Below are 144,179 nucleotides of genomic sequence, written 5' to 3' on the forward strand. Positions count from 1 at the left end.
AAAAGCAAAATTCAGGAGAGTAGTACAGATTATCTCCTGTAACAGTCACCAACATACCTGGGACAAGTCCAGTATAGACAAAGCCCTTCTCATGTGACCGCAATGCACAATAGAATTGCTCATACACTGAATGATTTCTTTCATAATAGGAGTCGCAAGACTGGTTCATAAATACTTAGGTAATGGTATCATAAATTACTCTACATTTATTTATTTTTTAAATAGCCCAGCCTTTCTAAAAAAAAAAATGGATATATTCCTTTGTTTGCTTGTGTCACTAAAGACTATTTCATTAGATTAATACCCAAACAAATGGGGAGAAAGAAGAGATCCATATGGCCTTTAAAACTTCCACGGCAGCTAAAGCCATTAAGAATGTTAAAATGGCAGCAATACAAATCCTATTTTAAAATATAGAAACCCAGAAGTCGCAACAGAAATTCTGAACAGACTGTTCACTACAGCAGCCCGAGCTGGCACTGCCATAAGTTGACAATATTCCAAAAAGAATACCACAGCACGTATGTCAGTAACGAGACACAAAATACAGCTTGGTTATCACAAGGTAATCTGACCCCTGAGAAGTCAGTAGGTATAAAACAACACAATCTTACATCCCTAACAATATAGTGTGTCCAGCAGTCAGAGTTTCATTGTATAGAGGAATTATATAATTTTTTAAAATCTATCATGGATTTGGCTTTGTTGTCTTAAAACTGCTAATTTCAAGCAAATAGATTCATGTGTACAAAATTAATCTCCAAGTCCCAAACCAGTTGAGTACTGCTTGGCTTAATTCAGTTCATGACAGCTGTTGTCTTTCAGCCTTATTATTGCATAGTTTAATGTGTTGCAAAATAAACATTTCCTGAATATTGTGTTTATAGATCCTGAGAGAAATGAGGTAGCTTGTCTCTTTATCTGTAATGAGATGATAGACAGAGAAACCTAAAGTTTTTTAGAGTTTGTTTAGCTCATGTAAATAATTGATTGGAATATATATATTGTACGACACATTTGAAATGTTGTTATCTGTGCCATATACAAGACTAAATTTTGTCTTTAAGGCGACAGAGCTCACAAAAGTTCTCTGTGGCAATAGATCCAGAGGTACCAACTACTTTAAATGCCAGTTGACTTCAGTGGGCATTGAGGGTTCTAAGCTCCAGACAGAAATGCATGATGGTAATGAAGGATTACGCTCATTGTGGCTTGGGCAGATGCAAGTTTGGAAAGAGCGTGGGACTGCTTCTTTACCCTTAGAGTGGGTTCAGTATCCTCTCCCCAAATTTGCAGCAGATGGGTAAAGAATAGGGGCATGACTTCACTTCTTGTACCATTCTTCCCCAGTGTGGTGCAGATACTGGCACTATAGATATTTTTTTTTCACTTGGGAAATGATCTTGCATCACTGAAATAAATGGAAGTTTATCTAATCACTTTAACTAGATCAGACTCAAGCCCATAATACTCGTGTTCCCTGAGATAAAAAGAATTAATTCATGTCTGGTCTCTCTAGCTGGGTGGTTGGCTCATGCTGTTCACCCTCCTCCCTCTTTGCTGCACATAGCAAGCAGTTGTTTGAAATAGCCAACATCAATATTTTGTCAAAAATGCTTACAGTGACAACAGCTTAGTCCTGATTTATAGTAGTTTAGAAGGCATCCTGAGTTTGTAAATGATACATAGTAACAGGATGGCTTTGTAAAGTTGCAATTGTATTGTGTTCCAGGTGTAACTTTTCTCTAACCTGCCTTGTTTAGAACTCCCTAATAACCTGACTAAAGAAAATTAAAAAACTGTTACACAGGTCCAATCCATTTTTATATAATATAAAAGCATGTTAAGGAATTACGCAGAAACTTTTGAAACTAAATAGGCATCTTCTTGAAGAGATGTGGAGAAAACCCCCAGAGGCAGCTGTGTTTCCAGTAGCTGTGACTGCTTATGACTTTCCCTGTTGGATACTAAAACAGATTCTGACCAGCAAAACAAGAAGTTCACTTTTATTTTAGTCTGTTTGAAACATAATCTACTTTTCTTTTAATATGCTCATATACCATATTCACAGGCAAAGCATGACTTTGCATTGTATATAGTAGATTTCTAATCAAAATCGTACAGGCAAGAAATATTTTTAAGCGTATAGAAGTAATGGCAAAGTAGTACATATGCATAGCCTAACTCTTAAAGTTTTACTTACTTGTTATTCAGGCCCAACCTTCCATTAAACTGAAGTTTTCCTTCTGAATAAGGGATGAGTAAATACTTAGGGCCCTGAAACACATTAGACATGATTAACTGGTTAGTCATGTCTTAAGTAGTGACCTGGCTAAACTTTAACTCAATTAACAGTGTGATAAAACCAGGAATACATAACAAAGTTACTACATAAACTATATGTAATAACTTTGTTGCTGGTTCCTATCACATCTTTAATTAAACATGTGGTCAGTGCTCCCAGCCTCCAGAGCACACTCCCACACACTCCTGCACTCCCATGTGCTCCATGGCCTGGGAACACTTGTCAACTAACTAGGACTCCCAGCTGGGTGAGCACAGTGACAGCTGACGGAGCTCCCAGCAGTGGGAGCACAGAGTGTCCCCCTGCCCTTGTGAGCCCCAATCAGCTGTCAGAGCTCCCAGGGGTTCGACAAGAACAAGCGTGGAGTAGAGGTTAGGGTACTAGATTGGGTGTTGGAGATCAGGGTTCATTCTTACCTCAGCAAGAGGAGGCTGAGGGGGGACCTGGTGGCTGCCTACAAGCTCATCAGGGGAGATCAACAGCAAATAGGCAGAGCCCTTTTCTCCCCAGCACCACCTGGGGTGACAAGGAGCAATGGTCATAAGCTGATGGAGAATAGGTTTAGGTTAGAGATCAGAAGGCAATATTTTACAGTTAGGGTGGCCAAAATCTGGAACCAACTTCCCAGGGAATTGGTCCTCGCCCCTACCTTGGGCAAATTCAAGAGGAGGTTGGATGATCACCTGTCTGGGGTCTTGTGAACCCAGCATTCATTCCTGCCTGTGGCAGGGGGTCAGGCTAGATGATCTGTTCAGGTCCCTCCTGACCCTAGCTACTATGAAACTGTGAAACTATGGGTAGGAGTGCAGGCAGCCTCTATCAGTTGATGGAGCTCCAGTAGTGGGACTGCAGGCTGCCCACCTGCAGCTGGGAGCCCTATTAGTATCACAATGCCCCCATCAGGCTGGGAGCAGATCTTTGCTTCCCAGCCGCAGAAGCAAAGATTCCCTGTACAAGGGGAACCCAGGATCATGAATCTGGCTCCCCCAGCAGCAGAATATGGTATGATGGGATCTGATGCTTGATCCCACAGTCATACCTTCTGCCATGCACATGTGGCCTTATTAAACTACATCAGAATTTTACCCTATTTATTGTTGAAATGCACATTTTTTAGTAGCTATACAATCAGATTGCAGAGTACCTACCACCTTGGGGTCCTAAACACTTGTCCCAACCATGAAAAGTTGACTATCTAAATGGGCAAAACAAATATAAGTAGCATAATTATCCTAATTTTATACATAGGGGACTGTATCATAAAGTTTTTCAGTGACTTTACTCCCTACTTCTGGGTAAAAGGCCCTCTCTGCCTTTATTTTGGAGGTTGCTGACACATTTTTTTCACTGTAATATTGTTTCTTTAAAAGTTAGCTTTTAGTCATTGTTTACCTTGAAATTTCTTTTCTTTTCACTTCTTTTTATATTAAGCCCATTTATAATCATCTATAGATTATTTTAAACCTACATATTTTAAAATCTTTATTTGTGCCTTGATCATTTTAACTGTTGTAATTCCTTCATTAAATAATGTATCTATGACTTCAAGAAATTAGAAATATTTTAATAATAGTTTTTACCATATGTATTTCTGATAAAGCTTGATAGAAATATATAGTCAGATCCTAAACTAGTAAGAAAGGTCTACAGACATTAATTTACACCAGCAAAGGACCGGGAACAGACATGAACATACCTATGATTATGGAACAAGTGACAACTTGCCCAGATGCTGAGGCATAGTTGGCTAATGGGATATAATGATGGATAAGTATAGAACCGGGCAAACACTGACATTTAGGAGAGGATATCAAGTTCTGAATAAAATCTGGATCTTCAGGTGTTCTGTCTGAATTTAAATATGCTTAGAATTGATAGGTTGCTACGCCATGTTACTTCCTAGAGCTTCCAATCTCTCAATCAAGGTTTCATTTCCTTTAGCTAATGCCAGCAATAAAGATTTATAGCCTTAAATATGATTTTAGATAGTCTCTTATTTGATACCTTTCATTTGTGCGAATCCAGAGGAAATTCTAATAAACTGATTGAAGCTGACCCTGATCTTGCTGAAGTCAAAAGGTAATGACTTGATTTGGAACACAATCACTCCAACACGTTCTCTGCAATTTAGAGGTAAAAATGTCTCTCAACCATTGGGTGCAAATTCTTTGCATTTTTATATTCCATGCTATCTCACTAAAGTCAATGCACAAGGCAAATAAGGACAGAATTTGGCCCTAAGGGCTCTAAATGTAGGGATCTAATCTAGCATTATGCAGAACTTTAAATTTAAATGTCTCTTCTTGCTGTGCTAGAACATGGCATATAGCTAGGAGGCTATGTGGGTTTAGTCTGTTGGAAATTGTTACCAAAACTGAAGAAAAAGATTCAAATCTGTTGTGAAAGCCAGAAATGATTAAGAAGCTATGTGTTTACCAATTAGTTTTGCTAACCTCCTTTATATAGAGTGAATCCTCATTGTTTTTAGTTGTTATGCTGTGTTCTTTCATACGTCATCTTGGATATCAAATCAAAATGACTGATTTTGATACGTATCATTTTTAAAGCTCTGAAGGTTTTATTATTTTGAGCTTTAAATAGAACCATAATTCCATATTAGACTAAGAAGTATTTCAAATGGATTTATTTAAATAAATATAGTATAAGAATTCAATCCTGAAAGCACCAGCCATGTAACTATACTCATGTGAGTACTCATTAGTGTTTAATGAATCAGAAGGTAGCAGCATAGAGTATTCTGTAAACAGCTGAGAATTTTGAACCTTTCTGTGAACAAATGTAATGCTAATTGGGCAAAGATTTTAAAATTAATTTAAATGTGGTGCAAAAGCTTCAGTCTTGTTTTCTTCACTGTTATTGTTGTTTGCATTTCATTATTTTGCTTTCTTTTGGTTTTAAGACAAACAGTATTAAAGAAAATAGAAATGTGGCTATTAAAAATGTGAATCAATTCAAACATGTTCTCTTGCAAAGCCCCCAAGTCAGTATAATCAACTGGCCTACTCTTTGGAACTATTGTATGGTGTTTGGCAACTTGTTCTTTAGCCTACTTTGTTTTTTTAATATATTAGCTTTTGCTGTCACCTCTATCTTTTTTGTATAGTTCCTTGGGAACTGTTTGCTGTTACTCTGGAGGAATTGAAATGGAAAAGCATTCTGTCTAGGACTAGAAAGCACAAAATAAAACTCAATAACACTCACTCTTACAGTCCATATAGTGCTTTGAGTGTTGCCACAAGATTTCTGTTGGGGCTGGAACCAGTCCCATGGTAACACAAGCTTCAATCTCCTCATGAATTTCAGACCTATCTATGAGAGCACCACCTCTGATTTTCCCATGTTTCTGCCTCCCAGAGAGAAATAGCAAATATGCATTGCCTGGAAGAAGACAGAGCTTTATCTCAATCCACTAGACATGCATGCTTTTCTTACAAGAGTGCTTTGACTCTGTCGCAGAGCACTGAGGTGCCCTGCTCCTAGAGAAACAGCCCTAGCAGGGAATAAAGGGCCCACCTGTGGGTTGCCAGGGCAACCAGGAAGTCAGCTGGCTGTAAGGGGCAGGGCCTGGCCCTTATAAAGCCCAGGAGCTGAGGCTAGAAGCAGTTACCTGCCAGCAGCCAGATAGAGAGGAGCTCCTGGAGCTAAGATGTGAGAACCGCAGGTACTACTCAAGCCAAGTAAAGGATGGTAGTTCTGGGATGTTGGAGCAATGTTGTTATAGCCAGGTGGCTTATGGTTAAGTTATAGCCAAGAGGCTTGTGTTTTGCTTTGCTGTTTGTTACACTGGTGGTTTGGGTGAGGCCTCATAGGGGACCCACAGCAGCATGGAAACCCCAGCACCAGTAAGGGCGTGGCGTACGGGGTGCATAGACCCCAGCCCCAGAGAGGGGGCACTACTGGGAAGCCCTAATGTGGGCACAGTGAGCCCCAGAGAAGGGGACAGCTGACTGGCGAGCCCCGAGAGGGGGCAGCATTAGGAGAGCTCCAGGAGAGAGGCAGCATTCCTGAGAAAGGGCTCTCCGTGGCTGCACTGGGCCAGGAGAGGGGGTGGCATTCCTGAGAATGCCCAGTGCGGCCATGGAGAGCCCCAGAGAGGGGGCAGCAGTACAGAGAAGGCCCCAGAGAGGGGGTGGCGCAGCAGAGAGGGCCCTGAGAGAGGGCAAGTGTAAACCTGACAGAACAATGTGTATCCCAACTGTGAGGCTTGGGGTGTGGTATAAGGGGTGGTTGGAGCCACGCATAGCCCATAAGGCTAGGGTGCCCTTGAAGCACCCATTGTAGAGCGGAACCCACGAAGAGTCCAGGACTTCACGGGGCCAGAAGTAACCATGTCCCAGGAGACATAAGGCAGCCTCCCTAATATACATTGGAACATCAAAGACGTGGCGGGCGAGAATCAGAGGGTGCCCTTGGGCTGACTTGGCATGGAGGAAGGGGGCCTTAAGGAGATCACGGCCCTCCAGTAGGACCCCGCCCGTGACAGACTCTATCAGCTGTGGTCATGGATGGAGAAGAATTGGTCATATCAGGCTCCCCTTGGTGTGGATGGTCTGTGCATGTGCTGTCAAGATGCAGTCAGTGATGCATTATTACTACTCCTAATGACCTCATTAATTGCAATAAAGAGACCACAGGCTTTGGTTTTTAATACCGAGCACTGTTTAGGGTTTATTGTTCACAAATAACATTAGACACTAACATCACTCTCCATTCAGGCATGGGGCTAGCTATTTTTATTTGTTGAAGACTGCGCCAGCATGAAGTGGGGCCCTTAGCTCAATGCAAAACAGTCAGGGTTCCCAGGCCTCCTTTTATACATCAAATTAAAAAATGTTTTGATTATTTGTATGCTATAAAAAAAAAAATAAAATAAAATAAACCTCCTAGTTCCATCAGTCACTAAATGTATTTTATTTATGACTGATTTTCACCAGACATTGTGACCTGTCTACCAGATAGGGGGACCTGTTTACCATGACACTCTTGGCTCAGTTTTGTCTTGTACCCATCTTATCCATTATTTTCCATCTCTTGGCCTTCTGAGGTGTCTATAAGTTAATACTTCTACATTTCTCAATGTCAACACTTCTGCTTGGGCTGTATGTTGTCTGCTTTCTGGACACAGTTATTCAAGCTCTTGCTAAGGCCTACTTTGGTTCATGATGCTAACAGGCCTCTATCATTTCTATATGCACTGGCCAAAGTCTGCTCCAATCCATGCTCCAGCAAGGCCTACAACAAGGAGGAGAAAAAGCCCAGAAGCTTAGTGTGGCTTAGGTTCCTGCTTCTTCCTCTACCCTTGTTAGCAACAGAACAGAATCTCTGTGTAATAATCCTTCCCTCTTCTTCTTGGTAAAGGCACCCCATTGAAAACTCTTCCAGGCCTAGAAGCTGGGTGGAGCTTCCCTGAATCTACAAAAGAAGCAGAGATGAAGCTGAAAGGGAGAATGATATTGTAAGAGAGATTGATTTGAAGAGACAGCAATAATTGGGGGCATGGGGAGGAGAGGCATAGAACAGAACTACTTGCTAGGCAAATGGATAGAAAGATGAGAGCGGAAAAAGCTACTGTAATGGGACCAAAAATCCAAAATCACTTCTATCAGTTTGAAAAAGTTATTAATATTTTCTCTCTCTCTCTCTCACTCCCCCCCCCTCCCCTCCCCCCCGGAAGGAAATAAATAAGGAGAATATAAGCATCAAAACTCGGACCCAAAACTACAATATGAACTTAAAAAAAAAGACTTAGGATAGTTTAATAGAAAAGAACAAAACAGACCTGCTCTCTAGAAAGAGAAAAATGACCTATTTGGGTTCCCTAGACTCCATCAGATATTCTCCTCTCCAAGTTCAGGAAATGATCACAGTAGTACACCACCTGACTGAATCAGCAGCAAACCTGTTATTTTCACAGATAAGGCTTCATGTTGTTTGTTTTACTTTTCTTCCTTTATTCCAAGGGCCAAAACTTTATTTTGTGTTTTATTTCAGAGTTAGTAGCATGTCTATTATCATTAATAGATTCTTACTGTCATGAAAAATGAAGTAACATTTAAACAAGAAAGACTTCCTTTTTTTGTTGATGATGTCATTCCAAATTACACAAATGGTTCTGCATAAGGAGCCTTAGAAATGGGAGATAGGAGGTGGCTACTGACATTTTTTTTGGAGGTGTGGCAGGGCACTGTAGGTGCCTGCCACTTTAAGGACATGAGCCAAGCCATCAGTAGGTGCCTGATTGCAGCAGCCATTTTTGATCCCTGGCTGCCTTTATAACCAGATCAGTTCCTTGCTGGCAGAGGAGGCAGTAACATTGCCTGGCTGCAAGGTGGCTGAAATCATCCTGGAGGTAAGGGCAGGAGCTGTAGGGGAAAGTTTGGAGGTCCTGGGCATGACCTAAAGCTGCACCCTGCTGGGAGTGAGTGGCTCGGTGGGGCTCTCAGTGGTGCGGGAGCCCCCAGGAAATGGCAGGCCAGTGATCACCCCGGTGAAAGGTGAGTAAGGGCGCCTTAACCCCAGCCCTCACCTTCTGGCGGGTAGAGAGTAACATCTGTGGCCAAGCCCAATGATCTGCTGTTTCAGGGGGGGAGTGAGAGTCCCTGTGAGACCCTGGAGCACCAGTGGTGGTATGTGCAAAGGGGTAACATCCAGGGAGGAGTAGAGGCCAGGTAAGCTTCTGGAAGCACCTGAGCCAGTTGGGGAGAGACCCTGCAGGGCCAGGCATGCTCCCCAGAGCACCTGAGCTGGCAATGGGGAACCCCACTCCAGAAAATGCAGGCAGGAGGCGAAGACCCCACTGAGGGACTCAACTGGTCAATGCTAGGGCCAGGACCTGGGGCTCAAAAGGGCCAGGGGCCCACTGTGAGGGGCACCCATGATGAGTGCAGAAGCCCAGGGTCCCGACTGGGCCTTAGACGGGGTCAGGGCTTACGAAAGCCAAAGGTCTCCACATTTGGGGGCCACAGCTAATGGGCAAAGGTGAGGGTTCAGCTAGATGTCTGATGCCATCTGCGAGGCTTGTGCCATGGTGTAGGGGTGGTATGGAGCCATGGATACCCCCTAATATTGGGATGCAACAATGGGCAGCCTCCGGCCTTGGTTAACAACTTCTTTAATTACCAACAAGGCGTGGGGGTGAGACAGGCGGGCAGCATGCCCAGAGGCAGGTGGGGAACTAGCTGCAGCTAGCAAGGGATCCCCACGTCACCACAGGGGGAGCCTCTGAATGTCTTTCCCCAGGACAATGTCCCTGAGGTAAGGCAACTTCCTGCAAGAGAAAGTGAAACCATGAAGATTCAGCCTTATTTCTACAAAAACATATCTGTGTCTCTACCAGCATGCATTTGCTGGATGAATTTTAAAAGCTTTATATCTTTGTGTGTCTTTAAAGATTGCCTTATAGGACTTAAACTAAACTTTTCAGAAATGTTACTTTATAATGACACTGTTTGTGTTTCATATTTCTTGTCTCAATAGCATCCATGCATTCCATAGAATTACATTTGAGTACGCAATATAAGCCTAATTCACTGTTGTTCTAGTCCAGTGCATGAGCAACTGGAGCCTCTCAAGTCTGGGGGGGCACCAGATTGCCAAAGAGGGGAGGTCCCCCAGCAGCTGATGGCCAAGCCAGCAGCAAAACCAGAAGTATACTTCCTCTGGCACTTCTGGTTTCATGGCTGGGTTTCCAGGGGGTGCACATGCACCCGTGTGCACCCCGTATGTGTCGCCAATGGTCCAGTGTTATGATAATGAAGTAACTATCTTCTTATGAACTGTTTCTTTAAGACCAGGTCACAAAATCGCATTCTGGTCTCGTAAATAAACTGACAGGCTGTGATATAGATGATTACGTGGTCAGGTGGGTGGCAAATTGTACTCAGAGTGGTGGTGGATGGGTCGATATCGACCTGGAAAGATGTAGGCAGTGGAGTCCCGCAAGGCTTTGTCCTTGGATCGGTGCTATTCAATGTCTTCATCAGTGACTTGGACTAGGGCATGGAGTGCACCCTGTCCAAGTTTGCAGATGATGCCAAATTATGGGGCAGAGTTAACATACCATGGGGTAGGGAACAGATCTAGGTAGATCTGGACAGGTTGGAAAAATGGTCAGAATGAAATAGGATACAGTTCAACAAAGACAAGTTCAAAGTGTTGTGCCTGGGCAAAAAGAACTACCAACACATTTACAGGCTGGGGAATGACCTTCTCAGCAGCACAGGAGTGGAAAGGGATCTTGGAGTCATAGTTGATTCCAAGATGAACATGAGTCATCAGTGTGACAAAGTGATCAACAAGGCTAACTGCACTTTATCATGCATTAACAGATGCATGATGAACAGGTCCAGGGAGGCGATGCTTCCCATCTATGCAGCACTGGTCAGGCCACAGTTGGAGAGTATTACATCCAATTTTGAGCACCGCACTTCAAGAAGGATGCGGAGAATCTTGAGAGGGTTCAGAGGAGGGCCACTCGTACGGTCAGAGGCCTGCAGGCAAGGCCCTACAAGGAGAGACTGAGAGACCTAGATCTCTTCAGTCTTCACAAGAGAATCTGGAATGGGCTTCCAAGGGAGTCAATGCTCTCCCCTACTCTGGGGGTCTTCAAGAGGAGACTGGACAAACACCTGGCTGGCTGACCCCAGCACTCTTTCCTTCTCAGAGCAGGGGGTTGGACTCAACGACCTACTGAGGTCCCTTCTGACCCTAAAATCTATGAATCTATTAATCTGTAATGGATTCCTCCATTATCAGTGGAATATACCCAACATAAAACTAGAATAATGCATTGGAAAATCAAGCACATTACATCTTGTCCTAATCATAAGTACTGCTATTTCTCCCTTTTTCCTATAGACCATAGGCAACACATCGAGGGAGCATTGCGGGTGGTGGGCAAGTGACCCTCTAGACTTCTGCATTGATAGCAGGGCATGAGGTACAGGGCTGCAGCCTGGCCATAGCCAGGGCCCAGCAGCAATGGTGGCTGTAGCAGTGGCACAATTTCTGCACCAAAGGCAGGGTGTGGGGCTGCAGCCCAGCTGGACCCAGTGCCTGGCAGCAATGGGGGTGGTGGCAGCAGTGGCGGAGTGGAGTTGTACCCTTCCACTGTCAGCACTTACACGTATGCTATAGACTTTGATATTCTCATAAAATTTAGTAGCAGAATCTTTTACCTTTTCACTGCTTCTCATTGTTCCTCACCATTTTCATATTCGCCTTATCCTAGGCTGTTATCTGATTCTCTGCACTTCCCTACTACTGTCAGGGAAATTGAATTAGCTGTATTTTGATAGATGCAGGTTCTACCATATTCATAACCAGAGGTGTAACGATGCAGCTGGATGTCCAGAGCAGTAGCAACTTCTACTTGCCCCCACAAAACTGATGCTATCATGTGATTGTGCTGGCAGCTGTTTTTTGTCTTCTGCCCTGCAAACAGTTGGTGCCTGGGACGACTGCCTCACTTACCCTGCCGTATTTATACCACTGTTCACAAAAATACTTTAGAAATCATTTTCAATTTTAGAGACCTTAGCTCTAAATACACTTTGCCCAGCTCAACCACAAAAGCACAAGGCTAAGAGACCATTATCTCAAACTGAGAAACCAAAGTTTCAGAAAAGAGCTCAAGGGAAAACTTGAGGGTGCTAAAATTGCTGAAGAGAAGAAAGAAAACAGTTTAGAGGAACACTGAAAGTCAATTGAAGAACGTGAGGTGATGCAACAGTAAAAAGAAACTTTGACACTTGTGATTCAATGAGGAAAGCTAAATGTTGTCCTAAGATGCTTAGGGAAGTACAAGTTTCCCTCCCAAATGAGTTATTTCTCCTTAGAAGGAGGAACCCTGCACTCTGGTCAGACACAGTAAAAAAACAAAAAAAACCCAAACAAACCACCCCCCCCACAAAAAAAACCAAACCAAAACCAAAACAAACCTAGATGGAGAAGTGAGTGAATAGGAGCTGTGGCATCACTGGGGGAGCCAGTTAGAATTGGTCCACATGTGATGCTGACCATGTGATGCTGTGGTGATGCTTCAGTGTTCTAATTAGAACACAGAGCAGACTCAATGTGTTCTAATTAGAACATCAATGAGCATGTGTATAGGCAGCCTTTATGTCTAAGTCTAGATTGCAAGGTGGTGCCTATCTTGGCTAAGGATTCACAGGCCTGAATCCTCTCCTCAGATTAGTCACCTAAGTGATTTCTTTAAAAAAATTGAAGAGGAAACAGTCCTCAGATCTTCCTTAAAGATATAACCAGGGGAGAAAAAAGTGGTAGTGTGTGTGCGTCCATGTGCACATGAGGACAACAGTTAGACATGAGTTTAACATGTCTAACTGTTTGAGCCCTCACCCTGCATGTAGGAGACCCACTTCCAACTCTTTCCTTTTTCTGAGGAGATTCAAGCTCACATCTCCAGCCTCCCTAGAAACTGCCCCAGTCACTAGGCTTTAGACTGTTCTGGAATGGGGTGTCATAGCTCTTATGCTGTGAAGTTTCACTGAGCCAGAAAGAAGGAGAAGCTTAGAAATTCTGCTGGGAAAGGAGAACCATTGATTTCAGTCTCTATTTGAGTGAATATTTCACTAGGTGGGAGAAGAACAGCATTTGGCATACAGTAACCCTAAAGTTAGGAGTTCAGGCAAGCGTGTGTACACACATGCGCACACACACACACAGATTTGCAGCTGGCAGAAACAATAGTATCTACTGAGCTGTCTACTAAAATGTTGAATTAGGGACAGAAAAGGCTGACCTGCCTCCCTTTAGTGATTCCCAGCTGAAGGGAGTTGTTGGCCAACAACGGCACTGTCAGCAAGGTGCAGCCAACAGCCACTGTCTGTCTTCAAACATCTAGACAGGAGACCGCATAGATGGAGGTTGAATAAGTCACTGGAAGAAGGTAAGAGAACATGTGGTCACACACATACAGGAAGGAGTGGGAGAATAGAGCTACAGCTCCTTGGGATGAAGCCCTGAGAAGGGAGATAAGCATTTGTATCTCTAGAAAGTCGCAGAGAAATTTTACCTATGAACAAAGCAATACAATCTCTTTGGCTCCCAGTCAGTCACAGCCTCAACACCATAGCAATTACATGGTCCAGGAGCAGGAACAGCAATCAGAAGGCAACTGTAGAGTATGGGAGGAAGCATATTTACCTCACCCTTCTAACTTGGTACTCAGGGCAGGTGTCCCTCTTGCCCACCCTTTGTTACACCACTGCTTGGGCATGAGCTAAGTAACTAGCCAATCAGTCCTGACATCACTGGGTGGGTGGTTGGGATAGGGGTCTGAACATGTGCAGAAACAAAATTTGAGGCACCTATGGAACTTTATTGATAAAACCTTACATTCAATAGGATTAAGGAGGGATTTTTAGGCATCATCCTCTTGGATAGGCATCTAACTTCTGCCTACATATTACTTTAGGTACCTAAGATGTCTTGTGGTCTTGGCCCTTAGAGTCTCTCTACCCTATTCATGGATGTTGTGAAACTGATATAACAATCTAGCATGGTAAAGCAAGAGGGTATCTCTTAGTAGCAGATCTCTTCTGCCATTGTTATGAACAGGGATAATATGTAACCTGGGTGGTACGCAGCTTGTACCCCCTTTTTAATTGAAAGGATGTCAGTGGATGTGTGTATGCTGTGGGAGAGTGATTGCCTAACTGCAGGCCAGCTCACCTCTTCCCTATAGAACAGAGACCAAGGACACCTACTGATGCTTAACTATTTACAGGTTTAATTGTACAATATTATAGAATACAAACTTACAAACTTGTATATTATTTACAAATATAGGTTTACAAAGACACTAACTCTTATTAACCCTTAACTCAGGCAATCTCAGCCAGATATGGCTGACAAAGGCACTATATTAGCACAGGCTTTGACACTCTGTGGCCTTCCAGTTAGTGTGCAGCCCCTGCCCTCAGCAGGACCTTCCAGGCAGCAGGCAAGGGAACACTCGATGATAAAACACAGGTTAGACAGTAAGTCAACAAATGAAGATCTAGCAGTGATGGAACAATAACTGAACATACATAAGTGAGATTACCTCAAATAAGATGTAATGCATAAAGATAACCAATACAATGAATTCAGGTATTGAGTCAGGGTTGCACTAGCAGGCTACATAAAGCAGCTTACAATCCTCTCATAATACATCAATAAGGATGCAGACTTACAGTGAAAGTCCCAACAATACAAGGAACCAGAACACAGCAATGGCACAGTAACTGTGCCCATAGAAGAAACGATACCAGGAGAAAGAACCCAGTACCTTAGGGGAGGGTGATGGTGTTTTCTTAGTTCACATGACTAGGAGGGGTCCCATAACCATGAAACCACCCTTAACAAACAGGAGCCCTTAATTCCTCTCTACACCAAAGGTGGGTCACCCCCCACCCCATTAGGGGCTTCCCTTTAATCACCTGAATGGAGAGGGCTCCTATTGCCCTGTGGAAATCCCCTTTTCTTCCTCTCCTGGGAACTGCAATCTCCTTCATGGGTGACTCATGACTCCCAGCAACTTTGGTGGGCTAGGCTTGTCTCTCTCTGGGTTGGCTGCAGGGCATCCTTCCTTACTAGGGTGATCAACCCATTCAGTTGTCACTTGCTGCAGCCTCATGCAGCCACCAGGCCCATCAACTGTCTCTTGGCCCTGTGGACCGAAGGGGCTCCTGCCTTGCGCAGGGTTAGGGACCTGTGCTGCCTTGTGCAGCCACTGAGGTCCCATCAGCTCCACCAGTCCATGCACCAAGGGCTCTTGCCTCATGCAGCTGCTGAGCTCTCGTCCGCTCCCCGGACCCTCCATGCACCAATGCTGCAGCTCTTCCCACAGTGGGACTGGGACACAGCTCCCTGCTGCTTCCTGCTTGGCAGAGGTATCTTCAGGCCACTTCTGGGGCAACTGCTTTGCCTCACCAGTCAGCTCTTCTGCAGCCCCATCTTCGTCATCTCTTGTCGAAGCCACCCATGTGCTGGGTGCGTGGACTTTTATTTCTTCTGAACGCTCTGCACCAGCCTGGAAGGAGACCAATGGGAAAGCCTAAGGGGTTAGTTCCCCTTCAGGTCCTCTTCTTCACCTCACCCCTTGGTCAGGGCAGGGCAAGCCTCTCTCCTACCTTCTCCTGATTGGTGGGGAAGGGGAATGCCCCCACCAATTGGCCTGAGTCATTCAGCCCAAGCTGTCAAGTTGGACTGCTACCAGCAAGCCTACCACAATATAATGCTTGTACATAAGAATGAACGCACATGCACACCAGCAAAATTGTACAATTTCCCATGTTCCCTGAAGTATAACCCCCAAACCTTTCTATACACCTCAGTGGAGCCAAGAAATTATTCACCCACTGAGGATTTTTTCCAAGAACTCTCTGTATACTTCTTTTTCTTCTTACATGCACCATCAGAAAGATGCTGCTTACAGCATTGTGTTTTTTAATGTATTAAAACAAAATTAACAAGGCCCTAATTCTGACCTCACACATGCCTGTTAACTTCATTAATCTCAGCAGTGGAGTTAAACCTGCTTTATGTAACTATAGATAACATTATCAGACTCCTTGATTTTTCTCAGTTGGCCTCATTTTCTACTGTGTCACTAATTACTGTGTCATTTTCTTGTTGGTCATTTTGGGTCTATTTGTAGTTCATATTCTGGTATGCAATGGATCTAAAAATATTCAATGGATGTGAAATGGGAAGAGGCTCTTATTATAAAGGGCATAAGCAATGCATGTGATTTATATTAGAAAGCAAGGATGCACTGCCAACATTTGCACTGTCCTAATTCTGCCTCTATTGCTGTGCATTAATGAGTTTTCAGTATATTTGATCCCTGGTCTTTCTGCGTTTGCCATGTGGCACTTAGTGATTTTGCTGTTTGAAATCCTGAAAGAATAACAAATGTTGGAAAGCAAGCTGTTTCAGTCAGAAAAATACATCCCAGGCACTAGGGAAGAAAGCAAGTGAAAAGAGCAGTTCTTGCAATAAGAAAGAGACCCCCTTCAGGAGTTGCTCTCTGTTGAGAACAAATGGAAGGCCATAGTTTCTGAAACCTGGAATTTGCCTCCAGAGATGGCATTTGCAGCAAGCAAGACAATGGTTCGTTCTGAAAAGGAGAATCTGGCTCTAAAGCCTAACTTGCTCCTTCTGGAAGGGAAAGAAGTCAGCACCCAGTGGTCTCCTGTAAGTCTGCAGCGCCTGGAGTATAAAGCCACTTCTCTTGCCTGTAGGTACGTTCCATTTTAATGCATCTCAGCCCTGCTCAGTAGTAGCAAGAGGGGCTGATCCTTACGTTCTGAGGCATATTAAGACAAGACATCTTCCCTTTTCAGACGTGTCCTTCCCTTGAGCAATTTCTGGTCAACTGTTTGAATTAATACCCAACTTGCATTTGCTTACTGGGAGTAAACTGTCCCCTTCACTTTGTCAGTGAAAAGCAAGCATAAACAATTGAACTTGCCTAAAAAATGCCATCCCATGGCATGTCTAGAAAAATGACAGCAACCTGCTAATTACACGTATATGGCTCATAATCTAAAAGCCCCTTTTTTCAGTATGATCCCAAATACTTACCTCCAGTCAAACAGTTGTGTTGTGAGCAGAAAATTCACCCCGAACCCTCCCATCCTGCCTCTCCCAAATAAAACACCCATAAATGCAACTTTTAAAGTAGCTCTGCACACTAGGCTTGGAGCCACCCTGTATACTTGCACCTTAAGTCTGCTGTCAAAGTACAGCTCACACTGTTCTTCTGTGCCTTTTAATCCCCTTCCAGTTCCTTCTGCTTCTTGACCTATTTTTCCCTCCCCGACAAAGAAACATTCACTTTTCTCTGGCTGCAGAATCATCTCAGGGAAGCATTTTCCTAAACCTGTTACCCACCTTAATCTATCCAGCTGCAGCCTTTGCTTTGTTGTGTTAATCATATTGACAACTCCTCATGTGGATGCAGGCCACAGTGCCAGGCTCTGAGGCGGCACCAGGTTTTGCAGTTTACACTTTGAATAACCCAGACTATTTGAATGAATGGCTTGACTGTCAGATCTCTAGCCAATCCCTAAGATTTAAAAAGCTCTGACTCCAATCTGTGCTGTATTTTTTACATTTCCCTTAATGAGTTCTTATTTGTAAGCATTGTGGGCTGGATTGCTTCATCTAGAAAGGGGACTAACCATTTCAGAACCAGCTTGGCTTAGTGACATGGATGAGTATGTCTTGTCTAATGCCAATAACCAGGGCAGAGACCTTGTTTTGCTCTTCAGAATTTAAATCAAAGCATAGTCATATTTTTAACGAAAGAGTGCTTTCAAGCATCAGGGTGGTTGTAGTCCGCAGGTTTGTCATTGCCCTGAAATAGAATAGTTTTCTGAAAGCATACTGTTAGGTTTACAATAATTTGGATTTTTAAGAAGTATTAGCTTTACAGCTGAATACAAGGCATGACCTGTGGCCTAGTAATGCAGCTGACCACAAGGCAGAATGATAGCTAGGCCTTTGCTTGTGTCAAGTAATCATTTTAACTGCAACAAGCATTTTCTGAGTTAAAAAGTGAATCTGTGTCTGTGTGCTAAAAAAAATCAGCTACAGCTAGAAGTAAGATAAGACAGAGAAACCATTGTTTGAGCTTACTAGTTGTGTCCTTGAGAAGTATCTTCTACTGTGTAAGGTTTTGCTAACATAATGTTACTGTTACTTAACTTTTAGCTTTTAAAAAAGTGCTAGTTCAGCTTAATAGAAATATGCTGTTACAAAGATTTGTAGAGCACCGCCCCAAGTATTGCTTTTTGTTAACCATATAGTCTTGCTTTGTTGTAAGAAGTATAAAAGATCGCCTCACCCTTGAGGGGGGGGCATTTTGCCTTTTGCTGGCTTTATGGTCTTTGCTCAAGCAAATAAACAGCTGTCTTTCTTTACCCGCATTGTCTGTCAATCAAATTACAGCTAGACAACAGACCTTAGGGAGGTTTCTCCCACCACATGGTCCCGGGATTTTTGTGTTCCCGTAAATGCAACTGTCCTACGGCATTTATTTCCTTTATTTCTGCATCCTGAGATAAAAGATGAATGTTCCAGCACTTACGTGCACTGGCAGCTTCCCTGTGTAAGGCCAATGCAATCCAGCTCAGAAATCTCTGTGGGATTGATCCCACAGGGCATTGAGAAATCTCAGTGACTGCAACCTTCAGTTGGACTCCTTGGCCCTAAGCAATGGCCCTCAAAAGCAGACGCTCTGACTGCCTTCCCAGCTGTGTTGCAAATGAGGCTTCAGCAAGGCAGCAACACTCCCTTTCCCACTCCCTCCGATGAGGATTTTAATGCAAATACCACTCTGATGAAGAATGCCTTGCATTCAAAAGCTTGTTTAAACTTTATTGCAGCCATGTAATTGGTTCAATAAAAGATATGACCCACAAAAATCCATGTCTCTAACAACTTTCTTGTCAAGACATTAAAAAAAACCCTTGCACTTGCACAGGGAATGTCTTGGGGCTGCCGGAGGTTAATTTTTATTTGCATTTCTTTATAAATGATAGATCAACAACAGGGCAAACTAAGCTGCGCACACTTCCTAGGACTTGGCTCATCCTAATGTTAATGCAGCTTCCCTGTAAGCTCTGTGACTCCTTACATAAATGGGTGCATGAATCTGCAAGACACAGCTGTGCTTCATACTTTTGATTATTCAGGATCAAGGCATGCCAAATCTGCAACTTCTAGTATAATCATAAAACCTAACCCCAGATGAGTATACACAGAGCCTTCGATGCAATTTGAAAACAGCAGTGATCTCCCCAGTTTCACAAGGTGGACTTATAACCACTAAACTAGAACACAGCACCCCACTCCAAAGGGACAGAAAACATTAAGGCTCCTATTCCCATTTCCCCTGGCAGGCTTCAATTGCAGAAGAGAACCTTGCTTAACCTGTCAAGCATAATTTTAGTGCCTGGATATATTTTATGGCTGCTTGGACAGTGCAAGTACTTTCAGGGCTTGATCCTCTTTGGAGGCATTTAGCAAACCACAGTGTGAACTGCCATAATGACAATCACAGCTGAGGTTCTATAGATTTGCTCAGGCATTTTAGTCTTATGAGACATACTATCACATAATGAAGGGAATTAAGAAGACCATGGCTTGCATGGAATGAGGGGTGCTTACTGTAGCATCCACTATATCTGCAGGTCACTTGACTAGGGTTTGGCAACATCTTTCTACTTTGTCTGCTGTGCTCCTGTGGAAGGAAGTAAAGAGGCTGAGTCAAGAGTCAGACATTCTGCCTCTGAATGCCCTGCAGCCGTGGCTGGGGCAGGCTGAATTGCAGAGGAGGAGCTGCCAGCATGGTGGATTCCATGCAGAGATGAGGCAGTGGGTGCCAGCTGTAAGAATGGCCATTTGCTGGATCAGACCATAGGTCCATCTTGCCCAGTTACCAGTATCACATAGTGACAGAGAGGATATGCTGAAAGGGAGAGGGAACTGGGTATGACCAGGGTTTTTTTTCCCTACTGTTCCTCTCCCACTTGCAGCCTTCAGCATTTAAGGCCCTCTCTACACATTACAGGTGTTGTGTGATTAACTGGTCATTAGGGCAGTTACCTTGGGCATTTGTACACATGTATGCACCACTTTTAAAAGCACCTGGTGCTGTCACATATTTTTGTACAAATGGTGACATGAATGTCAACGCTGAGAAAATGGCAGAGGCACGCTTTTGAACGAAAACACATCAAAGGTGTTTTAGTTCAAAAGTGCACTGCCACTATTTTCTGCAAGCTGATGCGCATTCACCATTTATACAAAACCATGTGACGCAGCGTTGGGCACATCAGCTTGTGTGCTCTGCAGACTCGATTAATTGAGTCTGCTCCGACACGCTGGATTTCTGGCGCCTCAGAGCAGACAAAAGTACGTGTATAAATGCCCCTTGAGACCAGCTACACATGAAGAGTAGCTATCATATGATAAAAAGCTCCAACCAGCTATCAAGTTAGACCTTGCATATGTGTACTAACTTTTATAGCTGGTTTGCTATCAAGCTTTAATTTGTACCTGTAGCAGGGTCTTCCCTACAGCTACGAGCCTGTGAGGTGAGAGGGCTCCCAGCCACAGGGGCGCAACCCCTGAGCCCTGAGGATCACAGCTGCCATGATCCCCAAGGCTTGGGGGTCCATGAAACCCCTGACCCACACAATGTTCTTGGTCCTTGCTGCGCCTCACCTGCAGCTGGGACTGAGAGTCCTGCATCTGGTAGGGCTTTATGTTCCTCATACACATCGTGTGCAGCTGACCCAGAACCCCGTCAGTTGTGGGGACTCTCAGTCCTGGCTTCAAGTGGCCCCTGCAGCTGGGGGCCCCCTCAGCAATGGAGGTTCCTAGGCATGGGTGCCTGAGTCTCACTGATGCAAGAAAAGCCCAGGATTGGGCCCCTCCCTACACTTACAATAAGGCAAGATTGGATTTAATTCACGATCCCACAAGTGCGCTTCCTGCCATGTACATGTGGCATAGCAGGAGGCACAGTTGTGTGGATCAGGCATTAGGGCCTGGCTACGTGGTAATTTTGGGTGACTCCTGGAGCTCATAACACTTGGACTGTCTGAGCATTAAGGCTAGGGACAGACATTACACATACACTGGTTTAAGTGATCAGAAACTGGTATAAACCTGTAACAGAACATAAATTCAGTGCACGTAAACCAGTTTCAAAGTGTCTGAAACTGGTTTAAGATAAAGCCGGTTGAACAGACTTAACTGATTTGGGTCAAACTGGTTTATGCAATGTCTGTTCCAGACCCTTTCGTGGTTTAAGTTAAACCAGAGTCCCACAGCCTCCAAGATGCTTTGCAGCCCTGGGCTGGGCTGGGCTAGGCTGTGCTCTCTGCTCCACAGAGCAGGGCTGGCCCCACCCCTCTGCTCCCTAGCCAGATCTGTGGGGGAGACTGCAGGCACAGCAGGGTCTGCCTGGCTTCTCTCGCTGCTCAAGCAGGGATTCTTCCCTTCCTCCCTCCCATCTCCCACAGCCTGGACCCCAGGCCCTAGGCATGTGGTATGCTAGCTAATGCTGAGAGGTGTCTGTGTGTCTCCAACTTCACTGGGACAGGACAAAGGCACACAGAACAGTGTCTGCATAGGGCTTTTTAGAGCTAATCAACAGGTCAGCTGGTAATATCCCTCTTTTCCTTCCTTTGAAAAAGTTGTTTAAGAAAAGCTTGAACTAATGAGAGAGGCTTTTGTTTTGTTGATGGGCTGATAAATGCTGTGTTATCAGCCCTCTGCTGGCTCCCTCATCTGTCAGGTTTGCAGATGGTACGAAGAAGAAAGGACAGAGAGATTGAAAAACTCAGTATCATCAACAGATGCATGCAGTGCACCCCCCCCCCCCGCCTTTGCCTCAGAGTGCTAGCCTGGGACTGGGGTCTGGGAACACTCCTGCCCCTTGAGCAGCCAGCAGGGTAAAAGCTTGGGACTGTGCACGCAGGGTGCGGGTTTACACCCTGCCCTAATCAGAGCATCCTGCCAGGGCCTGGCCATGCACTCGCTCAGCTCAGCATTGCAGAAGGGAATAGAGGGCTGCTCTAGCACCTCCCAGCTTCTATCCTGAGCCACCGCAGGCATGTGCCTGCATTTCTGGAATGAAAAGGGAATGTCTATTCACCTCCAAATCAGTTCAAACCTTGCAGGTTAGGCTTACTTTCAAAGATTGAATCAATTCAGGCTCAGCTTTTTGAATGTCTGTCCCTAGCCTAACACCTTACAGTGGCGTTAAGCACTCACTATGCAGCTCAAAGTTATGCCACTCTAGGGCAGGATTATCTCTGATTTGCACTACCCAGCTTCTGTTCCATCTCCACAGATATACCACCCAAGTTGATCTCCAGTATCCCAGGATCTCTTACACCCCTGACCAGAGAGCAGGGATGGGAGCCTGTTCTGGCTCACCAGCTCTCTAGTGGCAACTCAACAGGTACAGCTCCTAGTCCTCTCCCTGCTCACCAGGCCTCTAGTGGCAAGTCACAGCTTTGCAGATAGGGGACAATCAGAGAAAGTTTCTAGACCAGGGGTTGGCAACATTTTTGGGCAGTCCCAAAAAACCCTGCAACCTCCACTTGGCGTGCCAGGGGCAGGCGGTGGGGGAGCTGCAAGGAGCCTGATCCCTGTTGTGGTAGCTAGGGTTGCCAGCTCAACTGAAACTATTCTGGGAGACTTTTTTTCCCCCAGCATGATATAATGTTATGAATACTATATGCCCTTGGAGGCTGGGGGCACAGCAAGCTCCCACAGGCAGTGGTTGCGCTGTCAGCAGTGGGAACGGGGCGGCAGCAAGCGGGGAGCTCCTGCAGGCAGCCACGGTGCTGTCGGTAGTGGGGGGCCAACTGCCGACCGGTGACCACCTGCATACAGTATTGGCAGTGTCGGTGGTGGCCAGCAGCAATCGTGGACTGCCTGCAGATGCTGCCGGCGATGTTGGTGGCAGAATCAGCGGGTGCACGTGCACCTGTGTGAACCCCCTATGCATTGCCAATGCATAATGTCATTCATTGTACTGTGCAACCTGTTCACAATATCCATCTCCCAGATTGTTTTCAATAGTCACTGGGAGATTGATGCCGACTCCGGTAGACTTCCGCCCAATGCGGGATGCTTGGCAGCCCAAGTGGCAGCAGATCCCCTGTCTCTTTCCCACCGTGCACCCTAAGGTGCGTGCTAAGCCAAAATGCCTTTGCATGCCCTGCTCTGGCACCTGTTGCCGGGGGTTGCCTACCCCTGTTTTAGACCAAGCAAGCGACTGCTCCAAACTCCAAGCTACCACCATCACCCATCAGCATTTGTGAGGCTCACAGTGCGAGGTGTAACCGGGCCCAAAGATCCCACTGTGCTTCTGCTGTACTGCAGAAGGGGTCCAAGGTCTAGCTGTCAGCCAGCCCACCCCACAGCCCAGGGGCACTGGTGCTCTGCGGGGTGTAGGGGCGCCCCCTGCCCCGGCAGAGCCAGCAGTCCTGAGGAGCTCCTCCCCGGCCCGACCGCGCTGCAGTCCCTGTCCCTCAGGGGATCCGCCTGGCACTGCAGAGCGGCGGAGAAAGCGGCGCGGCTGCCTCGCCGGCCCGTGCGGGAGTGAGTGAAGGGAGGGCAGGGGCGGGCGGGGGCGCTGCTGCGGCCCGGGACCGCGGGGGGGCGCTGTTGCTACGCGGCGGCGGCAAGGGGCTCCCGGGTGCCGCACGTGGCCCGGGGAGGGGGAGGCTATAAAAGCCTCTCGCCCCGGCACATGTGGGCTCGGGGGAGGCAGCCCCGCCGCAACCGCGGCCACGGGGCTCAGCCCGCAGCCGCCGAGCCGAGCCGAGCCGAGCCGAGCCAAGCCAAGCCAAGCCAAGCCAAGCCGGGCAGGGGCAATGCGCTCCAACGCGTCCGGGCTGAACGGGTCCCTGGCGGGGCTGGGGCTGCAGCGCCCGCCCTGGGTGGCCTCCACCTTGGCCGCCATCCTCATCTTCACCATCGTGGTGGACATCCTGGGCAACGTGCTGGTCATCCTGTCCGTGTGCAGGAACAAGAAGCTGAGGAACGCGGGTAAGGGCAGGGGCGGGGCGGGGAGCGAGTGGGGCAGGTCCCGCGGGGCCCGGGGCAGAGGGCCGCGCCCTCCTAGCGACCGAGGACTGCGGCGCGGCGCGGCGCGGGGCGGGGGGCGCGGAGGCCGGCGCCCTGCCCCGGAGGCGCGCGGCGGAGCAGCCTGCCCGGCCCGGCGCAACTTTTCCCCTCCGGTTTTTCCCCAGTTCAGTGCCGGTCCCTCCGTGCAGCCATCCCGTGAAATTCTGCCCGGGGCACCAAGCCCCCAGGTGGAACAGCTCCTTTCCTCTCAAAGGTGTTTCCAAGGGGGCAGGAAAAGTGAGGGCAGTGGGGTGATGCACGAGATGCTTGCTGCGCACAGACCCTGCGAATAGCCTAGTGCACAGCGTTGTAGTCTGATGCGCTGTAAGCGCCACCAAATAACAGTGTATGGACACTGCTGCGTGGTAACTGTAGGTGCTGCGCAGTTAGTACTTTATTTAGGAAGTACTGAACTAAATGCATGGTATCTAAGACTCATTAACAAATGTGTAGAGTCAGACAGTAGGGGTGGCAGGGAGCTCCACAGGTCATCTAGTCCAACCCTCTGCCTGGATCATCCCTATCCAGGCCACCCCGCCCAGCCATAATTTGCCAAATCAGTCCCTCATGCTTTACGGATTATTGGTAAATCAGGAACGAAACAAGGGACTGGGCAAATTCTTAGAGGAAAGGGGCCCTGGTAGCTGTTGAGCATGGAGTGAGGGGCACGGCCTCCGAATTGGAATTTAGACAGTAAATGCTGGAGGCTGCAAGTGAGAGAGCATCAGTGCGGGGGAAGAAAACATCCTGGTCATACCTGTTGCCTAACCTTTTAGGTAGTGGGTGAAGGAGGTCTTCTGCTCAGGCCATTGAATTTAAATAGGCAATCTACAAGAAATCATGCTTGGGTAGCTTCAGTGTCAGAGCAGTCCTGAGAGTCAGTCAGGCTCCAAGGCTGCTCTGGGATTCACACATGCCAAGTTGGCATCCTAGCAGCAAGTCTGGCTAGTGTCTCATTTTCCTGCTTTGTCTTTCCATGTGTATATGGTGCTGTCTGTCTTCTATTGGTGTTTCGCAGTACTTTTCCACTTCTTTTGCTTCCAACTTTACTTAGGACCTTCCCCATCCACTTTATCGTACCTATGCTCACAGCTTGGTAACAGTTTGTGTTTGATAGCTGTAGCCATAGTATTTTCATACATGGCTGACACAGCAATCACTGTGACTTGACTCCTTGTTGTTGTATGTGTGTCACAGCCATCCAGGTACAATACCCTTTCAACATCTCCTCTTTGCCACTGTGTGACACAGGAGACTAGGCAAGATTGACCTATGGTCTGAGCCAGTAAATGGCAATTCTTATGTTCTTAACTTCCGCAGTCATTCTGCTTTATCAGGTCAGCCCAGCTGCTGTGCATATTATACAGTGTCTGGGCACTTACAGTTCTTTTGAAACTTTCACTGGAAAAGGAAAAATAAGAATCTGCCCTGCTAAATACAGCAAAATCGCAACCTTTTTTTTTTTTTTTTTTTTTTTCCTGTGTCTCAACTGTTGTAAAAGACTACAGAGCAACTTGGAGAAATTCTGTTTTAATGCCACTGAACTCATCAGCTCAAGGGAGAGCCTGTCAGATGCCTGGTCGTACTACAGCTTGGCAAAATATCTGAATCCAGACAACTGAACTCATACTGTGTGAACAGTTTCATACTTCCTTCTAAAATTAAGCAAGTTACTTGACAATAATTTGCAGTTTTAATTTGTCATTTAGTCACATAGGGAATGCCAGTAAATGTGACTGAGATGAAAGGAAGCTGCTTTTCTGTATGTTTACCACTGATCTAAAAATTTAGGGCTGGATTCTCCTATTGCTTGATTGATGTAATCACTCCCGAAGTCAGTTGAGTTGCACAGTATAAAACTGGTGCAAGATCATAATCAGATTTTAGAACTCCAAGACAAATTAATGAGTTTTCCTTGATTTACTTGAAGGGTGGGGGTGGAAGAGGAGGTCGTTTATATCTGTGGGATTTTTGCAAGAAGGATATATTCCTGGTGGGGGTGTGTGGGAAAAGTGGTATGTACCTCAGTTTTTCAGTTGAGAATCAGCAATTTGGATGTCCTTAGGAGTAGACTTGCACCAAGTGCTGTGATTTATTTATTTATTTATTTTTTGTGCCTGTTTTTGTTGTTTGTTTATCTGGAGGGTAAAATGAAATCATTGATTTTTTTTTTTTTTTTTTTTCTCTTGGAAACTTCATTTCTGTGCTCTGCATCTTACAACAGCCCAGTTACATTCCCACTCATACTTTAATGCTCACTCTTGTCAGATTTCTTCTGCCTTTCTCCTCTTACTGGCTAAAGCTGACTCATATAGATCAGGTGAAAGGGTACCCTTATGATCATAAATTCTAGTTGGTTAGACGGTGGAACAGATAGTGCTGTAACTGATCCAGTAAAGGTGTAACAACTGGATAGACAGTAAAAATAAATTCACAGTTAAATTTTAGGAGAGAATGGGCGTGTGTAGATGAAACCAGGGCCCTAAATTGACGCGGTGGGTTTTAAAGAACAGCGCTTCAATTTAGGGCTGATTTTAAACCTCCATGTTGTGCCCACACCCTGCTGACTTACCTGCCTCTCCAGTAGAGCAGTCCCTGGGCTGCAGGGAGGGAAGGCTGGTGCTTCCCTCTGCAGCAGTGGTGGCCTGCCCCCCCCCAGTGGCACCCATCCATAGGCACCTGGCTTGGGTGGTCCCAGGGGGCATTGCAGCCATGGAGGGCCCCTGTGCAGCTCAGGCAGGCTCTGGGGGAGGGGGATCAGGCTCACTGCTTTTCTTGGGCGGAACTGCTTTCCCAGGCTGCTGCTGGGCTGTCTGCAGGACTTTCTGCAGAGCCGTGGAGCTGCACAGAGCCCAGTGCTTCACTCTGCAGCTGTAGGGGCAGCAAAGTAAAACTCCTTGAAGGCATTTTATTTTGCTGTGCCCCAAGTCATTTAAGGCTCATTATGCCACCAAATTTCCTACTGCGGCTGGAATTAATGCACAATACGCCGCTGAGGCATGCAAACACCGACACCTATAGGTCCATTAGTCTTACCTCAGTCCTGGGGAAGCTCTTTGAGAAAATTATCTAGGAGCACATCTGTGAGGGACCAGCAAGGGACATTATGCTTAGGGGCAACCAACATGGGTTCATTAGGCACGGGTCCTGTCAGATTAACCTGGTTGCCTTTTACGATCAGGTCACAAAATCCTTGGATGCAGGTGTTGTGTTGGGCATAGTCTTTCTGGACTTCAGGAAGGCCTTTGACACTGTCTGTCTCTCACCCCATTCGCATTAAAAAACTAGGCAACTGTGGCATTGATGCCTACACAGTCAGATGGGTCACCAATTGGCTAGAGGGCTGCACCCAGAGAGTGGTGGTGGATGGGTCATTTTTGACCTGGAGGGATTGTGGGCAGTGGAGTCCCCCAGGGCTCGGTCCTCGGGCCTGTACTGCTCAACATCTTTATCAGTGACTTGGATGAGGGGGTGAAAAGCACTTTGTTCAAATTCATGGATGACACCTAGATGTGGGTAGAAGTAGGTATGCTAGAAGGGAGGGACAGGTTACAACTAGATCTGGACAGGTTACAGGGGTGGGTGGATGAAAATAGGATGGGAATCAGTACTGACAAATACAGGGTACTGCACCTAGGGAGAAAGAACCAGGAGCATACCTACAGGCTGGGGAACTCCCTTCTTGTCAGTACAGAGGCAGAAAGGGATCTTGGAGTCATTACTGATTCCAAGATGAGCATGAGCTAGCAATGTGAGAACCCTGTCAGTAGGCTTAACCACACCTTGTCATGCATCCACAGATGCATCATGAGCAGGTCCAAGGAGGTGATCCTTCCCCTCTATGTGACACTGGTCAGACCACAGTTGGAATACTGCATCCAGTTCTGGGCACCAAAATTCAGGAGGGATGTGGACAGCATCGAGGGGGTCCAGAGGAGGGCCACTTGCATGATCGGGGTCAGCAGGGCAGGCCCTACGAGGAGAAGCTATGGTACCTGAACTTGTTCAGCCTCCACAAGAGAAGGCTGAGAGGGGATCTAGTGGCCGTTTATAAACTTACCAGGGGAAACCAGCGGGGATTGGGAGAGGCCCTGTTCCCCCGAGCACTGCCTGGAGTAACTAGGAATAATGGCCACAAGTTGATTGAGATTAGGTTCAGGCTAGACATCAGGAGGCACTACTTCACAGTCAGGGTGGCTTGGATCTGGAACCATCTTCCAAGGGAAGTGGTGCTAGCTCCTACCCTGGGGGTCTTCGAAAGGAGGCTAGATAATCACCTAGCTGGGGTAATTTGATTCCAGCATTCATTCCTGCCCATGGCAGGGGGTTGGACTTGATGATCTGCTCAGGTCCCTTCCGACCCTAACAACTATGAAAACCATTAAAGCGGTGCAAAAGCATTTAGCCCTCTTGAAAGTGTCATGCACACGCCTCTTGTTTTGTCTACACACGGCCAATAGTAGTAAACTAAAGCTTCTTAGGAAATAGATTAAAATGTTTCTTTTGTAAGAAAAGCTTTAAATACTCTGTTAAAAAGCAAATTTATGACTGCTTGGAAACAAACATATCAAATACTATTAATTCTAAACTTTTTAGGCCCCAAATTATGGAAAAAGTACACAGCTTCATTTATGTGACTAGTCCTATTATACTTTGTATTGCTATCAGCAGGATTACTTTCATGAGTAAAACTATATGCACGAGTAAAACTGTATATGCATAAGCATTTGCAGGATCAGAGCCTAATGTTGTGAGCATGAAGTTTTTCTTTAATTAAGTATATGTAAGAACAGGTTATATTTAAAATCATCCTGCTTATTTATACCATTTTTTCCTTATAATTATCAAATTATGAATACCACAACTATTTACAGAGCTGTAACTAGATAGAAACTTCCACTTTTACAATGTGACACAGTAAGTCATTTGCTGGTACACCCACTGAGGAAGAATGGAGACAGACTGAAAATTCCACAAGGAGTGGGTCAAGGAAGAGCAGAAGGTATCTCCTGAAGAAAATATGTTACAATAAAGCTTCTCCTCTGCCTCTGGAAGAGGGAAAAAATAAATAAGGATTATGTAATGCTTTACTGCAAGAGGTGGATTTAGTGAGGGGAAGTCTTGTACATCTCTATCCAACTTGCTTTCTAATATTCTGGGGAGGATAACTGGAAAGCAAATTTGCGGATTTGCAAAAGAAGCAGTACTACCTGCCTGCCAGTAAGAAAGTTATTTAGGGCACTGGGATGAAAGCACAGGAATTGGGTATCCCTAGGAAGTTTTGTCTCAACAACAGAGGAGTGTTTAATACAACATACTCTCTCACAGGGCTCTTCTAGGTGCAGAAGCTGAAAATGCCACTGGTAGCATCCTCTCTTATTCAGCATATTTAATTATAATGAGTGGTATATTTCTGGCCCATTTTTATTGTGACTTGTAACAGATTAATAGATCAAGTTCAAGTTCTGGTGCAGGCAGCTACAATCTAAGTCACAAGTTTTGAAGAAGGATGAATTTGGCTTCTGAAGTCTGTCATCTTTTTACTTTGACACAAATTTCAAGGCAAACGTATCGAGGCATAAAGATTTTGATGCCTTAGTCCTAACCCATTGCCCCCATGCTGCTAAAACTTTACTGAGTGTCTTGTGTACTTCCTTTCTTTATATTAATCTTTAATAAAGGTATCAAGTACAAAACAAGGAATATATTTCATTTTTCTTTGCTAACAATTCTAATGTATCAGACTGATGTATTTTTTCCAGAAGTGAAAAGATAAAGTGACAGGCTTCAGGGAAGGCAGGAGAATGCAGACAGTTTTCACAACAAAGCATATAAAGTTATTTTTTTAACAGTTGAACAATTGAGCATTTAAGTAATTCTTGAAAATGGGTAATTTTAAAGCAGTTCATAAAATGTTATACATTGCAGTGTAATTAGTTGTTTGTATCCTTATGCCTTCATTGTTCTTAATGCCAAGAAAACAATGCATAGCAACAAGGATATGGAACAGGTGCAAATATCAGTTAAACAATTAAATTATTTGGTCAGATAAAATTGATTGTCTCATACTAGGGCCAGATTCTGCATACAGACAACTACCGCATGGTATTCGGGATATACATAGATGATATGTTTGGTGCTTGGTAAGGCAAATGAAGTACCCCTCAGGGAATTAAGGGGAGCCTCTAGCAGGCTAGAGGTGCCAGAATGACTCGTTACTGCTGGTAGCAACTTTTGAGGCAACTCTCTGGGCTGGCTTAATTTGTTTCAAAGGATAAGCTGGCCATCAGAAACTTCAGAAAGGTATCATAAAGCTTTATTTCGTCACTTGTCATAAATTTCTCTCTTGAGCTCATCTTCTGTCCAAGTACACATTTGGTCTTTTATGCACTCCTGTCCAGTTTACCCAAATAGAGGTGCACCAATATATCGGTCACATATCAGATCGGCACTGATAAAAGGAAAATTAACATTATCAGCAATCAGCTTTTTTTGGCTGGTGTAGACAATTAAGTGTCACGTGCATGGATGCAGCTGCAGCATGCATGTGGCCAGGAATGCAGGCAGGCATCGTGGAGAGCAGTATCCTGCTCATAAGTATGTGTGGGGGGGGGGGGGGGAAGGGCGCTGTAGTGCCACCTCTCTGCAGTGCTGCCACCCGTCCCGCCCACTCTGAGTGCAGCCCTGGCCCAGTCCCCCTCCTGGGAATAGATTGGCACAGCCTCTGGCTCTGAGCCTGCAGTGGGCAGCTCACCCTCACCCCATGCAGGGGGGGCACATGCTCCCCATGCCTCTCCCAGGGGTGCATGCAGCAGTGGGGAGCCCTTGCCCACTCCCTCCCTCACTGTGGGGGACACCATCTTGTCCTCCCATGCTCCCTCCCATCCCCATGCTCCTTTCCCTCCCACAGACTTACTGGACACTGCTCTCCAAGCTGCAGGGCTGCATTCCTGTAAATTGGATATCGGATCAGTATCAGCCTATATGGCTGGTTAATAATAGGCCATTGGTATTGCCCAAGAACATCTTTATCTGTACACCTCTACAAATAAATTTACCTGAAACTGTTACCTAGTAAAAACGTAAGTTACACTGATAAGACTGCAGGTAGAGCTGCTGCTTCTGATTTATCAGCAAAGCACTAGTACAGCCAGGTATCATTTGACCTCAGTGGGGCTACTCGCATTCTTCAAATGTAGCCTGTGCACAACTACCTCGCTGAATCAGACAGTAGCCAAGAAGACAAATTATATTCTATATTTGCCTCTTAGGCTATATTGGGGTCAGATAACTCAGTGAAGACAGGACAAGGAATGTTAAAATTTTCTTTAAAATAAATGCAATTATTTGCTAACTAATACATTTTAGAATCTAGGAAATGTTTTTGATACTAATGGGAATTCTGCACTTCGAGAGATTACAGAATTGGCCCTTTAAAACATATTTGATATAGCAGTATAACTATCTGGTTGGTGAAGAACTTTCCTAATTATTTCTTATGTGAATTTGTTGGAGTTGGAACCTATAGCCTGATTTCAGGAAAAAGGTTTCATGTGAACAGTTTTTGATTTATCTGTTTTTTTCAAGCCAATAATTACCCACTTAAAGCAAATTTCTGGTATGAAATTCAAACTAAGGGAATTATCTTCATTACAGTTGCTCTTGGACTACTTTTGTATGCCCGAAAAAAATCGGATAGCCCAAGAAATGCTTGGGTAATCAGAGGGAGATTACAACTTTAGAAGATAAAATATTAACACAAGAAATATGGGTCTGAAGAAAATTGACCGACATGTTGATGACAATGAATATTGTTATTTCACTCGAGTAACTTCAGGTAGCAGAAATGGTAAACCAGTGTGGGTGGGGTGGAGACTCTAGTCGAGATGTTGAACTTTGCCAGTTGCTGGAGAAAATTGAACAGCAAAATGCATAGTTTTAAACTAAGTCATTCCTTAAGAGGTTTTTTTTTTTTTTAGTTAATTTACTCAAGCTTAAAGTTTATTTCAGAACTTGTGTCCCACAAATAGGGGGTAAGAGTTAAAAATAAAATAAAATAACTATTTGTGGCAGGGTACCTGCCACTTTAAGGGCAGAGTCAGGCAGCTACCTGGTGCCTGATGGTGGCAGCCATTTTGAGAACAAGGGATATAAAGGCTGCAGTTTGCTGCTATCAGCCTAGGCAGAAACATCGCCTGGCTGAGCAGCATGGAACATCTACAGGTGAGAGCAGAAGGCTCTTGGTCCTGGGCATGCCTAAAACTGCACCCTGACAGGGAAGGGTGTCCCGGTAGGGCTCCTAGCAGCATGGGAGCCCTCAAGAAATGCCAGGTCAGTTACCTCCCTAGTGAAAGGCGGGTAGGAGTGCCTTACCCTCAGCCCCCACCATCTGGTGGGTAATTCTGAGAGTTGGGGGAGTAGTGGGGGCCAGGTATGCCCACGTGTAGGCACCTGAGCCCATCAGGGATGCAGATCCCAGAGACTCCAGAGGGGGTAGTGTGTAGAGCATTGGGAGGCCCCGCACTGATTAGGGCCAAACTGGAAGTAAGCCTGAAGGCCAGCACAAGGCCCTTGAAGTTGGTTGTAAGCATCAGAGAGACCCCAGGATGGGGTGTAGTGTGGAGTTGCCTGGTGAGGTGCTTGGGGCAGAATTAGCTCAGGGTTTGACACAAGGCTGAACCACATAGAGTTGGGGAACTCGCGAGAACTGAAGGACTGAGAGGCAAGTCCAGTGTATGAGTAGTGAAACCTGATGGCCCGAAAGGGGCCACTCAAAGAGTGTGGCCCAGTAATGGGCAATATATTAAGACCCCAGTGAGAGTGAGGCGGAGTAGAAGAGCCCTCCTGTGAGAGGGGAGGTGGTGTGAATAGGTGGGTACATGGAGGCTGACTTTGGACTAGGTTTACTCTGGTCTCAGACCGGGGGATAATATTAATCTGAATGCCATCTGCAAGGCATGGGCTGCAGTGTAGGGAAGGTTCGGAGCCGCAGATAATGCCCCCTGGCATCGGGGCTTGGAATGGGCAGCTTCCCGCATTATACCATTAGTTTATGGAAACAACAAAGTTGTGGCAGACAAGGCTGAGTGGACTGCGCCATAGAGACAGGTGGGTGGGCCAGCATGAGACCTGGACCCGAGAGCTGCCCCTTGTCTCACTCCTTTTTACTTTGTCCAATGATCCAGGCTCTCCTTATTCTTCAGCAAGTTTCTGACATTTGAACTTCCTGGAAGAAATGATTCTTGTCTCTTTCTGGCAAAAGAAACTCTTTCTGGTTGGATGCATCTTTCTTGTTGTTTTGTTGGCTTTTTTTATATAGGTTTTGTTTTACTATTATTTTATTTTCTCTACCATTTTTCTTTTCCTCCATTCCTTCCTTGTTAGAGAAGGATGTAGCTGATTTGCAGCTTACCTTCTCTTACTTTTATCTCTGTTGTTCTTTCTTTTTTTCTCTGCCACTTTTCATTTGAGTTACTTCTAGCATTAGACACTGGTAGTAAATATAATGACAAAAGTGCTACCAGGAATAGACATTAGATGCCAATGCTGCTACTAACATACTTCTGTTGGATGGTGTGGTGTGGTTTTCCTCCAGGGATAAAATCATGCAGTGTCAGTCAGGATTGTGCCTTCAGTGTGCAATTTTGCAGCCTGAAAAGAACCTTGCACTCTTGTTGTTGGGATTTTTTCCCCTTATGATCCTGTTTCTGTGTTTCTGATTAATCTTTCACTTCTGTATAATGAGTGCCAATTTCTCTTCCAAGAGGACATATGTTACTAAGGAACTTTTGGGAGGGGGGAATAAAACAATGCCTTTTTCTGATAGTTTTTGATTAGTTTGATGGATCTTTTATAGACAAGTACATATTTATTTTTAGCCTATATTTAAATGATCTGAAGTCTATTGTGTAAATACCATCAAGAAAGCAAGAAACCTTTTTGTGGTGTAGCCCACAGGATTAGAGAAATGTTAGAGCTGAGTTGGGTTATGTCTGTCATGCTGGAACAAGTCTCCATCATCTTCTACCTCTTTCATTCATATTTCTTCATTAGGCTTTTGAGGAGAGAGTGGACCAAGACACTTATTTAGGGGTAATCCTTTTTCTTATCATGTTGTAAGTTTTAAATTTTATGACCAGTGAATGGTTAAATGGAAGGGAAGCAGGAAAGGAGGGAATTTCCTAAGGAGCCTCATCTGCCCTGGCTCCTTGGATCTCAGGTTAGGATACTTACCCCATTCCCTTATGGCTTCAGTACCAGTAGTTTGCTCTTATGGCAGTAGTTGTGCTCTTCTTGTGGAGAGCAGCGGGGAAGAGAGGAGCAGCACCTGCCATGGACCCTGAGCCTTGTCGGGCTCCCCACTGCTTACCCTATTCCCTTTAAAACTCCCCTTGCCCGTTTTCCCCCATCTCCCGTTTACCAACATGCTCCTCTCCCTCCTGCCCAGGACACATTACACCAGTTACATCAGGCTTTCTCAATGTAGCTGCTGTGTAGAAAAGAAATCAAAAACAGGTGCATCCAAGTACACTGTGCTCTCTAGATCCACCAAGCTCAAAGATTAGAGTTAAACTTAATGCCATTTAAGTGCCAGATATAACAAGCAGACTTGTTTGAATGGCATATGAACAAATGAGCTTGAGACCTTCGCAACACCACATGGAATGGCCAAGATATATCCTCTCACCTTACCCTGTGGGCTGTAGCCACTCCTACAGCTGTGCCATGACAGCTGGTGAAGGTACTGAACCATAATTGATGAAATTCTTCTTATCACCTTGGCCTGCTACTTTTGAACTGGGGCCTTCTGTTGTAGATTTAGCAGTATTTTCTGAACAGGCCTTCCTGAGTGAGGATTTGCCAAGTAAAACCCTTCACACACATTAAAACAGGGATCACTTCTTCCCTGGCTTACTAATATTTATTGCGACTAATCAATAACAGCTTTTGTTAGTAGTCCATGTCAACTGAATCTGAATATTCGATTAATATTGTTACAAACTATGATACAATACTATATTAGATAGCCAGGCAATGGTAGTGTTAATGATATTGCAGCCATGGTGGTCCTGGAATTATGTTAAAGGCAAGAATTTTTTTTGAGGGGGGGTGATATCTTTTTTTGGGTGACCAATTTTATAGTGAGATAAAGATAGGCACGCTCCTGCAGATCTGAGAAGAAAAGCAAGCACAGCAATGTTGTTGTTGTTGTTTATGAACAGTAGACTGAACTGTGAAATTGGAGAGTGGAGACATGCCAAACGTGTTAACAGAAGAGAGGAAGCCCTATTATTGACTGATCAAGACTTCTCAAAATGGGGAAGAATCATTACCTGAAGTGTATAGGAAAAATTTTAGGGATCAGCTTATAGTGTGTTCCAATATCAATATTGATGTTCTGACCTTGATTCCTGGTGTCCAGACAGTTTATGAATTTTTTTTCCCCCAAGCTTGCTTTTAAAAGAGATTTAGTAGATGCTTCTTGAGTATGAGGATAGTGATATCAGAAAGGGAATGGCTGTTCTATGAAAAATATGCTCCTGCTGATGTACGTGTGTGCGCGCACGTGTATCTGTCCTTTATATTTTTTTCTGTGAGAGTTTATTCTGGTATGTGCTTGCCCTTTATGTAATGCTTTTGTAACTTCGACTCCAAAATGGTTCTTTGTATGTCAACACATATCAATGCTTTTGTTATTGCCATGTGAATGGTTTTTAGAGAAATGAATACTATTTTTTGCCCATATTGACATTAGATGAGGATTTTCTTAATCTGTGTTTTTAAAAACAAACAAACAAAAAAGCTAAAGGTGTCTTTTAAGACTAAGCAATGTATATGAGAAGTGAAGCTAAAGAGCAACTCAGATCTAATCTAAAATGATGTTTGGAGGTAGGGCAGGAGCATTGTAGCTTGTTTCCCCCACCCAAAACAAACAAACAAAAAAAACCCCTAAGCCTGTGGAAGTGTTCCACTCAAACACATGGGGCCCTGCTTTTGGGGGGGGATCATGTTCGGCTGCGAAGTCTTCTCTGCACAGTGTACTGCCCTCCAGGATTTAGGCTTTCATACAGAAGACTCCATGTAGTGCTGCTCCCCTTTCCTAGGATAGAAGGTCTTACTGCTTCCAAATCATATGCAAGTTGATACCTTTTGTTCTTGTGCCAAGGTTGTCTTTTAGCTTTAAATAGCTCTTCTCCTGCCTTGACCATACAGAACTACGGTAATGCTAAAATTCTCATTGCATTTCCAATGAAATCAAGATTTCCTTATTATTTTATAGATGATTTAATAATTGGTCCTGAAAAGGAGGACTGCCATATTGTTGCTGGTGCGTCTGGAGTCATATTCCTGCCAGCCATGGAGAGCCCTATCATAATTGTCTTTCTGTGTGTGAACTGATCCTCATTCTTCCCATGATTTAAATAACTTTTTCTGCCTTCCCCTGTATGTTCTGCCATCTATACAAACCCAGAACTATAAACTGTGACCAGCAAGCTAACTGTTCTCTGGAAGAAGGTGACTACACACATCTAACAAAAGGTCTGACCTGTAGTGTAGATGTCCTAGATGGGGACATGGTATTGATCTGCCTGCAAATTCTTGGCTACATATACTTTCCTATATACTTCTAATCCTTACCCCAGACCCTTATATACTTAGAATCATCAAGAAGTAGAGCTGGAAAGGACATCAGGAAGTCATTTAGTCCTATAGCTAGTCTATTTAAATTTCATATATAATAGGCAAGAAGACAAAAGGTTGGTTCAATGTTATCCTGCAACAGGGTGGCCTGTCTCTGTTAAAAGGAGGCAGCCAGCCTAGCTGTGGGGCTGCAGCTGTGTGAAGGCTAACGAGGGAGAAGCTCACTGGGGATCAAAAATCCCAGTAGGCAGAACCAGAAGGTGGGGAGGAGAGGCACCAGAGATAGGAGACATTTGGGTTACAAGGAGGGCAAGCCTGCAGTGGGAAGGCTGAAGCCACATGGGGATCTCTCCAGTGTCTAGGCCAGTAAGGGTTGGGTTTTTTTGGTTTTTTTTATTTTGTTTTGTTTTTTGTTAAAAGACTGTATATTACTGTGGTGTACTGAGAAATGCTTTAGGGAGCAAAGTCCAACAGATTTAAAAGACTGCATATATGGCAGTTTGCTGAGAGAAGCTTGGGGTGGGAAAAGCCTGGTTGAAGAGGCCCTGAGGTGGCAACTTGCTTCACATCCTCTTGGAAGAAAGGGAGATAAAAAAGATCACAATTTAAAGCAACATTTTCCTCTTCTAAGGTTATCAATAAATGGATCAAGGACAGTTTGCCTGGACTTGAATGTCTGAATAGATAACATCAATTTATCCTTGGTGTTATCTTTGCCCTCCTCTGCCTTCTAGTAAAAAAGCAAATGTTCCAGTAAAGATCATCTCTCTGTAAATGTATGATCTATTTGCTGAAAACTGATGGTGTGTATACAGCTGTGATATGCATTTTTGTTTGTATATGTGCACACATGGATTTTCCTCCCTGTATTATTGTTGTTTCAAACTTTTAGAAACCTGTCTCTGAGTTGTTCTCAGTCTAAAAATGTTTAGTTTAGCATATTTACTTAGATACCCTCTGCGTTCCCTCCCCCCAGTTGGCCCTTTGCTTCTGTTCAGAGCAGAAAAATCTAATTTCCCACTTAAGATGTGCACCTCAATTTCAGAGAGATGCTACAACATAGTTCCTTATTCTTTTCCTGTTCCCTGTCATTGGCTGCATGGAGGGATGGGTGGAGTGTAGTCTTTAGGAGCAGCTACAGTTTTAACCATTTTTACAGCTGAATTGGAATAGGGGCAAAGCCTAATCTTCAGTTCACTCATGATATCTATCCATCTTGGGCAAAGGAGCCAATTCAACTGTAAAAAGGTTAAAATTGTAGTTTTTGCCTAAGCAGGAGAGGGAGGGTGAGGGAGCTGAAGATTAGGAGCAAGGCCATAGCCCTGTGTCCATAACTCTGAAAAAAATATTTTTTATCCATTCTGGTTTCCCAAAAACAAGGTGTTTTGGGGGCAACTCATGAGAATGTATGGGATTTGTTTTTGCTATTGAAGGTTTCAGCGAACATGGGTTAGCTATTTTGAGGTACATATAAAGCAGGGAGACAATGTTCTTTGGGCAAATCTGATATCTTTTATTAGACCAACTCATATAGTTGGAAAAATTCTTAGCAAGCTTTTGGGTTTAAATACCCTTTGTCAGGCTGAGGAAGTCTCTGCAGTCGGTGTGTGCTCTTCCTGGATGGAATGAATAGTAAAGAAACCGGAGGCTGGGCTGGTATGCATGCAACACAGGGAGTCAGTGAAGGTGGCAGGGAAAGATACGCTTTTTTTTTTTTTTTTTCTTTCCCCTTTGGGAACCACTGGGCAGTGCTTATGACTGGTATTATCACAGAGTAGTATTCCCCATGCTGTTTGTGAATGGGTGGTGCACTTTGACCTGAATATGATGACTTGTGCATTTCCATGCTGCTGGTTTGATCTCGACAGGGTAATGGACAAAATGGGGAGGCTGGTGAGGATCTCTCTCAATAGAATTTGCATTGGCAGCCTTTGGAGGGTTGGTCTGTATTGAGGGCTCTTACCATGTTAAGTAAGTCGCCACCTGAGCAGCAGTGTAAGGGTGACTGAGCTTATTTCAGTTGCATAGCTAAGTCAGGGTTGTACCAACATTTTTGGGGTTACTATAGTGTCTCAGAACACATTGTAAAATTAATGAAAGTTCATAAGTGTTATTGAAATGAACGTACTCATTTCAGAGGCGTGTGTGATACCACATTCCATTTGTGGAGTAATTCTTTCTAACATTTCTCACTGAATGAAATGAGCTTCAGAACAAAGCTTATATCACTGTAGCCTTGTCCTACAAGCCTGTTCCATTTGCTATGATTCCTGTGAATGGAGTAGTTGCCATGCTGTTTCGGAAAGTTAAATTAAGTGAAAACCTGTGTTTTGTCAACAATTTCCCACCATTAATTTCCTCTCTTGTGTATCAGTTTCACAAACGTGCAGCAACAACTGAGTTATTCCTCTGATTCCTATATGACTATCTGACACACTGGCTGGTGGTGATACATTTTAGTGATTATTTGTGTTGTGGATGTAGACTAGGATAGTTCTCTCTCAACTAGGTTCCATTAGGACTTTCCCTTTAGGAGGTGTTGGGTCAGATGCTTTAGGCATTAATGTCTTGGCACCAGGGATCCTAGTTTTCTCTGATTAAAAAAAATAGCAAATTCTCTGATAAAAACACCAAAATCTGCATTTAAGATTAAATATGTGCCTATGTTAATTGGACACAATGTTTTATTAATATATTTACAAATTTAAAGCAATTTGGAATCCTACCAGTGCCTCAGTCACTATAATAAAATAAATTCTAAATACCTATACATTTTGGTTTGGGGTCTTTATCATGGGAAACCAGAGATCCCACTGCCCCCTTAGCTCACAGAATGCAGGTCAGGGCCCCTCACTCCTCCGCCCCCCCCACTCCAGCCCTTCTTGACCCTTCTGCAGCCCTTGGGTCCGCAGCCCCCATCCCCTGCCGCAGTGCGTAAGCCCCGACTGCTGCCCATGGGAGGCAGTGGCTGCTGCAGTGTAGCAGAGCATGCACCCCAGCTTCCCCTCCGCTGTGGGCACCATGGCCGGAGTGGAGTCCTTGGGGAGGTGGGTGCAGGCTGCCTGCTGTGGGCTCAAGTGTGTGTGTGTGTGGAGGGGGCTCCCTGACACTGCATGTTCCTGTGGGGGCCCATAAGTGGCATGTGCTCCCCAGATCTGTGTGTGTGTGTGCAGGCTGCCCGCTGTGGGCTCAGGCTCCCCGCCCTGCTGCCCTCCTCTGGGGCCTCCACCACCCAGAGGGTGGTGCCTGGTGCAACAGGGCAGAGCGGGGCTGGATAGGGAAGCTCCTTGCTGCTGCAAGCTCCATGCAGCCTAGGGATTTGCCACAGCAGCAGGGGACACAACCCTGTGCCGCTGCCACTGTTGCTGTCAGGGAACACCTTGCCAGGGTGATGCGGGGCTTGCAGTGGGAAGGAGCTTCCCCACCCAGCCCTGCTCTGCCCTGCCATGCTGGCTCCCACCTGTTGGGTTGTGGAGGTCCCAGGGGAGGGCAGTTGGGCAGGGAGCCCACAGCGGGCAGCTTGCCCTTGCCCCATGCACAGGTCTGGGGGGGCATGGGCCCTCCTGCTCCCAGGAGGGAGCACAATGGGAGGGAGCCAACCCCACTCTCTGCCTCTTGGATGAGCCGCCTGTAGCCCCACCTTGCTTCCTGCTGGGGTCCTGTGACTGCACATTCCAGCCCCAAGTCTCATGCACCACCTAGCTGGGCAGCAGCTCTAGTCCCACTCCTGCCCAACTCACTCCCTCCTTCCCTATGGGGGCCTCAATCCTAGCCCCCCCTTCCCACCAGACTTCCAGGAACTGCTCTCCTGGTGGCCAATTGCATATAGATGCACATGGCACACCCTGCCTGAACTCCCTCCTTCCACTCCCCTTAGCTCCCTGCAGGCTGGAACACTGCTAGCCTGCAGAGAGCACTTTGGAAAACTGCAAAATCCACACTTTTCTGCCCTTTTTTTCTGTTTGAAATGGAAAAAACATGGAAACTTGCTCACTGCACAGGCAGAAATCCCAACTTTATTTGAGCAAAGACTACAGGATTTGGCTCACTAAAATATGTGCTTTCCCTGTCTGATGAAATGTGTTTGAGAGTAGCTGTTTTTCTAAAGATTTTTCTCCTTTTTTTTTTTTTTTTTAAATATCGTTTTATTTTCCTAAGTTTTTCCTTAGTTTTCAAGTACAGCATTCATAAGCATACTGTAGTTCTTTGTTTATTGCTTGTGAGCATGCTCACTCTCCCTAGAAATAAAGGGCAATGTTCTCATTTGTATTAGTAATGTTCATTATGTCTGAAAAGAAGGGGACACAAATAGGGGGTTTTTTCCCCTCTTTCCTGACCTGAATTCTGGTGTTTGGCTCAGCTCTAATTTAGAACATGGGCTGTGTCAAGTGTTCTGTAATTTGCATTCACTTGTTGTGAAGCCATCAATTTTTTGTTTGTTTATAAGTATGGTGGAGCACCAGTGGGGTTGCTCGCCACTAAGGGGTCTTGCAAGCTCTGTGGGAGCTTGTTGACTGAGCAGCAGGGAAAGCCTTCCCCAGGAACCATTTTAAGGGGGAAGGTGGGTGTTGGAGCACTCATGGTGCTCTGCCACTTTAAGTACTGGGCCAGGCAGCAGGCAGGTGCAGCCCAGCCTTGACAAGTAGTCATTTTAAGACTAGGGTAGAAGGGCTGGAGGCAGCAGTTTCTGCCTGGTGCTGAGGAAGGAACATCTTCTGGTGGAGCTGCTGCTCTGGAGATGGTACGGAGATATGGGCAGGAGCTATGGGGCAGTTTTGAGGCTCCTGGCCCTGGGCATGACCTAAAACTGCACCCTGCTGGGATAGGGAGGCCTGGTGGTCCTGCCTGTGGCAGGTCAGGGCCAGCAGATGCCAGTAAGGACCATCCCAGTGAAAGGTGGGTTGGGGTGCTTAAACCTCTGCCCCCACCATCTGATGGGTTACTAGATAGCATCGGAAGGAGTTAGGGTCAGATATGTCTATGTGGTGCACCTGACCCCATTTGTGGTGCAAGACCCCAGGAAGAGGGAGTTTGGGGCCAGGCATGCCCATGTGGGGCACCTGAGCCTGGTGAGGGCAAGGCCCCGCAGAGTGGGTGGTGGGGCCAGGCATGGCTACAGCCACCTGAGCCTGTTTAGGGTGCAAGACCCTGGGGGAGAGAAGGAGAGTTGTGGGCCAGGCATGTTGATGAGTGTTTGGCCCCGGGCCCCAGAGAAGGGGGTGGAGTACTGAGTTGAGACCCTGTGACTAGGGGGCATGAATTGAAGTCCTGTTAACTTGGGGGACTGGATTTATCCAGGTAAGCATTCAGGTACCTGAAGCTGATTAGAGGACAGCAGACAACCCGTGGAGAAATGAGGGGGTGAGTTAGCAGCCCTGTATGGAGAGCAGCTGTGGGGAGTTACCTGGTTACAAGACAGGGATAGAGTTAGCACAGTATTTTGTGAACCACCTGCCACTTATTAAAATGAGGGTAGTGGGAGATGCCCAAAAGTCCACGCTCTTACTGGCTGGGGAGTGAAAAGAATCAAGTCTGGGGACCCTCCTGGGGAGGGCAGGGTGAGCGTTGCCCTGGGGAAAACGAGGGGTGGTACGAGTGATGCCCAGCAAGGGGAGTATGAGCGAGACTGTGTGAGAGACGGTGGAGTGCGAGAGGCCTCAGTGAGAGGAAGGCGGTATGAGTGTGGCCCGTGAGAGGCCTAATACTGCAGTGAGTTGGGCCTGGCCTCAGGCCAGAGCTTTACACAGTTGTTAGAAACATCTGCGAGGCATAGGACACAAGGGGAGGTAGAAGCATGTACTCAAGGCCCTAGAGACCAGGAACCAGAATGGGCAGCCTCCCGCCTAATTAAGATCGTAATTACTTAACAGCAAGGCATGGCAGGCAAGATAGGCAGATGGCGTTCCTGGAGGCAGTAGGAGGCTAACACTGTGGCTGGTTGTGGAGCTCCCACATCACCACAGTAAGGATCACGCAAATGTGGCATTTGCTGGCCAAGCCCTTTCTAGTCCCCAACACACCCTGTGTGTCAAAGATGAGTACAGTAGAGCTGGCGTGTTAATCCCCATCTGGCTGCTTAAGATGGGCTTTTCCTTTTTGCCCAGCTTGTAGGCACAGAGGGAATGGAGATAGGCCAAGGATATGTAACTCATGTAGAGCTTGCAAGATGCCCATAGTTTTTTGCTGTTTCCTGCCACAAAGATGTGTTCCTTTTAAACATTGTGTTTAGCAAATGTATGGACAATTTTCCTGTATAAGTCTGGCTACCTGCCACCACTAGTTTTTCTGTTCTCCTTGATTTCTTTTTCTCTTGCACATGTTAATATGCCCAATTTTGTAGGAATCTCTGGAAGGTCTGATAAATAGTGTTGACCATGAGCCTTTTGGTAGCTGCTGGGACATTTGTTCTGATTTGTTTGTCCCGTTTCTCCCCCTCCCCTCCCCCCAATATATTTTTGCTTTTGGGGTTTTTTTGGTATGTATGGAACCTGCCCATAATTTTTTAGGTCCATGAAGCATTTTGTTTTCCTTGTGTATATATAGTGTTTATCGTTTTGGGAAGGTCCTAGGAATTTATACTGGTTCTGTTTGCTAATGACTTTGGTACTTAAATTCATTGGTACTTAGTAAGTATATGGGATATTTTTAAGACGCAGCCAGGTACATCTGTTGTTCTCTATTGGTTCTGTGATCACTTTTATTATAGGATTACTTTTTTGATAGCAAAGCTTTTAGATTGGCATTGTGTCCTAAATTTCCAGCTGATGATACACAGTCATTTAATTAAACTTTTTGTTTCTTTCCTTTCTGGTTGTTTCTGCTGACAATAGGACTGTCAACTTTACTTAAAAGGTTTTGTCCCACAAGTTGCTTTTTGACTGGGGGCTTTTCCTTAAGGCTGTGGGGGCCGAGAGGGGACCGAGGATCGGGAATCCTCGGTAATGCTAGCTGGGGTTGCGGCTGCGATCCCGTGATGGGTAGATGGGTACTCTCTATCACTGGAGTGGAATTAGGCACAGACGCGACACGTATCAGTTGGAAAAAGAGACAGCTTTACTTACACTGTAGAGTCGTATACAGTGCAGGCAAGAAGTGACTTCACACTTCAATCGTAGTTGCAACAATTCTAATCTCTAGTCGCTAATCGAGGAGCTCTTGTAGACCGGGTAGCTCGGGTCTAACTCGGGCATGCAACACGGAGCATACGTCGTAAGGCTTCGACGACGGGGAGTCTTTGGCAGGTGATCAAACTGCCGGACTTCCACTCCAGGGGAAATCGTGGAGTTCTCCAACTAGGGCGGAAATGCCCTAACCTTTTATACGGCTAGCGAGCCAATTGCCAGCCGCTATGTGGGAATAATTTAACATCGGCCAGTCGTGTTATGCAAATCTGCATATCCTTGGCGGGAACTCTATCCACGCCGGAACTCTTCACCATGCCGAGGATTCCCCTGTCTTACCGTGCCTTGTGCTGGAAAGTTCCACCGTGTCGAGGCACTGATCCAAATCAGCTCTGACAAAGGCTAATATTAGAAGTTCTGGGAAATTCTCTTCTTCTTACATTCTCTAGAATTTAGAATACTGATGTGCTCCAATATTCTCAGCTTGTAGCAGACTGGCACTTCAAATGGATGTTCTGTGCTTCGCCTAACTTTTTTTTAATAGAGATTTGTAGGAGCAAAAATAAGACCATCTGGAATTGATGGTCAATTTGAATAAAGCTTTGCATCAGATTCTCTTCTATGAAGCCTAAAATTTTTTCAAGCACCCTAAAGAATGTGAGGTCCTAAAAATGAAGGTAGATGCACCTGATGCAGTCAGATGACCCCTCTTTTATCCATACAGAAATGACAAGTAAATTGGATACAAGGAACGTGGCAAAGAGTAATTTACTGTCTCATTACCTGCATACATTTATTTTTATTTTATTTATACGTGCATTTATTTCTATATTTAACTCTATATTTTTTTGCTATGATACTGTTGAATGATTTCATTATAAGTATTTGTCACCTTCTTACTTCCCCTTGAGCATTTGAATTCAGATGTGGAACTTTGCTTCTAGAATACTGCCTTGGTACATTTTTCTTATGCTGCAAATGTTTCATTGGCTATCAGAAGAGCAGTGAATTGTTTTCTAAGATCTTTCGCTTATTTGCTTTATTCAGGACTGTACATTATCTCTCTCCACCATATTTACTCATAAGCCATTCTTAATCGGCACTTCATGACACTTGTTTGGACTGCTGACAGTTCCTTGTATTATTTGGCAGCATTATTTGGGGCTGAATGTTTGCCTTTGTTAATTAATAATATGAAACTCACTTCCTTCACAAGTTGAATTTCAAATTGACTGTTACTGCTTTTTTCATGCTACTTTACATGGGTATTCTATTGACATCAATGGAGATTCAGGATATATTTCAGTAGTTACTGAAGGCAACAGTTACAGACTTTATGAAAAATAAAGGTTTTAATCAAGTCTAAAAATGCATTTACTTAGCATAGGTATTTCAATGACACCCTTGATTGGAACCGGCATTGCTTCATGCTGAGAGCCTGTAGCTCACTTCCCCCAGGCCTGGGGTGGTAGGAAAGGCTTCCACTCAGCCCCCAGTGGCATGCCATGCCCTGTTTCAGGGAGATATTTCCTGAAGGGACCCCTGGATGCAGGGAGGTGGGGAATGATCCCCACCATGGCCCAACTGGGATTAAAAGGAGTGGGAGGCTCACCTGGGACAGGAATGGGTGAGAGAGCTGGTGACCCATAGCTTGACTATAAAAAATAAAATATTTTATTGCCAGGCATATGAAACTTATGATGATACTAGTAGTAATAACCATTCAAGGAAAAACAACACAGTTACTTCATTGAAACTGTGTAATATTGTATTTGGAGAAGTCTAGCTCAAGTTTGATCAGCAAAAGTAAGATTTAGAAAGCTGTGCCTGGAGTAACAGAAAGAAGGAGAGAGAAGGATTGAACCAAGTCTCAGGTTTAGAAAGTGGTCTTAAAAGAAAGAGAGATGGGGTCTCACCACTCCAAGGTTCCCAGGTGTTTGTTGACAGGCAGAGCCTGTAGCACACTCATTGAAGGTATTCCAGGCAGAAAAGGAGTGGATCTGGTGCAGCTTTTGGATCCAAGCACCAGGACAGGGACTGGGACTAGAGCTGGGGTAGGGGGTTTTGTTGGGAAACTACAATGGCTCAGAGGAGAACACTAGGTTTGTTTATGGGTAAATGTTGCCTCATGCTGGACAATAGGAACTGATCACTCCTGGCTATGGGTGGCATTACTCTGAGGGAGCTCACAATGCAAACAGGCAGATTCAGTGTTTTGGGTACCAATAAAGAAGTCATTACTAGAATTGGTCTGATGAATACTGAGCTGGGTGTGTGCAGATGTGGGTTGATTAGCATTTGGAGCAGGGATCCCCCATCATGCAGTGCTCCCCTGCTTCTCTGGTCCCAGAATTCAGTGTGGTCCTTGACTTGGAATCTCTGTTCTCCATCCTGAATGTTAATGAAGGTGCTTTCCTGTCCCATCTCTGATGTAAATGAGATCAGGGGAGTTGCTTCACTCCTATCACCCTTGTCTGGAGTGGTTTTGGTGCGTCTCCCACTGCATTGTATTTGGGTTTTGTAATCCTTCATGAGTCAGGCACACAGCTGACTGGTAACAAGCCCTACACATCCAGGGAGCACTTCTAGTCCCCATGGGCCAGGAGGTAGTTAGCCAGGGCTTCATGGATCCAAACTCCCTCTGTAGGGCCAGTGTCCCCAAAATCAGTGAAGGACTCTCTCTCACTAGCTTCCCTCTGCTGTGAATGCTTGGCATGCCATGTCTGGTCTTGAGGAATGAGGATGGTACCAGTAACAAAACTGAGTGTAAAGCCTGTTCTCCTGTCCCCTGGGGAAGGGGGAGGGAGGGGAAGTTGCGAAAAACTCAGTTATCGTGGCTGCTGCCCACCTAGCTGGTGAAGATGTGGGTGAAGTGGCCCTGGTGGTTAATGATTCCATACAGGACAGCAAAGAAGCATTCCTTGAGGTTGATAATCATCTGAGTGTCTTGGGGCAGGCAAAGGATGGGGTTGTGGGTGCCATCCACAGCTCCCATGCAGTTGGGAAAGTCCATGTGGTGGAAGCCAGTAACCAGTTACTGCAGGTTGATGTAGCAGTTGACCAGGACATTAAGCATTACCAGATACACCTCCTGGACAGCCTCTCCAGCTGTGAACTTGCCCATGCCAAACTGATTGGTGATGTAGTAGGTACTTCTGGGGGTGGTCAGCTTCAAGATGGTGATGACCATCTGCTTCTCCAGAGTGAGGGCTGGCTACATGCTGATACCTTGGTGCTCAATGTGGGGGGGTGACAATGTCCATGAAGGTGGCCAGGCACATGTAGAAGGTCTGGATGTACTGGGGTTTTGTTTGTTTGTTTTTGTTTGTTTGTTTGTTTTTTTGTCCCAGATGTCCAAGACAATCTGCTTCCACCACTTGCGACTGTGGTGTGGGAACAGAACCCACACTTGATGGTCTGGAAGTGGTGCCAGAGCACCCCGGTGTCCATGGCATCCTGGGTGGCCTCATCCTCATCAGCCACTTGGAATTCAGTCACCCAGTCCAGGACACATGGCAGAAGCAGGGTGCGGTAGCTGACTGTGTGGAATGGCTGGCTACTGGCTTGGAGGAAGGAAGTCACATCCCATGATCTGGCAGCTGGTCACCATGCCCAGATGGCCACATGTGATGTTCCACAGTCTCTGATAAGTCACATAGGGTGACAAGCAGGTGATGGTCATAGCTTCTTGGTCTGTATGCATGGGCACAGGTAGTAGAGTGCTATGGTGGGGTGTGGGCAGGTCAGGGCACAGAGGCTTGTGCAATTAACAAGGGAGGGCACTCACCCTGGGGGTCTTCTGGAAGCCTCTGGGCAGGGGAGGGCCTATGGTGAGGTGGTGGGGGTTGGGGGAAGGTTGTTTGTATCCAGCAGCCGAACAGGGGTGGCCTGGGTGCTCAGCTGTGCTGGGTAGTCGTTGGCACTCTGGGGAGCCCACAAGGCACTCTGGGAGGTGTGCAGGAATGTACCCCATCTACAGGCCTTGGCCAGTGCAGGCTGCCTGCGTGTCCTCCTCCCTTGAAAAGGATGAACACGTATACTGTTTGCTCCTGATCTAAAGTAGGTCTCTTAGGAAGACAATGCAATTTAGATTGATTATTCCCCTGGTTTTTTGAATGTCTGTATGCGGCCCTAGTTCATTGCTGTACCACATATCCTTCATGTTCCAGGGATAAAGGTTGTAGCCGTGTTGGTCTAAAAGTACAAGCAGTCAGCGTGGTAGAGGCAATATCTTTTATTAGACCAACTAGACAGTTGCAAACAATACTTTTCTTTATTTTCAAGCTTTCGGGCACACACATCCTTCCTCAGCCATAGGAGAATGCAAAGATTTTAAAATTTCTGCCAGATGTAAATTAAAATTCATATTGTACAGAAGAAAAGTTGGAGCAGTCTGTTTACCTGGAAGGTGTTTGATGGCAAGCAGGATGTTGAACTGTGGCATCATTCTTTTTGAGATGTTTCATACTTCACAGGAGGATGGTGATAGAAAGGTTCTCCTGGGCAAAGAATTTGTTGTATTGAGGTTGCTCTGTATGTTTGCAAATTTTTGGCTCAAAACAAAAGGCTTTAAAATTCACAATACAGTTCTCACTAACTTTTTTCCCTTTCACCTTACGACATCTTCATTTCAGTGATACTCTGCATGAAAATAATACTTAAAAACACATTGTAACTTTTAATTGAATGGAGCTACTTTGCAAGACATTTTGTACTAAAAACATTAATTCATTTTACAGGTTTTGGTTGTAGCACTGCATAATTAGTTGTCACTGTAGAAAATAGCCTGATCACTGGCCCTTTTTTATAATCCTCAGGCAGTTATTTCTGTGTGATGAAGTTTTAAAATGTGATTACAGTTACAGAAAATACTTAATTATAGCTTTGATGTTCTTTATTTATTCTCTTTCATTAATTTCCATAGACATTTACAAGGAATTATAAAGCATCAGGGATATTCAGCCTTCATTTCTTTTCCTTTTTTCATAGAGAACAGTTCTAATAATATTTCAGTTAATTGGAATAATCATGGATGAACTGGGGGAGAAAGGGAAATAACAACAGTAGTGGTTCAGCTTGACCAAACTTTTTACTGCATCTCCTCCTATGTGGATCTATTGCATCCTGTGTCTTGCATTGTGTACACATCACCTACGCTTACAGGTGTAACAGGACAGTTCTGTGTCCTGGGCACCGGCAATGCAGGGGTGGCTGTTGGACTGCTGGCAGTGGCTGTGGCTACTAAATTTGAATCCTATCCCCATCTAAGTGGGCATCCAAGGCTGCTGCCTTAGTTGCCCACCTTTTGGCTATGATACTTCCTGTACTTTTTTCTGCCTCCCTAAGACTTTTGATGTCACTGGAAAAGCATTTTGATAGACAGAATCTCTGTCAATTTACTGTCTTAAGTCTTATTGATCTCTAGCACTCTTGAAAAAGATTGAATGATTTTGCTGTTTCAAGCTGTCTTTCAGATTATGGATGCTTTAAGACTCTGGAAAAAAATTGGATGGAGCTAAACTGTTGAATGCAGTATCTAATACTTTGCTAATTGTCCAAAGAGATTACTTTCTTCTAATGAGTTTAGTCTGCCTCCGAGTTCTCAGGATATTCATAAAATGTAAGGGCATGGGCATTTTGAATCTTTAAATATGAGTTTGCTTTAACTGATACAATTAAAGATATTATGAACCCATGGTCTTTGCAAATCTCATCCTGCCTCTCCTGAGGCCTGCCACAGTGAGGCAGTGGAACCTCGCTGTCAAGTGAGGGATACAAAGAAACGTGGATGGTACCCAAAGACTGATAATCGATACTATACCGTGCTTTCTAACTGGTGTACCTCTTTTCTGGTTCATGTACTGCTTGCTGTTCATGTGATTCTTCCAGCGCAGATGCCAGCTGAGTATCTTATTGCCATTGAATTGGGATAGATCTTGATGCCTCCTATTATACCTGTGCCATTTTCCTGTCTGTGTTTAATTGTGATGTAATGTAGCTGCAGTTTTGTGTTGTTTCTATTCACACTGGATCTCAGTAATGGGATACACAAGTCCATGGTCTTGCTGTTCAGGCCTAGTGTCTCTTCTATTCCTGGGAACTGTTTTTTATGTGGTGTGAGCCCTCTGAGGTATTGTGGATCATACCACTGTGAAGACAGAAAGAATAGGTCTCTTCAGCATCCTCCCATTAATAACTGGGCAGTATCCCATTCCTGTCAGTACTGGTTCTTAGCTTCAAATGAATTTAATGAATATCTCTGTCTCCTGCAGCTGTCTTGTGAAACCGTTGATTTTTATCATCTGACTTATTCATTTGGTCATTCCATCAGCTTGTGAATATCAAGTGTAGGAGTAAATGAATTTCACCCTCAAAGATTTTCGGAAATTACCCATATATGACTTAGTCTAGCAGTGTTGGAAAGTGACTTATTTGATACATGCCAAACTTCTGGAAATTTGGCAAAATCATTCACCAGGATGCTAAAATAAAAAAAAAAATATATAGAAAAAGATCCTAGAAAAGCAGGGAATGAATGGATCATAGGAGGTCATGTAATACAAGCCTCTTCTCAATGCAATATCATCCTTGTCCAAAGCATCTCATCGGACTGTTTGTCTAAACTTCATCTAAAACGTCTGGCTTGGAGAGGGGATTTGCCACTGGGCATGCTCAGATAGCAGATATGTTTTCGCTGTGCTCCTTTAGACCTTCCTTAAAATGACTCTCCCAACGCTATCATAGTAACATGTCTCAGATACCAAGAAAAAAGAAGAAATGCTAAGAGAAACCAGAAAACAGATAAAATAAGATATGAAGGGAAAGTATTATTGTATTTACTGGCTGAAGGAGCAGAGTCCTGTATTAATCCTCTCCATAGCTTCAGTAACTATTGGCTGAACACTGCAGCTTGTGCCTAACAGCAACTGAGTTGTTGCAGGGCAGCCTGTATGTTGATGAGGCCTATGGTGTGAAAACAATACCTTGATATTTACACTACTGTAACTAGTTCTGTATGTGAATTAAAGTAACAATGTTACTACGGCCCTTGAAGGGGCCTGGGGCCTAGCATTGTTGCTGTCTTGCTATGCTAGGAAGTTTCTGCTGCCTCATCCAGACTGTCTTCTGGGATACAACACTTCCTGGACACTGTGTATGTTTCCAGGAGGACTTTGTCACTTTGCCTCTGTGTGTGAAAAAATCTTTTTTTGGAAGGCAAAACGTAGGGGGAAAAATGAAACCAAGGTGTATGTCTTGTCTTATTTAAGGGTGCATGGTATGTGGAAAAAATAGAGGGTTGTTTTTTTTTGGGACTTGAGTGTAGAATCTCTTAAAAAGAGAACAGCATCTTCCCAGAGATCTCCTGGCAAAGCTGGGTTTGAAAGCTCTTATTCTGTATCCCACAAGGACACCTCTTGTATTTCAAGCAAGGCAGGTTTTTCAGTTATAGAAGAGACACAGGTATTCACAAGGAAACATCCAGAACTCTCATCTCCTACCAAGAATCCAGTTCATAAAGGGAAAATGAGGTTTCAATCAGTGTGGCTGCTGAAAGTAAACTCAAAGAAATGGTGTGGAGGGATATAATCCAATTTGTTACTGTAATTCATATAGTTAAAATCCTGGGTGTTTAAAAATTAACTCTATCTAATTCAGAAAGCTGCAGGAAGAGAAATGAGAAGGGCCTGAAGGTAACTGCATATTTACCTAGATAAATCCCTTTCTGGACAGCCTATTCTAATAGGTTGTTTTGGGGGAAGAAATGTTAGCCCTAAGTAAAGCAAATTTACATAAATTCATTTGGGAAGTGGTGGAAAACACTTTGTACATGCTGGCTACTTGGAAAAATGTAGAGGGAGGGAAGGGTTGATCATGCTAAGATTAGGATAAATATATTACTATACCGTTTAATCTTGTGTGAAAGTATGTGCAAACAGTTTTTTGTTGTTCATTTTTCTGTTTGACTTTGTAATTATCTTTTTTGTACAGTTTTTTTTTTTTTTATACAGTTTAAGAACTCAAAGGATGCATCTTATTTTTATAAAGGTTATTTCTTATATTGAGGGTGTTTTTATTTCAGGTTTCTCCAGGTTTTTTTGGCCTTTTTTTTTTTTTTTTTTTTTTGCATGTCCATGTGTATTCAGGTGATGGTTTCCAAAGAAAGCGTTGATGTCTTTTTTTTTTTTTTTTTTTCCCTTAAACTTTTCAAACTGGTCTGTCTTCTATTTGTGTTTACTGATTCAAAATGCTTTGGGCACAACTTTTGAAATTCCTTTTTCTTTCTTCTTTTTTTTTTTTTTTTTTTTTTTAAGTAATCCACCTGAAAATATCTGTTGAAAAGGGGGAGAAAATATATGTATAAAAAAAAATGAGGCTTTTTATGACAAGAAATATATGAAATATATTACAATATATTATACATCATAATTACATGATTATGATTGTGTAATTATGTGTCTGTTGCAAAGAAGGTTAATGGCATACTGGACTGCATTGGTAGGAGCATTGCCAGCAGATCAAGGGAAGTGATTATTCCCCTCAATTCAGTACTAGTGAGATGATATCTGGAGTATAGTGTTCAGTTTTGGGCCCCCCACTACACAAAGGATGTGGACATATTGGAGAGAGTCTAGCGGGGGACAATGAAAATGGTGAGGAGCTGGGGCACTTGACTTCTGAGGAGAGGTTGAGGGAACTGGGCTTAGTCTAGAAAAGAGAAGATTGAGAGGGGATTTACTAGCAGTCTTCAACTACCTGACGGGGGTTCCAAAGAGGATGGAGTAAGACTGTTTTCAGTGGTGGCAGATAGAACAAGGAGCAATGGACTCAACTTTCAGCAAGGGAAGTTTAGGTTAGATATGAGGAAAAACTTTCTCACTAGGAAGGTAGTAAAACACTGGAACAGGTTACCTGAGGTGTTATCCAGAGAGCCTTGTCTGGGATTTTCAAGTTGGGGATGGTCCTGCTTAAGTTGGACTAGATGACCTCCTGAGGTCCAACCCTATTTTTTATGATTCTGTGATGCATATAAATAGTGCTATAAGTAATATCAATATAATATTAATATAGTAATATTGATATTGTATATAGGGATCTCCAACCGGTGGCCCATGAGTTGCATGCTACCCCATGAAGAGTTAACTTGCAGTTTCTGGGCTCCTATACAACCACCCCTCCCCTCCAGTTGTCAAGTCAGCTGGGTTCTTCGGGTTCTGCTTCCCTCCTCCGTTTTCTGCTTCCTGCCCCTACTCCTAGGGGTAGGACAGTGTATTGGGAGAGTGCTGGGGTGCCCATGCTGTATGTGTAACACATATGTGTAACACAAGAGGTGCTAGGCTGCTCATGCCACATGTGCAATAAAAGAGGGAGCTGGGCTTCCCAGGCTACTAATGGGCATGCATGCAGCTGGGAGGGAAGCGGGCTGCCTATGCAGAAGTAGGGAGTGTGAAGGAGGAAAGGATTCCTTTCCTTCTGTTGTGTGTGGACCTTGGCTGCCCCAAAGTTGGACAGCCCTATATTAATATATTAACATAATATTATTAAATATGTAATAATATTATTGTGTGTGTACACAGAATAGCAGGGAAAAGCACAAGGATGCATATATCTGACAGAATGGGAATGAAGAGTCCATAACTAATATATTACATAATTTAATTGTGTGTGTGTGTGTGTGTGTGTGTGTGTGTATTGATCCTTTTTCTATGCAGAGAATAGGTCTAATAGTCCAAATCACTTAATCATATAGCTATGATTTATGTTATAGAATCTGTATTCCCATTCTTTCAAAGCTTGTATCCTGGTGCTCTTCTGTGCTTAATATTAGTCATTTTATTACTGTACTGAATTGTAAATGGCATATGGTACTGCACAGTGTTTTGCATCTATAAAAAAAAAAATAAAAAAAAAAGGGCAAAAAATAAATAAATAAAACAGTATTAGGTTGCTGCCAGACAGAAGCCCATGAAAAATAATTTAAGTCAATTTTAATATGAGAATTGGAGCAAAGGAAAATAAGGCACACGGAAGAATCATTTAACAATAAAATATTTCTTGGATTTAATAAATATAATATTGGATAATGTGTAACAAATTTTAGTACAGGCAGCTGAGAAATGTTTCAACACAATAGAGCCAAGGAAAATAGCTTTTCCATAGTGAAGGGGGTAGGAGGAACCTACGTGCTTTACTAAAAGACAAATATGAAGAATTCTGTGGTGCATGATATCCATGCCAAAACTAACACAAGAAGACTATAAAAGAAACTGCAAGGTGGAGAGATAAATATATTAAAAAATTAAAAGGCAGCTTGAGACACAGTCCTGTACTCCTCCTGGGCAAAACCTAATGAATAGTCCATTGTAGGGAAGTCACTAAAGCACTTGTATAGATCCAGGGTGGGCAAATTGTCCTGCGAACCAGATGTGGTCCATGGCAGACTCCATTTCCCAGCAGCCCCTGTCCATGTAGCTGCAGCCAATTTCCATGGAGACACCAACAGCAGTGGTGTTGTGACAGTGCGCAGCCAGTGTTTCCATAGAGACCAGCCCCAGCAGTGCTGGCAGGGCGTGTGGCTAGGTGGAGAGCTGCTCCGGGGCTGGGATCTTGTGGCAGTGACACTGTGGTCTGGAGTTGGGGCAGAGCTATGATCTGCCCACATGCCCCAGCCAAGGGTGTGCAGCCATCAGATTGCAACTCTGCCCTGGCTTCAGAACATGCTGTCACCGCTGTAAGATCCCAGCCCCAGCTACAAAGCAGCTTCCTGCCCAGTTGCATGCCTTGCCAGTGCTTGGTCTCCATGGAAATCCTGGCCCTGTGCTGTTATGGCAGCACTGCTTCTGGCATCCCCATGGAAACTGGCCGCAGCAACACAGGCAGGGGCTGCTGGTAAATGGCAGATCTGGCCAGTGGCCAGACTCCATTTTGCTTGACCTGATGTAGATGATCACAGCTTGTACCCCAAAATATGTGTTATTGTTTCTTATATGCATATTTTTGTTATACTTATTTTTATTAATAAAACTAAATAAAGTTTAAGATTGTTTGTTTGCTCTTTTTTCATTACAAACACAAAAATACTGTGCAGTAAACCTTTCCCAGGACCACATCTATACATGCACTCTGGGAGCAATTTGCTCCCACCCTGCTCTGACCCCCTGCAGTCTGCTCCAGGCTCCCCGTGGTGCTTGCCAAGGAGCTGGCAAAGTGCACAGGGGCAAGTCCCTATGTGCACAGCGCCAGGAGAGCTCTGCCAGCTACAGTGTCAACCATCTCCTGGCCCCATGCAGATTGGGATGGAACCTGATGTTCACAGGGCCAGGAGAGCTTTGCCAGCTGCAGCAGCAGCTTTCTCCTGGCCCTGTGCACATCAGGTGACACAGCTGCCAATGAGCCAATTGCCAGGTAGGGCTTCCCTGCTCAGCAAGGGGTTTGGCAGCAGCTGTTCCAGGTGTGGGGTAGCTGCTACTGAGTCTCTTGCCAGGTGGGCTGCCCTGCTCACCAGAGGACTGGCCAGGAACTACCCCACAAGCAGGGCAGTGGCTAGCGAGCCTCGTGCCCCCTGCCTCTGCTCAGCTGGGGGCTCACTGGCAACTGTCCTGCTTGCAGAACAGTTCCTGGCCTGTTCTCTGCTGATCAGGGTGACATGGGACTTGCCAGCAGCTGTCCTGCTTAGGTTCCCAGTCCCTGCTCACTCTCCAGAGAAGCTCTGAGTGGCATGAAGCTGGGAGCCCTGGAGGGTGAAGCGGGGCTGGGAAGCCAGCCCCAACCTGCTCACCACAGCAGCTCTGCACAGCACAGAGCTGGGAACTCTCAGAGTGAGCAGCTCCCTCTCACTCTCTGCTGTTCCTAGCTCTGTGCTGTGCAGAGATGCTCCAGAGTGAGCAGGGTCTGGGTTCCCAGCCCTGGCTTGCTCTTTGGAGATCAGAGCTCCACGCTAGGAGCCAGGGTCAAGGGGGCAGAGAGCTCCCCGGTCCCAGTGCTGATGGACTTCTGGCTCCTGGGGGGAGCTGGGAGCTGGGCAGTGCCAGGACTGGGGACAGAGAGCTCCCCATCCCCTGTGGCCCCCTGCCGCCTAGCCTGACTGGCTAGGGACAGACATTACAAATAAGCCAGTTTAAGTGATCAGAAACTGGTTTTTAAACCTATTACAGAACAGTACACATAACAGAACAGTACACATAAACCAGTTTCAAAGTGGCTGAAACTGGTTTGAGATAAACCTGGTTGTATCAGACTTAACTAATTTAAGTCAAACCGGTTTATGCAACGTCTGTCCCAGACCCCTTGCTGGTTTAAGTTAAACCAGAGACCCCCAGCATTCTGGCATGCTCTCTCGCTCCACTGGCAGTTGGGTCTGCCCGCCCTCACTGCTCCCTTCCTGCCGGGGCCCTGCCTAGCTGTGCCCCCTCCCCACTGCAGCAGTGAGAGGGGGCAGGGCCCTTCTTGGAGGCAGCTGCCCCTGTCATAATGTGGGGGTGTGCAAGCCCCCTCTCAGCAGGGGTGCTGTACTGTGGGGCCGGCACAGTTGCAACAGGCTGCCCGTGGCAGCACGTGTTCAGAGCAAGCCAGAGCCCTTCAAGTCCCACACCCCCAGCACTGCTGCGGGGTGTGCCCGGTCCGGCCACCACCACTCTGTGCTTGGGGCCAACCTCCTCACAGCAAGAAGGGGCTTAGTCAGCCACTGTCCCTGAGCACAGAAAAGCTGCTGGCACCACAGCAGGGTCTGTCCCGCCTGGCAGCAGCAGCTGCTTGGCCTGTGCTTTGGGCCAGTGGCTGAATGAGCCCCATCTTGCCTGGAAGGGGCTTGCCCTGAGCCCAGACACAGCGGCAGGGGCTGGGCCCTGCCCCTGTCCAGCACCTGGAGCGGCAAGCAGTTAGTGACCGTGATGGGCAGCAGCCCATCACAGATTCCTGGAGTATGAGCTCCTTCCTGGCAGGGACTGCTCTGTGAGGGGCTTGCAGGGCTCTGGCCTGCTCCAGACCTCGGTGTTGCTATGTGCAGCCCGCTGCAGCTCTGCCAGTCCTGCAGCGCAGCACCCCCAATGGGAAAGGTCTTGCACTCCCCCCACATTATGATAGGGGCTGCTGCCCCCAACGAATTCCCTGCCCTCTCCTGCTGCAGTGGTGGGGTGGGAGCACAGCTAGACGCTGGCTGGCAGGGCCCCTTTGGGGGGTGGGGGGCAGGGAGAGGGGTTATTCCTCCTCCCTCCATTGTCCAGCAGAGGGGACAATAGGGGGCCTATTCTAGAACAGGGAGCATAGTGGCAACGGTGAGCAGACCCAGCTGCCAGTGGGGGTAGAGGGGTGACTATCTCTCCTCCATGCCCCCCTCTGCCTCACGGGCCATGGTGCCCCACTGCTGCAGCAGTGAGGGGGGAGCACCCAGCAGACCTGGCTCGGGTCCATGTCGGTGGGATAGAGGGGGGGGAATTAAACCCCTCTCTGGCCAGTTCAGCCTACTGGCCATGCCCCCCAGCAAAGCTTCCCTGCAGCCAAGGGCATACTGTAGCGCCCCCCGGCTCCTGGCCTGAGCAACTGCAGGCATGTGCCTGCACTGCCTCAATCCAGAGAGAATGTTTGTCCTGTTACAAACCACTTCAGCCTAGGCAGGTTAGATTAACCTTTAAAGGTCGAATCAATTCAGGCTCTGGTTTTTTGCATGTCTGTCCCTAGCCACTTGCAGCAAATTTGCTGCCAGTCCGCATCCACAAGTGTGGTACTGCTCAGTATCTACTACACAGTTAATCTAGTGCCTGTATTTACAGGTACTAGATATCTGCACAGTAGCTTAATTTTTTCAGCACAGTAAATGCCTCACACATGTAGACTGTGATACTTTGCTGTACAGTAGATTAGTCTACCATGCATGGTAGAATTTGCACAATTTCACTGGCAAAACAAGTATCAAAATCTAATTTGCACATGGTCATGAATGACACATGCCTCTGGCAGTGGTGGGAGCGTGACAGTGGTAAGCGGGAGCTCCCACAGATGCCGCTGGCACTGTCAGCAGCGGGGGTGGTGAGCACCGACCAGAGGTCAGCAACCACCCACAGATGCTGCCAGTGGCGATTTGTGGACCGCTGGCAGCATTGGTGGCGGGGTGGCAAGTGGCGACATTGTCAGTGGAGGCTTTTTGTAGGGGGTGCATCACCACGCTCGGGGTACATGTACACCCACTATGCATTGCCCCTGCCCATGGTACAAATTTCTTCATTGTGAAATATCCCTGCTTGATTCTATTTGACATAGATGATCAAGATTAGGAAGTTCTGATAATGAGAAGATATCCATGTAACATGTTTGGTCTTACTTGAAATAATAAAGTATATATTGAAGAAACAAACTATCGTCGGAGATGGTACAGTGTTATCTGCAAGGGTAACAAATGCGTATTTTTAGATGTGGTTTCCTTGTTTTGCATTTCAGTACTAGGAAATGCTGATCAAACACTCCATGAGAGCTTCAAAGAAAACATTCTGAGAAGGCAAAAATACTCATCTGGCTATTTGCTATAGCATGTAGTTGGTATGCTATAGCACATAACTTAGTTATAAGTGCTCATGAAATTCCTAACATAGCCAGAAAACCCTCTCTATACCTCTCTCATTTCACATGTATACTAATGCTCATTTTAAATGAATAATGAAAGAATAAACGAATAACAGCAAATTTATGAAGCACACAGAGCACTCCCCCCAAAGTTAAATATTTTTAAAGTTACTTGTGTTGTAATTTGTACCCTTTCTCCCAACAGGACAGAAGTTTTTCCATTGCTTGTCATTCATTTTATCCAGTGAATATTAAAAGTAAGGTGCAGTGGCTCAGCTTCAAAAGGAGGGCTTAGAAAATTGCTGATTTATGGTGTGGTGGTTAGAGCCCTAAACTGGGATGATTGGCAGGAGGAGGTGCATATTCAAACCCCATCTAGGTGAGGGGAGCCTAAAACCTGGGTCTCCTTCCTAGGTGAGTGCCTTGACCATGCGCTATTTGGGCCAAAAAACAAAACAAATGCTGCCCTCCTTTAGCAGTTAACACAGGGGTGGGCAATTATTTCGGGCAGAGGGCTGCTTACAAGTTGTAGCAAGCTGTCGAGGGCCGCATGGGTGGCCCTATCCCTTGACAGGCCCTGCCCTCTGGTCACCATCTTGGGACCAATGTCCCAGTGTCTTGGGACCAGTGTCTTGGGGCCAGCACTGGTGCAGTCCAGAGTGGGGCACAGACTGGCAGGGGTCTGTGGAGCTGGGTTGGGCTGCACCAGCAGGGAGGGTGGAGCTGGCCCAGCTCCATAGAGCCCCTGCCAGCTGGGACCATGTGCCCCTGCCGCCCTGCTCTGGGCCCTGCTGGGGCTGGCCCTGGGACACAAGTGCGGGCCCTGCTCCCGCATCCGTTCACTCCCAGTGCTCCCCCAGCTTCGCGGTACAGGTGGGGCACAGCGTGCAGCCCTGACCCCCTGCTTGCCGGCAGGGAAGGAGCTGGTGTGGATCACAGAGAAAAGCAGCCTCTCCCCTGCCTCATGGCTGGCCCTCTCTGCTGCAGCCGCTCGCAGCCTGCACGGGGCTGTCCTGAGCAGGCACAGGCAACCCCAGGCAGGCTGAGAGTGGCTGCAGTCTGGGGCGCTGGCCATGAGGTGGTGAGGGGCCGCTTTTCCCCGGCACTCAGCACCAGCTTGTAACCCATCCCCACTGCCAGTCTGGGCCCTGCACTGGCTCCGGGCTCACCCATCAGAGCTGTGCAGTGGCAGCAGCCATGGCCCCGCTGCTTGATGCACCAGCCAATGTTTGCTGCTGCTACCCACCCAGAGCTCACATGCTGGGCAACAGCAGCAAACACTGCCCAGTGCGGCAAGTGGTGGGGCCGCAGCTGCTGCTCCTACAGCACAGCCCCGATGGGCAAGCCTGGAGCCGGTGTGGGGCCAGGTTACAAACTGGTGCTGAGCAGGGTGGGGGGAGGGAAGCAACCCCTCACCCGCTCGGTGGCCGGCACCCTGTGCTGCAGCCACTCGCAGCCCTGCGTGGGGCTGGTTGTGCCTGCTCAGGACAGCCCCGCATGGGCTGTGAGCAGCTGCAGCAGGAAGCTCTGGGCATGGTGCGGGGGAGGGGTCACTTTTTTCCCTGGGCTCTGCACCAGGTCCTTCCCTGCTCTTCTTCCCTTCCCCCCCCCTTGAATTTCCCACACTGGTGCAGCCACATGGTCCCAGGCCAGAACCCCTGCTGGGGCTTCTGGCTGGGGGGGGCAGGGCCAGGCAGGCCCTGCTGTTGCAGGAGCTCTCCAGGGCTCCCCCTGGGTCCTACTGCCCTTGGTTCCTGTCATCTTTGTATCACAGTATGTTATGTGAATAATACGCTATCTTTTTTTTAGGTTGACTTCACAGGAAATTGCGACCAATGCAGTGTGTTTCTTGGTGATTGTGGATAACCAAATTTATTTTTTCCAGTTTCCACGAAAACTGTGGCACTGCAGATTAAGTAGACCCCTAAGAAAAACTTTTTAAGAGAAATGGTAAAAGCAAGTTATTTAAAAGAAATACAAGGCTCTGGGATTTCATTATTATTGCTTTGGTTGCTACCACATGCAGAAGGCTTTTGTGGAAACTGAACTGCTATAGTCAAGCTTTTAAATCTTGCAGCGGCTCTTTCCCTCTCTTTACGGAGGAAACCTAACTTGGATAAGTGAGTCTCTCAAATAGATTGTTAGGATTTCATATTGTGCATAAAAACTTTCAGTATTGATGAGGGTCATTCTGCTGTCTGTAATATACTTTTTTTGGTAAAATGGGGCCAAAGTGTACTAAATAGATACCCAAATATTCCTTGTACTATATGTAAATTCATTACTTCTGAAGGCTGCCTCACTCCTTTCTATCTTAGTAAAAACCAAGGATGAAGGATTAGTTTGGGTATTGTAAACCACATGTTCCTGTTACTGTGTAAACCAATGGGGAACAATTTTTTTCTGGCAGGTGTGCCACAAGGCAAGCCCAGCACCCTCCCCCAGTGCCACTCCAGTGTTCTTTCCCTCCTTATCTTATCTATCACTGTTTCATGCTCCCTCCCTGATCTTCCCTGTGCTGCAGGTTGGCCACACCTTGTGCAAATATGTGCACAAGATCCCTAGGCTATCAGCTCTTCTGATATAAGCTGCTCTCATTTATGCCAAAAAGTCCATTCTAGATCCAAAAAAACTTGACCCGTCCCCCCCCCAAAATAGCACTGAAAACGGTACATTCCTCAGAAAAGTTTCATTTGCAACCAACTATACACTTTGAGTGAAAAATAAGTTGTCAGAGCAATCCCAGCAAACAATCCCAGGAAGTTCTAATCATGAAAATTTTTGCAGTCAGTCCTAGGTTGTGATGCCAAAAAAAAATTATAATGTAGCAAATATTTGTTTTGAAACTGAAAAGAAACTGTCCCATGAAAATAATGTGGAATAAGTCATGACATTCTTCAAATAGTTTCCTCTTTTTTCAAAAATGAATATTACTTATTTATCTTTATTTCTATGTTCATGTCTGGATTTCCCTGGAACTTCTTTATAGTGAGAAGTCCAAGAGTCCTTTAGTTTAAGAATCATTTAAATAGTAAATAAAATTGTTTATATTCTTTTAAGCAGGATAAAGTGCCAGACAAGACCCATGACTGTCCTCAATCTATATATGAAAATCCCATTGACAGCTAAAGAGGTTTTGTTCAGGATCAAGGGCATGACATATCATTGGAATTGTATTAGATAATGCTAACAAGGCATGCTAGCCCCATATATGCATTGTAGTAATGAAAAACTGCTAAAGAGCAAGTCATGGCTTTGTGCTGTTACTGTTAAGTGTCTAGTCTTGATGCTAATTTTAACAGACAATTAATGTTCTGATTTAAAGGAAATCATTGTAGAACAACATCTTTTTAGGCTACAATGTGGACACGGGCTTAGCAGCTGAATACTCAGCTAAATTAAACAGTCTCTCATTTAAAAAACAAGAATTCTCTGCCTGAGGAAATTACAGTCCTGGAATAGCACAATTCAGGCCACACATGGAGGATCACAGCTAATGCTGCTGTTATTGACTTGCAGATTTTACTAATAAATAAGGTTGTAACTTAATTTCAGCAAACATTTAATAGTGAACACAATACAAACTGAGGAATTAGCTCTGTTTTTTTTTTTTTTTTATAAATTGATTTAGTGAATGGAAGTATATTAATTCACACCGGTTGGGGGTCCATCCTCAATCTGGAAAACGCAGCTATTAGCACTTCGAAGAACTGCTTGCATTTGCTTTTTGTCTTGAAGGTGGGGTTTTTTTGGGGGGTGTTGGGAAGGGCGGGTTGTAGTTTTTGTTTCATCCATTTACTTTTTGTGTGTGCATGTGGACACATCAGTTCTGTGTCTGTGAACTGTTAATTCTGTGCTGAATGCCAAGGACACTTCAAGCACATGCCAGTAGTAATTAATACAATTTATTAATCTGTGTGTTCTTTGTGTAGTTATCAACAAAGTATGTGCCTTTCCTTGAGGGGAACCATATCATAAATGTAGAAAAGCAATCTGCCTCTTTTAACATACACCAAATAATTCCCTTCCAGCCAGAAATATGTACAAGAAGAAGATCCAAGTTTGCCAATTTGGGCACAGCAGAGTGACAGGCACAAAATTGGAGGAAGGAAACGTTCATTGCATTTTTGTAGCGCTTATGTATCCACAAGGAATCATTGTCCTAACACTTCAGATTTCTGGGCTGTTTTCCCTCCATGCTGACTTGGTTCCCTCCACATATCCTTCAGCACAGCTTGCTCAGCCTCTATCCTGCCAATGCTTCCTCAGCTGTGGTTGTACATTAAACCACACAGGGATACAGAAGTTGAAGATCAAAAGTTAGTGATGCCCTAAGCAACATTAACTTCAGCAGTGCTTTCTGTGAAATGTAAAGACAAGTATGCAACTGAAAGCAGCTGTTTTTGTTACTTTACTGCCTTAGGTATACAGAACCACATCTCCTGACCTGAATGGACCTAGCGTGTGGAGTTTTCTCTGGGAGCACACTCTGCAGGGAGTTCATCTCTCCTTCTGTCCCTTTCCCCTTTAGCAGCATGCATTTATTCCTTTCTTTGGCAGAAGCAAAGGACAGGATTTGGCTAGAAGTCTGCTAAAGCCTCTGACATCACCTTATATGTAGTTAGTCCTCATCTTGCATTGTTGGGAAACAAAGTACCAAGGTCACTACTAAAGAGAATCCTTCTGAGCAATACAAAATGAAGTTGGGAGTTTTTTTTCCATATGAAGTGTATGTCTGGCTGCTTCATGTGACACACAAAAGGGAAGATACTTTAATACCTGTTCAAACACAGACCGTGGTAATACCATGGAGCTCCTTCAGCCTGCCATCTATATTTGTTTGGCCTTAGCTTGGATCTCCTTTTTGCACTTCCATGCATGCACAAGCACACATCTTTCCTGCTCCCCCTTTCTGGACAGTACTTCTTTTAATGAACCATGTAATACATCATTTCCCTGAGAGCAAATGTTTCATGAAAGAATTCAAGATTGTATTGATAATGCTATCTCAACCTTTTAATAACTAATGTTTACCTAATTAATTTACAAAACACTATATTTTTATTCATTTATTATTAAGCAACGCGACCATGCTTGGTATCCTACAAGACATGAAAGAAGACAAAATTCTTGACCCATAAAGCTTACAAACTAAAGAATATATTACAGTCTGCTTAGAGTTTAGCAAACAACGAACATATTTGTAAAAAGAGTAACTGTCCAAAGCACGTTCTAGTGGTGTCCCAGACTTTGCAAACATGTCAACATGGCACCATCTGGGTAAGTGAGGAAAGTGGATCCTCACTTAACCCAGACCTACCCCTGAGAGCTCAAGAAGAAAATCTTGGTAAACAGGGAAATCTCCACTTCACATGTGGTGACAGGAGGCATGATTGTTGGAATCATGGATCAGATCCTATCAAGCCTTTAATAGAATGTCTGTCAGTAGCCTGAGACAGACAACTAGTGGCTTACTAGTTCGAGTGGTTAGGTATTGACTGAGCCAGGAACAGAACATAAGTCACTTGAGTTCCAAGCTAGGTGCTATATCATCTATAGCATGACAACATTTTTAAAAGGTACCTAGAGAAAGAGAAATTGGTATTATTGCTATTTATTTAGATTAAGGAAATATAGGGAATGGAAAAGGATATTGTCCTGTCAAAATCTTGTTGGGCCATATCAAGTATTTTTTTTTCTCATTTTCCAACTATTGCTTATCTTTATGCTCCTTAATTACTGATGCTCTACAATATCTGGAGCATCTGAAGTATAGGGATAGAGTTTGCTACAGATGTGTACAAGGTCTGCATCATCTCTGTTACTTTAAATCCAGAGTTTCAGGGCACCTCACTTACATGAAGTTTCAAACATAGCTTCACTTCCTTCAGATGAAATCACCTTGAAGTATGGACACAAATCATAAAAAATTAGGGTAGGAAGAGACCACAGGAGGTCATCTAGTCCAGCCCCCTGCTCAAAGCAGGACCATCCACAACCATATCATCCCAACAAAGCCTTTGTGTAGCCTGTCTTGGAAAACCTTCAAGGATGGTTAATTCTCTGGGTAACCTGTCCCAGTGCTTTACTACCCTTCTACATCCATTTGAAACTTTTTCAAAAGGGGAACATTTCACAGGGACAGTGGCTATTATGCTCTAATTGTTATGTGGTAAAAAAAAAAAAAAATGAAACAAATATATGCATGTTTGCACCCTTAATATCATAGTAACACCTCGTCAAGAGTAAGATTAATTAATTAAATGTCTAAAGGAAAAAATAGCTTTGACAGCTAAGAGAAGTGAAAAATGTATTTTTATTTCCTACCCACATGCCCAGGGCACTTCCTGCTCAAGTCTTTCACTTCTTCTGATATCAAAGTATACAAAACAGAATGTCTGAGACTTATGTTCATCAGTGTAACTGGAGGACTTACATTGGTACTGTATTGTAATTCTATAATGTCATAAAATCTCATTTTAACACCTGAAATTCATAGATTTTTCATATGAGTTCAGAATCACTTGCAAGACATTGCTTTCCCCTTTGGTTTATCCTCAGCTGCTTGATTTATCACTAAAATCATATTAATAGTGGCAGCTGCAGTTCATCAATATAAATGTTGTGATACCATTGTTTGAATGCTGACTGATCAAAACTGACCTTTTCATTTATTGCAATCTGAAGTTTAAAAAGTGGTTCTAATATTAGAGTACCTGTTATTTAAAGTCAATTTACAGATCATATATGCCGTCCATCTCTGTATGTGCATCATTCCATCTCAGAATATGTGTCGCCTAAGAAGTCTGCTTGATACCATTGATGACCATGACTTCCTGTTTTCAGAAAGTATTAATAAGTAACAGTAAGTCAACTTTAGTCATTTATACCTGATGAATTTCTTCAGTTCTATAGTTTGATAATGTCTCTTGTACTACTCTATTTTGTCTAGTTACTTATTTTCTAACGGCTTGGGCGTCTTAATAAAGTATTGTTTTCTTTTCAAGAAGTATAAGAGGTCTTTTTTCAAAGAGCTAGCAGAATTTTCCCAATCTCAGACTCTGGTTCTCATGGGGGACTTCAATCACCCTGACATTTGCTGGGAGGGTAATAGAGCAGTGCACAGGCAGTCACAGAAGTTTTTGGAGAGTGCTGACGATAACTTCCTGCTGTTGGAGTGTTCCAGTTCTCCAATTTGTCTAGGTGACTCTGAAACTCTAGCAGATACTCTAGAGGATATGGTTATCCCTCCAGCTTGGTGTCATTTGCAAACTTGCTGAGAGTGCACTTCATCCTATCTTCCAGTTCGTTGATGAAGATATTGAACAAAACCAGCTCCAGGACCAACCCTTGGAGCACTCCACTTGATTTGGGCTACCAACCAGATATTGAGTCATTGATTACTACCTTTAGAGCCTGATGATCCAGCCAGTTTTGTTTCTACCTTACAGCCCATTAATCCAGAGAATTAATGTGAGAATATTGTGGGAGACCATTTGTAAAATTACTGTCCCAATTCTCTCTAGTCCATTTAAGGCTGTGTTAAATCTTTGATTTATTTGTGCAAAAGGAAATAAGTCACTGGCATAGACTTCATTGCAACCATCCTTGAGAGAAGGAGGTGGTTTTGTGTGCGCTTTGAGCGGCCAGACAAAACCTAACAGGATTGCTCCTAAGGGAGATTCTGTATTTAGTAGATTTCCACTGAGAACATCCTGTCACTGTCTTCCAATTCTAAGGGCTTTTCCTGGGTACTTGTATCCTGCTACCTGTATCCTACTGATATCAGCTGTTCATACTACTTGGGTTAAAAAAACAACAACCCACCTTCATTGGCACTTCCAAAGCAAAAACCAATGCAGAAATAGTTTATTTTCCCTACAAGCAATATTTTTCTTCTAGCAAATGTATCTTGCAGGTATTTGGATACTTCCAAGTCTGCCAAGATCCTTCTCAGATATCTTCTTTAAGAATGTTTCTTACCTATAGTCTTATTGGTGTCAACCCATTATGTTAAACAGTGTTGAACTGCTCATTTTTTATGTTAAAAGTAAAAATTGTCTAAGAATTTTTTGAATGACCTGGTCAATAATTGTTATTATTGTACGATTTATACTTTATCTTTTGCAATCTTATTCAGGATCAATCTGTTTTTTGAAAAACTGTTCCAAGGAATACTTCCAAGGAGTTTCTGGTATTATGGCTAGCTACATATACTTGTGATTTATACATTTACACTACTTTTAAATGTATACTTAATTGTAGGAAAGAGGTAAATGATATAATTAGAACAGAAGTTACTGTGAATTTTGTGTAGGAAGTTCTGATTTGCTGTAAGATCTATAAAGTACTTAGATAAATATACTTACTTTTAGTAAGCAAATAGAACCTTTGCAGTTTAACTTTTAGACCTTAAACACACCGTTCTAGATCCACGAAGTGATGGTGACATTGATTGTGATGACATCCAACTGTTAATGTCTACCCTGGGAGCAGAACTCATGAATTTATGTTAGTTACCCAAGTTCCTTGTACAATGAATGGGGAAAATTAGACTCCTCAGAAGTGATTCATAACACCCAACACAATGAACGAGAAGACGTTTTAATTAGCTAATCTCCTACTGCTATAGAGAGGGGGTTATGAAATCCTGACCTTCTTCTGGACTCAGATTTCTATGTGAGACTGAGATTCATGGCCTGAAACAATATTTAGACTTTGGTGCCAAAGGGCCTTCGAAGAAATGTGTTGAGATGTTCAATTCAGCAAGTTGAGTGGTTCTGGGAATGCACAATATCAGAATTCTAAGCACCTAAGGGGTTTGTTATGCAGGAATTTTAGGTTGCTCCTGGAGTTCTTAATGCTCACGTTGTGCACACATTAACACCTGAAACTGGTTTTAAGCACTCATTATGCAGTTTAGATATTGCCACTCCAGGGCAGGATTATCTCTGATCCATGTTACCCAGCTCAAGTTACACTAAGGTGTAGCCACTCTAGGGTACAATTTAGTGTAAATACCCCAACTACCCTGTTCTCCTGCTGACCTGGATCAGCCCCACTGCCTGCCTCCCCATTCTCTCCCACTGATTTGTGGCTGCCTGCACTGTCTGTGTTAGGGGAGCAGGCAGGGAAGGGTTAAAATACCATTCTGGCTGCTGTCCCCACTGCTACTGTTCTCTGGGCCAGGAGACCAGCAGCCTGGCAGCAGCTGTAGCCTGGCAGGCAGGTTAAACTTTCCCTCTCTGCTTCCTTAAGACAGACAGTGCAGGCAGCCACAAGTAAGTGGGAGGGGATGGGGATGGGGGAGCAGCCACAAGTAAGTCATGCCCTGGGGGTGGAGGGATGCTTGGGGGAACCCCAAGAAGCATTGGGCAAACCCAAGGGGCAGGAGGGGAGCCCTGGGCATGGCAGGGAGGGGGGGACCCCAGGGAGCAGATGGGAAATCCAGAAAGGAGAGGGGGGATTCATACCTTTGAGTCTTTCCAGCCTCTGCTAGCCTGAATGTGAACTCTCCAAACTTACTAATACCAATCAAAATTTGCGCAGTTCAGTGTAAGATGTGACAAGGCCCTAAGTTTTACTCGCAAAAATGTAGCCACTTAAGTTGTTAGGATGTGATACCATGGATAAATCACTCATTCTTGGGTGTCTAAATTCCACTCAGTTGAACTTTAGGTACCTTTGTCCTTTGATATACAGTATCTGTATACATAATTGTTTTCAAATCAATTTTAAGTTTTTGTTTGGTTGGCTGTTCCCCACCCCCTAAAATCTTAACTTTAATCAGCTTCTGCTTTACAGTCAGTGGAGAGCTCAGCCCATTATCTTTGCACCATTCAACCTGTCACATTTCATTAGCTTGCCATCTACAGAGAACTCCCTCTACAACTGGTTGCTTGTTAAATCATCTACAAGAAACTCTAAGGGATTTTCTTAAACAGCCATTTTAGACAAAGTATTTGACTTATTTCCTTTGTCACCAGTTAGCCAAGGATCAACAAGTGTTAATTTTTGCAGCTTAATGAAGATATTTTTGTTGCTTGAGAGCTTGCAAGTGATCTCTGATGATACCAGTTTTGGCAGTGGTTACCACGTTACTTTTTTATGATAACGTATGGAAAACTCCTTGGAACCTTTTTCTCTAAAGGGCAGTTATCTTCATTAAAAGCCTCTAGACCAGCGGTTCCTAATCTGTGGTATGTGTACCACCAGTGGTACGCGGACAACCTGTTAGTGGTGTATGTTAACAGATTTATTATAATTACTTTATATGACAAAAATTTGCTGCTGGTACTTAGGGTTGTATCGTTTTAAATTCGTGGTGCACCATCTGTCAGTTTGGGATCTGCTGCTCTAGACATAATGGGCATTTTTATACATGCTTGGGGGATGGGGGTGTGCTTTAGAGTGGTTCTGAGAGACGCTGTAATTAAAGCACCCAGAGTGTCTCGCCTATCAGTGTCCCCATGCTTTAAAATGGTGGTGGGGGGCACTTTATCTAAAGCTTATCAAATGAGCTTTAGTTACCCTGCCACCGTTTTGAAGCATGGGGATGCTGATACATGAGATGCGTAGGCTGGCTGAAGTCTGCTGGAGTGTGCTAATTAGCATGCTCAATTAATTAAGTCCGCTTCAGTGCTTTGTAATTACAGCGCATCAGAGCAGCCTCCTGGCTCGCATACAGGCACCCAATATGATGCAGCTTGTTCTTGTTTGAGAGTTTTTTGTAATACAAATTATTTCATTATTTCATGCATATAGAGCAGATTTTTATAGGATTGTTATAGACAATGAAAATTATTTTTACCAGAATATTTTTTTCTTTTTCATTTAAGCTTTATATTTTACTGCAAGAATCTCTCTTCCAAATTGTCTGTATTGGCATTATTGTCTCTTTTTCGGACAACCAATTGGACTACATTCCTGTGTTGTGGTGGCTCCCAAAAGTTTTGTCACAGCAGATCATTGTCAATTTTTACAATTTCTTATGGACTACTACGTATCTTTAGCCTCAATCTCTTAATTGAAAAGGGGGAGGTACCTGGTGCAATTTGTGGGCTACTTATTATGGCCTTCTAGATCATAGCTTGGGAACTACTGCCATAGCAAAATTTTGAGCATCTCAAATAATATTCACCATCAGATACTAAATTTTATTAAATGACTCACAGAATTGAAGGCAGACAAGGTTCTTTGGGTAAATCTGATATCTTTTATTAGACCAACTCAAATAGTTGGAAAAAATTCTTCTTAGCAAGCTTTTGAGTTTAAATACCCTTCATTAAGCTGAGGAAGCATCTGAACCTTGTCTGCCTATGTCCTTAGATGAACATGACTACAACCTATACCCCTGTCACAGAATTGAAGTTTTTCTTCTTCCTCCATGGCAGTCATAATGGAATCATCCATCATGTTTATGGCTAGTATTTTTTCCTTAACATATCATCATCTATATGTAAAGTATAGTTTTATGGTTAAAGCACTGGACTGGGAGTCAGGAGATCCTGTAACAGGGCTGTCTTTTACCATGTCCCTGTTCAGTGTCTCGCGCAATAGGGTCTCCGATCTCAAGTGAGTCCATCGGATACACTATAATGCAAATAATAATGAAAATAAGCATCTAAATATGTTAAATACTTGTCAACAGCCTCAGATGTAGAAGAATGATTGTGAAAAATGAATATGGAAAAGACTTAGGAAAGGAGAGAAATGAATGATTTTGAGGATAGTTTCTGTTTTCTCCATGGGAATTGAGAGAGTTTGAGAAGATTAAGCTGAGGCTCTAAACATAGACCTCAGTAGCACTGAGGGTTAAAATAACTAACAGTAGATGGAGAACTTCTGCTAGTTCCTGACATTTATTATCATCAAAAGAAATCTGTGAGACTGTAAGCAGAGAATGAGGAGTGAGAAGAAATTGAAAGGGATTGTGAATTAGCAGAAAGAAGTGCCAACTATACAGGAGTGGAGAATAGAAGCAGAACCCAAGAAATGCAAGTAGATTAAAAAGAAGAATAGGATTACTTTGGTCTACAAAGCTGAAGGAAGAATGTACAAATGTATGAAGGAAGAAGTCAGCAAAATAACACCATTTGGTCCAGAACAAGTTTTTGCAAAAGAAATCGAAGTTTTGTTATTAACATTTACCAGTAGCTTTTAGCTACAAAATTCTACATACAAATCTGGAGTCTAATTTGAAGCTCTTTTCCGAACTTAATTTGTAAAATAAAATATTTTCCATTAATTATTTTAATCTAGTGCAGTATTTGACCAGGTCTGTTTCAAGCAATTTTTGAAATTCATATTGTATAGTATCTCCCACTGTGCAACTAATATTATTCTTTCCATTAGGAATCGGATGGTGTGGGTATATATTTTTTCCTTCTTTGCAACTTTTTCTATAACTTTTCTTCTCTTCTTTTTTCATTGTTCCATATTAAAAATTCAGCATTGAATCACAGAATTAGTAAAATTATCTTGAAGTTACTACTTAACTTCAGATTGTGTCCAAACTATTGTAAGTTAAATAAAAGGTAGGGCAGGGTGGCACCTAAAGCGGTAAATGGATGTCAAATTTGACGCCCTGATTTGCCTCAGGTTTCAACCCAGAACAGAACAGGAGCAGCACAGTCATTTACATACTTCCAAGTTCCATTGCCCTTGCTCCCCCAGTCAGTGGCAAGCAAGAGCACACGTCCTGGCCAGCTCATAAGGTTATCACAAGGTCATTCCCTAACAGATGCATACTGTAGTGTCCCAGGAAAGAGCAATAGCACGTTTTATCCTGAATACGTGGTGAGACTTGAAGTGAGACAGTAGACTTATTGTGGTTGGGCTGCAGGAAAAAACCCAACTCTGTTGGGTTGTGGGACAAAATGCCTTTTCCCAGGACAAATGAGATGTCTGCTTACATTCTTAGAGACTAACTGGTGCAGTGAGGCACGAGCTGCTGTAGGCAATTAACTACTTCGTCAGCTGCTATAATTTGTATGCATTGAGCAGAAAATGTAAAATAAAGGTATTACATACTACTATCTTTTTCAGTAATTTTTCCATGTGTACTTATTTTTTGATTTTGTCTGATTTTTATTTTTGTGTGGGGAAGGAGGGAGAGCAAGTTTTAACTGCAGTAGAAAAAAAGTGACATTAGTTCTAAGGTGCTCTCTACAGCAGAAAATACTTACAGAGTCCATCCCAGTAGATACTTAATGCTAGCTAGGTCTTTCCAATCCCCATTAAAATCAGCAGAAGTGGAAGGTATCCAGTAACTCATGGTATCTTGTAGAGCTCTCAGTCTTATCTTTGTATTGATCTAATTTCTCATAGAATGATAATTTTCTAAATAGAAAATTTCCTACCACCTTTTCAGTAGCAATAAAGATACTCTAACTTAATATGGTTGCAACACTGCTTATACATTTGCAAAAGATTTGACACTTTATTCTAACTTACTGATATAAAATATTACCTTTCTGTTCCACCAGAATATAAACTCAGTGACCTGAATTTATAGATTTTATATAATATTCTTGTAGTTATTATACCTTCTTTATGAATCCCATTATTTATCTCAATATTTATAAAGAGTCTGTTACTTTAAAATGTTATGTTGCCTGTACACTTCCAAAGGTTTTACCATTTGGTTCTAAATTACTGATACAAAATAGCACTACCTCATTTTCCCCCAGGATTATAAACACAGTGACCTAGACAGGTAATTTTATTTTGTATATCATTATGGTAGTTACTCCATGTACTCTTTGAATCCCATTATCCATTTCAAGCATGTGTTTGTGTGTACTTAATTATATTAATATGTCTGTCTATATATCTTTAAGTTGTCTGGCTAAGAATATTTTTTGCTGAATATTGTTATAAACTTTCCCATTTTTATTAAAGTAAATGTTTTGACAAAAAGTTGTAGTTATTGTTTTCCCCCTTGTTTTCAGTCCTAACAAATTCCCATGTTCATATTTTCAGTTTTTATTGTCAGGCTATGTAGACACCGAGGAGTGACTGCATGAATAGAGAGCAAATGTTTCTTTCTGCTTATTTTGGTTCAGTTGACATGAAATATGTCATCTTGTTGACTTTTTTTTGGCTACTGGGTGTGAAACCTACTTGCTTAAGGGGAAAAAAAGAAAAATCTTGCTATTTGCTACTTCATCAGAGCAGTGATTCTCAACTAGGGTGCTGAAAATCCTTTTAAGGGGGTCATACAATATTAGCACTGTGAAAATACCTGCACAGGATTCCCAAGATGAACCCAAAGATTTCAGATTGTTTTTGATACCATGGAATCCTTTCTGGCCTGTTGTCTTTCTGAGTTCTTTACAACATAAGAGGTGCTCTGTAGTCAAAATACTACTGAATCTTAGGAACTGACATTTTCTAGGGGGTTCTTTGAGTCAAATGAGGGATGCCTTGATTTTAAAAAGGTTGAGAACCAATGATCTAGAGGTTTACTACTTCAGTTTAGTGTCATTTATTATTATTATCTTGGGGTTGGCAAAATCACTTTGGTAGTACCATCAATTAAATATAAAACATGAAATGACTTTGGGGAAGAACAAAACTAATAATTTCAGTTGCTAGTGTGTATCTCCAGTGGTTCTGGTGGGTCAAGTGGGGGGGCAGGGTGGGGGCGGGTCCCCCTTTCTCCCCTTCCTCCCCTTCTCCCCCTTTTTCTTCTCCTCTTCCTCCCCTCCTTCCTCTTCATCCCCACTGCATGGCCTGGCTGACGGATACAGGCAGGACACAGGGCTAGGGAGCAGAGCCTTTGGAGCTCAGGGGCACATGTGTGGGCCAAGGCTAGCCCACCCACCCTACAAACAGGTGTTAGTGGAGGAAGCTGCAAAGCATTCTGGGATGCCAGGATACTGCAATTTAACTTGAGTCAGTAGGGGATCTGGCACAGAAGTTCAATAGACTGATCTAACCCAAACTGATCAATTGGTTACTACCTCCATCCGAGTCTATTTTAAACTGGGTCCCACCATTTTGAAATGAGTCTGTGTATACTGAACTTCTGTTTTGTTACAGGTTTAGACTGGTTTCCAGTCAGTTATACCAGTTTGTGTGACTTCTGTACCTAACTTTAGAGCCCTAATTAGGTTGATCTAAGTGCCAAACTGTACAGCTCTCCGAAGGTTAGATTGGTCAAAAAATATAAGCATTCCATTTTAGTGCAAAACTGTAAGCCAGTTTATTCCAAATAAAATTATCTCCTAAAGCTTAATTTTATTCTGCCAATTTCTTTGGTTTGACTTGGAATATATGTTTTTTCCATATAATTCTAGCATCAGCACATTAAGACTGGGCTGAGGGACTTGTCTGTCTACTGTTTGATTTGGTATACTGTGTCACTATAGTTGTTTTCTTAGAAAAACACTGGGGATTTGGCAGCTCCATTTCAATTGATACTCCAGGGCAGATGACTAAAAGCACATTAAAGACATGTGATACTATATACTGTATAATGTAGATAGATAGTCCTCTTTTTATTCAAATTAATCAACTAGCAATTACAATTTAATGATTAAATCTCTCTTGAATCACTCTGTACCAATTAGACATCTGTTATATAAAGTGATGTTAACTTTGTTTAAACAAGACAAATGCTATATTGTACTAAATGCAATGACAGCTGTATAGCCTTTCTTATAGCCATTGATACCTAAATTGCAACTCCAGTGCTTGGGCAAAAATAATGACTGCTGCGGCCCCCCTGCTTGCCGTGCTGGGCAACAGCAGCAAATCTTCCCCTCCCCGCCACCAAACCAGGAACAACTGAACTGGGTCTTGGACAGACAGAATGATAGAATCCTAGAAAATAGAGCTGGAAGGCACCTTGTCCATCATCCCCCTGACTCAAGGCATGGCCAATTTATACTGAAACTGTTTCTGACAGATGTTTATCAGGGAGTACAAGTATATGTCAAGACCATAGCTGTGTCCTTGTTAGTAGATAAACTGTAGGAGTGTGCCACCTCCTTTATTGTGGACTGTAAATTACTCTCTCTGTCTCTAGCACAACAGGATAACTATTGAAGGCATGCACACCTACTATTTGGTGCACTTAAAGCTATTTCTACTGACACCTCAATCTAGCTTGAGTTTTAAAAAGAATCATAAAGACAGGGCAAGTATTAACTGGGTTGCCTGTAACACACCCGTATTACCATTTCACCATGGATTTTGAACTATTGTGGAAAAATGTTCCATAGTTGGCAGTTTTTGTACACTAAATGTTAAACTATCTGACAAGGCTATTAAGAGATTTTTTTTCACACACAAAAAATATAGATTTTCTTAATGCTAAATTAGTATCGATATAACAGCTTCAGTTACCTTCCAGAGTTATTTACCTCTTCATACATACTTATGAACCCATTTGCAAATGCAGATATGTCAGATTAAGTTGCTCAGTCAAGCATTCAGAGGTGAGAGTAACCCAATGCATTTCTGGTTCCACTCAGCATGCTTAAAACTACTAAATGTGCTGAATTTTGCCTCTAATAAATCCACAATTTTACCTTGGATACAAAAAACCCCCCAAACAAACAACAGTTCCTTTTTAGATATGTCAACATTGTTTTATACGTGACTTTTCTTAGAGCAATTGAATTTTGAGAGCATGACAGCTATTAGTCTCACTTCAAATAAATGGATCTTGGCAGGTACATAAATACTGTGGGTAATTTATTGCATGAGAGAACAAGTGCCTGGAAGTTCTTACCATATCTTTTAATGCAGAGCTCAAAGGTTTATAGGGTTTGTTTTTTTTCAATATATTACAAATGTAAATTAAAAGCTTATAGAGCAGCAGAAATCTTCTTATGGGGGAAATTATTCATGGAATTAATAGCATTTTTGGATTAAAAGAGTGTATTCCTAAAATGGCTGTGGTTGGCAATACAGAGCTTCTCCTAAGTAACTTTGAGCTCTCCAAAAGTAGGAAGATAAACTTCTATCATCAGATGTGCTAGTTTATATCTTCAAAAAATTACTTAAGAATTCTAATCTATAACAAGTTTTACTTAATGAAGGGTCTTTGGTATTATGTTAATTTTCCATGAGTATAATTCATTCCAGATTCGATTGGTCATGGTCCTGAATATCCTCCCTCTGTCATCAATGTATAGAATCATAGAAAGTTAGGTTTGGAATGGACCTTAAGAGGTCATCTAGTCCAACCCCCTGTTCAAAGCAGGACCATCCTCAACTAGATCATCCCAGCCAAAGCTTTGTCTAGCTGGGTTTTGAAAAGCTCCAAGGATGGAGCTTCCACCACCTCTCTGGATAACCTGTTCCAGTGTTTTACCTACTCTCCTAGTGAGAAAATTCTTCCTAATATCTAACCTAAACATCCCTTGCTGCAACTTAAGACTGTTGCTCCTTGTTCTGTCATCTGCCACCACTGAGAACAGTCTAGCTCCATCCTCTTTTGACCCCCCTTCAGGGAGTTCATAGATTTCATAGACACTAGGGCTGGAAGGGACCCCAAAGATCATTGAGTCCAGCCCCCTGCGCCAGGGGCAGGAAATCAGCTTGTGTCACAGGATCCTAGCAAGATAAATGTCCAATTGACTCTTAAAGGAGTCCAGAGTAGGTGCTTGCACCACCTCTGGTGGCAGTCTGTTCTAGGCCTTGGGGACTTGGACAGTAAAGAAGTTCTTCCTTATGTCCAGCCTGAAACGGTCTTGGAGGAGTTTGTGACTGTTTGACTTTGTCATTCCATGGGGCGCTCTGGTGAACAGGCGTTCCCCGAGATCCTGATGTACACCCCTTATATACTTGTAGGCAGCCACCAGGTCCCCCCTGAGCCTGTGCTTTTTTCTTTGAGCTGAAGGCTACTATTAAGTCCCCTCTCAATCTCCTCTTCTCTAGACTAAGTAACCCCAGTTCCCTCAGTCTTTCCTCATAAGTTATGTGCCCTAACCCCCTCACCATTTTTGTTGCCCTCTGTTGGACTCTCTCCAATTTGTCCACATCCTTTCTGTACCAATTAGGGATGTGTGAAACAGGCGGTATTTGATTTGGTTTCAGATTTGGCCCGAATCTGGGACAGTGATTCGATTTGTTGATTTAGATCACTGTTCCGATTTTCGATTTGGCTGAATCCGAATCTGAAAATTTGATGCTGATTCAGAGAATCGGTGATTTGGCCATAGACACAGCTTTAAATGTTTTTTTCTACATACCTCGGGGTACCAGGTGCAGCTCTTGAATGCTGCGACAGATGGAGTGTCCCACAGGAGCATGGGGCTCCCCACATGCTCAGCAGCAAACTCAGAAGTGGACCAGAAGTACTTCCAGTTCACTTCTGGGTCCACCACTGAGCATGCAGGGGACCCCCCTACGCCCTCCCGGTTTGGCAGTTGGCTGCAGGGAGACCCCAGGTGCCACCCCCCAAGACCCAGGAGGCACAAATCTCTGAGCCAGGAGGCAAAGGGGGAGATCCCCTGCGTGCTCCCTGGCAGACCCGGAAGTGGACCGGAAGTGCTTCTGGTCCACTTCTGGGTCCACTGCCGAGCACACTGGGGAACCCCCACACTCCCATGGGGCGCTGCATCTGTCCCAGCACCTCAGCATTCATGAGCTGCCTGGTACCTTGAGGTATGTAGAAAAAAACATTTAAAGCTGTGTCTATGTCTGAATCATTAAATCTTTCTGAATCTCTCTGAATAAATTAAATTTGGAGAGATTAAAGGGTCTCCTGATTCAATTCAGAGATTCGGCCACTGAATCGGGCCAAATCTCCACTGAATCAAATCAGTGACTGAAGCTTCTCACAACTCTACTATCAGTGCAGCCCAGTATGACATTAGCCTTGGTAACAAAGGCACTCTCCTGGCTCATATTCAGCATATTGTCCACTGTAACCTCCAGCTCTTTTTTTGCAGAGCTGTTGCCCAGCCAGTACTGGTGCATGGGCTTGTTCCATTCTAAGTGCAGGACGTTGCATGTGTCCTTGTTGAACTTCATCTCCAAAATTTATTAATACAAGAGGGATTTAGCAGCTCAGGTCAAATTCTGTACCTTGGGCATGCTTGTAGGTGATTCCAGGCTTTCAAAAAATGGGTCAGGGAGCAGCAACTGGCACTGTAGATTGGCTGCAGCCCCCTGCTCTCAGCTTCCCTACCTCACTGGGGCAGGAAGACCATACCACAGGAATTTTTTTACACCCCTGAATTATGTAAGAATTTTTCCCCTCCTTGCTCTTAGCACCCTACCCCTTCCCCCTCTTTACTGATGCCTCTGGACTCAGGAAGGGGAGTCCCATTCCAGTTGAGGCTATGGGGAACAGCTGCTTTGGGGACCTGGGCTTGGCCAGAGACCAATGGTGATGGTGAGCAGGTTCCACTTTTCTGTGCAGAGAACACCCAGGAAACAAGGTAGGGATGGGAGTCCCACTTCCTATGCAGCCTGGCTGGAGTAGGGCAAGAGTGATACTGAAGTCATCCCCACCCCTCCACCCCCAATACCAGGCAGAGGTGGCAGCAGCATGTGGAGGATGGGAGAGACTGGGGGAAGACTCTTACCTGCTTCAGGGACTTTAAGTGCCTAGTTGCTGCTCTTGCACTGAAAGCAGGGGTTCAACCATGCCACTGCACCTCCTCTGGATCCACCCCTTAGCGTACTTATATTTCAGGTATTATGCTGTAGCAATCTTCCCATCTTCTTCATCTCTTGTTTAAAAAACATTATCAAAATGTTTGGCCTAAAATCTTATCAGACTTAAACTGCTACATGCTCAGCTTTTGTAAACCCACATAGCTTTATTAAAGTAATTGGAATTGTGTTAATTTACCCAAGCTGACATTCAGGCCCAGCATATTGTTTCTATTGAGTGGTGCTAGGGAGGGTTATAGAGAGAGGACTCATAGCAAGAACTGCAAGAGAAATTCTAGCTCTCAGATCTGCTGCTAAGTAAATCCTGTACCTCTTGCACCTAAGCAGTACCACTTCTTTTGAAGTTGTTGGCAAAGCAATGGCTCAACTCTCATTCTGTATGTACCTGTCCTCTTTGGGGCCTTTATTGCTGCTAGATGATAACACAGGGGTGGGCAAAATACGGCCCATGGGCCAGATGGGCACACAAGGCCATTTTATCCGGCCTGTGGGGCCCCTAAAAAAAATTTAGAAAATTAAAATTTATCTCTCCTAGGCTCTTGTCAAAGATGACAGGAACCAAGGGCAGTAGGACCCAGGGGAAGCCCTGGAGGGCTCCTTCAACAGCAGGGCCTGCCTGGCCCCACTCTCCCAGCTGGAAGCCCCAGAAGAGGCTTCTGGCCTGGGACCATGTGGTTGCCCTGGTGCAGGAAGCTCATGTAAGGGGGGGTGGGGAAGAGCAGGGGACAAGCTGGTGCAGAGTGCAGGGAAAAGCGGTCCCTCCCCTGCCCTGTGCCTGGACCTCCCTGCTGCAGCCACTCGCAGCCTGCACGGGGCTGTCCTGAGCTGTCAGCCTGAGACCTGCATGGCTCCAGGCTTTCCCGTCGAGGCTGCGCCACAGCAGCAGCTGCAGCCCCCCACACTTGCCACACTGGGCAGCGTTCGCTGCTGTTGCCCAGCGCGCAAACAGGCAGCTGCAGCAAACACAGCCTGGCGTGGCAAGTGAGGGGCTGCAGCTTCTACTGCCACGGCACAGCCCCGACGGGAGAGCCCAGAGCTGCGTAGGGCCCAGGCTGGCAGCGGGGGTGGGTTACAAGCTGGTGCTGAGCGTGGGGGGGAGAAAATGTCCCCTCGCCCACCCCATGGCCGGTGCCCCACACTGCAGCCGCTTGCAGCCTGTATGGGGCTGCCTGTGCCTGCTCAGGACAGCCCTGTGCAGGCTGCGAGTGGCTGCAGCAGGGAGTGTGGGCCACGGGGTAGGTGAGGGGCCTCCTTTCCCTTGCGCTCAACACCAGCCCCTTCCCTGCCAGGGAGCAGGGGTTCAGGGCTGCACGCTGCCCCCTGCCTGTACCATGGGGCTGGGGGGACACTGGGGGTGAGCGGGTGCAGGAGCAGGGCCTGCACTTGTCCCAGGGCCAGTGCCAGCAGGGCCTGGAGCAGGATGGCAGGAGTACAGGGTCCTGGCTGGCAGGGGCTCTTTGGAGCTGGGCCAGCTCCCCCCTCTCTCTGCTGGTGCAGCCCAGCCCAGCCCAGCTCCACAGACCCCTGCCAGCCTGTGCCCTGTTCTAGGCCCCACCGGTATTGGTCCCAAGATGGTAACCGGGGGGGGGGGGGCTCCTGTCAAGGGTCAGGGCTACCCATGTGGCCCTCAACAGTTTGCCACGACTTGGTAAGCAGCCCTCTGCCCAAAATAATTGCCCCCCCCTGTGCTAACATGTAACATTGGATTTTTTTCAGTATCACAGTGATTGGTCTTTACATACGAATGTAAGGGCATAGATAGGCAGTTCCTTGAATCCTGAATCCTATCTAATACACCTGTGAAAGCTCAGGTACAACTTGGCACTTAAGAGTAAGACACCTGCCTGATTTGAAGCTCTTATAGGTTTTTTTATACTTTAGTTAGAACAGGGGTTTTCAACCTTTTTGAATCAGCGTACCCCTGGCAGCTGGGGGGGTGGTGTGTGGCCAAACGCGGGAGGACGTGGAGCGGTGGCAGGCGCCACATGCAAGCTTCCACCGCATCTGGTGTTTGGCACCTGCATAGCATGGGATGGTGTATGGCAGTGCTCAGTCCCCACCTGCCCACGCATACCTCCTAGGGCCTTCTCAAGTACCCTTGGGGGTATGTGTACCCCGAGTTGACAACCCCTGAGTTAGAGCATACACTAATACTTTGGTTTGACAAATATTTTAAAAATAGCTTACAAAAAGTGACCATTATAAAGTCTCAGACTGGAACAACATCTTGCATGTATTTACAAAATCAAGTTCTCAGATTTACAACATATACCTTACAACATGCATACAACTCCTAGTGTGCCTTTCTTTGAGAAATTCAGTCAAATTCACCCTAGCTTGACAGAGTATTGAGAGAGGTACCATTCCCTTTTAGCTACATGACAGGAACTAATTTGGGATACTCAATATTATGCTGTCTTTACCTAGTACAAATGTGAATATGATGTATTTTTGTTCAGAAGTTCTCCTTTCCCCATCTACAACCCTCAGCAGTATATCAGTACCAAGAAGGAAGGAAGCAAAAAAGCTGTCACAAATGGTAGGTATATTCCAGGATGCCTCCCCCACCATTTTGGCTTTATTGTGTGTTCTGAAATTATGAATCGCCTTCAGCAGCCCCCATGGTTTGTTTGTTTTTTCTCTCTCTCTCTTTCAGCTCCTCAGCCTGAATGAAGAAGGTAGAAAAATATAAGAAGAAAGAAGATGCAGCAGTAATAAGAATTAAAGAAGTAAAAAAGACCTGTTCTATTGTGGATCCTTGTAATTTCTTGATTTACAACATGTTCCTTGAAACTCACCGTTCTGCAACATAATTCTTCCTTTCAGAAGAACAGAAAGGGCCTCCTAAAGGCCAATTTGGATACATTCCCTTGAACTGACAGACAAGAAGTAGCTCCAGTTTCTTCTGCTGCTTGAGATCCTGAATGGTAGAAACACCCAGCTTAAAATACTGCAGTTCTCTGAGACCTTCAGGGGTGAAGCTTTTTAGCAAATTTCGCATTTCAGGCAGGTGCCTGCAGTAATTGCTACCTCTCTACTAATAATCCAGCCACAAGAATGAGAAGTGAAAAGCAGGACATGTTTTGCAGCTGGCATCAAAGGATACAAAAAACATTCTGACCAGTGTCATTTAACAAAGATCATTCAGCATTGTGTTGCATAAATTAATCATGTATTATAATTCATTTTGGAAGGTCTTTTAATTGGCACCTTTGGGCTGCTGACAGATGTGGAGGGAAAAAACAAAGCAGCCCTTACGGGAAGAGGAACTGCATTAGTTTGACCCAGCTTCCCAGCATCTGTATAGATTGCGTGCTTCAGTGGGGCTTCTTGGCACTTTCATCTAAGAGCTGCTTTCAGATAAGTGCCAAGAAGCCCCGCTGAAACACGCAATCTATACAGATGCTGGGCAATCTGGGTCAAACTAATGCAGTTCCTCTTCTGGGCATGCGCTGTGCTCAGTGTGGAGGCATGCTGAGCTGAAAATAAAGCTCCATTTTGGGGGGGTTTTTCCATGTCTGTCAGTGGCCTTAGTAGCTAGGTGTCAGTGAGTTTTGTGACCCATTATGCCATCTATCCTGTAGATTGGGAGACTTGGGAACTCACCTGTATATGTTTTTCAGATCTCTGAAACACCAGTTTCCAGCATTCTGATTCTGTCTCAGTGAATTCAGGATTATTTTGTATGGGTGCTAATAGGTCATACAGCTAAACTAGAAGGAAAAATGTCTTAGTATCAGTTAAAGTAGCTATTTTGTGTGTGTTAACCTCAGTCAGGAGGATTGGAGGAGTAAAGTGTTTTTTTTCTCTTTTGGTTTTGACTTTAACCCCCTAATTAACTCAGAAGTACATGTTAACGAATCTACTGTGTCTTTATTTTTTCCTAACCTAGGTTTGGTGCAGGCAAGTTGATTCCATTCACAGAATACTACATTTGTACATGAAACAACAACAAGTGTTTTGGTTCAATTATTTTTTTTAAATAGAACATGCTGTTGGTTTTTTTCAATGAATGAATACATATGTACATTATATTGTATATATTATTTTAATATTTGATTATTATGTTTATCCATCCCAAGGCTACTGCTTGAAAAGACATTTCAAATAGACCTCAAAAAGGATGGGCACATAACTAAGCAAAACCTATCATTTTGTTTCTGTTGTTTCTGTGCATACTGTGTTCTAATGATAAGAGTACTGTTCTGAAATTTCATAAACTCTGGTCTCACTGCTTCTTGGTAACTGGGGTAATTAATCAAGATTAAGGACAACAGATGCAACCAACTGAAACTTATACTTTATCTTATCTTCTGGCAGACCTTGGTTTTGCAGTGGTATAAAGAATCTAAAATGAAATCCTGGCCCTAGTGAAGTCAGTGGAAATTTTACGATTGGCTTCTTGAAACCAGGATTTCAGTATCAATTTCATTATTGAGAGACACGTCTTAGTGAACAGAGCATGAGTAAGAGACCCAGGTGACAGGTGCTGCTTTGTGACTGGGTAAGTAATTAAAGCTCTCTAAGCTTCAATTTCCCATTTTGTACAGGGTAGATAATGCCACTTACCTTCCTTAATGCATTTTGATTTCTGTGAGTAAAAGAATCTGTGAATAGTAATAGTTCTTACACAAAATATAAATGACTTTTTTTTTTTTTAGTTTGTGGATTAAAAGTAGTTGTTGATTTCTTTTAAGTCCCTTACCCAATTGGCCAAATGGTACAGGTGAAAAAGTGTACCACCGTGCTGGTGAAAGAGTTATTTTGTTGGTCAGTAAACATACTCTCAGAGCAACTGGAAGACACAGTCAGTGAAAACCAATGCCCCCAGTGATTTTACTTCCTTTCATTAACTTCATCACATTAAAATTCACTAGGGCATAAACTTGACATTACAAAAATGATCCAAAATTCTGTGTATTTGTGTGAAATAATGTTGGAGTGATATGTGCCTGTTTTTCAACTTCTAGACCTTGTCAACTTCACCTGTGTTACACAGAACTTTATACTTGATGTAGAATTAAGGGCAGCAGTGTTTTTTTTACTTATCATCCATCTTCCCCTTCCCAAAAACATTTTGCAGTTCATTTTTCTAGTTCTTGAAATTTAAGTATAATTATTTCTAGGCATATAAAGGCCATAGTTAAATTCATAAAATATTCTTTTTGGAGTATGACTATATATGAACATAATGTTTCAGTTGCATTATAAAAAGCTATTTATGTGTACCATCCAGAATATATTAATATATAGGAAAGTGTATGTGTGTGGAAATCTCTGAAAGTATATGTATTCATGCCCATAAGAAGAAAATGACAGTGTGTTCAATTCATGCTAAAATGTCTGATTAAATACATGGAAGCATGGAAATTCAAAATTGAGTTATACCAGACTTAACATTGGCCTTAAAGCATTGTAGTATCCTTGAACTTCACTTTGCAAAAATGTGAGGGTTAGGAAGAGCTAGACCCGGGAATGGCCTAAATTAAAAACAAATCGTTTTCAGTTAATTTTCAGTGCTACTTGTAATCCTTGTGTCATGACAGAAAAAATTCCTGGCCCCTCATAATAGCATCTTATTTAGAATGTATATTTTCCTCTTGGCAACAGCAAGCAGCTGGGCTGCTGAGAAACAAGAGTGGCTCCATAACAGAAGGAGCATATGATAAAACTGTCCCCCTCTCTCAAAAGAACAGTAATAAGGTGATGGAAAAGACAATATATGAAATGAGGCCTGTCCCTAAAATACTTTGACGTACATGCAGCAGGTAGGGTGATGAAGGGCAAGAGAAAAGGAATAGACCCCATGACAAAAGAGAATGAAGTTTTAGAGAAGATCCCTAGAAGAGCACAGTAGCAGCAGCCAGTTTCATTGTAAATGGAAGTTGTTTGTCCTCCCAGTTTTGCTTTAAGACTGCCTTTAAAATTTTCTCTGTCAACACCTAGGCTAGGGACAGAAGTTGCACACAAACTGGTATAAGTGATTGAAAACCAATTTAAACCTGTAACAGAACAGAAGTTCAATACACATAAATCAGTTTCAAAATGGCTAGGCCCAATTTAAAATAAACCCAGATGGATGTAGTATCAGACTTAATTGATTTAGGTTAAACTGGTCGATGGAACTTCTGTCCCAGATACCCTCCCAAGTCAAATTATGTCCCAGTCCCCCGGTATCCAAGGATGCATAGGAACCCCCTCTAATCTCCCTTGCAGGGCTAGCCTTGGCAGTGCTGCCTACTTTGGCTGAGCTGGGGCCAGCCCTGCCCCACAACTGTCACAGAGCTAAGGCAGAAATGCCTTTGCTTCCCAGCCTGGTCTTGCCTGTTCTTTCAGCTGACCTGACCTGTTGTCTCGGGACATCTGCTGCTTGCCCCGAGCCTGGATCTGAGCTGTCATGGAGGGACTACTGAGGCTCATCTGGCCCCCTGACTACTACTCCATGTTCCTTATCCATGTGGGACATGATACTGCCAGGGGAGACTTTGAGCATATCAAGAGTGACTACAGAGCTCTGGGTGCAAGCATGATGGGGTTTGGGGCTCAGGTTGTGTTCTCGTTGATCCTTCCAGTCAAGGGAAAGGGCCTGGGCAGGAGCAGGTGCATCCTGCAGATGAATACCTGGCTGCACAGGTGGTTTCACCAGCAGGGCTTTGGCTTCTTCAATCATGAAATTTTCTTCTAAGAAGAAGGATTGCTGGGAAGAGATGGGATCCACCTGATGAAGAGAGGGGAGGGTGTCTTTGAAGACAGGCTTGCTAACCTAGTGAGGCAGGCTTTAAATTAGGTTTGCCAGGGGATGGAGACCAAGGCCCAAGGTAAGTGGGGAAATGGTAGACCTGGAGGAAGAGCAAGCAGGAGGGGGCAACAAGGGAGGTGCTCATACTTTCTGAGAAAGCAGGGCAATAGACTAGTGACCTTAGGTGCCTGTATACACATGCACAGAGCCTGGGAAACAAGCAGGAAGAATCGGAAGTCCTTGCACAATCATGAAACTGATATGATTGGCATAGCAGAGACTTGGTGGGATAGCTTGCATGACTGGAGCACTGTCATGGATGGGTAGAAACTGTTCAGGAAGGGCAGGTAGGAGAGAAGAGGAGGAGGAGTTGCACTTTATGTAAAAGAGCCATATGATTGCTTAGAGCTGGAGTATGAAGCTGGAGATAGAGACTCAACAGGTCTGGGTTAGGGTCAGAGGGAGGAGCAACAAGGGTGATGTCATGGTGGAGGTCTTCTATAGACCACCAGACCAGGAGGAAATGGTGGATGAGGCTTTCTTCAAACAGCTAGCGAAGTTTCCTGATCATAGGCCCTGGTTCTCATGGGGGACTTCAATCACCCTGACATCTGCTGGGAGGGCAATACAGCAGTGCGCAGGCAATCCAGGAAGTTTTTGTAGAGTGTTGGGTATAACTTCCTGGTGCAAGTACTGGAGCAGCCAACTAGAGGCCATGCTCTTCTTGACCTGCCGCTCACAATCGGGGAAGAATTGGTAGGGGATGTAGTAGTGGATGACAACACAGGCACCAGTGACCGTGAGATGATAGAGTTCAGGATCCTCAAGAAGGAAGAAAGAGCGGCAGAGTAAGGACCCTGGACTTCAGAAAAGCAGACTTCGACTCACTTGGGGACCCCATGGGCAGGATCCCCTGGGAAGCCAGTCTGAGGGGGAGAGGAGTCCAGGAGAGCTGGCTGTACTTCAAAGAAGCATTACTGAGAGTGCAGGAACAAACCATCCCAATGTGCAGGAAGACAAGCAAGTATGGCAGCTTGGCTTAGCAGGAAACTTCAGTAAACAAAATCACAAAAAGGAAGCCTATAAGAAGTGGAAACTTGGTCAAATAACTAGGGAAGACTGTAAGAGCATTGATCGGGCATGCAGGAATGATGCCAGGAAAGCCAAAGCACAGCTGGAGTTGCAGCTAGCAAAGGATGTGAAGGATAACAAGAAGAGTTTCTACAAGTATGTTGTTAGCAAGCAGAGGATCAGGGAAAGTGTGGGTCCCTTATTGAATGGGGGAGGCAACCTTGTAATAGGGGATGCAGAAAAGATAGAAGTGCTCAATGCCTTTTTTTGCCTCAGTCTTCACAGGCAAGGTCAGCTCTCAGACTACTGCACTGGGCAGCACAGTTTGGGGAGGAAGTGAGCAGTCCTCAGTGCTGAAAGAATAGGTTAGGTACTACTTAGAAAAGCTGGATGTGTACTAGTCCATGTGGCTGGATGGGATGCACCCAAGTGTGCTGAGGGAGTTGGCTGATGTGATTGCAGAGCCATTGGCCATCATCTTTGAAAACTCATGGGGATCAGGAGAGGTCCTGGGTGATTGGAAAAAGGCAAACATAGTGCCCATATTTAAGAAAGGAAAGAAGGAGGATCCATGGAACTACAGACCCATCAGCCTCACCTCAGTACCTGGAAAAATCTTGGAACAGATCCTCAAGGAATCCATTTAGAGATTCACAGAAGTTTAGGGCTGGAAGGGACCTTGTGAGTTCATTGGGTCCAGCCCCCCTGCTCAGAGCAGGAAAGACTGCTGGGGTCAAATAACCCCAATAAGTTGTGTGTCTAATATCCTTTTGAAGATCTCCAGGGTAGGTGCTTGCACCACTTCCACTGGGAGTCTATTCCAGAGTCTGGTCACATGAACCATAAGAAGTTATTCCTTGTATCCAGTCTGAACCCTTCTAGGTGTTTATGACCGTTGCTCCTGGTTTTCCCTTGGGGCAATTCGGTGAAAAATTGTTTGCCTAGCCCCTGATGCTCTCCCCTGATATTTGTAAGCTGCCACCAAATCCCAGATTCCAGACTGGCCTGTGGCCAGATGCCTGGCTTGGGGGGCCTTCACCAGAAAGGGGGCTCTTCCCCTTCCACCCAGGGGGGCAGCCTGGGTCAATACAGGCCTCTGCCTGCCTTTCCCAATTGAAAACTTAACATCAGTTCAGCTCATTATCGATTCAGTCTATCCGGTTTACAGAAACCTGCAAAATTTGAATCCATTCCACCTTAGGCTTTTTGACTGTCTGTACTTAGCCCTAGTCCACTAATGTTCCAACCCTGATTGGTGCTATTGGGCTGCATAGCAACACAAGTAATAAAATCAAGAGCAAGGTAATCGCAAGTGGCAGCAATATAATTTCTGTGTCCCTTTATTGTACCCTAGTGGCCATAAAACAAAAAAAAAATCTTCAGATTAAGGCAAAATGTGGCCTCATTTGTTTTATTAAATCTTGGCTTGTGTTATGCTATTGTAAGTAGCAGATCACTTTATCTTTCTGGATTTTTGGTATGAGGCAAATTTAGTGGTTCTCAACTAGGTCGCTGCAGCTAGCAGGGGTGCTGTGAGACCCCTTCAAGGGTAATGTGGCTAGGTGGAACATGATGTCGTGTGTCTGCTTCCTGGAGGAGTCTGTGGAGGCAGACAACGAAACAGCAGGCAAGAATTCCTGCTCCTGCAGCAGATGCACACATCCGGCCCCACACATGATGGCGGTGAGGCAGCCTGGAAATTAAGTAGGTAAGCTGAGAGTTTAGAACAGCAGTTCTTAACCAGGGTGCCATAAAATTTAGCAAAGTTATAGAGGGGTGCCTTGAGTCTAAAATGGTTGAGAACCGCTACTGTAGTTGGTGTCGCGCACACACCCTTTTTCAGTTGTGATTTGCAAGTATTTATACGGCTCCAGCATTTTCTCACTAAGATCCTTTCTTAATTTGCTTTCTGACGGAAAGAAACCTTATAGCTTATCAAGGAGTTATCAGATTCTCTCCTACACCAAGGTCTAAAACAGCCCCAATCATGGCTCCCTGATTCTTTCCCTCATGTAGTCCTGTCATGAGTAAGCCAAGCCAAGCCATTGCCTGTGTTTTCAAAGTAATACAGTGTATTGGTACTCTGGCCATCCTCTTTTCCTATGTAGCTCATGCTAGTGGGAAATTTGGCTGAAGGGGTGGCACAGAAGCAGGCGTAAACCATTTCTTTTTTTCCAAATTAGACTTTCCACTTCCCTCTCCCTACTGTTTTATCCTCAGCTGGGCCCTTAACAAAACCTGATCCTTTGTTGCCCTGACCTGGAGCTCACAACAATTAGCATCCTGACATCTTTTCTGTTCCAAATGTACCTTGATGTAGAATGTGTGCCACAGTAAGCTGATTTTTTTTTTTTATCCTTGCCTATAATAGAATAAAAGTCATAACTGCAGTCATAGTAGCCACTAATACTCCATTTGCTATGACAGTGAGTGCAAAGAGGTTAGATTATGGAACTATTATGCTTGCATACCTGCTGTACTGCAATGATGTCTTCCAATACATTTTTTATATTTCTACAAGCCTGGCATTGCTCTTTTGTTTTAATAAACTGGGATAATGACTCGTGTAATTTAATGTCCTTGGGGGATATTTTGGAAGTTGGAGGTCCTTGGGTTCACATGCAAATGCTGTTTTTTAAAACAGCCTTTGACAAACTGATAAAAGCTTTTCCAATATGTAGATGTAAAGCCAGAAATTCCATTTTTGAAATACTAGTATGTTTGCTTTTGTCTGAGCAAACATAGAGATGAAAATGAAGTAACTATATATTGCTACTGCAGCTTTCTTCTATACGGCTGGGTATGAATAGTTAAAAAAAAGAAATAATAAAGGTCTTTTCTTCCAGCGACAGCTGAGCAGAGTTGACAAGAAAACAGAAACCTCTTTCCATGAATAATGTCATATTTTTTTCAAAATATTCCATCTCAAATTGGGATTAAATGTCAAAATTCCCCTTTTTACTCATGGGAAGGTATTTCAAGAAAGGATCCATTTCCACAGATTCAAAAGGGAACTTTTCAGTTTTGCAGATGCGTATTGTAATAATTGTTGACAACTGGGTAAACATGAACTTGAAGGTATTCTTCTAGCCCAGCTACAGGAGAGGCACACAGCAGAAGGAATCAGCTTTCTATATAGCAAACAGGTGGAGAGACAGGTATTTGGCAGTCCCACCTTTCCCCAGCTCCAGCAGTCAGGTAATGCTGAGGCTGGCTGCCTCGTCCCTGATCCTCATCATTATGAGCTAGATTACTTCCAAGGCTTGACAAACTAATTACCTTGTAAAGGATTATTTTTGGGTCTGTTTATTTTGTCTCCTTGAGATTGTTGTTTCCGGCAAATACTTGTCTTTTATCAGGGATTCTACATCCTCTTCCTTCCCTCTTCTTCCCTCCTCCTCCCTCCCACCAAAATCAAAGCTGGAGGACTATTTTTTTCAGCCTTTAATTAGCCACAAAACCTATAGTTTCATTTTCCTTCCCTGCTGTCAGTTGAAACATATCAGAGAGATGTTTTTATTTTCATATGGGGTTCAGTACTCCACACACTTCTGTCATACTTGTTATTGCCAGAAACAAAGCAAGCTTGAGATTATCATTCTTTCACTATGGATCCCATTGCAGATATTGGATGGAACCCTGTTTTAAGTATCTTCCAGTTATACTGGAAAAGCTTGCATCAAACATAGAATCATAGAAGTAGGGTCGGAAGGGACCTTGTAGATCTTCAAGTCCGACCCCCTACCTGGGCAGGAGGGAAACTGGGCTCAAGTGACCCCAGGCAGGTAGGCATCGAGCCACTTCTTAAAGACCCCCAGGGTAGGAGCCAGCACCACTTACTGTCCAACAACTTGTGGCCGTTATTCCTTGTTATCCCAGGGGGCGCTAGGGGAAACAAGGTCTCCCCCAAACCCTTCTGGTCTCCCCTAGTGAGTTTATAGATGGTCACAAGGTCCCCCCTCAGCCTTCTCTTGTGAAGGCTGAACAGGTTCAAGTCCCGTAGCCTCTCATTGTAGGGTCTGCCCTGCTGTCCCCGGATCATGTGGTGGCCCTCCTCTGGACCCTCTCAATGTTGTCCACATCCCTCTTGAAGTGGGGTGCCCAGAACTGGACACAGTATTCCAGCTGTGGCCTGACCAGTGTCGCGTAGAGGGGGAGGATCACCTCCTTGGTCCTACTTGAGATGCACCTGTGGATGCACGATAGGGTCCGGTTAGCCCTGCCGACCGTGACCTCACATTGTCGGCCCATGTTCATCTTGGAGTCAATGATGACTCCAAGATCCCTTTCTGCCTCTGTGCTCTCAAGAAGGGAGTTTCCCATCTTATAAGTGTGTTGCTGGTTACTGCTGCCCAAGTGCAGCACCCTGCACTTGTCCGTATTGAAACGCATCCTGTTTTTGGTAGCCCATCCCTGCAATCTATCCAGGTCTTTCTGCAGTCTTTCCCTCCCTACTAGCGTACCCACCTCACCAAATTTGCTGATGATACCAAAATTTGGGAACAGGTTGCTTTTCACCCCGTCGTCCAAATCGCTGATAAAGAAATTGAACAGTGTGGGCCCAAGGACCGAGTCCTGGGGGACTCCAGTGCCCACTTCCCCAAGTCGAATATGACCCATCCACCACCACCCTCTGAGTACGACCCTTCAGCCAATTAGCAATCCATCTGACCATGTAGGCATCGATGCCACAGTCACCTAGTTTTTTAATGAGGATGGGGTGGGAGACAGTGTCAAAGGCCTTGCTGAAGTCCAGAAAGACTACATCCATGGCGACACCTGCATCCAATGCTTTTGTGACCTGATCTTAAAAAGCAATCAGGTTGGTCTGACATGACCTGCCCCTAATGAAACCTTGCTGGTTGCCCCTGAGCATCATCCCCGATGCTGGCCCATCACAGATGTGCTCCTTGATGATCTTCTCAAAGAGTTTCCCCAGGATTGAGGTAAGACTGACAGGCCTATAGTTGCCCGGGTCCTCCCTCCTCCCTTTTGTAAAGATGGGGACCACATTGGCTATCTTCCAGTCATCTGGCACCTGGCCCGAGTACCACAAGGGCTCGTAAAGCCATGCCAAGGGCCCAGCAATAACCCCTGCTAGCTCCCTCAACACCCTGGGGTGGAGATCATCTGGACCTGCTGACTTGAACACGTCCAGCCCCTCCAGAAGCACTAACCCGGTCCTCCTCAACCTTAGGTCTTGAGGCGTTCCCCTCGAGTCCGTCTTGAAACACGGTGGGGGAGTCCCGGTCCTTGCACAAGAAAACGGAGGTGAAGAATTTGTTAAAGATGTCTGCCTTCTCCTCTGGTGCAACCACCAGATTGCCCAGTGCATCTTGCAGGGGCCCCACATTTCCCGGTGCCTTCTTCATCCTCCCTATATATTTGAAAAAGGACTTTTTATTATCTTTGATCTTGGACGCTAGTCCTAGCTCCATGTCCACCTTAGCTTTCCTAACAGCCCCCCTACAGGCCCAAGCAGTGGAGGTATACTCTTCTTTGGAGATACACCCGGTGGAAGGGTGGGGGCTATGCCGCCTTTTTGGCAACCAGGCATTCCCAGACTTCCTTGATGAGCCAAGGAGGCTTTCGGGCACTCTTGCCCCCCTTACTTCTTGTTGGGATTATCACCCCTTGGGCCCTGAGTATCATCTCCTTAAGGAACATTTAGCTCATCCATTATTCGTCTGAGTATTTTCTTAATATCTTCTTACCATGGACGGATCTCGGATTTTGAAAAGATGGCAAGGTGCGTCTTCATATATGAAACAACACCTTTTTCTCCAGATAAAAATAAACTAGAAGCTTTGCTGCATTGCTAGGAACCTAGGGCTGTATTATTCAGCTTTAAGATTGAAGCAAAAACAAATAACTGTGTCAAAATGAGTTAAAAATAATATGCAGGGCTGTGAAATAGGAGCTTCATTACCAGGAGCAGGTAATAGCAGAATTGCAGGACAAAGGATAGTTTAATTGGTGGAACAGCAAGATGATTAGAAAGAAGACAGGGTCATTAACACCTGTAGAATGAAGAGTTTAGAAGGGTTCAGGTAGATTATAATTAGCCAAGATTCCCTCAGTACTGCTTGACTAGAAATGCTAGTGCTACTGCCAGGTAGTTGGCTAGAAACTTTGGGTGGAGCAGGAATCAAAGTGGGCTACAAGTGAACCAGGGCACCCTCCAGCCCTCACCTACTCCATGGATCCACCTCCACTTTTTACTCCTAGTACTATATAGAGTTTAATAATCATTTGGGACTTGAGGCACTTGAAATTGGTCTTTATGCAGTGAGAGAATCAGGACTTATAGTAGAGATGATATCTTTTTATTAGGCCAACAAGATTTTTGCAGAAAAAAAAAATTAATTGCAAGCTTTCAGGCACAAACACCCTTCATCAGGCATGGGAGAAAAGAAAGTAAAAGTTCTCCTGGATAGAAATGAAAGTTCATATTTCAGAGGATTTCACAGAGGAGTCAATAGATGGAAAATTACTCTGGGCACTTGGTTTGAGCTGTTATGGAGCCTCGCACCTCCTGTGAGGATCTGTGATGATGCAAATGACCTGGAAACAAAGTCAGGAGCAGGATCTCAAGTTTCAGGTGGTCACAGTTGCTTCCTGCTTGGCAAAATATGAAGATTTCATCTTTAAAAAGTCAGCTAAAATTCTGTATCTTCCATGTGACAGGTAGTCTATGAAATACAAACTTTCATTTCTTCCCAGGAGAACTTTTACATTCTTTTCTCCAATGCCTGATGAAGGGTGTTTGTGCCCGAAAGCTTGCAATTAAAGATTTTTTTTTTGACAAAAATGTTGTTGTCCTAATAAAAGATATAATCTCTACTATGAGTCCTGTTTGCCTTTTCCTCTAGACCAATATGGCTACAACCTGGATACCTGACTTTATGCAGTGACACACTTCCAACTGTGTCTGTAGAACATAAGATTCAGAAGTGTTGGAAAGATAAACCACCACTTAACGATACAATTCCCAATAATGCAGACTTTAAGCATATGGACAGTACACCTACTTTTTCTCCCAATGTCTTCAGTAGGCCTTAGGACCCTTTCCTATTCTTGTTCCCATCTCCATATCTTTGCTAACACTGTCTTCATCAACACTGATTTTTTTCTAATATTCACATAGAGTATTACATTCATTTAGGATACCAGATATCACTGAGGCCTATATAACAGCCCCTTGGGGCATCTACATATGCACTTTATTGCAGAGTTGACGAATTAGCTCCACAGTAAAGCGTCACCATCTACACACATGCTGGTATTTGGGTGCAGAAAATTAATTAACTGTACCAGAAAATAGCACTGTCGGGGACAGTACTGTCATACAATGGAGTACTTATTTGCACTGAAATGCACATGTAGATGGTGACAGGGGCTGGCTGGCTCACAAAGGTGCTGAAGTGTGGGTGCTGCCTGCCACCTAGCTCCACACTTTAGCACCTTTGTGCCCCAGTCAGTCTCTCTGCCACCTGACACCACTACCTTGGAGCCCAAGTCTGACCCCTCCATCCTGCTGCCAGGCCAGGGCTGCTCTGCACCAGTTCAAACTGCCAGAATTTATTTCTTCTTATTCATTGCATGTATGCATGTACCCACTGAAAGCAAATTGGTTTGGACAGCAAGCTGGAAGTAAAATATGCATTTTATTTTTTCTCAGATTTATATGTCTGTAGACTATCTTGTTTAGAGGCATGAGTTTTCATAGGTCATGGCCTACTTTGTCAGATGCTATGAATGGACTTACAGAGCATCCAACAAAGTAGTCTGTAGCTTATGAAAGCTCATGCCTCTGAACAAGTTAGTCTATAAGATGCCATTTTGCCTTGCCTTCTACCTAACTTCAGACTAACACAACTAAGTACTTTTTCTTAGTTGCCTTATGTAACTCATGCAGTCTTATCATTTTCTTTTAAATATAGCTCACTAATTATACCTGAATGTGAATTTATGTAGTTGGGACTAGAATGTGGGATTTACTCCTGATTTATACTGGTCTAACTAAGGAGACGTTTCAGCTGTGCTGAATTTGTACTGTGATGTATACTTCCATGGCAATAATGTTTGTTGTAAGCAAAGGACTTACTCGTTCACTGTAAGAAGATTTGTTAAACCCTAATAGATAAATCATGTTGAGAGAGAGAGAGTTCTTGAGCACGCACAAATATGTGAAGCAAAGAACCTTGTTAAATCCAAGTGATAACTTGAAAATACTTTGTCATGATCTAAGCCCGGCTTACCTACTTCCTAACAAAATTTCTTTCTGAACTTTTACAAATGCAGCTTTGTGTATTTTCTTTGTAGTGGAATATGGGGGAGTGATTTAGCTTCTTAATATGTTTAAATGTTTTTTTATAGAAAAATATGCAATACTTAATAAATAATGTGACCTTGCAATTTTTTCAATTGCTTTTCAATTCAGTAAACTTTGAAGGATCACATAACATTAGCAACTTAATGTTTTCTTCAATCAAAATTGCCTTTTCACCATATTTTCCAAAAGAATCTATTTATCCTCTTGTTGTCATAAGCAGTCTGATGGCTCAAGGTAATCAGTGGGGAAGAGTCTTACAGTGCTTCCTGAACTGCAAAAAACCAAAGTATCAGTACCTTGGAGAACAGCTTCCTATTAAATCTCCTGATGCCAACACGGTAAGTTTATTTATTAAAAATGAGTAATGCCAAGTTATTATTCAGCCTAAATTTGTCATCTACTCTTTTACGTTGAGTACCTGTCAATAGAATAACACATCCCTGTGCCAATCATCAAGGTCACCATTTTCCTACAGTATTTTTTTTTCACCTGATGTCTCAGCATCTGGTCATACAGAGTTTTTTGGTGCTGTCTTACCTTGGCAACAGCACCTCCTTTTTTCCCCTTGCCTGTTGATTCTTTGGTATAATAGAGAACATAATTTGATCTAGGGTTTTCAATCACAGCCTACTTCCAAGTACTAAATGGGTGCTATATATATGCCTGTGTCTATATGTAATGATATGCAACTTAATACTGACAAGTGAATTTTCTAGCCCACAGTTATGTCTCTTGTTAGCATAAATTAACATAGATTTAAATTTAGTGTTATATTTAATGTCTTATGTTTCTCTATAAAATTATAATATTATATACCATATTATATTATTACTGAATATGAGAAAATTAACACAAATTTAACTTTGATAAATCTATTGAATTTAATATGATTATTTAAAAAAATTAATTAACATACCTTTACATTTCCAATTATTAACATATGTTCATTAAAGCCATATATTTCCTAATTAACTAACCAGAATATACAAAAAAAATCATTAAGGAAGTTATTAAATAGAAGTTTATTAGTGAGGCTGACCTCAATTACCTAAGCACAACAGGGTACATTATGCAAATCCTCCCTTATGACTAAGCAGCAGCTCTGCAGAAAAGGACCTGGGGGTTACAGTGAAGCTGTATAAGCTGAATATGAGCCAACAGTGTACTGCCCTTGTTGCAAAGATGGCTAACAGCACACTGGGCTATGTTTGTAGGAATGTTGCCAGCAGATTGAGGGAAGTGATTATTCCCTTATATTTGGCCCTAATGAGGCCATGTCTGGAATACTCTGTCCAGTTTTGGGTCTCCCACCATAGGAAAGATGTGAACATTTTGGAGACAGTTCAGTGGAAGGCAATGTAATGGTTAGACTGAGGAGCATGACTTCTGAGGAGAGGCTGAGGGAACTGGGCTTATGTAATCTGGAAAAGAAAAGACGGGGGATTTAATAACAGCCTTCAACTACCTGAAGGGTTGTCCCAAAGAGGGTGGAGCTAGACTGTTCTCAGTGGTGGTGGTGGCAGATAACAGAACAGGGAGTAATGGTCTCAAGTTGCAGCCAGGGAAGTTTAAATTACATATTAGGTAAAACTTTCTCACTAGGGGGGTAGTAAAACACTGGAACAGGCTATACCAGTTCAATCTACACAGCTTAGACTAACCTGTGAAAACTGAATCGATTCAGCCTTGGGCTTTTTGACTGTCTGTACTTAGCACTTGTGAGGCTTAGGTAGAACCATCCATACCCCACTAAGTATAATCTACCTTCTAATTATAATATATTGGTTATTTTAAATTGTTCTAATAATTGAAAGGACATAATGGAAATACTACTATGTGACACAATTACTTTATAAATGTAAATGCATGAATTTGTGTATTAGTGTTATATGGTATTAAGGTATTTTCATTCAGTTTAGGGAGCTTTGAGGTCACCCCAGACAATCTTCAAACTGCTTCAAAACTTCATATTTGCTTCTTTTGTTTCAGGGGTTACAGGAAAAAAATCTTATTATAAAAATTTAGAGATCTACAACTTGCTATATAAATATAAAGATTTGCTTAAAGGACTGGAGCAGGGCTGTAAAGAGAGCAAAGGAACATTATCAGGAATACTTACATGTTATCTTTTCTACTGCGTTTTTTTTAGCTAGTCTTAATAATGTCACTTTTCTTTTTATTAGGTGCATCAAACTCACTCCATGCTCCAGGCTGGATCCCAATTGTGGGACTTCTCCTGGCCTGGAGGCAGTGGAGCCAGTGGCTGCAGTGGTGGGGCAAGTGGTCAGCAGTGGTGGCAGGGCAAGCAACTGGGCAAAGTGGACACTTGCCACAGGGGTAGCAGAAGAGGGATAGTGGGCCAAGTGGTGTTGGTCCCAAGTGAGTGTAAGGAGTGGGGATATGTCATCACAACTCCCACTCACTCTCCTGCTGCCAACAGCCATGTCTAACAGGGCCCCAAAGCATTCTCTGGCAGGCCGTGTCCCTCTGTTAGTCATACCCCAGATAACATAGGCCAGTAGGTGCCACTGTGGGCCGGATAAAGCAAAACTGCTTTCTGCAGACTGTTTTATTTACATATAGATTTTAGCACAGGCTTTTGTTCTGTCAGTTCGATCAAGCTGTATCTGCTTCTTTTCTAGACCTGAAGAATGGTACCTTGTGCCTGAGAACTTGTCTAAAATCTTTCACAACTCTGCAGTTGGTCCATTCACCCCAAAACGTCCTTGCCTCTTACTTTATTATTACTTTGAGAGTCACTGGGTGCATTTACATGTGCACTTAACTGCTCAGTAGACTAATTTGCTGCAGTGTAAAGCATAACAGTCTACACATGTGATGCTATTATATTGCAGTGAACTAATTTTTTCTGCCATAAGATAGTACTGTACTATCTTACAGCAGTGAAAATAACTGCACCTAAATGCATGTATAAATTCTGACCCAGGCGTAAATTGTGTCCAGGCAGCCCAGGCAGCAGGGGGCCAGATCCTTGCCTGTTGCCTAGCCACACAGCTCTGCTCTTTGGGCAGTCTCATGCCCCAGTGAGTCCCTCTGCTGCCCTATGCCACCACCTGGAGTCCAGAGCTGACTCCCCATATCACCTGCCAGTCCAGGGCTCCTCCGCCCTGGCTCAAACTGCTGCGGTCCCAGGCACACATGTAGATGTTGTGTCTGGGTGCCATTAATTCTGGCACAAACTGCACAGGAGGCGCTACAGTAATTGTACATGTAGATGCACCCACTGATATTACTTTAGTGCCTAAAATTAGGCACGTGGTTAAGTACCATGTTGAATCAGGTCCATAACAGATTAACTGTGTCTTTTGCAAATGTTTTATAAATCTTCTATGTAATATATTTTAAAAATAGGTTACTTGTAAGCAATAGAACAAGGTTATGTATATGATTGCTTATAAGATCTTTACATATGATATTGTCACTTCTATTATTTTGTTTGTTTTCTGCAAAAGTCATGTTCCTTTCTTACACAGAATGTATACAATTTTTAATAGCTCACATGTTCTTTCTGAGAAAAGTGTCTGAAATGAAAATTGTAGACATCACTTCTAAATTTTGACTGACAATGTGTGTAGTTTAATTTAAACACTTCACGCCAGATCCTATTCCATTCTTAGTCCCCGATAAACCATTAATGGGCATTTTTACATGTGCCAACACTGCACCTCTTGGCACTTTGAAAAGCACCCAGCGCTGCGACGCTTGCAGTTGTATAAGCGGTGAAATGTGCATCAGCGTGAAGAAAATGTCACCGGTGTGCTTTTGAACTAAAACATCTCAGAGCTGCTTTAACTCAAAAGCACACGGTTGCCATTTTCTCCGCACTGGCATGCGTTTCACCACTTGTACAAATGTAAGCAGTGCAGTGCGGTGTACATCAGCTCCCATGTGGAGCAGACTCAATTGATTAATTGAGTGCTCTGAAGCGGCAGATCTCTGGCGCGTCCGAGAACTAGAAGGTATGTGTATAAACACACAATGTGTCTACTTTTTTATCTTAGCCTTAAGACTAAATCACACAAGTCAGTGAAGAAGAAGGATGACCCACCCATTTTTTTTACCTTAATGTTTTTCTGGAAATTAAGTAGGATGGAATGGAATTGCACTGAAGCACGTAAATCCATACAGGCAACTAATAAAGGTGGGAAAAGAAGCGAGATTCTATTCTACCTATTAAAGTACCATGGGACAAATCCAGACCCAGCAGCTGGGATACATGTTATTCAAATATACAGGGGTATATTAAGAAAGAAATTCTCCCCTTACAACTTGTACAATTATGAGCAGGGAACAGTCAGAGAGAGGACTGAACCAACTTCCTTAGCCCATGCCATGTGCAAATAATTTCTTCTCCTTTCCATTAGTGGGTCTCTGTGGCTCTAGAAAGGAGGGATTTATATTTGTCCCTCTGTACCTAAAGTAATCCTAATAAACAATCAAAACTAGTGAATTTAGAAACACTTCTTTTCTAATGAGGTGGGGATGTCTTATAATCTGCATTTTGCAGGACACCCTCAGACCTTCCCTAAATCTCCTCTGAATCTCCCTTCATCTAACAGCATTTGATATATCTCAGGATTGTACAGCAGATCTAAGGTATCTCTACTGTGTTCCCTAGATAACTGTTCTCCTGCTTGGTGCATCCCATAAGTGCTTCCCCTCCAGGAGTCTCACTGCAGTAGACTGTAAACATAGAAAAGGAATTAAAGGACACCAGGAAGAACAGGAGATCCCAAGTTCAACTACTCAGCTTTCTGGTAGCAACAACACTGAGCCCCTCTATCTAAAGCATCATAAATGGCAGAAAAATGGATATGGTATCATTTTATCCCTCTCTCCCATCTTTTTGAACTTCAGGGCATGGAGACAGAGAGTAACTCAGACTCCAAAAAGGCATGAGAGGATTTTATTGGAGAGGTAGGAAAACTAAAAGAGGAGGCAAAAAAGACATCAACTAAGGGGAAAGTGAAAAAATGTGCATTTAGATAGAATTGATGAGAGGAGCAGAAGTAAATGTATACTACCACTAGTGTATTGAATAGATATAATGATTTTTGCTTTATCATTGCTTTTGTAGTTCCTTAGCAGATGTCAACCTGGATACCTTGGTAGATGTCCTACATTTCTGAGTTTAGGAGAAAACAGTAGGTTGACTATTATAAGAATTTGTGTTTAATTAAAATTGCTAGCCATCTACTTTAAGTTTTAGCCCAGATACCTGTACGTTTATTAGTTCTACTGATGGTTTTGTTCTTTTAAAAAAATCTTTTTCTGCCTGTGGATAAATTCAGCTCATAAGCTGTGCAGCAGCAGTGATGTCAGTGGAGGCACACTGAGTAGCAGTGACTCTGTGGTTGGAGCTTTCACTCCGTTTCTGGGAAAGCTGATTTTAATGCCCTTTTTTGCCTGAGTGTATTCAAACTGATGTCACTCACCTCACAGGAGGGAATACTAACTATTCTAGGTCATTCTGGGATTAGGAAGAGTATACTTTCAGTCATTCTTCTCCCACATTCTGGGTGTATATACTATTTACTGGACTACTGAATAAAGGGGAGAGAAAGGAACCACTTCCTTCTCTGTCCAGTTTATTAAAGAAGGATGAAAAAGGGCAGGATTTTACACATGCTTCTCTGCTTTGTGTTGCCTACTGCCTACCTTGGGTAAGTCCCAACTCTTTTGTTGCCCTTTCAATGGCTTTTGTTGATGGCTTTTGTGAATTCCATTTCAATGCATCCAGTTCACATCTAACTGTAACTCATATACGGCATCTAGATGCCTAACTGAGGTCTGTGAATTCTGCTATCGGGGCCAGCGCTTAAGTAATTTGTGTTTTAAGCCCTTCAAACACCCATATGGTGCACCAAGTACTATTTGGATGTGATCCATATTGTCTGCAAGTAAACTAGATGGTAAGCTGCTTAAGACAAATACTGTGTCTTTTTATGGTAAAGCATCAATTATGCTAGGCTGTTGCTTTGTAAATGGATTCACTATAACAATAAAAGGCTATTTTGTGAGTTTGAACACATATTAAGTCATGGAATAGGTTAATAACCCCCCGCCCCCTTCTGTTTTGTATTGTGTCTTTCTATTTGGGGGGTCTTCCACCAATTTCTTACATTCTCACATCCAGTGTAGATTGTATAAAATATTCAATGCATACTTAAAGTGAAATATGGGTTCTGTTAGAAGAACAAAATAAGCTTCAGAATGGGAGGTGCCTTTGAGAATGTACCAGTTAAGAGTCTAGCACACAATTTTTGCAACCTTTAGGAATCTAGAATATTAATTTAGTAGGTTTTAGCATTTTGTATTTCAAGTCAAGCAGTCATAACATTTGGTTTGAAAAAAAAATCATTTTTCACCCAGCTGTAATTTAGAAATATCACATTACTGTGATAGCATACCTTTGAAACATGGTGTTCTATACAAGTCAAACAGAGCTACTGGCTGCACAGGACATCGGGCAACTTGAATATGGATCTTTGAACCTAACTTCATCATTATGGAAAACTTGATGCTTCATGGTGCCTTTACAAAACTTTATCTGTCATGTCTACAATCTATGAGGATAAAGTCAATCTGCAGCTGACACTGAATGTCCTTCTTATTTTATTTCATTTTTTTGTGAGGCTCCTCACTCTCTGCAAACTACTCTTTATATATTTAATTTCCTTAGTGTCCGGGTGGAACAAGCATTCCAAGTTAATTTGTTACCTTAGGTTCTTGGTAAGACTATGTGATAAATCTGTTCTACACTATATTTCACAAATAAATACAATGTATTTTTTCAGTGAGTATATTGATATGATCATGATCTTTGATTTACACTACACAGGCTATAGCATATCAAATATAATGTATTACTATTTTATTGAGATCTAATTCTGCAAGGCCCTCAGTACTGTTTTAGCAGTAAATTCAATAAAAGTTGAGACTACTTGGCTTCTTGCGTGATATGATCTGTACTATTGTATACAAACTGTTTGCCTTATTAAAATTATTATAATTGAGTTGGGAGGGCAAACACCATATTTTCTAACATATCACGTCTCCAAGTGAAATGCACACCTTGTTTTTAAAAGGCAGAAGACATTTTTTTTCAGAGTCATGGCCAACTGTGTGACAAAGAGTAAGTTTTCCTGGAAACACAGGTCATTTATACACATACATTTTTGTGCCTGGATGTATTGGATCTCCAGTGCATTGGAGCAGACTCAATTAATCACATGTGAGCTGACACACATGCCACTGTGTCGCTTGCAGTCGTATAAGTGGCAAAATGTGTGCCAGCACAGGGAGTTTCTGAGTTTAGGAGAAAACAATAGGTTGGCTATTATAAGAACTTGTGTTTAATTAAAATTGCTAGCCATCTACTTTAAGTTTTAGCCCAGATGCCTACCTGTACTTTTATTAGTTCTCGTGATGGTTTTGTTCTTTTTAAAAAATCTTTTTCTGCCTATGAATAAATTCAGCTCATAAACCCTATGCAGCAGCAGTGATGTCAGTGCCCCGCCACCATTTTCTCCATGCTGACGTGTGTTTCGCCACTTAATACAACTGCAGGTGACACAGTGCCAGGCACTTTTCAAAGTGCCTGGTGCTGCAGTGTTTGCATATGTAAAAATGTCCAGCATGTCAACGAAGTGTGGCATCCCAGGCGATAATCTGGGTGAGGCATCAGGAACTTCATAGTGTACAAAGACAACTACCAGGCCAGGCTAGGTCTTAGACCATTACAAAGGCAGTAGCAAGACAGTTACTTTTACACAGTAATTAGTTATATAAGTTTGTGTAAATAACGGATTGCTTTCATAACACAAGCCATATCAAAATATTAGACTGCATGCAGCCACTTACTCACCCTCGACTAGCTCAGCAGCTCTTCAGCCAAAAGCTACTGCTTCACCAGCAGTGGTGAGAGGCTTAACAGAGGGCTGCCCCAGGGAGAAGTAGGAGCCATTTTGCCAGCTATTTTAAATGTCACCTAAAGTTGCATTCCTGAAAAGAAAAATCACCTGCCTTACTTCAGACACATTTCCCCCAAATGTAAAGGACTGAGCTTTGGGGGGAGGGGGAAGGGAAAGTGCATGTGGTATGCAAGTAGATACTGTATTTGATCCCCTCTGACCTCAAGTGCCATGGTGAACAGTAGCTCACCGAGCCCTTGACGTACTCCCCTAGTGTAGTGGTAAACTGGTACCAGGTCCCCTCTCGACCTTCTCGTCTTAAGCCTGAACAGGCATTCCAAGTTAATGTCTTCCCTTAGGTTCTTGGTAAGACTATGTGATAAATCTTTTCTACACTATATTTTAAAAATAACCTAAATACAATGTATTTTTCAGTGAGTATATTGATATGATCATGATCTTTGATTTATACTACATAGACTATAGCATTGAAGAAAAGAAGGCTGAGGGGGGACCTGGTAGCAACTTACCATTACATTAGGGGAGTATATCAAGAGCTTGGTGAGCAACTGTTCACCAGAGCACCCAAGGGGAAAATCAGGAATAATGGTCTCAAACTCCTGGAAGACAGATTCAGGCTCAACATAAGGAAAAAACTTCACAGTCAGGGTGTCCAGACTGGAATAAGCTCCCTCCAGAGGCGATACAATCACTTACCCTGGAAATCTTCAAGAGGAGTCTAGACAGTCACCTTGCTGGGGTCACCTGACCCCCAGTTTTCTTTCCTGCTTGGTGCAGGGGGCTGGACCCGATGATCTTCCAAGGTCCCTTCTGGCCCCTTACAATCTATGAATCCTTTCTTCTCAGTGCTAACAAAGTTCTAACATTCTTACATCTGGAGACTTTGACACATCCACATTTACACATTAGGTTTGGTTAGTCCACTAATTAAGTGATATTACTAAAATGGACATTGTTGTTCAGCAAGGGTCACAATACTGGATTGTTCAGGTCCTCCTGATAATGCGTTTTATCATGAGAAATATACTCATATTTTTAGGCATAAAACCTTGCAGAGATTACAAAATGCCATATAGTAAGGCCTCTTTTCACATGAGAAAAATTAAAGAGATGTTTTCATACATGTGTTCTGAGATGAAATATATATTCTGGGCTTAAAGCCATTCATGTCCTATTGCAGGAGTACCTGTAATTCCAGATTTAATTTGTTAATCAGAAGAAAAGCCCTAGAGGTTCCATCATACAAGGAAAAATTAATATGCACATGGAATCCAATTCAAGCCAGGTTTATAAATAGAGCCTTGACTTTAAAATAGGCATTCCAGATTGAAGGGAGTTGATATTATGATGTAGAAAATGAATGAAGTTTCCAAGGGTAACAGGAGTTTATTCAATATTTATATCTTCATATTTTTCAACCTTTTGGTGGCATTTTGATGCTGAGCCTTATAGACCATTAGTTTCATAATCCTTCATAAGATGTGCTACAGTGAAGCTGGAATTGTCTAGGCACACTTGCTTATCTAAGCAAATTAATTTGGCTTTGGAATAATGGCTGGAAATAAGGCTGAGGAAAGCATGGTAATCGACTCCATTTACTTTATTTATTTTCTCTTCCTATCCTTTATGGGCACACGACCATTGTAGAATCAAAGGTTGCTGACTCAAGTTATTTTTGTAGTACTACAAATTTTGTAGCACTACAAATAATCCATTACTCTGGGGTGTGCACACCTCCTGTCTGGAGTGCAACAAAATTGTCACAGAAGCTCTCCAGCTTGTGGGTTATAGAGGTCTGTTTCTTACTTTCCCCTACCACAAGGAAACCTCAGTGAGCCTGCTGATTCTCAAGCACCAGAAGCCCCTTAAGGTTTCCTGCTTGTTGGCAGCCTCTGCAACCCAACAGCAATGGGGTAGGACTGTGCAGCCTGTCCAGTGTCAAGGACTAACCAGGAGGTTTCCTCATCTGGCCAGATAACTCTGCTACTTCTAGTTGGTCCTTACAGGGCTGTCTGCCAGCTCCCCATTGGGGAAGCTATCAACTCCCTCTCTCCCTCTTTCCTCCTTAGAGTGGGGAAGGGAGAACCGAGCACCGTGACAATACTGCAGGGTCAGAGAGACCTGTCCAGACATTAAACAGGTTATGGAACAGTTTTGATATGTTTGAAACAGTAACATAATTGGGGTAAATTTGCCATTTTTGTGGCAGATCTGCTATTCTTATACTGCAACAAACAGTGCAAACATATGGCTGTTCATGTTTTGTCATGCAAAAATCAGATATAAAGCAGAACAAATGTAGTGTCTGTCAGACCCCTATAGAGAGACATTTATTTGTAATGTTACAACTTCCTCAGCACTTCTGAGTGCTGTAAACATAGGCCTGGTTGTAGGCGTGTTGGCCATGTTGGAGTCTCAGAACATCGGAGACTCCCTATGCCTGAAGAAAGGCGATTGTGCCTGAAAGCTTGCTAAGAACTTTTTCCCAACTACTCAGTTGGTCTAATGAAAGGTATCACCTGTACCCAAAGGACCTTGCCTGCCTATAAACATAGGGCACATTCAGAGTCCCCTTGCTGGAGTGCTGCAAAGTCCAAGGGCCAATAAGTGGCTGCTCTTTTTCTCCTGCACCCAGAGGGGAGCCTGTCAGGAAGCCCAATCACTGACAGCTTGCCCTTGGGAAGAAGAACGACTAGGCAGGCTGTCAGCTGCAAAGGACAGCACACCATATCCTGATGACCAGGACAGCTGTGGGCCACCTAACAGTTTATCATCATCGTGGGGAGGGCAACAAGGAGAGGCACTGCTGCCTCAGGTTTCTCTGCCATCATGGGGACAGCAACTGTCCCCACTCCTCCCCTTACTAGTAGTAGCCCACTCTGTCACTGCCACTAAGCACTGATCCCTTTTGCTACAGTAGTGGCAGCAGGATTTCTGAGCTGAGTTGCTGTTCCCCCAGGGAACTAGCAGGTTTTTGGACAGCTCTCCATGATGAGAAGTGCATCACCCTGTGGACTTGTGTACACAAGATGTTTACTGTTCAGTAGACTAGTTGCATAGTAAATACCTTGGCAACTATATGTATGACCCCATTAGGCTGGAGTAAGTTAATTTACTCCACAGAAGAATAGTTCTTGTAAATACAAGTCCTATACTGCTGCAGAGTAAAAAAACTCTGCAACAACACACGTGTAGGCACTGCCCCGGTTGGCTGGGGCATGAGAGTGCTTCAGTGTGGGAGCTGCTGGCTGGCTAGCCCTGAGCTGAACCACTCTCAAGCCCCAGCCAGTCCCTCCACAGCATGTTGGGAGAGGGCAGCCCCAGGCTGGCTGGCTGACTGACCCCCCCCCCCCCCCCCGATCCCCTGCTAGCTGGGACTGCTTTGACCCGGCTCAATGTGCTGTGGTCCGTGGTGCACATTCAAATGGCAGTAAATGCCGGAGTTTATTTCTTCATATTATTTGCATGTGTAGATGTACCTTGTTTTGACTCAGCTGCTGCTCTGCTTTCTGGTCTTGGAACCAGCTGCTCGCTCTTCCTCCCTCCCTCTTTCCCTCTCCCCTGGGGATCAGAGAGGAGAGCAGAATATTGGGGGATGCTGGGGGTTCATGACACCCTCCTGTGACACTAAATGTAACCAAACAGGCATTGCACAGACATGGCACTGCAAAATCTAGATTGCAGAGAAGTTCTGCCATTTTGGGGCACTGCAAGGGGCATGCACATCAACTTCTTTAGTGCTACAAATGTTATAGAACTGCCACAAGAAAGGGATTGGTCTGTAGCCTGTTCCTGCTTTTCTTGAACTAGATCTGGACTAGCATGAAGGTTGGGGTTGCATGTAAAAAGCAGGGTTAGCAGTTCTTTAGTGGTAATAAATATCTATACCAGACACTATCACTAATACTTAGAAAACTGAGGTACATCATTTTATCAAATAATGAATTTATTGCCATTCTGCAAGTAAATGGAATATGTTAAGGTTTCCTGTATACAGAACCCTAAAGGTAAAGAAGAGTAGGTTAACTGCCACTATCCACTCAAAAAAGTGAGATGTGGCACTTTGTATATCTAAGAAGATTTAAAACTAAATTACAAATACTTAAAGAGGAACATTTAGGATAGTTCTGGTCAGATGGTATGAAAACAGCCTCAATTGATAATGACTTGCTTAATCTTTTTGAACACCATTATGTGCAGGCCAAGACAAGACAATGACCTGGAAAAGCAGTGTGGTACAGTGAACATATGTGATATGTTTCCTTACAGGACATACTTCACTGTTGTAACTGTCCACCAGAACCTACAGAAAAGTAGAGCAAAGTCTTTACTGCAAAGTAATGCAGAATTCTATGTGAATTATGCTTCTAGTTCTGTTTTCCATCCAATCTAGTTCAGTGCTTACTTGGTCCATTCCTTGTCATGTTTTATATTTTTATCCATGAGAGGTTATCCCCATTCTTTGGTTACTATTGAGAAGGATTGTTAGTGTACTAAACAGGGTTCAGAAGGAATTTCACCATAGCTTTGTGTTTGCTTTGCATGGGAAAAGTACAAGATTCAACTTTTCCACTTCTTTCTGATGCATGTGTTTAGTGTGTACATGAATCCTGAATGATCTTCTCCTGTTTATAAATGTTTAATAGTACACAGTTTTGGATTTGTCTTTTGCTCCAGTGCTTTTTATAACAAAGAACCAAGGTCTGGCCCAAAAGAAAAGTAGTTTCACGATGTGGTAAAATCCATAACAGACCCTCAAAGATAACTGGTAAAAATATTAGAGGGGACCAGAAATCTGATGCCAGCCTGCTTAAGTGCAAAGATTGGATTTTGTACCCTTACAGCCTATACTGAAATCCTGGCAATGCAGCATTTTTAGTTAGTTATATCATCCAATGTATGTGATCTATATTTATTAGGAAACATCCTAGTGTTTTAAGTTCAGTTACAGCAAGATCGAAACTAATATTTATTTCACCTACGTCAGACCATATCATATATAAGGGTGATAAAATGTAGTTAGGAACTGCATAGTTATGGTACTAAGAAACTAACTGTAATTAGATCATTCTGTTGAAGCTGGCTTCCTGGTCAGCCAAGAGAGAAAGGTATGCAGGGTCAGAAAGAAAAGAGCAAGCTAGAAGGCACAGGCTTAGTCAGATGGCTACTGCCCTGGAAAAAAGTAGACCTTGGACTGTAGCCTTGACACCTGCTCCTAGTGGAGCAGGGTATGTCTACATGTGCAATTAATGGGAAAAACAGGCATTGATGGCTTACCTTAGACTTTAGCTCCATAAGAGCCCACCGGCAGTCTGTTTTTCATAGATTCATAGATTCGTAGATGTTAGGGTCGGAAGGGACCTCAATAGATCATCGAGTCTGACCCCCTTCATAGGCAGGAAAGAGTGCTGGGTTTAGATGACCCCAGCTAGATGCCTATCTAACCTCCTCTTGAAGACCCCCAGGGTAGGGGAGAGCACCTCCTCCCTTGGGAGCCCATTCCAGACCTTGGCCACTAACTGAGAAGAAGTTCTTCCTAATGTCTAGTCTAAATCTGCTCTCTGCTAGCTTGTGGCCATTATTTCTTGTAACACCCAGGGGCGCCTTGGTGAGTAAAGCCTCACCAATTCCCTTCTGTGCCCCCGTGATTAATTTATACGCAGCCACAAGGTCGCCTCTCAACCTTCTCTTGCGTAGGCTAAAAAGGTCCAAGTTCTCTAGTCTCTCCTCGTAGGGCTTGGCCTGCAAGCCCTTAACCATACGAGTGGCCCTTCTCTGGACCCTCTCCAGGTTATCCACATCCCTCTTGAAGTGCGGCACCCCAAATTGCATGCAGTATTCCAACTGCGGTCTGACGAGTGCCCGATAGAGGGGAAGTATCACCTCCTTGGATCTGTTCGTCATGCATCTGCTGATGCAAGATAAAGTGCCATTAGCTTTTCTTATGACTTCGTCATACTGACAACTCATGTTCATCTTGGAGTCCACTAGGACTCCAAGATCCCTTTCTGTTTCCGTGCCACCCAGTAGGTCATTTCCTAGGCAGTAGGTGTGCTGGACATTTTTCCTTCCTAGGTGCAGCACTTTGCATTTCTCCTTGTTGAACTGCATTCTGTTGTTTTCTGCCCACTTGTCCAACTTGTCCAGGTTTGCTTGTAGTTGTTCCCTGCCCTCCGGTGTGTCCACTTCTCCCCACAGTTTTGTGTCATCCGCAAACTTGGACAGAGTACACTTCACACCCTCGTCCAAGTCGCTGTTGAAGACATTGAAGAGTATCGGTCCAAGGACCGAGCCCTGCGGGACCCCACTGCCCACACCCTTCCAGGTCGATACCGACCCATCCACTACAACTCTCTGGGTGTGACCCTCTAGCCAATTCGCCACCCACCGGACTGTGTAGTCATCCAAGTCACAGCCTCTTAACTTGTTCACCAGTATGGGGTGGGATACCGTATCGAAGGCCTTCCGGAAGTCTAAGTAAACGACGTCAACCCCTACTCCTGCGTCCAGGTGTTTTGTAACCTGGTCATAAAAAGAGACTAGATTAGTCAGGCATGATCTACCTGCTACGAACCCATGCTGGTTTCCCCTCAGCATAATTTGTCCTGCCGGGCTCTCGCAAATGTGAGCCTTGATAATTTTTTCAAAGGCTTTGCCAAGGATGGAGGTGAGACTGACTGGCCTATAGTTGCCTGGGTCCTCCTTCCTCCCCTTCTTGAAAATGGGGACCACATTGGCCCTTTTCCAGTCCTCTGGGACCTGGCCCATGCACCATGAGTGTTCAAATATTCCTGCCAGTGGCTCTGCAATGACGTCAGCCAGTGTCTTCAGTACCCTTGGATGGAGCTCATCCGGGCCTGCCGATTTAAAGGCATCCAGTTCCTCCAAGTGCCTCTGCACCATCTCAGGGTCTACGCTTGGTAGTCTGGCTCCCTGCTGCTGCCTCTCTACAATCCCAGTGAGAGACTTATCTTGCCCCTTGCTTAGGAACACTTAGGCAAAGAACTCATTGAGAAGTTCAGCCTTGTCTCCCCTGTCCATCACCAATTGCTTCTGCCCATTTAGTAGGGCTCCTATTCTACCCGGGGCCTTCCTTTTACTCCCTATACATCTAAAAAACCATTTTTTGTTATCCTTAACTTGGGATGCCATCCTCAGCTCCATGGTAGCTTTGGCCTGTCTAACTGCCTCCCTACAAGCACGAGCAGAGGAGGTATACTCCTCTTTAGTAATCTCTCTCCATTTCCACTTTTTATATGCCCCCCTTTTTGCCTGTAGGCTGCTCTGGATTTCTCTGGTCAGCCAAGGAAGCCTCTTGGCCCCTTTCCTCCTTTTTCCCGCATCAGGATCATCTCCCTCTGTGCCCAAAGGATCATTTCCTTAAGGCACATCCACCCTTCCTGGGCTCCCATCTCTTCAAAACTCTTACTCTGTAGTGTGTCCTTGACTAAACGCCTGAGTTCATTGAAATCAGCTTTCCTAAAGTCTAGCACTTTCACCCGACTAGTTACCTTACCCGCTCTATGTCTTATGGTGAATTCTATTATTTGGTGATCACTGTCCCCCAGGTGACCATCGATCTGTAGGTCCCCTACCATATCATCCCCTGTTGCCAATACCAGGTCCAGTAAGGCATTCCTCCTAGTGGGACCATGTACCTCCTGCGTCAGATGGAGGTCCTATACACAGGATAGGAACATGAGTGAACGGTGGGACTTTGCTGTCTGCGTCTCCCAGCAGATGTCTGGGTAGTTTAGGTCCCCCATGACTACCGCCTCCCTAGTTTTTATGGTCTCCGAGAGCTGCCTCAGGAGCCCAAATCTAGTTCTTCCCCTTGGTGTGGGGGTCTGTAGCAGACCCCTACCACCAAGTCCCTTTCTCCTTGACCTCCATGTATCCTAACCCACAATCCTTCTACTTTCTCCTCCTCCGATTCCATTTTGATAAGGGTCGATGTATATCGCTCATTGACATAGAGCACAACCCCTCCCCCTCTCTTCCCCACTCTATCCTTTCTGTACAGCTTATAACCCTCAATGTATACCGCCCAGTCATGGGAAGAATCCCACCAGGTTTCTGTTAGCCCTACTAAGTCGTAGGTGTTTTCTGCAGGCAGGAGTGCTAGTTCATCCTGCTTGCTCCCCATGCTCCTAGCATTAGTGTATAGGCACTTGAGCCCTGTGACTGGCGCCTTTGTTGCCCCCTGGCTCTGATGCCCAAAGGGCCCCTTATTGCTTACCTGCTTATTGCTTACCTGTGGTGTACTGCTGGCCTCCCCATGGATTTCAGGTTCCCGATGTTCTCCTTCTTCAGGCTGGGCTGTCCTTGTGGGTGCTGTCACAACCAAGGGTGTGATTTTTTGTTGTGTGTGCTTTGGCACTGCTAAATTATTTTCCGCCACTCATAGCTTTCTTTGCAGGGTGCATTTCTTAGCTGCAGAAAGGAGATGCGTGTTGCAAGAAGTTCCCGCCATTTGTATTTAGATTCGTGCCCCACTATTGGCTAGTTCTAAATTATTCCTATGTAGCGGCTAGCGATTGGCTTGCTAGCCGTATAAGAGGCTTGAGTGGTTTCCACCCAAGTTGGAGGACTCCACGAACATCAGGAGGAGGAGACTTCACGTCTCGTGAAGATCTCTAAGTGCTGCAGAGCCTATTGGACCCAGCGTGAATATCAAGAAGGCAACAGGGGTCTGATCAGCCTCTAGCCTCTCCCCGTCGCAGAGCGCAATCCTCGACGTACCCTTTCCCTGCGCGCACAAGTTCCACGGAGCCTAACAAACTTCGTGTTAGTGAATCCAGAGCTCTGTCCGAGTCCTTAAAATGGGACTTAAGCGAAGTATTCCTGGAAGTTTTCCAGCCTGCACCGCGACCATCTACGGTGTAAGTAAACAATCTTAAACAACCATTAAGCGTTCCTTGCCTAATTCTAGTGTGCCGCCTGCCTTCCCTGACCCGGTGTGTCCTGGCTGCTGGCCACAGCCCACTGCGCAAAAAAGGGCCTCGGACTGCTCCCGGCCCGCACAGGTGCCACATGGTTTGGTGGTCCACGGCTTCCCCTGCCCTCATCTTCCCCTCGCCCCGATGAGCCTAGTTTAAAGCCCGCCAGAAGAGATCCGCCAACCTGGAAGAGAGTTTGGGCAACCTCTTGTTAAACAAAGACTTGTTAAACAAGTCTCCAATTTCAGTCTATCTTACTGATTTCTTTATCCTTTCTCCAGTCTTTTCTCTCTTCCCTTTCCATCCACCCTCTGAGGTCAAGGTCTTGTCCCTTCTACGTTCCCCCTCCATGATCCCTAGGCCCAGAAGAGGTGTCACGGAGAACAGGAGAGAGACAGACTTGCTATGTTAAGTCAGACACCTGAGCTAGCTCATGAGCTAGCTCATGTCCTAGCTTAGCTTATATTTGTGTTGAATTTAGCTCTGCTGTAGACTGTAGACATGTACATACATGTTCTGATATGGCAGTAAATTATTATCCAGAAAGCTTCTGCTGTTGGTTTCTGAAGTTATTTTTCTATCTAGAAAACTAGGTGCAAAGCTTAAAAAATGAATATCTTAATCTTCTAGATAAGATCATGTCTATATATAAAGGGCTTAGTCCATCTGCCTGCCTAGCTGGATCTTAAAAACCTCCAAGGATGGGAGATTCCACCACCTCTCTGGGTAGCCTGTTCCAATGCTTTACTACCCTCCTAGTGAGAAAATGTTTCCTAATATTTAGCCTAAACTTCCCTTGCTGCAACTTGAGCCCATTGCTCCTTGTTCTGTCATCTGCCACCACTAAGAACAGTCTAGTTCCATCCTCTTTTGAATGCCCCTTCAGGTAGTTGAAGGCTGCTGTTAAAATCTCCCTTCAGCCTTCTCTTTTCCAGCCTAAATAAGCCCAGTTCCCTCAGCCTCTCTTCATAAGTCATGTGCCCCATCCCCCAAACCATTTTCATTGCTCTCTGCTGGACTCTCTCCAATTTGTCCACATCCTTTCTGTAGTGGGGGCCAAAAACTGGACACAGTACTCCAGATGTGGCCTCACCAGTATAGAATAGAACAGAATAATGACAGTAAAATCCCTGTTACCTGGCACAAGTGGGGAATGGGGGGTACCAGGTATCAAAAATGCCGGTTACTTAAGGCCGGTGGTTTTTGGCTGGATGCAGAGGGGTGAGAGGGGAGGGGTAGAGGGGGAGCAGGTGGTGACAGCCATGCATGGAGCGGGGAGTGGGGGGGCAGTGGCCGCACGGAGAGATGCTGCAGTGCAGGGTGATGGGTGGCAGCGGCAACCACCGCATACAAGCTTTCCAACCCCTGTCCCCCCTCCAATCTGTGTCAAGCCAACTGGCCACAAATTCCAGTTAATAGAGTGTTCCGGTTACTTAAATGCCAAATAACAGGGATTTTACTGTACTTCACTCGATCTGCTGACAACACTTGTAATAACACAGCCCGGTATGCTGTTAGCCTTCTTGGCAACAAGGGCACACTGTTGACTTGTATCCATCTTATTATCCACTATAACCCCCAAGTGCTTTTCTGCAGAACTGTTGCTTAACTGGTCGGATTCCAGCCTGTAGCAGTGCATGGAGTTGTTCCTCTTGCCTTTACTGAACTCATGAGATTTCTTTTGGTCCAGTCCTCCAATTTGTTGAGATCTCACTGAATCCTAGCCCTACCTTCCAGCGTATCTACTACGCCCCCCATCTTGGTGTCATCTGTAAACTTGCTGAAGATGTACTCCATCCCATCTTCCAGGTCCTTGATGGAAAAAAAAATCATGTAATCCAGCTTTTATTAGTACAATCTCTTAAACACAAGAAAACAAGTTCAGTTCTCAATGAAATGGTTTCCATGTTTCATTGTTTTTGCATGTGCATGGTGTTTTAGTATTTCCCACTGAACATTTAAAGTATGAGATTTAGCCGCAAAATATACTTTACAAATGTTTTAATACATGTAACCCAGTTAAACTGGAACATGGTGTTAAGAATTACAGCACTTCAGAATCTTGCTATTTTATTCTTATTTTCCTTTTAAGGTCCACTTTCAGTTATATTTTAAACAGCATGGCACTAACTACATGCTGAAAAAATGAATTAAAAAAAATTCTAGACCAAGAAGATCTGTGTTTAGCAAACATTATTCATAGACATATGGAAAAGATAAAAAGCAAAATATTGAATTGTTTTAGGCAGGTCATACCTCCATGGATGTTAATATTATTCCCAGTCCCCACCTTGTCAAAACACAACAAATGAAATTGTTATCTTTGAAGTAAAAGGCAAATATCCCATTGACTTAAATTGCACCAAGATTTCGCTCTAATACTTCATCATTAAAAGATGTCATCAGATTATGGATTATTATCGGAGTCATGAATCCCTGTCTTGCTTGTCATGTGTTTCATGTCTTCTGGACAAAGATCACCTGTTACTGTAAATGTTGTATATTATGGACTGCATTTTGAAGTGCCTTATGACTTAATTGTTAATAATAAAATGCAGGCCAGTAGTTTGGAAATTCAGAATAAATACATGAGCAATTGGATGTAAACGCCTCTTAGATTTTTATGAGTTTGTCCTATATATCACTTTCGATTTGCAATAAGAATTCAGTTTCGATATCTTCAATCACTTAAATGTGCTAAGAGATTAATAGTCCTCATGCTTACTGCTTAAAGTAGCCTGCAGATTTATAACTGTTTTAAAGATATCAAGGACAAGCTAATTGAATGTGATACATCAGTGCATGCCATATAAGTACATAAAGTAAGCAAGATACTGAATTACCTCTTTATGCAAGTGGAGCTCTATCCAATACTCATTCAAGTCAGTAGGGTCTTTATATTTTCTTCTGTCATCGTTGGAGACAGGGCTCAAGTGGAAATAGATTTGATGATGCATGTAATGTTGTGGTAATTAAACTCAAGGAAACCTGACTTTTAAAGGCATGCGTTAGAATTCAGCATATTCCTCCTTAAATTAAAAATGAATGAGTTAATCTAGAAACTATATATAAACAGAAGTTACTGTATTTCACTAAGATTGACCATTAAACTATGAGAGAGGGCATGGGTCACAGATAAGGAGAAGCACCAAAAGAGAAAAAGAAAAGTTACAGTTTATTTTTCATATTTATTTTTCAGGAAATATATTTGTCGTCAACCTGGCTATTGCAGACTTGGTAGTGGCCATCTACCCATATCCACTTGTCTTGACATCTGTATTCCGTAATGGATGGAACCTGGGATACTTTCACTGCCAAATCAGTGGTTTCTTGATGGGTCTAAGTGTCATTGGATCAATATTCAACATTACAGGCATTGCTATTAATCGATATTGCTACATCTGCCATAGCCTCAAGTATGACAAGCTGTATAGCGACAAGAATTCTTTGTGCTACGTCATTCTCATCTGGATCTTAACATTTGTTGCCATCCTGCCCAACCTATTTGTTGGATCTCTACAGTATGATCCCAGGATCTACTCATGCACATTTGCACAATCTGTGAGTTCAACATACACAATAGCAGTGGTTTTTTTCCATTTCATGCTTCCTATATCCATAGTTACATTTTGTTACTTGAGGATATGGATACTTGTTATTCAGGTGAGGCGAAGGGTTAAACCTGACAACAAGCCCAAACTGAAGCCACATGACTTCAGAAACTTTGTCACCATGTTTGTTGTGTTTGTACTGTTTGCAGTATGCTGGGCTCCTCTAAACTTTATAGGCCTTGCTGTGGCCGTGAACCCAGACACAATAATCCCCCGGATTCCAGAGTGGTTGTTTGTATCCAGCTATTACATGGCATATTTCAACAGCTGCCTTAATGCTATTATATATGGACTCCTGAACCAGAATTTCAGAAGAGAATATAAGAGAATTATTGTCACAATTTGTACAGCCAAAGTGTTCATTCAGGAGAGTTCTAATGATGCAGCAGACAAAATGAAAAGCAAACCATCGCCACTAGTTACAAACAACAATCAAGTGAAGGTAGATTCTGTGTGAAATCAGGAGCATTACTCTTGTTACTTTACAGCACTCAAACACTTGATCCGATTTTATTATACTGAAGGCACTTAGACATGGTTTTTCATGCAGTATTTGTGAGCCAAAGTAACACAGGCTTGATATAAAGAGCCTCCTGTTTGCAATGACCTATCTTTCAAATACCAACTCAAATATGTACTTAAGGTTTTACAAGTTTGTAGAAAGAAACATTTTAATTTTATGTTTAATGGGAAAACAACTAGAGATGGAATGGAACAAAAATATCCTTGTGACATGGTTCTTTGCAAAAGAATCGTAAAACCATCCCCGTCCAACCTCTTCCTTGCACCTTCTTAGTTGCAAGTCAGGTTATGATCCTGATGAATATCCAGAATATTCATTCTGGTGTTAGGAAATGTGAAAAAGAGGAGCCAGACTAGAAAACCTCAGTAAGCATTCCTTAAGTTTATATAAGTTCCTATGGTGGTCATAGTTTTTACTTTGAGGTAAATAAACCTCCCTACTCCCTTTAGGAATTGCACAACCCTTCTTGCATTCTCCTTTTAAAAATCTTTTCAAAGAAATCCACATACCTGATTATCTCAAGAGCTACAAGGACAGAGGTACTTATGGGAGAGTGGGGATGGTCAGGGAGCATATGTGGGTCCCCAGATCAGGCCACACAAGGAAGATTCTGAAAAATGGGGAATGGCAAACCTCTCTGATTTTCAGGGACAAACTAAACCAGAGAAGCTTGAAATCCCCTACAGGAGACAAGGGGAATGAACGATACCCCCTGGACACATTAGGAAGAAGGACCAATTGGTTTTCAATTACATGAAGTGTGCATTGGATACTGACCAACTGGTCTCTCTTTAAGAAGGCAACGCCAATTAAGATGGGCATCTATTTAAGGAATGGGAGTTCATTTGGAGAGGGTAGGGAGGACATTCTACTTAGCTGAAATCCCAACAAGATGAATCTTGAGAACTGAGAAAATCATTAAAATGTACAGTTCCATCAGATGGCATTTTGCCTGCTTTCCGACCCTGACCTCCCTCACTTAGTGAAGAAAAGCAATTTGTAATCGTAGGTTTCAGCTTTTAAATGAGTAGGCGGAGGTCCTTTCAAAACATTCACAAATTCAGTCTTCTAAGTGATGTTAAAAGGAATGTTACACTACAGTATATCTGAAAGGTTTTCTAATCCTCTACCAACCTATCACTGATACTGTGTTCACTGATGCTTGAGCTTTCCCAAGTCCGTTCCAACCATTTCTTTAGGAGTAAGAGTTTTTAATAGCTTATCAGACTTTAGTTGTTATATGTTAAAATGTACACAATATTCAAACTGATTCATTAAAATAATTGCACAATGCAATCAGAAAAATATTTGCTTTTCAACAGCCTAGGATATGACGTCCATGAAACATTAAATATTCTGTGTATTCAATATAATTCCTTAAGCTATGTATAGCTTCAAAAGCATCTCATATATCTTTGGACATATACACTTGACTTAATATAAATTATGAGTTAAACAAAACGCATTCATACATACTTGAAAACCCCACTGACACTTTGGCAAGTGAGCAGTTTTTTAACTTTAAAATAGGTGCCTCATGTTGTCCTTCATTCACTTCAAGTTTATAGTGGAACTAATTATCACAATGGAAAAATTTGAGAGATGAACAAGATAGTGCATTACCAAGATGCTTGATTCATCTCTGTTTACGTTCAAACTTTTGTCTAAGCCACTGTGTAAATATGGTTTCTTCTATTGTGATATCATTATATGATATGAGACAATTAACAGCATAAATTATATCACAGCTTCCTTCACTGTGATTTCCTCCTGAGAGGATGCTAAGCTGTGATGTCATTGCTTTGTATGTGTAGCTTTATCCAAATAATGAGGGAGGCAAGACCACCCTGTACTAGTCATGTAACTAAATAAAATATTTAATTTTTTACCAAAATCTTGCCTTCTTAAAATATATTTCCACTTTAAAATAGTATAATATTTAATATTGAATCTAAGTTTCATTAAATAGGTTGTGTAACCTAACCCATGGTAAATTCAGTATTGTCAAAGGTTTTTCATTTGCCCTTTTCAAATGGAAGCTTACTTGTTTATCATGTCATGTATAAGCTTTGGAAAAGTTGTTGAAGTTAATGTATCCATCCATGTGGGTTATCCAAGGAATTAAAATCCCTTCTAAATCACAAGTGCTAAAAAATGTTTTTGATTTTAATAAAAATTGCTATATGCAATAAATAATATACTATACCAAAGGTATGTATTTTGGTGAATAGGCCTGTAATTAAAATTAAGAGCATTTTTCAGATCTGGTGTTTTGAAATATTTCTATTAAGTTGAAAAAAAATGACAAAAAATGTGCATGGTGATAATACTATGAGATGCTAAAGATAGAAATAATTCCATGTTATTTTGGGGGGGGGGGGGAGGTTCTTAATCCATAGCTATTTATTTACTCTAAATTAATACAGATAGGACATTTAGGAAATTATTTGCTGACCTACTCAAATTCTTCCTATTTTTTTCTCCACTCAAAAACATATTTTTAGGAAAGATTTGCAAAGCAACCTCAAGCAGAAAAGGATTATTTATTAAAATTGAAATAGCAGTGTTTAGATGCCTGGTAATGATTTAAGGCAGTGATTCTCAACCAGGGTGCAATTCTCAAGGTAAACCCAGAGATTTCAAATAGGAATCCATAGTATAAAAATGATTTGATCTGCTGCGATCTTTCTGTGTTCTCTGCAACAGAAAAATTGCTTTATTATTATTTTTTTTCTGTAGTCAAAAAATGAGTGAAAACTAAGAGCTGGTATTTTCTGAGAGGTGCCTTGAGTCTGAAAAGGTTGAGAACCACTGATTTAGAGTCTAGTTTTTCCAGAGGCTCAATGACTTAAGCAATAAATAGCTATTCCTGGACTTGCTCAGGACTTCATAGAATCGAGTCCTGTGTGATCAAGTAATGGTTAGAAAAAATAAATACCCTGCTTCCTTCTCAATAAGAAGATATGCTCCAGAAGTTGTGCATTTACCCAAGCAGACTTGCTCTTTAGGACAGCTCAATGACCTTCAGATACAAGGAAACATGTTTTACACCCTAAGTGGTGAAATTCACTCTTCTGTTGAGGCACACAGCCAGTATACCAGTTATACTAAGATGTATTTTGAAGCTTCAGTGATGCATTGGTCCTCTCCAGGGTGAAATATATGCTAACACACCAGTCCTACAGTGTGGTGTACGCTGCTGGATCCCCATTTCTGTACAGACTCTTAGTAATGTCACTGGAGAGCCATACAGGAGCAATAACTACCAATATGTACAAGATGGCTATACCAAAGCCTGAATGAGCATGATTTTATCCAGCAAGAATTCCTTTCTACTACATAATACTGACTGCGATAATCAGAATCTCTTTCAATGTGTCACTATATCATGTATTTTGTACCAGAAGCTTGATTAGCGATCATTTTGTTGCAAACATTACATGACAGAAAAGTAAGGCGGAATTTCATTTTAACCCGTACATAAAAAATAATATTAATCTTAGTTAACAAGTGTTTACAGTATTTAAACTGTGTTTGTACGCAACCATGTACTTGGAAATAGCTTGCTTAATACACTGTACTTTTATACAATATTTCTTTCCTTCCATTGTGCTAACACTGGAACAATTTGGAAGTAAAAGTATATTATTTGATGTGGGCATCAGAGAAATCAAAACTTCTATTGGTTTTTCAGTACTTAATATTTTAGAAGATTATTATATCTTTGAATAATCTGTAATACTCTATTTGACCACATAATAAGTACATGGTGACTAAATAACTCATTCTACTATGATTTGTCCATATTTCACCTTTGTATGGCTTTTTAGACTATTTTTGGAATGCTGTTACTTATTAGCATCAACAAAAATCATGATGCAGTGAAGGGATTTATTGGTTCATTGCAATTGCACAGATCATGTTCCAGTAATGAACCACGAAATATTCAGTATATTAAACACACACTAATTGTGATCACAATGTAAAACAAGGTGGGGCAGGGGGCTGAACAGTTGCAACTTTAGTGCTTGAAATAACATATTTATAAAATAATACTTGTAATATAAAATGACTGTTATTTTCTATGTTTCTGACACATGCACTATCTGTCTATAATTTATAATTCTAGCAGGTTAAAGAGTTAAGACTTAAAAGAGTCTGTCATTTTCTGACTGAGACTTTGGGAATAACGTGTGCCAACAGAGCTAAACTTGTACTTCCAATACAGAGTCTGTAGAAAGAAACATTCATAGTGGCCTAACTTATACTCCATGTACTGTATCTACAATTTTTGCCTAATTTAAAGGAGAACCCCATTTTGTGGTTCAGTTATTTTAATTATAAGAAATTTTTTCTTCCTACCTCAATAACTTGGACGTGCTAGGAAGCTCCGATTATCTAATGGTGTGGAACTTCCCGTGGTACAAGATTCTCTTCTAGAAGAAAGAGGAAATTCATGAAAAGGAGGTTTGTACATTAAAATTGTTGTAGGTTTCCTTAAATGTATATGATATGTTTGCTGCCCAAACTGTTCACATTACCAAGCACTGACCATATAATATGTTTATTTAGATAGATATATTGTACTTAAATGTGTTAGTAGTAATATTAAAGATAAAGAGAAGAGCCAAGATCCTAAACTTATGTATATCAGCATAGCTCCATTGATTTATGCCATCTGAGGATCTGGCAGAATTTACTTTCATAAATGTACAGGACACCTATCTTATACCACTACACAACCTGTGTCTTAATTTTAAATTCAATCATTTGTAAAATTGTCTGGGTCATACCCAGGTTGTGGAGGAATGTGAAATTGCCTGCTAAGTACCTGCAAAATAAATTTCATTCAATTAAGTTGTCTCTGTGAGTTATCATTTTTAATAAAATGAATATGTAAACTGAATGGTTTATTTAAACCTCTAATGATGCTTAATTATTGACTAAGCTGGTAGACCCAAATAAGCATTTGGCTAATATCCAGATATCATTGTCCTTATGCAATTCTAGGGATATACAGTAATCACCATTCTACTCAGATTTCCCCCTAGTGATGTCGCCACGAGTGTACAAGGATTTCTGCTTATAGCAAAGGATAGGTTTATCCAAATCTTGAAATGCTTATCTTGAAAATTCTTTGATTTAAAAATACTGCTTAAGAGTGTTCTCTTTGATCTCATTAAAATGTATTTGTTTAAACCAGTGATTCTCAACCAGGGTCATGGCACCCTGGGGTACCTTGAGATTCTTTAAAGGGTGCTGTGGAGTTCCCCACAATGTTATCAATATTTGGTTTGCAAGCATAAATCACAAGATAAACCCAGAAATAGAAATCCATAGTTGTAGTCTTTCTGAGTTCTTTGCAACAGAAAAAAACTGCTCTATTATTTTTCTGTTGTCAAAAAAAACCCAGTGAAAACTAAGAGCTGGCATTTTCTGAGCAGTGCTTTGAGTCTATCCAGGGGTGTCTCAAATCTAAAAAGGATGAGATCCCCAGAGTTAAGCCCTCCATGACTGAACCTTAGAATAATAGGATACTCAAATTAAGAAGGCATACATTATAAATCACGTTACAACACTAAATATCCACTGGGGAATTGTCCTTTGCTGGACTGAGAATTACATCAAAATATTGTTATGCTACAACTGCCAGAAAGTAAACTTGTGGTCCAAAAAATCAAATATGTGTAATCTTTCATACATTACTGAATCATATAACGTCCAGGGCTTTGCAATTCTAAATATTCCAATACCTTTTGTTACTATGTTGAAGAAGCAAATAAAAATACTTTAAATGATATATAACTGCATACCCTACAAACATACATTCATCCTTCAAGCCATGTTGAAGGACATCCATCCTATATAAGATTAGATGTGGTAAGTTTTTCAACTGTAATTCTATCTTAACCTAGACAGATACATCCAAGTTCAGTAGCTTTTATCAAAAAACAGGCGCATCAAATATGAAGTATTTATAAATTATTTTTTTAAATGCCAGGTTAATATAAAGCCATAGAATTCCTGGAAGCTAAGGAAGATTTTAACTATCACTTGCAATCCAAGACATATTTTAAGACCATGCTTTCCCTCTGTCCTCCCTTACACGTTAATATTTTACTACATTCCTAGCTGAAACTACAGGTCTTTGTCCCCTGAACTAAATTCAAGCTGATAGCCTAATTCTCCTTACCCACCTGTCCACAGCACCCAATCTGCTCTTCAGCACAATAATTCTCTTACCTCCAGGCCAGAATGTCCTTGAGCCGTCAGTTTTTTTTAAAGGGTGTTCTTGTCTCATGTTCTTTAACTCCTGGCTAAGGCACTTCTCCTGAACAGCAGAGACTTCCTCTGCCTGAAGAAGGGTGGGTGATTGAGCCCAAAAGCTTGAGGAGAACTTTTTTCCAACTACTCAGTTGATCCAATAAAGGATATCACATCTAGTCAAAGGACATTACCTTCTTCTCCTGAAGGCACATGACAGCTGTCCCACTGCTTCTTTGCCTGAGGTGAGGGAACAAGGCTAAGTGCTGAGAGAAGAAGCACCCTTGGCGAAGGCAAGTTTGGTGACCAGTGAAAACAATTGATATGTGAGAGGAAATTTGACCACTCTATTGTCCTAAGGGCTATGCACCTTCCTCCTTCTTGACATAGTTATACTAATGGCCTCACTAATACTGATTCCAATAGTCTGGCTAGCAATATGTCTTTCTTTGATGGTGAAAACTACGTTAACAGACAATTTATCAATAACATGTCATGTCCTACTATATAAGTGCTATTGTGTTATCCATACAAGTATGTAACTGAAAGTCACCTGCAAGCCATGTATGGATTTAGGAACTTCTTCAGCATGAGGAAGAAGGAGGATCCGTGGAATTACAGACCAGTCAGCCTGATGTAGATACCTGGAAATATCATGAAGCACGTCCTCAACGACTGCATTTTGAAGCACCTAGAGGAGAACAAGGTGATCAGGAACATTCAGTATGGCTTAATCAAGAGCAAGTCATGCCTGACCAACCTGATTTCCTTTAACAATAGGGTAGCAGGCTCTGTAAATGGATGGAGAGCAGTGGATGTAACTTACCTTGAATTTAGCAAGGCTTTTGACACTCTCTAACAGTATTCTCATTAGCAAACTAAGAAATACAGGGCACATCTACGTCTACACGGGACACTTAATGTGCAGTAGCCTAATAACACTGTGCAGTAGCGTGCCGGGCAAAACCCATGCTAATCCACTACTGTACAGTAGTATTAGGCTACCGCACAGTAAGCGTCACCAACCCGCCCCCCCCCCCCCCGCTGACACTGCTGAGCAGTAACTACAGTTATTTTGCATTTAGTTAGTACTCCATTAAGCAAGTACTAAGCTAAATACACAGTAACTACTGCACATTAATGAACAAGTAGGCATGCCCACAGACTAGATGGAAGGCCTATAAAGTGGATGCATAACTTGTTGAAGCAAGTGATCAAATCTTTGTAAGCTTTAGGAGGCACTGTGCTATCTCCTTCAGATAAAAAATGAAATCAAAGAAATACTATTTAAAATCCTCACAAAGAGCACCTAATATTATTAAAAGAATCATTTTGACTTAGGAACTAATTCAAGTCTAACACATTATATTGTCTGTACAAAGTTCCCTCAGCAGTTTTCAGGTTGAGTCAAGAAAAGCTGAAGAGTATCCAAAGCTTTGTGAGCATCAGCCATCTTCACAGATTGAATCATCATGCTCAACAAGTAGTCATGTCTAGTTGTGAGGAGATATTGTTTAATGTCTTCATCAGTGATTTGGGTGATGGGACTGGGTGCACACTTAGCAAATTTGCAGATAGCACCAAGCTGGGTGGAGTCGCAGATACTCTGGAAGGTAGGGTAGGGATCCAGAATAACCTGGATAGAGTGGAAAAATGGTCCACAGTCAATCAGATGAGATTCAACAAAGACAAGTGCAAAGTCCTGCACTTGGAACAGAAAATTTGCATGCCAAAATACAGACTGGAGAAAGACTGGCTAGTCTGCTGTACAGCAGAGAAGAAACTGGGTTTTACAGTGGACTGTGGGGGAAGTCAGAAAAAGAACAAGGATAGCATTGGGCACCTGAGAGATCTAATGGGGCATCTGACATCTGATGCTCAGAAAGGGCCAATCTCCTAAATGACTTTTTTGCATCAGTTTTTTCACCCTCCCAGAAGGATCACACTGCCAGGAATGGCACAAACCAATCTGGGAGCAGGCGACGGGCACAAAATCAATGTGGATCAGGTAAGGGAACACCTTGAGAAATTGGAGACTCACAAGTCTGTGGGCCCAGATGGAATGCACCCAAGAGTCTTGAAAGAGCTGGCAGTCATCATTGCATTCCCCTTGGCAGAGATATTTGAAAAACTGTAGCGCTTCGGCGAGGTCCTAGATGACTAGAAAAGAGCCAACATGGTCCCTATCTGTAAGAAGGAGGGATGACCCAGGGAACTATAGATCAATCAGTCTGATGTCTATCTCTGAAAAAATCCTGGAAAAAATTGTCAAGGGATCCATCAATGCCAGACTAACAGAAGGCAAGGTTCTGAATGCCAGCCAATATGGCTTTGTGACTGGCAGGTCTTGCCTGGCCAACCTCATCTCCTTCTATGACCACGTAACATGTGCCCAGGACAAGGGAGATGATGTGGACATCATATATCTGGACTTCAAGAAGGCCTTTGACCTAGTTCCCCATGAAGTCCACATGGTTAATCTGGGGAACTGTGGCCTTGATCATCATACGGTCTGTTGGCTAGGCAACTGGCTACGGGGTCAGACCCAAAGAGTACTGGTTGAAGGGAGCAAATCAGTGTGGTGCAGGGTGACCAGTGGAGTCCCTCAGGGCTCAGTACTTGGGCTGGTACTCTTTAACATCTTCATCAATGATCTGGATTTGGGAGTCAGATGTGAACTGGCCAAGTTCACGGATGATACCAAATTATGGGGAGGGTGGTCACACCACAGGACAGGCTAGGGGTACAGGCTGACTTGGACACACTCTCAAGGTAGGCCAACCAAAACTGGATGGCCTTCAATGCAGAGAAGTGCAAGGTGCTGCACCTCGGTAGGAAGAACCCCCAGCACACTTGCAGGTGCGGCAGTGCTATGCTTGCTAGCACCACAACGGAAAGGGACTCGGGGGTCTTGATTGACCACAAGATGAATATCAGCCACCAATGTGATGCTGTGGCTGGCAAAGCTAACCAAAATCTGGAGTGCATCCACTGATGCATCACAAACAAAACTAGGGAAGTCATCCTCCCTCTTTACTCAGCCCTGGTGAGACGGCAGCTGGAGTACTGCAATCCAGTATTGGGCCCCCATTTCAGGAAGGATGTGAAGAAGCTTGAGAGAGTCCAGAGGCGAGCCACTCATATGATCCAAGGCCTGGAGGGAAGGCTATATGAGGAGAGGCTGAGGGACTTGGGACTCTTCAGTCTGTAGAAGAGAAGGCTCAGGGGGGGACTTGGTGGCAGCCTACAACTTCATAAGAGGGGTACATCAGGACCTGGGAGAACAGTTGTTCACCAGAGCTCCCCGAGGGATAACAAGGCCTAACAGCCTAAATTCCAGGAAGTTCAATTTAGACTAGGCATAAGAAAAAAGTTCTTTATGGTGTGTGTGTCCAGGATCTGGAACAAACTCCACCCAGAGGTGGTGCAAGCACCTACTCTGGACTCCTTCAAAAAACAGGTGAATATATTTCTTGCTGGGGTCACTTGATCCCAGCTGACTTCTCGCCTATGGCAGGGAGGCTGGACCCAATGATCTCACGAGGTCCCTTCCAGCCCCTAATGTCTATGAAATCTATGAAATAAGCTAAATATGTGCCAACTGTGTGCTCTTGCTGCAAAAAAACAACAACCCAGGGTTGTATTAATAGGAGTGAAACTGGCAAATCAAGGAAGATGATTCTTCTGATCTAGTCAGCACTGGTGAGGCCTCCTCTGGAGTACTGTGTCCAGTTTTGGGTTCCATACTGCAAGCAAGATGTGGACACTTTGGAAAGTGTCCAGTGTAGAAGAACAAAAATTATAAGGGGCTTGAGAGGCAAGACTTATGAAGAAAGGCTGAAAGAACTAGGGATATTTAATCTAGAGAAGATGAGACTAAGGGGGATTTGATAACCGTCTTGAAATACCCAAAGGGCAAATATAGGGAGAATAGAGAGGAGGTTTTCTCTGTGGCCATAGGAGACAGCATTAGGAGCAATGGCTTTGAAGTTCAGCAGGTGAAATGCAGGTATTTCATATATTCATAGATTAATAGAGTATAGCGTCAGAAGGGACCTAACGGATCATCGTGTCCGACCTCCTGCCCCTGGCAGGAAAGAGGACCGAGGTCAGGCGACCCCAGCCAGGTGATTGTCAAGCCCTCTCTTGAAGATCTCCAAGTTAGGTGATAGCACCACCTCTCTTGGAAGCCCATTCCAGACTCTCGCCACCCTTACTATAAAAAATTTCTTCCTAATGTCTAACCTAAATCTATTCTCCACTAGTTTGCACCCATTATTCTTAGTTACTCCCTGGGGTGCTCTGGTAAACAGCGCATCCCCAACTCCTTGCTGTCCTCTCCTGATAAACGTATAGGCAGCTACAAGGTCACCCCTCAACCATCTTTTGTAAAGGCTGAAGAGATCCAGATCCCTCAACCTCTCCTCGTAGGGTCTTTCACAGAGACCACTAATCATGCGAGTGGCCCTCCTCTGAACCCTCTCCAGATTCTCTGTGTCCGTCTTGGAGTGCGGTGCCCAAAACTGGACACAGTACTCCAACTGTGGCCTGACCAGTGCCGCATAGAAGGGGAGCATCACCTCCCTCAATCTGTTGGTCATGCATCTGCTAATACACAACAAGGTGCAATGGCTTTGTTGATGGCCTTATTACACTGCTGGCTCATGTTCATCTTGGAGTCAACCCCTTTCAGCCTCTGAGCTGCTGAGGAGGACATCCCCCAACCTGTAGGTATGCTGGGGATTCCTCCTTCCTAGGTGGAGTACTTTACATTTATCTTTGTTGAATTGCATCCCATTTTGTTCTGCCCGTTGATCTAACCTGTCCAGGTCGGCCTGTATCTGCTCCCTGCCCTCTGGTGTATTAACTTTTCCCCATAACTTGGTATAATCCGTGAACTTGGAGAGGGTGCTCACCACACCCTCGTCCAAATCACTGATGAAGATATTAAATAACACCAGTCCAAGGACTGAACCCTGCAGGACCCCACTACCCACCTCTTTCCAGGCTGAGAATGACCCATCCACCACCGCTCTCTGGGTGCGGTCCCTAAGCCAGTTAGCCACCCACCAGTAGGCATCCAATCCACAGCCTGTTAGCTTCCCTATGAGACTAGGATGCAAAACTGTGTCAAAGGCTTCCTAAAATCCAGGTAGATGACATTGGCCTCAGCTCCTGTGTCAAGGCAGTGTGTCACCTGGTCATAAAAGGCTATAAGGTTTGTCAGGCAGGATCTACCTGTGATGAACCCATGCTGGTTTCCTTTCAGCATCGTTTTCTCTGCTGGGCCTTTACAAATAAGCTCTTTGATGATTTTTTCTAGTATTTTCCAAGGGATAGAGGTAAGACTAACTGGCCTAAAGCTATCCAGCTCATTCCTTCTCCCCTTCTTAAAAATGGGCACCATGTTGGCCTTTTTCCAGTCCTCAGGGACCTGTCCGGAGCACCACGAGAGCTCAAACAGCTGTGCCAGTGGCTCAGCAATGACATTGACCAATTCCTTCAGCACCCATGGATGGAGGTCATCCGGGCCGGCTGACTTGTACCCATCCAACCCTTCCAAGTGCTCTTTAACTAAGTCAGCACTAACTTTTGGCAGTCTGGTGCCTTTTGGACATCTGTCTATGCTCAAAGTGGGGGAATTGTCTTGGTCAGTATTAAGGAATACTGAAGCGAAGAACTCATTGAAGAGCTCTGCCTTTTTCTCTGCGTCAGCCAGCAACTGATTTGTCCTGCAGGGGCCCTATGCTACTCTGCGCTTTCTTTTTGCTTGCTATGTATCTGTAGAAGGACTTTTTATTGTCCTTAATTGTTGTAGCCAGCCTAAGCTCCAGTCCTTCCTTGGCCTGTCTAACTGACTCCCTGCAATAGTGCGCCAGGGTAGTGTATGCCTCCTTGGTGGCTGCCCCCTGCTTCCACTGCCTATACATTTCTTTCTTTGCCCCCAGTCTTTCCTGAAGCTCCCTGTTCAGACACGAGGGCTTTTTTTTATCCCCTTAGCCCCTTTCCTGCATAAGGGGTTAGACTCCTTTTGTGCCCCAAAGATCACTCCCTTGAGAAACTTCCAACCCCCTTGGACCCCGCATTAGTTCGATGCTCTTGAGTTCCGCCACCTCACTAACTAGGTTTCTAAGTTTACAAAAGTTGGCCCTTCTGAAGTCTAAAACTTTAGCATCACTGGATATTTTTCTCAGTGTCCTAATCTTAGTGATTAGGACAAACTTTTTAACTATGAAGGTGGTCCAGCACTGGAACAGGAATGAGAGAAATTGTAGAATCACCATCCTTGGAAGTTTTCAAGAGGAGGTAAGACAGAGAATTGGCTGTGATGGTTTAGTCAGGGATGGCCTGAGCAGGGTGCTGGACTAGATGACCTTTTAGGATCCTTCTAGCTCCACTTTTTTATGATTCTATGCACTTTAAAAAGCTGTTGAATGACCTTTATGATCTCAGTTGCCTTTCCGATTACGATATTTACTGAAGCAAGTGTAAGAGGGTAGGGGGATTGTCTTAAATTATGTATAGCATCTAATTATTGGGGGTCATCTTAAATTCAAGGGCATCTTAGATTTGAGTAAAAACACATTGAAAATGAACATTGGGGAAAATACAATATAAAATAGTCCAAGGGAGACTATTCTAGTCTAAACTCTCATTTTTCTTTGCTGACATAACTGAGTTTCTGGACAAAAGAAATTCCATAGTTTAAATCTAACTGGAATTAAGTAAAGAATTTGGGGAGAGAACCACACCAGACATTCTTGGTGAAGATGACAACTAATACATGTACTGTAAGGTGAGTAAGAAACTAACTAAAGACAAAATAAAATATAAAGTAATTTAATCTTATGGCCACTCTCCAGTGCACTATAACTCCCCCTCCCATGAAGGAGGAAAGTAGGGCAGACATTACAGCTACCATTCAGCCTTCCATTCAGATGCAGAAAATCAAATTCCTGTATAAGACATACACCCCAAATATGGATGGCTGATTCTTTGGGAAAAGGTGGTATATGAGTAAGTACATTCATTTCTTCCTTTCAAAATGTGTTCTAAAGTTCTTCATATTCCTGTGGTCAGATTAATAGGTCTATAATTGCATGGCTCATTCTTAATTAGCTACTATAAGCTGCCAAAGAAGGTTTCAATTTTGTGTTTCTAAAGCAGGCAAGAGCTTAATATAAATTGATATTCTCTGCATGCTTATTATCTAAAAGATGCCATTACAGCTAGCAGAACTCCTCTATATAGTGCCTTAGTGGGACATTTGCCTGTTTCTTTTTATTCTAATAAATACATTGAAAGACATATTTAACACATACTTTACAATGATGCTATTCCCATTTCTGTCCTATTAGCTTTTTCCTTGCAGAAATCAAATTGTGTCATCTATGGAAGGAAATTATATGAATAAATCTAAGCTTAGTAGATATTTACCCATTAAATGCAAAGTATTGTGATTATTTTAATACAGGCTTGTGAATGTGCCCTTAAAAATAAACCACAACACACATTTCCTTTTCAAGTAAATCTGCATGTTTCCACATGATAAGTTATCATTTTAAATATTTCTTTATCAAAATTATCATTTCACTTCTTCAATTTGCTCCTTACCTAAAAGTTCAGGTACACAAAATCACTGATTATTAAAATTCTCTAACACTAAACATCAAGCCTGTAGACATGCCAACACAAAAACACATAGAACTGCGATGTTGAATCCATTCATCCTTTTAGGCAGACTTTCATTGTGAATCTTCCACCCTGATGGGTAAAGTGTGATGATATCGGAAAAGGAATTCATCTCCTTTCTTTCCTTGATCCACTTCTATTCCCATGTCATAATTTGCCATGTAGAACATGGGGTCCTGTGCCTTCAACTCTGATCTATCATTTGAATAAACTGATGTTGCCCAGAAAAGAACTTAAGGAATTCATCTGGGGAGGTGGGGGGAGATTATTTTATTAGAGTTCATAGTTAAATTTCTCAAGAATTATCAATGCAGCATCTTAAGAAGCCCATAATTTACTGAAAAATCACCTTATTTATTCAACTATCACTTCATGCTGTGATATCAGCATATCGCACAAGTGGAACAGAGTTGAATTTGGTTTGCACTTGAACACTAGACTGGCTATAACAGTGAGTCCCAAAGAACATGCTGTAAGAGCAAAGGAAGTGTGTCACAGGAGGTAAATACTCTACTTCCCTGTCCAGCCCCCTGCACCTGCTTCAGCTACTCCAGTGGCACTTCTGACTGCTCTTCTCGGGACTACCATTGCTGCCTTATCCTGCCTGCTGCAGCCTGCTGGCCTCCTCCCACACTCCCTACAGCACACTCTGCTGTAAGTGGGCTCCCACACAGGTGGAGCTACATTTTGCAACCCATCTTGTCTGCTCCACTCCTCCCATGTTCCTGGGGTCAACAGGAGGAACTGTGGAAATAGTTGCCAGTATATGAGACCCTTCAGGAGCAGCCTTAGGAGATGGAACTGCCCATGTCCCCTGAAATACAGACCAGAGATCAGGAGGAATCAAACAAGCAAGGCACAGCAGGGTGAGGTCCTGTCTTCACTGCACTTAAGTGGCACAAGGTAGATCAATGATATTCAACTTTTTTCAGCCTCAAAGCCCTCTCCATCTCTTTTCTGAATTTAGATCTGTGTCAGTGATTTTCTACTGGGGTGCCACAAAATTCAGAACAGTTCTGGAGGGGTCCTTGAGGCTAAAAAGGGGGAGAGCCATTAGTATAGATACTAATTTTTTTGCTTAAAGAAAGATGTGTTTGGTTTCAATTTTAACAGTACATTTCAGCACTGGCATGATTTCCTCTGGCAGGGGAATAAAATATGTTACATATTTAGGGGGAAAAATGCAGATATACCTTCTGGCTGTAGGAGTGAAGTGTGCTCTTGGGGGTGCCAATTTTAATCCAGAAAAAAAAGTGTGCCCGGTAGCGGAAGTTTGGGAAGCACTGGGAGCATCTACACACATTTGATCTGAGATCAGTTTACTTGAAAGTAAGCTACTTGTGAGTAAACGCTCCTGGGCAGGCATCTACACATGCAGGAACTAGGAACAAATTTGTTCTTAGCACCAAACTTCCTGCAGCCTTGTAATGGGTCCCTGCCACCACCAGGGGGAGCTCCAGGCTCTGGCTTCAGCTGCCAGCAGCCAACAGCCATCTTTAAAAGCCAGCCCTGCTCTCTGCTCCCTGGCCAACCACTTCCCTGGCCAGGACCAGCATGCACAACTCAGGGGCAGAAAGCAGCTGCTCTCTCCTCACTGCCTCTGCCTCCCTGTGCCGTGGCTTCTCCAGCCACTGCCCCTGGAAGCAAGGACCAGTGCCTCAGGCTCCTGCTGGCCACCACCCTGGCCATGTCAGCCTGCTGTGCCAACTGCCGGGATGATGAGTAGTGGCTGGAGGCATTCTGGATGACCCGGGCCACCTTCCAGGACCTGCTGGAGCAACTCCAGCCCCACCTGGAGCAGCAGGACACTATCATGTGTCCACACCTTCCTGTGGACACCTGGCTGGCCCTTGCTCTGCTCAACCTGGCTACACACACCAGCTTCTACTATGTGAGCCACCTCTTTGGGTTGGGCAAGGCCACCACTGGGGACGCTGTCCTGGAAGTGTGCAGGGCCCTCCAGGATGTGCTGAGGCACACAGTGTTCTGCATCCACAACCCCCTGGCAGTGTTGGCGGGGCTCTGTGCTAGAGCATTGGGGCCCTGGACAGGACCCACATCTCCATCACCTGCCCACCCCACAGGGACCAGCCCTACTACAGCCAGAGGGGCTTTCACACCATGGTGGACCACTGAGGTGCCTTCACACATGAGTGCCAGCTGGTTGGGCAGTGGCCATGATGCCTGCATCTTCTGAAACTCCACCCTGCCAGGCCTGAGGGTACTGGGGGTGCTAGACCTGTAGCTGGGTTCCATGGTGGTCCCCCCCCCTTCATTGGGGACCTCACCCACCCACTCCTGCCATGGCTCATGTGGCCCTACACTGGCCAGCTGGACCTTCACCAGGCCCACTTTAACCATTGCCTGGGATGGACCCACTGGTGGAGTGAACCTTTTGCCATCTCAAAAGGCTCTGGCGCAAAAGGCTCTGCCCGCTTCAAGTTCACCGAGGACAACCTGCCTTGGGTCATCATCATAGTCTGCTTGCTGCATAACATCTGTGAGGTCTGTGGGGAGCTCTTTTGCAAGGCTTGGGTGTCTGGTAGAAGGCTGTAGCAGCCTGCAGTAGCCAGTGGCATCCTGCAAGCCTGGACAGTGTGGGCCTGGCAGCTGCGTGGCACTGCAGTGCCAGGCAGTGGTACTGGGGTGCAGGCAGGCTGGTGAGGCTATCTTGCGGCCTACCCAGGGGGACACAGGACTTGGAGTCACCTCAGACTGCCTGCTGGTGTGCCCCAGGACTCAAAATGCCTGCAGACTTTTGAAAGCCTGAGGCAGGGGCTGCCATAGAGACAGCCTAGCCCTGGCAAAGGCTCCTCCATCCTTGGCAAAGTCTTTGAAAAAATTATCAAGGCTCACATTTGCGAGAGCCTGGCAGGACAAATTATGCTGAGGGGAAACCAGCACGGGTTCATAGCAGGTATATCATGCCTGACTAATCTAGTCTCTTTTTATGACCAGGTTACAAAACAGCTGGACACAGGAGTAGGGGTTGGCGTTGTTTACTTAGACTTCAGGAAGGCTTTCAATACAGTATCCCACCCCATACTGGTGAACAAGTTAAGAGGCTGTGACTTGGATGATTACACAGTCCGGTGGGTGGCGAATTGGCTAGAGGGTTGTACCCAGAGAGTCGTAGTAGATGGGTTGGTATCAACCTGGAAGGGTGTGGGTAGTGGGGTCCCACAGGGCTCGGTCCTTGGACCGATACTCTTCAATGTCTTCATCAGAGACTTGGATGAGGGAGTGAAGTGTACTCTTGGGGGTCCAAACTCTGTCCAAGTTTGCGGATGACCCAAAACTGTGGGGAGAAGTGGACACACTGGAGGGCAAGGAACAACTACAAGCAGACCTGGACAGGTTGGACATATGGGCAGAAAACAACAGAATGCAATTCAACAAGGAGAAATGCAAAGTGCTGCACCTAAGGAGGAAAAATGTCCAGCATACCTACTGCCTAGGAAATGACCTGCTTGGTGGCGCGGAAGCGGAAAGGGATCTTGGAGTCCTAGTGGACTCCAAGATGAACATGAGTCGGCAGTGTGACGAAGTCATAAGAAAAGCTAATGGCACTTTATCGTGCATCAGCAGATGCATGACGAACAAAACCAAGGAGGTGATAATTCCACTCTATCGGGTGCTGGTCAGGCCGCAGTTGGAATACTGTGTGCAATTTTGGGCACCGCACTTCAAGAGGGATGCGGATAACCTGGAGAGGGTCCAGAGAAGGGCCACTCATTTGGTTAAGGGCTTGCAGGCCAAGCCCTATGAGGAGAGACTAGGGCACCTGGACCTCTTCAGCCTCCGCAAGAGAAGGTTAAGAGGTGACCTTGTGGCTGCCTATAAGTTAATCACAGGGGCACAGAAGGGAATTGGTGAGGCTCTACTCACCAAGGCGCCCCTGGGGGTTATAAGAAATAATGGCCATAAGCTAGCAGAGAGCAGATTTAGACTAGACATTAGGAAGAACTTCTTCACAGTTAGCGTGGCCACAGTCTGGAATGGGCTCCCAAGGGAGGTGGTGCTCTCCCCTACCCTGGGGGTCTTCAAGAGGAGGTTAGATGAGTATCTAGCTGGGGTCATCTAGACCCAGCACTCTGTCCTGCCTATGCAGGGGGTCGGACTCGATGGTCTATTGAGGTCCCTTCCGACCCTAACATCTATGAATCTATGAGAGGCTCCCATTCTCAAGCCCTGGGACTAGCCTCAGGTCTGCCCCCTAGTGGCAGGTCATGTCTATATGTGCATAACTGCACAGTAAGTAGTCACAAATAAATTTGCTACCTACATTGCAGGTAGCAAATTTACTTGAAAGTAGCCATTTTTACTGTACAGTAAGCACGTGCACATGTAAACATGCATACTTACTGTGCAGTTAAACATCTCATGTGGATGTGCCCAGTGGGTGCACATTAATGCACCTTTTGTGTTAATGTAGTACCTCTACTATGACATACTACATAAATGCACAGTAGCCAGTGCTACTGTGCAGTAGCACAGACACGTGGTCTTTTCATGATGCTTAATGTGCAGTAGACTAATTCTACTGCATATTAGCACATTAGCGTGACTTTTGCCGTGACACACTTATGTGCACTTGAATTAGTCTACTGCGCATTAAGCATCTTGTGTAGATGTGCCCACTGGATAATAAGACCTTGTGCCAGTAGATCCATTTCTGTTGTCTTAGTACTGATCCAAATCCTACTGCACTATGTTAGGAAGTACTGTGCTGTCTCATTCAGACAAAAAATGCAATCAAGGAACTACAAAGGATCCTCAGAACTATCTCCTAATATTATTGAAAGAATAATTTTGAGTTATGAACTATTTCCAGACCGAAACATCGTATTTTCTGTACCAGATTCCTCAGCAGTTTTCAGGTTGGGTCAAGAAAAGCTGAAGACTATCCAAAGTTTTGTGCGCATCATCTACCCTCACAGGTGTTACAGAGGGCATAGGTCCATTTTGAGCAGATGAATTATAAGGAACAAATTCCATTGCAGTTTAGTTGCATGTACATTTGGAAATGACTAATAACTCTTTAGCAGTTGATAACTTATCCAAAATGCTTTATGCACATTCAGTGCACTGGCCATAGGGACAAATTATCCCAATGACTAATTAACCAGATTTCACTGTATGTATATTTAGGTATTCTTTTATGTGCTCACTGTATTCTGAACTTTTAAGATGCATTCACGTTTATGCTTTCAATGTTTTCTTGGCAAACTGAGGGCTAAGCAGTACTTTTTATTGTTTTGAATGAAAATTGAGATTCTCATTTAATCATTTGACTCTAGGATCTAAGGATTTAACTCCCCCTCCCCCATTATATCTCACAGCAACACTAAGATAAGACACTGTGTACCTTAACAAAAACAGATAAAAAAAGAACTCCCCCTACACCCCCTCCCCAAAAAGAGAGTTTTCAAACTTTATTAAGGATCAGCAATTTTGTTCTAGTATACAAATGAATGTAAGAATATTCTCATATTTTCTCCCTCTTTTAGCACCTCTGCTCCCCCTTTTCTTCCATTTCTTTTTTTCAAATAAACTTGTAAGAACAGGCAGTGGTCACAAATAAGTCACAGGCAATAAATGAGCTGCGTGCTGTTTAACTCTGGAAATCCTAAGGCTAAACAGGATTTTAATAAAACTGAATGAGAACAGGAAATCACAGCAGAATATTTTTGCAAATGTTCAGCTGAGCTTAAGAGATATAGCTCCTTATCACACAAATAATATCAGGATTATTATTTCCCCAATTTACTGTCTTCCCCTTATTTAGAACAGTTTCCTATCCTGTTGTTTTGACAAGTAAATCTGAAAAGATTGAGGGGATTAGAGGACAACATTGATTGGTTTGGGTTATAGAATTAGGGCACATTAGTGGCCATGAAGATTAGATTAACAAAAAACCCAAAATTAGTAGCCATGAAGATTAGATTATCAGAAAACCTAGAAAATGACAAAGACCAACACAACTTAGTAGTGGAGCTAACAGTATTTCAGGAAATGTTCCACTGGCATTAGGAATAAAGAACATGGTATCCAGAATTGGGATTCTGGGCTAGCAGGAGATCAGCATTTTCAGATGGTGTTGCTAGAGGAAATCACACACCTATGCATGTTAGCATGCATGTCATTAGATGTGTAGATAGGTATGCATGATCATGGATACTCTCCCCTGACAGTGGAGTCATCCTGCCACAGCCGATTGTGATGGCTGTTGTGCCAGCAGGAAGCTGACAACCGCCAGAAAAGCCTTCAAGCTAAAAGGGCAGATAGTAGTCAGGTGCCTATACAAAAGGTCTCCCATACTGAATCTGTAGCCAGCCCTGGCCCTGGCATCTGGCCTTACCTCTAGCCCATTTTCCCTGCTCCTATGCTCATAGTCTCTGTGTCTTGCTTCTGACAACTGGACTGATCCTGACTATGACTCTCAGCTTCTGCCCCTTGTGGGGTCTGTGCTTTCCTGACCTTGGACTCTCAAACCTGGCTTGATTCATGGTTTTCTGATTCTGGCTCCCTGACCTTGGCTTATTCCCAAAGATCACTCTCTCTCTGACTGCCAAGCTAGTTCCTGACTATTTCCTAATCACAAGGCCTGATTCCCCCATGTAGCACTAGTGATACTATCACGGTTTCCAGCAGACCTATTGGTCAGTAAAGCAAGGGAATGTGGTAGATTTTGTTTGATGAGATTATTCAAGTGTCTGTAATTTTGTATATATATTTTACACACACACTTACATGCTAGCATAGAGTTACAGCCAGAAAATTAACTTGTATTATCTTTGTGTAACAGCCCAAGTATCAGAGGTTATTTTTCTGAGATCATTTTACAAGGTCCAATATGTTTCAGAGGACATCGATTTATATTTAATTTACCCCACTGCTGTCTTTAGCAGCACTCTAAATTATTATCTGGAGATTAACACCACAACAATCTAGCCAGATAAAGGAAAAACAAATATGTATAAGAATATAGATTATTGAATAAACTTGCACAATCATGGAAGATAAAAATAAATCAAGCTTGCAAACATAAACAAGAAAGAAACAGCATTTTAAAATAAGTAAACAGAACAGAAATAAGACAATATCTTTTTCAAGAGAAAATAAACACTTAATGTCTCATCTAAAATTCCACAGTTTTTAACTTTAAGGTTTGTAAGTGACTTCTGAACTGTGCATAACAGTAAAACCTCTAATGCTATACAGGGGAATGGCCACATGTGCAATTAATGCCCAGAAAGCTTGCTGTACAGTAAAATAATGTGCAATAAGCCTTCCTAGGCAGTGTCTACACATGCTTCTGTCAGGAGCAGATTTGCTCCTAGGGGGAGCAGATCAGTGCAGGGCTACTCCAGCCAGAGGGAGCTCCAGAGTTGCTGGGGGCACCATAATCAGGCCCTGGTCTCTGACAGGAAGGGGAGGGAAGCTATCCTACCTCTGAGGCAGCTGCCTTGCAGCCCCATGCCTGATCTGTGGATAAGGGCATAGGGCTGGGAAAGAGTCCCCCTCCCTGGCAGCTCTTTTGCAACTCCCCACCCTGATCTGCTGGTGGGGCAGCTAGCAGCGTGCTCCCAGTTGAATGGGGAATCCCTGCTCAGCCAGGGGTGGCCAGGAGCTGTCCCACTGGTGGGGCAGCTAGCAGCAAGCCCCCTGGCTAGGTGGGGATTTCCTGGGAGAGCTAGGAGCTGAACAGTGCTAAGACTGAGCCCCCTGCTGGTGTGCCTGACTGGGAGCAAAATTGCTCCTGGTAAGCATCTATACAATCTATACTGCACTGTATCTACTGAGCAGTTAGTTTAGTACCTATATTTAGAGGTACTAGCTAACTGCTCAGTAGACTAATTTACTGTGCAGTAGTTTATGAGCAAGGTTACTTGGTGATGCTTTACTGCACAGTAGATTAGTCTTCTGTGCAGTAAAGTGCCTTGTGTAGACACACCCAGGAAGAGTTGCAAACTGCAAATCAAATATGCAGTTTGGACTTAAATATATATAATAAACTTTTCAACTTAGTTTGATACTTTAAAATGTATGCTGTTGCATGAATCACCTGTTTAATTGTAATGGCATGGTAAAAGATTTGCAAATTGAGAATCATTGACTAAAAATAGCTAAATTCAAATAGTGAAATTGCATAATTGCTTTGAATTGCATAATGTTTTTGTGAACAATTTATAAAAGAAAAGTAGTCTCTCAAATTAATCATTGTGAATCAAAGCCTCAAATCTTAGCTGCTATAAATGTAAAGGTATTGGGATACCAGGGGAGAAAAGATGCTCACAAATAATAATACAAGATTTTTCAGTCTTTTATGTGAAACAATTTGGTCAATTGGTAGCTATTTTCAACACTCAAAATGTGTTTGCATTTAATGGATGATTATGGTGCTTGTGTTACATTATGGATGCTAGCCAATGGACTTAAAAAGAGCAGTAAGGAGATCACAGTCATCTACGACTCTGAAGATTTGTTTTCAGAGACAATAGAAAATGCTGACATCAGTCTGGTGACAAACAGCATACATTTGCCTTGGGATCTGAGAGTTTTTTGAGAGTAATAAGATTTGATAGGACTGCCCACTCTTGTTTCTTGAGGAATGACCTCATGGGAACAATCTAAGCTATTATTCTGTCTCTAATCATGAGGAAACAGGGAATGTTACATTAACACAGAGCATTGTAGAGCTAAAGAGAGCTCAGTTTTGACCCTGTTTGATAAAGTACTTTTCTTCAAAGAGATCCTGAGAGAGATTGCAGATCTTTAAGTAGGAATTTTCTGGATGTCATAGGTCCTGATTAACCACTGCTTTGTTCTCCTTTACACAAGTGTAAAGGTGTAAACCTCCAATCCCCCAACAGGGCCAAGGGCCAAGTTATCTATTGGTATAAATTTGTATAACTCCATTGAAGTCAATACAGCAAACAACATTTTTCACCAGACTAAGACCAAGAACCTTAGAATTTATTTCACAAAACTTAGGTTCACTGGTCTACATTTGTCTTGTGTCATGGATCTTTTCTACTATGCTGCCAGCGCAAAAGGCTTGAAAGCTACCATATCTTTGGAATAAGGTATTCCCTTGATATCAGAGAGGCATAAGGTGGCATAGAGGTTCCTTTCCCACCCTATAGTAGCTAGAGATGAAAAGAGTATGGTTTGAGCTAATCTGTGCCTACTCGGCTATAGCATCCCAATGGGATGATTGGTTAAAGGTCAGTAAGTAGTAGTTTGGGGCTTAAGAAGCTATTACAATTAAAGTGATTTGCATGTTGTGTAAACTGCCAGTCCAGCTGCTAGTCCCTAGAATCAGGTCCCAACCACATCAGATTCCTCCTATAACTAAAAAAATACCTTTCCCAAATCCCACTGAAAAGTGTGAGACTTCTGAGTTATAGTTTAACTCTTCAAGAAACATGATAGATGGGAGCAGATACAAATATACATGCTTCCCATAGCTTCAAACCATTTCCTAATGAAATGTCTCTTTCTTCAGCTCAGTCTTTCCTTGGGAATCCCTACATCTCTGCCTTTGTTCACAAATGCAAGGTTTCCTGCTTCCTTATTGCACTTATAGGTATAAGCCACTTCCTCACAGCTTGAGCTGAGTACCTACCCTTTAAAACCTTCCAGGCCCTCTGTCAAGTGACTCCCTCCTTAGCCCTATCACATGATAAGATACACGATCAGTAGACCTTGCTTCAAAAGCAACCTTTTTTCTGATACATTGGTTCTCCTCAACAGTGACTAGCTCCAGGGAAATAACATTTCAGTGTTATAGCAAGCAATTCAGTCAACAACCTTATACAGTAAAAGCTCCAGTAACCAGCACCTTACAAGCCAGCATGCTCTGTTAACCGGCATGCTGGCTTGTAAGGTAAAGTGAAACTGGAAGTGCCCACTGTGGCGGGAGAAGCAGCAGCCTGAACAGGAAAGGACACCTGTTTATATTATAGTAGAATCAGAAGACTGTTGTAGTTGACATGTAACAATCTTCTAAACAGGTCTCAGTAACTAAACACCAGTTTGACATCAGAAAAACTGTCATGTAGGAAACAGCGTGAAAAGAAGGCTCATTTTCCATAGGAAATATTACTCACTATTTTTGTGATGTAGATGAGAGAGTACAGGTGAAAATATGTTAAAATATATATTTTAACTGCAAAAGGTTTTATTTGTTCATTTTTAATAGTTGCCTATGGCAATGATGGCGGCAGAGCTGTACTGCTACCCAGCACATCCACAGGTGGCAGATAGTAGAATGACCTTCAGTTAAGGTAAGCTGCAAAATAATCAGGGAAAACTCTGACAAATAAGTAGTTGCGGACCAAGCAGAAACAGCACCACCAGGATGTGGTGAGGACAGCAGATAGTAAGGTTTTCCCTCTTAAAAAGCCACATACATCCTTTGATGGTGCTGTGACATGGTGAGTGCAGGTTGCCATTATAATAATAAGCCTGCCCAGCAGGACCCTCATGGATGATCCTAATAGTGAATTGCTAGAATGCCATACAGTAACCATGGCTCGAGAACTCAGGCAACAAAACATTGACGTTGCTGCAATGAGCAAGACCTGGAGAACAGGCGATAGGCAGAACTTTGAGCTGCCTATCGCCTGTTCTCCAGGAGGTGAGATAGGTGGCTATACCCTCTTTTAGAAAGGTAAACAGGAAGAAGAACACCAGCTTTAAAGAACTGGTTTTGCTGTCAAGAATTAACTCAGAAACCAACTCAATGAGTTTTCTATTGGTAGGGTCTGGTTTAAATCATAGGCCCAGCTCACGGTGCAGTGGCTACTTTAATCTTGGAGTTCCCCACACATGCCCCACCACCACTGATTGACAGAGGGGCCTGGTTGGCCCTGCTGCTCGCCTCTTGCTCCTGATGGCTGGAAGGCAAAAACTGCAGTTTAAATATGTCATGGTTTTTGCTTCCCACTGCTTGCTGCTGATCAGATGGGCAAAAACTGTGGCATGGGGTGCATTGGGGGGGAACTCCAAGATTAAAGAAGCTACCACACCATGATCTGGGCCTATGATTTAAACCAGCCCCTACTTATTGGAATTAGTGAGCACCTCATTAGCTCTACATCTTAACTGGCAAGGATGCAATAGGCCACTGTGATCAGCATGTGCCTCGGCTCTTGGTGTTGCCAACAAAACCAAGGAGGAATTCTATGCCTAACTTGACCAAGTCCTTTCTGGTGTTGAAGAAGGAGACAGACTCATTCTTCAACGCCAGAATTGGAAGGGTCTCAAACCTCTGGAATGGAACCAATGGTAAGGAAGGAGTGGGACAGGTCTACTCCGATGGCATCCTCTGCTTGAACAAATGTTTGGAACATGGACTCACCATCACCAACACCCTGTGTCACCAGAAAAACAGGCATAAGACAACAAGGCAACACCCGCAATTCAAGCATTGGTGCTTGAATATGTCATTGTTCATGCCTCGGATCACAATGATGATCCCAAGCTATGTTACCCAAGCTACCACATCACCCAAGCTATGTTAGAAGCTGACAGTTGCTGGACTGATCACAGATCCAGCTGCTGAGTTATGTCATTCAAACTGGCAGCAGAAGTAATGTCAACAGAAGATCAATGTTGAAGGACTCAAGGACTTAATCAAGCAAGACTTCTGTCAATGTCTCAACAGAAAACTGGTAAATTCCAATTACCAACAATGGGAGAATGTCAGCAGTGTGTGGAGTGCCTTTAAGTCCACTGTCGTCATCATCTGAAATTAAAGGCCTGATGCTGAAGCCTTCAAAGATTATACCCTGCCACCAAACACTACACCTGATACGGACAGTGCTGAGTAATAGGGGGCTACATGGCCATCTGGATGACAGAGTCGGCTCGCCCCTGAACTCTGCAATGTGGCACATCACTGAACCCCTCAAGTCAGTCCCAACACCTTGGCTGCCCACACTGTCACACATCATTCTTCCATCTATATGTCATGAGGCAGCAACTCTACAGGAAGTCCAGTGAATTAAGGAAAACAAACACCTCCTCAACCACTAGAACCTCAACAATGCCTCTCACAATCACCTAAAGTTGCACAAGCCCTTTTAGATCCACCCACTTAACCTTCAAGAATGAGTTCAACCTTGATGAAGCTTGGAAAAAATGGAGTTTACAAGAAGTCCCAAATAAACATCCAATGCAGAAAGTCCTTGCTTTGATGTCCCATGATGCTCATGGGAAACTCTAAGCCATATCCATACAAACCTTGGGAAATGCAGATACTTGATGCACAAATGAAAAATGAAAAACTCTCTAGTGTGTGACTGTGGTCACTCATAACAACTCAATGCCCAATCCAAAAATGTCAAGGAGGTATTGCAGTGATAAGTTTTGCTGCTCCTGAAGCAATTGTCTGGCTCAGCTACCTTGTAGCTCTGTATCTACATCAGCCATATGAAAGAAAAAGATCACCTGAGAAGAGACACTTGGATTCCCTACCAGAAACAATCAAGACTGTTTTTTGCGACTGACTGGGAGATCCAAGAGTTAATTCACTGCAAGTGCAAGGCTATTTGTGCTTGGCAGAATAACATCAACTCTAAGCAAAAGAAGTTGAGCTACCAACAAGCCAAGGCAGAGGTCCAAAGGAGGACCCTGTCTCTTTGAGCCTGCTTACAAGCTCCCATTCCAGGTACTGCCATCAGTTCCTAGCAGGGAGATCCTCCCTCTAGCTCTACCTCTGGTTGCTGGGCTTATATTCCCAAGGCCTGCCTGTTTTGGCCTCTCAGTAGCTCATCTTAAAGGCATACTTCCCATTTCTTGACTTACTCTGATTCTCTAGTAACAGGGCAGAGTCTCTTGTTACAGCCTCCTTTGCTACCCACTACAAAGAAGGAATGGGAGAGGGAACGGGCCTTTAAGGGAGATGACACAGACTGGGAGACCCCACCCTAGCAGCAGGGATATGAGAGAGAGCAGGAAAAAGACAGATGAGCTCTGGCAATAGAAGGGAGCTGAGCAGAACAAGTTTGGACCTGATGTAGCGAGACTGAGTGGTCCTGGAGAAGGGCCAGTGTTAGGGTAATTTAGTTAACCTGCAGCCAGTAGACCTGGAGAAAGGCCAGGAATAGTGCAAGTCCAGCAGAAAGATTGCAAGTAGGCCTAAAGAAAGATCAGAACTGGGAGACCCCAAGCGAAGACTGAGCGAGCCTAGGAAAGGCCAGGACCGAGGGGGCCCAACAATGGACCATTGTGCAGTGGGGTTGCTAGGTTGCTAACACAAGAGTTTTTTTTATTGGCAATCTACACACATTTTACTGACAACCAAACTATTTTACTGACACAAGTTTTTTCTAATATAGATTTTATGTAATGCCAGGACCTGTCCTGCTGGCAGGTTGCTATTGGACTAACTGGGTTCAAATTTAGGGATTTAACATCAAACATAGAGAAAAAGTTTCACTGTTACTGCCCTGTACTGCAGTATAGTTTGATCTGGCTCCCCAGCGTCTGTGTAGATCACATGCTTCAGTGGGGCTTTTTGGCACTTTTATGTAATAGTTCATTCAATCAGCTATTCAACAAAAGCACCAAAAAGCCCCCTTGAAGCATACAGTCTATACAGACATTGGGCAAGCTCGTCAAACTAATGCTATGCCCCTTCTAGGCATGTGCTGCACTCACTGCAGGGGGCACACCTAGCTGAAAGTAAAGTGCTGGGCGGGGAGGGGTTCACATCTTGGATGAGATTACACAGTTTACCATTTATAGTAAAAGCTCTGTTATCCGGCATCCTCTGGGAATGGGGGATGCCAGATAACAAAATATTCTGGTTAATTGAGTGGCTCGAATAGGCGTCCTTGCCTGTTCAGGCTGCTGCTTCTCCCACTGCATCTGGGGCATTGCTGCCCCTCCCACAGCATTGCCGCCCCTCCCACGGGCACTGCAGGCCCTGCTGGACAGGGAGACGGGCACTACACAGCCTGCTATGCCCTGGGCTGTGGGGGCTCAGCAGCACAGGTTGCTTTGCCCCAGGCCGTGGGGGCTCAGAGAAACTGGAAGTGCCATGGTGGGCACTTCCGGTTTCACTTTACCTTACAAGCCGGAATGCCAGTTAATAGAGCATGCCAGCTTGTAAGGTTCTGGTTAATGGAGCTTTTACTGTATTTTGTAGTTTAGCTCCACTCTGGAAACTTGTCGGTGGTCAGATGTAGCCTCATGGTAAGGAATATAGAGAAGAGCGTTGGAGTGATGATGCAGCCTTGCTTAACTCCTGCCTTAACCTCAAAGGGATCTGTAATAAATCCATTATTGAGAACCACTCATACCATTATGAAGCAGGCAAAAATGGTGATGAATTTTGGTGGGCATCTGTATTTCAGAAGGATCCTTCACAGAACTTCTTGGTTGACTGAATTGAAGGCTTTTGTGAGGTCAAAGAAGGCCATGTAAAGAGGTTTTGTTGTTCCTAGCATTTTTCCTGCAGCTGGCAAAAAGTGAAGGTCATGTCAGTTGTGATTATTGATGCACTAAACCCACAGTGAGATTCCACCAGGAGCTTGTCAGCAAATGAAAGGAGATGGTTCAGGAGAGTTCATGCAATGGTTTTTCCTGTGTTGGACAGAAAGGCAAATGTTCTGTAATTTCCACAGTTGAACTTGTCTCCTTTCTTGAAGATTGTCATGATCATGGTGTCCCTGAGGTTACCTGGGATTTCCTCATCATTCCAGATTCTTAAGATGAAGGTGTGGAGCTATGATGTGAGCTCCTCTCCCTCCTGCTTGAAGATTTCAGTGGGGAATCCATCATCTCTGGGTGCCTTGTCATTTTTCATTGTCTTGATGGCTTTCCTCACCTCATCAACTGTTGGAGAGATTCCAAGATCATTTGACTGGATGTTGTGGGATGGAGTTGAGCACACGCTCATCAATAGCAAAGTCTTGATTGGGAAGGTCATCAGAATGCTCCATTCAACGGTCATTGATGGCTCTCCTTTACTTGATAAGGTCTCCTCCATCCTTAGATCTCAAGGGGGTTGGTCCCTAAATGCTCAAACCATGGATGGCTTTGATGGCGCTGAAGAAACCACATATATGGACATCAGTGAGATGTTGGATCTC

The 144,179-nt window shown here is 43.8% G+C and overlaps 2 protein-coding genes across 4 annotated transcripts; one reads left to right on the forward strand and one right to left on the reverse strand.

Annotated features, from left to right (window-relative positions):
- Positions 1 to 14,071: 14,071 nt before the first annotated feature.
- LOC132248557 (uncharacterized) lies at positions 14,072 to 17,310 on the reverse strand. 2 transcript variants are annotated; one of them, XR_009459779.1, is made up of 2 exons: positions 17,228 to 17,310; positions 14,072 to 15,362 (listed from the first exon to the last, which is right to left on the reverse strand). XR_009459779.1 is itself a non-coding variant. In XM_059721805.1 (2 exons), the coding sequence occupies exons 1-2, from the start codon at positions 17,191 to 17,193 to the stop codon at positions 14,841 to 14,843; spliced, it is 657 nt and encodes a 218-aa protein (XP_059577788.1). In that variant the 5' UTR covers positions 17,194 to 17,203; the 3' UTR covers positions 14,072 to 14,840. The 2 variants fall into 2 exon arrangements, 1 of the variants encoding a protein (XP_059577788.1); XM_059721805.1 differs by lacking the exon at positions 17,228 to 17,310 and adding an exon at positions 17,059 to 17,203.
- Positions 17,311 to 23,584: 6,274 nt separating this feature from the next.
- On the forward strand, positions 23,585 to 119,973 carry MTNR1A (melatonin receptor 1A). Of its 2 annotated transcripts, none has more exons than XM_006262998.3 (2): positions 23,585 to 23,911; positions 114,182 to 119,973. In XM_006262998.3, the coding sequence occupies exons 1-2, from the start codon at positions 23,737 to 23,739 to the stop codon at positions 115,048 to 115,050; spliced, it is 1,044 nt and encodes a 347-aa protein (XP_006263060.1). In that variant the 5' UTR covers positions 23,585 to 23,736; the 3' UTR covers positions 115,051 to 119,973. The 2 variants fall into 2 exon arrangements, 1 of the variants encoding a protein (XP_006263060.1); XR_002088270.2 differs by lacking the exon at positions 114,182 to 119,973 and adding an exon at positions 80,600 to 81,307 and having other exon boundaries at positions 23,827 to 23,911.
- The last annotated feature ends 24,206 nt before the right edge of the window (positions 119,974 to 144,179 follow it).

Source organism: Alligator mississippiensis, chromosome 2 (genome assembly GCF_030867095.1).
Source record: "Alligator mississippiensis isolate rAllMis1 chromosome 2, rAllMis1, whole genome shotgun sequence".
NCBI lineage: Eukaryota > Metazoa > Chordata > Crocodylia > Alligatoridae > Alligator > Alligator mississippiensis.

Bases quoted from the DNA above. Each gene is read 5' to 3' on its own strand.
- MTNR1A (XM_006262998.3), top strand. From the start codon at position 23,737: ATGCGCTCCAACGCGTCCGGGCTGAACGGGTCCCTGGCGGGGCTGGGG. The intron at 23,912-114,181 runs GTAAGGGCAGGG...TTTATTTTTCAG, and splicing joins CAAGAAGCTGAGGAACGCGG to GAAATATATTTGTCGTCAAC.
- LOC132248557 (XM_059721805.1), bottom strand. From the start codon at position 17,193: ATGATTCTGCAGCCAGAGAAAAGTGAATGTTTCTTTGTCGGGGAGGGA. The intron at 15,363-17,058 runs GTGCAAGTATAC...GTCTCCTTCCAG, and splicing joins ACTTTGACAGCAGACTTAAG to GCTGGTGCAGAGCGTTCAGA.